Source organism: Pipistrellus kuhlii, unplaced genomic scaffold (assembly GCF_014108245.1).
Source record: "Pipistrellus kuhlii isolate mPipKuh1 unplaced genomic scaffold, mPipKuh1.p scaffold_m20_p_12, whole genome shotgun sequence".
NCBI classification, from domain to species: domain Eukaryota; kingdom Metazoa; phylum Chordata; class Mammalia; order Chiroptera; family Vespertilionidae; genus Pipistrellus; species Pipistrellus kuhlii.
In genome coordinates, this window is record NW_023425427.1 from 6,460,522 (window position 1) to 6,596,811 (window position 136,290).

The 136,290-nt window shown below is 38.9% G+C and overlaps 3 protein-coding genes across 5 annotated transcripts in view; 1 reads left to right on the plus strand and 2 right to left on the minus strand.

Annotated features, from left to right (window-relative positions):
* LOC118716165 (INTS3 and NABP interacting protein) overlaps window positions 1-1,884 on the plus strand; it is a 14,879-nt gene extending 12,995 nt beyond the window's left edge. For both annotated transcript variants that reach the window (XM_036432993.2, XM_036432995.2), the window contains one exon: window positions 1-1,884. This exon is cut by the window's left edge and continues 807 nt beyond it. The gene's annotated coding sequence lies outside the window, so the exon portion shown is untranslated.
* Window positions 1,885-12,388: 10,504 nt separating this feature from the next.
* On the minus strand, window positions 12,389-95,288 carry KIAA1958 (KIAA1958 ortholog). Of its 2 annotated transcripts, XM_045579901.1 has the most exons (5): window positions 95,048-95,288; window positions 67,967-69,161; window positions 41,250-41,333; window positions 23,404-23,576; window positions 12,389-13,467 (listed from the first exon to the last, which is right to left on the minus strand). In XM_045579901.1, the coding sequence occupies exons 2-5, from the start codon at window positions 69,135-69,137 to the stop codon at window positions 12,661-12,663; spliced, it is 2,235 nt and encodes a 744-aa protein (XP_045435857.1). In that variant the 5' UTR covers window positions 69,138-69,161; window positions 95,048-95,288; the 3' UTR covers window positions 12,389-12,660. The 2 variants fall into 2 exon arrangements, with proteins under 2 accessions (XP_045435857.1, XP_036288882.1); XM_036432989.2 differs by lacking the exon at window positions 41,250-41,333.
* A 6,394-nt stretch (window positions 95,289-101,682) lies between these two features.
* Window positions 101,683-132,618, minus strand: HSDL2 (hydroxysteroid dehydrogenase like 2). Its single transcript, XM_036433025.2, has 11 exons — window positions 132,470-132,618; window positions 125,239-125,402; window positions 123,116-123,214; window positions 122,111-122,225; window positions 119,447-119,550; window positions 118,319-118,417; window positions 113,429-113,623; window positions 111,294-111,365; window positions 109,525-109,671; window positions 106,980-107,108; window positions 101,683-102,314 (listed from the first exon to the last, which is right to left on the minus strand). The coding sequence occupies exons 1-11, from the start codon at window positions 132,484-132,486 to the stop codon at window positions 102,202-102,204; spliced, it is 1,254 nt and encodes a 417-aa protein (XP_036288918.1). The 5' UTR covers window positions 132,487-132,618; the 3' UTR covers window positions 101,683-102,201.
* Between the last annotated feature and the right edge of the window lie 3,672 nt (window positions 132,619-136,290).

The following is a 136,290-nucleotide window of genomic DNA, read 5'->3' on the forward strand; positions in this document are numbered from 1 at the left end:
TGTTATAATTAGAAGCGTGTGCCAGCTGGGCCTCTTTTTAATTCCTTCAAAGGGAATGGCGTTGGGTTTTCAATATGACACATCTTTAACGGAATCTGGAGTGCTTGTTTAAATATACATTCCCTACAGCCTTACTCTAGTCCTACAGAATCAGAAATCTCTTAATTCAAAATAAAGTCTGAAAACCATGGGCTGGAGAATTCAGTTTTCATGATATATGTTTATAAATTCATAGATTTGTAGGTCTCTGAAACTTAGAGATCATTTAGCTAAACTCTCCATTATTTTTTACTTCTAACAGGACTCAAATTATTTTATCCTATATCAGAGGTTCAGTATTTCATACACTGTTTATAACAGACCTCATCTTGGCCTTGAGTCCCCATCCTCTCTAGTAGTAGGATAAAATTTAAACTTAAATTTCCAGCCTGGGCCAATATTTAATCCAAGTTCATCTCCCTTTTCAAAAAGTTTCTTCTCATTCCCTAAACATTTGCACCAACCATATAGCCCCATCTTGCCCAAACTAATTAAAGCAGAAGTGGGCAGAAGGCTTGGCTGTGCTGTTTAGATGCTTTCTCTTGAAAATCTGAATTGGTTTTCTTCATTTGGGTGAGTTGGCAGCTGTCCCCATTGTAACGGTCACCATTGCGGCAAAGGTGCCCGTACATACGCCTGCTGCTGAGCTCCCTGGGGGCCTGGGCTCCTGATCTGTCTCAGGTCTCGCCAGCTTCCTTGAGGGGTCCTCACTTTTTTGAATGTGACTACGTATCTGTTCTTTGTAATACACAACCTATATCCATGTTTCTAAATCTATCTACTTGATACTAGGGAGATAGGAAATTTGGATTGTAGTTTTTATACCATCAAAGCCTCTACCTAATGTGTGACTTTTATAACTTAGGTTAAAGAGACCCTTTTTAGTGTCCTAGCCTTCTAAATAGATGTTGCTTAAATCATGCACTCCTGGCTAGTAAACACTTTCCCCCTGCTCCCTTAAATCATTTTCAAATTCAACTCAATTCCATATGTTTTGATTAATATCTAGTCTGTAAAACACTGTGCTTCGTGGTGGGGAGGAGTGGGTGATGAGTGATACCTGCTCTTAAAGACTTGACAGTGGCAGAGCCTACTCTGGTGCAGCAGTAATGCTAACGGAAGTCAGAATGCAGTGAGTGACAAGAGAGAGCATCCTGGAGCCTGCAGCATTCTAGATAGACCTAGAAGTACTGGCGTGATTTTACCTGGCAAGGCAAGGAAGAGCTGCTCCAGGTCAAGATTTCATAATCAGAGGAGCAGGAATGAAGGCACTTGCAAGGACTATAGAGGACGCGGGAAAGGGCAGCAGTGGACTTCGTCCGAAGCCCTGAGATGAAGTTTCATTATTGCTTCCCTTGGATTATGGGTGAATTTGCCTCACTTGCCTAATCACTCTTTTACATGTCACTTCTTCTGCAATATAGGAAGAGAACACACTTTGTCTACTTCATTAGAGTGACAGGATGTAGTAATAGGAGGTTTTGTTCCTTGAATCTTGTTGCTGTGTGTTTGTGTATGTGTCTTATGGTGTTGATTGTATGATCCATCAGTAGATAAGATCTCTGAAGGCAAGAGTTTTTGTTTCTCTCCCTCTTTGTTTACTACTGTATTGTGCTTAGAATGGCATTTGGCAGATAGTAGACTGTCAGTACCTACTTATTGAAGGGAGAAAGGAAGGACAGACTATATATGACCTCGGTGGTGATGTAAAGGGTATTGTGTATGGTTTTTTTTTTTACTGTGTGTCATGGTAATAACATTTTGAAAGCCACTGCTACATAATACAGATGATAGTGCTTTGTATGATTCTGGAATAAAAACTGAAATGACACAATTTCAAAGGCAGATATTTTTTTCCTGAACCATCTATAAGCTGTTTCATTAAGTTGTCTCAGTTCTTTGCTTCACTTTAGCAACAGAATCTCTCAGTCATCTACTCAGCATTCATTCTTCCTTTGCCCCCTCCCCAGTACAACCAACATGCTTCAGGGGAAGCTGACCGCCCAGCAACAGGAGTGGGCCTTACATGCTCCTGACCAGTCGGAATTCATTTCCTTTTGCCACAGCCGGTCAGCACATGGTATCTCACAGACATCAGGAGCTGGTTCAGCATTGCACGTGTTTCCCACATTCAACCCAAATGAGACTCCAGGAAAGGATTGTTGGATTTATGTAAAATGTTCTCACATTTCTGAGAACACTACCCAAAAGGTTTCTTTCTCTCTAGATCTGTAAAGGAAGTGCATGTGTATATTTATGCTGCTCCGCTTACCATGGGGTTACATGCCAATAAACCCATCGTAAGTTGAAAATTTTAAGTAGAAAATACATTTAATATAGCCAACCTACAAAATAGCATACCTTAGTCCAGCCTACCTTGAACATGCTGAGACCACAACGTTTAAAACACGCTGATAATACAGTGCACTGCCGAGTACTGTTCCTTTGCCCTCATGATCATGTGCCTGACTGGAACTGACTCCCTATGACCGTCATGCTGCAAGGAAGCCCAGGCTGAGCACGTGGAGAGGCCATACGGTGGAGCACTGAGGTGCCAGACATGTGAGTGAAGCCACTTTGGACCTTCTTAGCCCAGCCACCAGCTGAATGCAGCCAAGCGAGTGACCCCAATAGATGCCATCCGGAGCAGAATTGCCCAGCTGAGCAGAATTTCCACAGGATTGTAAGAAATAATAAATTGTTGCTGTTTTAAAGCTCTACATCTGGAGTAGTTCAAAATGCAGCAAAAAATAATGGGAACACTCTTAATCTCCGAACTCCCAAATGCATTGCCAACATGGCATCTCTACTTGGAGCGTCCAAAATCGGACTCTTGATCTCTCACCCTCGCAGCATTTCCCACCCAGTAAAAGGCTACTTGCACAGCTGTAAACACAGGAGTCATTCTAGTCACCTTTCTCACACTCCTCTTTCAGTCTATCAGCTCCATAATCCCATGAATTCTCACCAGTTCCTCTGCCATCATTTTGCTCCAAGCCACTATACTGCAGTAGCCATACTGGTCTTCCTTTTCCTCATTTGTCCCCTGCCCTTCAAAGTTGATAATATTCAATACAGCAGCCAGAGTGATACTTTAAGAATGTAAGACACATGGCCCTGGCTGCTGAGGCTCCGTTGGTTGAGCGTCATCCCATGCACAAAAGGTCACCAGTTTGATTCCTGGTCAGGGCCCATGCCTGGGTTGCTGGCTTGATCCCCAGTAAGGAGTGAGCAGGAGGCAGTTGATCAATGAATCTCTCTCATCAATGATGTTTCTACCTCCCTGAAATCAATAAAAAAAAAATATTTTTCTTTAAAAAAGGAATTGAACTGCGAACCCCTCACATGCTTCTCCAGTGCCATCTTTTGGAACTCTTCTTGAGGCCACAGCTGTTCCTACCATCAGGGAGATCGGAGCCTTGCAATGTTGTAGCAACTACAGTGAAGCTGGCAGTTATAGTTCTGTTAAGAAAACAGGAGTGGATGCCAGCCCCTCATTCTCATTATGGAGCTATTAATTCAAGTTCTCTTAGGAAAGCATCCAACAGTGAAAATACAGGCTCTGAGCAGCAACAAGCAGGAGCTCAGCCCTCCAACCAGGGACACACAGATTTTTAGGGAACTGAGTTCTCCCAGGTTAGCCACTTTGTGAGACAGATGCCAAGCTGCTCCCTTTGATCCGCTAGGCTCCTAAGGGAATGAGAGGGCCTGCAGGTGCCAGTGGTTGGCCTGTAGGCTCTTCAACATTGCTGACTTCTCAGGCTGCAGAATCCAAGAGGACTGGCTGCTCCTTTGAGAAGGAGTGCCCATGTACAGCATGCCAGAAGAGAACTAAAGAATGAGTAAGACTTACAAAAGGAAGGGGTCGTGGTGAGGAGCAGGTGGAAGGAAGAGGGCACCCCAAGCAGAGAGGGAAGGGGTGGTATAACAGTAGGCGCCAGCAATCCACACAGAGGGTTTGGAGCCGTTAAAGAGGAAATGATAGAATGAGGCTGTACTTAGTGAGATTTTCCTAGGAAGCAGTGGAGGATGGGCTGGTGGAGGCAAGGCGACCACTCAGGTTGCTGTGAAGTGATTGTAGGGCCAAATGATAGGGGCTGATCACGTTGGTGCAGTGAAAAGATTCAAGGATATTAAGGTAGAATTATCAGATAATGGAAGCTGATTGTGAAGGATGAAAGAGGAACAGGGAGAGCCAGGTGGGAGGTCCTAGAATAACTGTCAGGTTTCTGGCTTGAGCAACCAAGTGAATACAGGTGCCGTTTCCTTAGGAAGAAATAAGGGTGGGGACCTGGGGTTGAAGAGCCTTTCTCCACTGGGTTTGCACTGGAGACGTAAGCCCTGATGCTGTAAGGCCGCCATTGTCTGGAATAACTAACATCTCTCCCCTGCACCTAGAATGGTGGTGATAGTTCTGTCCTAAGAGGAATTGAGGAAAATAGGCACTTGAGTCATTTCCTGCGTTGTATGGTTCAGGTAAAGACCCCCAGTGGAGAAAGGTTAAATGTGGGTGTGCCTATGCTAAGGCCATGGGAGGGGGTGAAACTGCCTTGAGAAGACGAATACAATTGAAACTATAAATGAGAGAATCAATGGATGAGGAGCCCAAGAAAGAGAATCTAGAGATGCAATGGGAAAAGCAGGAGTCAGGGACACCTTACATTCTCATGGAAGTAAAAGAGATCATTTAAAAAAAAAAAAAAGAGAGAGAATGGGTAGCCCTAACTGGTTTGGCTCAGTGGATAGAGTGTTGGCCTGCGGACTCAAGGGTCCCAGATTTGATTCTGGTCAAGGGCATGTACCTTGGTTTTGGGCACTTCCCCAGTAGGGGGTGTGCAGGAGGCAGCTGATAAATGTTTCTAATTCTCTATCCCTCTTCCTTCCTCTCTGTAAAAAGTCAATAAAATATATAATAAAATAAAATAAAAAAGAGAATGGGTTAACGCCGTTTTCCCTGTGGTTATTGTGCCACTGGGGATGCTAGAGGTGATTATTGGAACAACTTTTTAGTTTTAATAGTTACATATTTATATCTATTTATTCAAGTAATACAGCATCTGTACAGGAATAGAAGCAACCACAGCCAAGAGTTATTTTTTGACAGTTACTATTTGTCAGCCATTGTTCTACATGCTTTATATGTATTGACATCTTACCCAATTCTCACACACAACCCTACAAGGTAGACACTGTTATCCTCCATTCAATGATGAAGAAATTGAGGTACAGAGATATCAAATAATTTGCCCAAGGTCATAGAACTAGTAAGAGGCAGAGCTGGAATTTGAACCCAAGTGGTTTGTTTCAAGGAATCCTGCTTTTTTTTAAGTATTTATTTTTTTGCTTTAACATAAATGTAAGTTTAAAAAAAGAATAAAGACTAGGAGAAGTAGACTCAGCTTTCACAAAAATTGTGGAGGAGGCATAAGGATGACTGACACTTGGGAAAGAATGCCCTGGCTGGGGAGTTCCATTGAGAATGAGAGCAGAGAAACATGACAGTGGGGTATCCATAGTCTACACATGCCTGAGAAGGTAGGGCAAAAAAGAACATCTGGATCATACCGTTCTCTGCCTAGGGGAAGGCTAAACTGTATTCTTTCAAATCTGGGCCACTATCATAGGGACAGACAACAAATACTGTACTAATTATTAACTAGCAAAATGTCTTTGTTCTTGTGGGGGTTAGAGTCTTTATTCATGTCCTCAAAGACTCACTGGGTTCTTTAAATTTGACCAAATGCTTCAACATTATTACCATCCTTAATTGTATTAGAAAAGTGCTAAATTACCCTCCATGATTGCATTTTGAACATTTCAACAGCTGAGCACACTGTAAATACTCCAGCAGGAATTTTTATTTCTCATCCTCATTTCTTTGGGATCCCATGAGAAATACAAGAATCTTGTTTATTGCTGAAATATATCTTGTTTAGTGTCTTTCATGCCCGTCCCTGGTGTGTTCCCAGCAAAACTAGTCATAAAAATGCTCCCAAGTAAAGAAAGAAAATAAAACAGGGAAACTGAAAGGAAGAGAAGGAAAAGGAAATGTCTTGGGAAAGATGGGTGTGCCTTCTGGGGCTCCAGGTCTTAATCTGGGAGAAGGCAATTAGAAAAAGATGGAATAGACTGAAACCACCCAAAAAGTACTGGTGATAAGAGACCCCCTCAAGCACTTGGAAATGATGGCTTGACACCTCAGTGAGTGTGGGCAGGCACCAGGCCATTGGTGCATCTACCTTCCAGCATCCCTGGCTGGTGATCGCCTGGAGGTCTTCTCCTCTCAAGGTTTCCGTAGCACTCAGTTTCTGTCCTCAAGGCCTACAAGACTGCGTGCTAGCCAGGCCCTCGGACTTCCTGGCTCAGAGCTCCAGTCTTACAGTACTTTGGGCTGTACTGGGTCACAGCTCAGCCTGTATGTCGTAAATCCACCATGAAGGTTTTCACAGGTCTACTTTCTGAATTAAAGGGAGAGAACAAAATGTGTTCCCATCTGATAGGTACAAAAGAAGTCATGTTAACGGTAATAATTCAAATTTCCCTAGTTCTTGCCATTACTGCTATAACCCAGCATTCTCACCTGAGAATCTGGGGCGGCGAGGGGGGAGGGGGAAAGAGATGTCTCAACTGTGTTCATCAGGGTCAATACTCTCATCTCACCTCAGGTCTTTCCTTTCAGCATGAAGATTCTGAGATCTATGAAACTGGTGAGGAGAGTTATGGAATCTTTACAATGGGAGCGTGTGTGTGTGTGTGTGTATTTAAACTCTGCCCCAGAAAATTTCAAACATATGCAAAAGAACAGAATAGTATAACAAACTCCCATGTGTCCATTGCATTGCTTTAACAGTTATCTACTCAATATCCATTTGTATGTACATCTACAGCTGTACTACTCTCTCCCTCTGGATTATTTTGAAGCAAATTCCTAAATGTTTTAAAATATATCTTAGAAAGACAACTCTTAAAAATCTAGTGCAAGAGTTTTTAAGTCTGGCTATATGTATATAAGATGTTTCATGCATATATGCATTTTCCTGAGAAATTGGTCCATAGCTTTCATCAATTTTTTAACTGGTTCGGGAGTCTAAAATTTCTAAAAATTACTGCTCTAACTAGAACAATGAGAATAGAGGAGTCAATTTGCCTGAAGGTCAGTAACTGTCAATAAAATTGTCACCACCATTCTCATTTGAAAGTATTTCTCAGAAATTTCTTAGGAATGGTTTTAGCTGTTGTAAATATAGAGCAGTAAACTACTACTTTAAAAGCTTTTAGGATTAATCTCTGCAAAAGTGGAAAAGAATAAATTAAAAGAGCAGGAAAACATGAATTAGTGTCATGTACCCAATAGTCCATATACTATCAGTAAGTGGACTGATTTCCAAATGGGCTCTCAGCTTGCCCAGTGACTACATCCAAGTCAGAAACCTGGATGGAGAGTCAGTCAGAACTATTTCACCCAGAGCATTAGCTCAGAAACATTGAGAATATGGGGCATGGCTGGTGTGGATCAGTGGGTGAGCCAAGAACCAAGATCCATGAACCAAGAGGTCAGTGGTTCGATTCCCCCATCAGGGCACATGCCAGAGTTGCAGGACCATTCCCAGCAGGGGCGTGCAGGAGGCAGACGATGTTGAAGCATCAGTGTTTCTATCTCCCTCCCTTCCTGTCTCTCTAAAAATCAATTTTAAAACATACTAAAAAAAAAAAAGGAATTACGGGTAAAGAACTGCTCAAGATGTCCTAACAGTTTCCAAATTACAAAGGAAAACACTACTTCCAGGAATGTGATACGAAAACAACAAACACTCAGAAACCATGCATACTGGCTGGTGAAGTTAAACTAAGTTATTTTAATAAAACAGACATAAAATATACATTAACATTTTTTTTATTTTAAAAAATCTGAGTTAAACAGCTGCAATATACATAACCAAACCAAACAATAACAACAACTTAAAAACCTCCAGAACCTTGCAAATTGTTAACAGACTCGACTAGACTACCAACTAGGAGCTGGATTAGAGGAACAAGAAAATCCCTTCCGACTCGGACACTGTGACAGGAAACAGACGCCACACGTGCTCGCCCGCTTGTGTGCTCCAGGGCCCCATGCATGTGTGTGCCGGTGCAGGCCTCACCGGGAAGAAAGAAAAAGCTGAAAATGGTTCAATAAAATCATTCAAGTAACTGACCATTTCCTGTATCGTTTAAAATGATGTTTCCAGTGTTAAGAAATTAGGAGTACCCTCTTCTATATTAAAAAACAAACCGAAACAAAACTCAAGCACACGCACCACAAAACATATCCAGAACAGTACAAACAGTCGGACAGTTTTGTGGCTCTCATTGGGAACATACAGCCACACAGAAAAATATTAAGTACAAGCCGTGTGTTTTTTATTTGAGGAGTTGAAATGAACAGACTTTAGTCAGTCGCAGCCAGGCAGGGGGAGACCCTGGGAAAGGCTGCCCTTGGACTCTGTCCATCGGGAGGAGTCTGCTGCACTGCTGCAGGACAAGCCCTGCCAAAGCAACTGGTTACTACCCTGTTTCCCCAAAAAGAAGACAGTGTATTATATTAATTTTTTCTCCCAAAGTTGTGCTAGGTCTTATTTTCGAGGGGATGTCTTATTTTCAGGGTAGCTAGAAACTGTTGAGCAACCCAGATTTCAATAAAAGCACAATGATGCATGCTGGGTTAAGCATAATAAACATGGTTTACTTTATTTAAGTAGTAGCATGTGGTCAGTGTTAGCCTAAACCGAAAAATAATCAACATCCTGTTGCCTGAAGATAGCAAAATAATTTTAGGAAGTTGTGAAACATGAAAATTCAAGAAAACTGTTATTCCTACAGAAAGCATTTCAGTCTAGTGAGAAGCACTCACTTAGAAGATTCACACCATGACCTTGAGGAATTAGGAATTTTGCTTTCTAGTTTTGCCCCTTCCTACTGATAGGGTTTTGCAGAATTGCAGGAGGGTGGCATTCGCTGTGGGGATGATCCATTCCAATGAGCCCACTTTCTTCTAAGATGGCTCCCAGTCATCTTGTCACTACAAGAGGCTCCAGCTTCCTCGAGGGGAAGATTCTCCAGATTCTCCCTAAGAACACGCTGAGAGAGTGGAGTGGTGCTTGATACTTTTATTAAGGCTGAATCAAAATCAAAATCAAGGTGACAGTATCCCACATTTCTTCAAACACCGTTTAACCAGTCAGGATGAGGAACACAGCCTACATATAATCCAAGCCAGGCAGGAAAATGCTACAAGACCAAGGAGACCCCTTCTTTCACAACTTTGGTTAACTTTGCAGACACACTAAACATGGAAAACCTGTCTTATAAAAAGCCCCTTAACATTTCTCCATTCTTAGTTTTGCTCATTATCTGAAGTATCAGGGTGTGGCTGTGTTGGAGGTAGAATTGATGGGCATAAATGCGACCAGATTACAAGGTTTGGTTGCTTCTTCAAGTTCAACAGTTTGAAGGAGAGAATCTCCAGAATGGAAGAAATAAGCGGTAAATACAGATCAGTTGAATAATAATAGTTATCACTATTATCAAAAGCTGTAACTGAATTACCTAATATTTATTGCATGCTTACTATGTGCCTAGGGCTGTGCTAAACGCTATTTCATTGACTTATACTCTTCAAGCTGACGCCCTATTATCTCTGGCAGAATAAACTTCCCAGGGGAGACACAATGGATTCTGGGACGAGGTGCTGAGGAAGCAGGGCTCATTTTGGAGCAGATGCAGAGGTGCGGAGGGCGAGAGCTCACCCAAGGGACTCTGTAGGTCTCTTGTCACACCCACAGCACCACCATCCCTGACATAGAGCCAGAGGTGAACTTGCAAATTCCTGATATTCATTCCCACTTTTGAGCAACAACAAACACACAAAAACAAATAAAGGCGGGAGGGGGGGAAGAGAAACACTCTTAACTTCCCCCACTTCCTTCTCTTGGGATTCCCCTTGTTCCTGGCTCAGGAGGAAAGCAGAAAATCATGGCATCCCCAGTGGGTATGGTGTAGAGAGGGCTGGAAAGAGAACCACCGTCTTAGAACTAGCCACCCTGCCCCCTTCAGGTCCCCTGAAGACAGGCGCAGTCTTATGCAGGTGGATAGGTGCTTTACCATTTTAGGTTTCCTAGCCGTTACCACATATAGATGTAAAGTGTGTTTGTGCATACAGTCACCTCTCCACGCCGTTACCAAGCAGACAAAGCACTCGGTACAACAGGTGGCACAGAACAGCACTTGATAAATGCGTTTTCTTTCTCACTCCTATTCCCCAGGGAGGCGCGTCATATCCCAAACGGCATCCAAGATGCTCAGGCAATTCTTTCATTCCATCGGCTATCACTGATGATTCCACCTCCTGATTTTTTTTTTTATAATCACACCCTTCAGAACTCTGGGGATTTACATGACACCAAATGGGTAATAAGCAACAAATCTGAGGCGGAGATGGCTATTCAGGTGATGAAAAGCCACGGTCAACAGAAAGATTTCAACCTCTGGATCAGTTATTGCTACTTCTGGGAACGTAAAACCTGAAAAGGTCCAGTGATTCTAATGGCAATTTCTTCTTGAATCTATTTAAAATACAAATGGAGATTTTACTTAATGAGGCTGCAGGCGCTGACCAATAATTCACATGGGTTCTATGTTAAAATGCAGAACTGACAAGAAAAAAAGAAAGGACCATCTACTTTCCACAAACAAAATATCCTTTGGGTGCTTAGCAAATGAAAGGAAACTGTACCTGATGCTTCGTGTCTCTTTTTAATCAAAACCCTAAGATCACTATAAGAAAACCATACTAGAACAGCTTGTACTACCGCGTCATAACACTGAGGTTTAAACGTTACCTGCTATTCAGATTCAGATGGAGACATACAAAAATGAAACTGTATTCAGGAAAGAGCAACGAGTTAACAACATTACAAATGTGCAGGAACTAAAGCTGGAACAACGTGAACCGTTAAGGCAGCATTGGTTGTCTTCTCTGGGAAAGGAAGCATTACCTATTTCAGAGACCAATGAATGGTTTTTAAAAACAATTAATTAAACTAATGTTTAAAAAAAAAAAAAGGAATAGGGCTGATTTTAGGACTCCTGCTATTCCAACTTACACTGGAATTTTAATTTTGAATTAGAAAGCATCCACAAGGAACACAATGGTACAAAGCTATAGCAGTCTTACCCTCAGATACAAAATAGAGATCCCAGGAAATTATTATTATTAATTAGCACTCTTGGGGCCTCCTTTTCTACTTCTCATTTGGAGTCATTATTAGAAAATTCTGCTGATGTTTCCATCACAAGGGGTCAGGTTGGATGTTACCCGAGTGAAATGGTTTTAAACCAAAAACCTATCATCGAGCTTGGATTTTTACAACGAGGTCCTGACTGCTGCTGGGTTTGCGTACCTGGTCGGCTGCCTATAGCACTATGTCCCCCACAGGGGTGCCAACCAAAAATGGTGGTTATCTGCTGTGGCTGAAAAAGTCATACTTTGACCAAAATATTTCAAAGCACTTTAATGAACACGTTTCCCAATTTGTCCCCTTTGCAACTACCCTGTTTTCCCGAAAATAAGACAGTGTCTTATATTAATTTTTTCTCCCAAAGTTGCACTCGGTCTTATTTTCAGGGGATGTCTTATCTTTCCGTGCGCTAGGTCTTATTTTCGGGGGATGTCTTATTTTCGGGGAAACACGGTAGTTTGGTTGGGTTTTCCAGGCTCAGCCTCAAAATTACCTTTAGTTCTTTTACAGATCCAGGGCTGTGCGCTGACAGAACAACGGTATGACACACAGAACAGATTAAAGGATTAAAAAAAACCAAAACTCTAAAAAAGATTCAAATGAAAAGAGCTTTCACGTGGTGCTGAGAAACAGGACATAGGCACTTCTGCTTCAGGTTTTCACATTTTGATCACAGATCGCTTTTCCAAGCCACTTCTTTTCCTGGCGATGCCCTCACGGTGCAGGCCGCCTAGTGTACTGGAAACTTTGCTCCCATAAGCAGCTTCTGGCACATTCATCTTTTCCCGGGAAACTGCCTTCCCCGAGTGTGTCTCCACCACCTTCCACCAAGCAAGGCTGCTTAATCTGCAGAACTCGGTTACCCATCAGCACCCTCTAAAGCGGAGTGTCAAGTGCAATTTTTCTTCTGGAAACGGTGAATGTCTGCCTCCCTCTTTCTGCTTCCTTTTGTGAGTGTAATTCAACCAAGTGTATATAGTCTTCAAAACATTCCAAAGCTACTAGGCTACTGGGATTTTTGAAAAAAAAAAAAAAAAATCACTAAAGTTTTCTTCTTGTTTTTTTTTATAAGAAAATCTGTGCTAAAAAGGCACTAGAAAAAATGAACTTCCTTGCTCCTGTGTATGTAGCAATTACACGTTGTGTTAGATTCCCATAACTTAACAAAGGTGACACACATTTGGATGAAACATCCTAAGCATTCAGAAGCATCTACTTTCCGTGAAAAAGTCCAAAGTCAAAGAAAACAGCAGGTCACACTGACAAGAGGCCAGTCTGGCCATGAGGTCACGGTCGCCCCCGGCCGCCTGCCTCAGGGCCGTGGCCCGGGCCCGGGGCCGGCTCACTGGCAGCAGCTGTGGGAGCCGAGCCGCCTGGAGACCTGAGTGAAGGAGACGAAGGTGAAGTTCTCGCAGTTTTCCAGCTTGACCTTCTTGGCTAAGTTGGGAACAATTCCCCGGAGGGACCGGAGCCCCATCCTCTGCTCCTCGTACCACACGCTGCCCACGTCCACGGCCTCCTTCCTGGCGGTAAGGTAGAAGGGGGACCTGGCCTCCATCTGGGTGGGCGGCCGGTGGATGAACATGTACTTGTAGAGCAGGCAGTACGGGCACTGCTTGTGCCCCCGGGAATGCTCGTGGTAGATCTTCCCGTGGCATATGCGCGTGGAGGCGCTCCGGCTCTCTCGCTTGACGCTGTCCGTCCGGGCAAAGTAGGGCTGGTTCTGCGCGTCTTTGAGCAGCTCGATGTCACCGTACATCAGGTCTGCGTGCTCCTGCAGGGTCCGCATGTTCAGGTATTGGCTGTTGTACTTGACCACGGTGGACAGGAGAGTGATGGGGCTGTCGTCCCCGAGGCACCCCGCCTGCCACATCTCCTCCTCGTCGGAGAGGGAGAAGTAGATGATGTTGCGAGAACGGGCGCCTGACATCCCTGCCTTACTCAGGACCCACAGCTTCTCCTTGAGTTTCTTGGTGGACGAACTGAAGGTGCTACTGGTGATGGAGAAGCCCACGCCTGCGTTCTTCAGGATGCGGTCCAGGCCCCGGCGGATGGCGTGGAGCGAGGTGGCCAGGAAGTCCGAGCCGTCGCTCTTCTTCACGGTGACATAAAAGTTCTCAAGCAGCTCATTCAACTTCGCTGCAGGGATCTCAAATAAGACAAACACGGAGGTTACACATTTGAAGACACCACATAGCCAGATCCCTCCTTCCTGCTCCCAATCCTCATGAGGGGCGGTAGTGTAGACAAGACCTCTAAAGCGTGGGTGCATGATATAGTGGAAAGAACAGTGGACTTCAAGCTCTAGGTTCCATACTTGGCTCCATTTTACCTCTTTAAACCTCAGTGTTCCAAGCTGTAAAATGGGACGTGATAATCAACACCTCCTCAAAGGATTACTACAATGCTTAAAGAAGTGGACTTGAAAGGGTTTATAAATAGTAATGAACATACACACACACACACACACACACACACACACACACACACACATGATATCATTACTATTGGCCTTTATAACTTTCACTATTCCTCTCTGGAAAGTCCTTTCTTCTCTTTTCTAGAAAATCCCTTTCTTCCCACCCCTTCAAAAATATTCAACCATTCAGGGTGGGTGGGTGGGAAGAGATCAACCAAAGAACTTGTATGCATACATGCATAACCCATGGACACAGACAATAGAGGGATGGCAGCCTGGGGTAGGGGCAGCCTACAAGGGGTCAATGGGAGAGAAAGAGGACATATGTAATACTTTAAAAAATAAAGATTAAAAAAACAAAACTCCACTAACTTCTTGTTAATAGATGCATTGGAGATTTAATAATTCATTTTTACAATCAAAGTAACATGTTAATATTGTTTTTTAAAAAATGCAACCATCCTCTCTAAAGAATTCCTGAACTAAACTTATTGAACTCTGAATCATTCCAACATTAATTTCCTTAATATCTGCACATAATATTTGGTACTGCTGGCCCCCAACAGAGTGCTGTAGGGAGAGACGACTGATATGACCAGTTGGCAGAGCAGGTTAATAATCTTTGAATTGTCACTTGAATTTATCAGGATAGGTTTGGAAGTGTCTCTGGATCAATGATGCATAGGTTTTAGATATCAATATTTGTTCCACAGATAAGAAAAATGTATTTGGTTTACATCTGATGACTTCAGGTGTTGGCAAGAGACCAACTCTCATTATCAACAGAAAAACAAACAAACAAAAAACAAAACCAAAAACCCAAAGGAAGGTTTCTGATTGGCCCATTCTTGATCCAATAATTGACCAAAAAATGGGCCACAGTACTAACATGATGGCTTCTGCAATAACCATGGGAATTATAGGAGAGAAATGGCTCCTAAATAAGAAGTTTGAGCAGAAAATCTTACTTATTACCCTAGTGCTTAAAAACAAAACAAATTCTGACAGCTTACTGTTGCCCTTACGATAAATTCCAAACTGTTTACCTTGTCTGCAAGTCTTCACAATCTGGCTCCACTCTGTGGTAGATTCTTTGTAAAAACAGCCACAACAATTCCTCCCCTCCCTATTCCTATACCCTTTGGCTACATGACTTTACTGTTCCTCCCATCAAGAGGTAGGATCTATTTTCCCACCCTCGGAACCTGGGCTGGCTGTGACTAATTCTGATCAATAACATATAACATATGACAATGTGTGAATTTTAAGCTGAGGCCTCAAGAGATTCTGCTTTTATCTGTTTTTGTCTTACAGTTTCTTAACAAGGTCTGCTTTCATTATCTTAGTACGATGTTGCCTTATGAGAAAGCCCTGTTAGACCACAAGAACATGTGAAGTAGAGACAAGCTGTCTGTCTTCTAATATCACATGACTGTATCCACATGTGTACCCCAACTGAACCCAGTAGAAGAACCACCCAGCACAACCTGTAGAAAGAATCATGAGCAAGTAAAATGGATGCGGTGTGATACCACTGAGTTGTGGGGTGGTCTGTTATGCAGCGATAGGTAGCTGGTACACACTGTATTTCTCTAGCCCCCTCATCTGTTCTCTTGGTGCTCTATTTCTAGCCTCCGCGAACTTTGTGTCATTGATAGAAACCACAACGCCCTTTCCTGCATCTATTTCTTTGCACGTGCTACCTCCTCTGCCTAGAATGTTTTTTTTTCTACTAACTTTCTCTATTTGGAAAAATTCCAATGCATCATTTCAGATCTAGCTCAAATTCTGCTGTCTAGATAAAGGCTTCTCCAGCTTCCCTAAGCAAAGTTACTCTCTCACCTGGGATACCATGGCAGTTAAATTTTATTACGGATCTCTCCACGTTGCACAGACTTTTATCTATTTATATGTCTTTGTTTCAAAATGGACTGAAAGTCCACTGCATCTGCCCTAACTGGTTTGGCTCAGTGGATAGTGTGTTGGCCTGTGAATTCAAGGGACCCAGGTTCAATTCCAGTCAAGGGCATGAACCTTGGTTGTGGGCATATACCCAGTAGGGAATGTGCAGAAGGCAGCTGATTAATGTTTCTCTCTCATTAATGTTTCTAATTCTCTATACCTCGCCCTTCCTCTCTGTAAAAATATCAATAAAATATATATATTTTAAAAGTCCACTGCATCTTATACATGACTGGGTCTTCATTACATACTGGAAGGCCTGAACCATATCATTGATGCCCAAGGTACTGATAAACATGGGTTAAATCAATGAATTAACCTTGGAGTCAGGAGAACCAAGGTGACTTACAATGCAGAACATTTTCCTGGCTAACACAGAATACCACAAGTTTCTTTCTTTTTTACAATTCTTTATTGATTACATGTGTGTCCTTATCTTCTACTTCTCCTCACTCATGCCCTCACCCCCCTAGTGTCTGTGTCCATTGCTTATGCTTATATGCATGCATACAATCCTTTGAATAACACGTTTCAAAGTAAAATCATAGCAAAATCAATTCTTGAAGAAATGTCAGATCACAAAATTTGTTATTTGCACACAAGAAACCATTCATTCTGGCCTGTGTTGGCTGCCTCCTTAGTTTTCTTGGACTGAGTTTTTTTGTTTGTTTGTTTTGTTTGTTTGTTTGTTTTTCCATTTTATAAAGAATTGTGACTTTTATTTTTTTATTTTTTGAATAAATTTTTATTGTTCATATTATTATAAATGTTCCTTACCCCCTCCCTCTATTGCTCTCCTCCACCAGGTTCCCATCCCACCCTCTGCCCTTTCCCCACCTCCCATTGTCCTCATCCATAGGTGCACAGTTTATGTTCAGTCTCTTCCCACATCCCCCTCTCCTCTTTTCCCCAAGAATCGTCAGTTCACTACCCTTACATACCTCTGATTCTATTATATTTACCAGTTAATATTGTTCATCAGATTTTTTTTAATTTCCTTGGTTTTTAGATTCACTTGTTGATAGTTACGTAGTTGTTCATAATTTTTATCTTTATTTACTTTCTCTTCTGAAAGAACCCCCTTCAGCAATTCATATAATTCTGGTTTGGTGGTAATGAACTCCTTTAGCTTTTTTTTATTAGTGAAGCTCTTTATCTGGCCTTCGATTCTGAGTGATAGCTTTGCTGGGTAGATTATCTTTGGCTGTAGGTTCTTACTATTCATCACCTTGAATATTTCTTGCCATTCCCGTCTGGCCTGCATGGTTTCTGTTGAGAAATCAGCTGACAATCGTATAGGTGCTCCTTTATAGGTAACTATCTGCTTTGCTCTTGTTGCTTTTAATATTCTCTCTTTGTCTTTTGCTCTTGGCATTTTAATGATGATTTATCTTGGTGTGGTCCTCTTTGGATTCCTTTTGTTTGGAGTTCTGTGCGCTTCCTGGACTTGTAAGTCTAATTCTTTGACCAGGTGGGGGAAGTTTTCTGTCACTATTTCTTTCAGTATGTTTTCGATATCTTGCTCTCTCTCATCTTCTGGGACCCCCATAATTCTGATGTTGGTTTGCTTACAGTTGTCCCAGAGGTTTCTTACATTATCTTCAATTTTCTAGATTCTCTTGTCTTCTTGCTTCTGCGGAGAAGTGTCTTCTGGCTCTTTATGTTCCAAATCTTTGACTTGATTCTTGTGATCTTCCATTCTGTTTTTAGGACTCTGCATAATATTTTTTATTTCAGACAATGTATTCTTTATTTCTTGTTGATCCCTTATCATTTCTCGTTGATTCCTTATTAATTCTAGTTGATCCCTTTTCATACCTTCATAGATCTTATCGACCTTTTCTAGGAAATTCTTGACAAACCTTATAAGCGTAGATTTGAACTCTATATCCAGTCATTTTTTGTCCTCCATTTCTTTCGTTTGTGATCTATTTCGTTGTTGCATTTTTGCAGCTTCCCTGCTGGGGTGGAGTTTCAGGGTGGAGCCAACAGCCTTGGCTTCCGTCAGCCCCGCCCTATGCGGCTCCTGAGTCTCAGGGTCCTTCAGTACTCGCTGCAAGCACCTCTGAGAGAAAGGTGCCCTCAATTTTCGCCTGCTACCCAACAGTCTAGGCTCTCCCACAATGCGCCCGGAACTGGGGTTCAGTTCAGTTGGAAGTGAGATTGGAGGTGGTGTTCAGAGCAGTCTGGAGCCCCAGTCTCCTTCCCACCAGGGCAATCCCGTGGCACAGCCAACTGTCCCTTCTCTGCGCGCAATGTGCGCGCCTCTAGGACCTCCTTTTGCTGCTCCCCCGGGGTTCTGCCTTACAGCCCAGCTCCCTATGGATGAGCCTGGGTCCCCGGGGTCTGGCCTAGAACTGGGGTTCAGAGCAGTCGGAACTGGGGCCCAGCACAGTCGGAGCTTTTATCTCCTTCCCGCTAGGGAACACCAGCCAGGCAATCAGCTGCCCCTTCTCTCCGGCTCCGTCCTCTCAGAGTGCACCATGTGTCTCCGTACCTCAGGCTTTTACAGCTCCTCCACTCTTCCTTCTGGTTTTCTCCTTGCTTCTCGTAGAATTTCCAGTCAGTCGACTTTCCTGTAGTTCTGGGTAATGTCCATTTTATATTTTAGTTGTATTTTATTGAAATTGTTGTGTGTGGCTGCGGTTAGGTGTTTACCTGTGCAGCCATCTTGGATTCTCCTTGGACTGAGTTTTGGTTGGGGATTATTCCACCAGATTACCAAGGTCTTCAATTTGTTATAAAGACATTGCAAAAAATTACTTCCCTTATTAGCCACTGTGAATAGATTTACCATCTCAAAATTCACCTTGGATTATAAATTTGGCTCCCTTGATGAAAAAATGAAAAACAAAAAGAGCTCAGTCCTGGGGCTGATGGTTTCAGATGGGGAAGAAAAAAAAACACCACAAAACCTGACATGTTAGGCAAATTCCAAAATCCTGCAACTACACAGCAAACCTTGAAACCTGACAGAGTTATAAGACAAGTAAAAAGTAAGAGTTAATTTTAGGAGAGTGCTTCAAACTTTCTTTTGTGATAATCTTGTCTAAAGGGGAAGAAGTGGAGAAATGCCTATGAACTACATCATTAATGGTAAACAAAATGACTTTGCTTTTGCAGTTACCAAATTTTACTTTGTTCAGAAAGGTAAGTACAGAGCGTCAGGTGCTCTATTTCCTGAGTGAGTTTATGGAATACAGAAATCAATGACATAGCAACCTTGAAGGAGATGGATCAGTAAGGATTGGGTCACACCTATATTTAAAAAATACTAAATTAAATACTCACAGTAGATCAAAGAATGATCACAGAATGAGAATGTATTGAATATATTCTATTTATATAGATGAGATGTTGAAATCTCATTAGATTCCTTGCTTTCTTTCTTTTTAAATATATTTTATTTATTTTTTACAGAGAGGAAGGAAGAGGGAGAGAGAGTCAGAAACATTGATGAGAAAGAAACATCGATCAGCTGCCTCCTGCACACCCCCACTGGGTACCGTATTTTTCGGACCATAAGACGCACTTTTTTCCCCCAGAAGTGGGGGGAAAAAGTCCCTGCGTCTTATGGTCCAAATATAGCCTACACATATACTTTTAAAAAAAAGTTTTTTTACTTGCCCGGCTCTGTGTGGTCTCTGTGTGCTTGCCTGGCTCTAAAATGGTTCTAAATGCTGCTGTTTACTTTACAGGGTTGATTACATGTGTTTATGACTGTGATGTTGGGTTTTAATGCACATAAAATATTTTAGGACACTATTTGTTTCAGAATCTTTTTTTCTTCATTTCCCTTCTCTAAAAACTGGTGCGTCTTATGGTTCAGTGCGTCTTATGGTCCAAAAAATACGGTACATGCCCTTAACTAGAATTGAACCTGGGACCCTTGAGTCTGCAGGCCAATGCTCTATCCACTGAGCCAAATCGGTTAGGGCTTGCTTTCTTTATTAAACAAACAAGTTTGAGACTCACCAGCTGCCAAACCATGATCAACAGGCGTTACCTACTTTGTCTGCTGCCAGTTACATCTATCTTTAAGACACATCTAGAATAAAAATATCTTGCATTGAGACCAAGAAAGTGAGATTAAAAAATATGGGCTAGGGATGCCTCAGTTCTTTCTTTTAACTAAATATTGGATAAATTCTCTAAGATATTGACCTCTTTCTTAAGCATTAATTATTAAAAATATTTCAGTGACCCATGTGAGTAGATTACAGAGGATTGAAATATATCATCTTCTTCACCCATATTCTTCCAGACAACACAGAGGGAATGAAGAAGCACTAGTACCTAGAGAAGTGGTGGCAGCTGCACTCTACTGAACGTTTTCATCACCTGGGATGTATATATTATCTAAGCCATGGAGGGTATGGAGAAATGAAACTCTTTTCATGGATTCCTGAATGGAAATAGAAAGTTACCCAGCAATAGACAACTGTCTTCATAATCACCTCACTGACCTCTGGTCTAGAAAAGTTAAGGTTAGTGAGGATGAAGAACCGGTAATAGGGATCTCTGAGAATTTAAAGGTGAAAGTTACATTTTATTTATTTATTTATTTATTTATTTAATTTTCATAATACATATGTGTGGTATGTGTTTTCAATCTTAAACATTTAGAAATGTAAAATTCAGTGGCATTAAGTACACTGACAATGTTGTATAACCATCACCACTATTCATTTCCAGACCATTTATTTATTACAATTAGACACTGTTACATTATCATTAAACAATAACCCCACTTCTCCTCCTCCTTCCAGCCCCTGGTAGTCTCCATTCTACTTTCTGTCTCTATGAACTTACCTATTCCAGGCGCCTTACATAAATGGAATCATACATATTTGTCCTTTTGTGTCTGACTTATTTCACTTAGCGTAACATTTTCAAGGTTCATCCACATTGTAGCATGTATTAGTACTCCACTTCTTTTTACTGCTAAATAAAATTCCATTGTACGGATATGCCACATTTTGTTTATTCATTCACCTGACTTTTGGGTTGTTTCTACATTTTGACTATTGTAAATAATGCTATAATGAATATTTGTGTACAATTTTTTGTATAATATATGTTTTTCATATTTTGGGTATTTGCCTGGGAGTGGAATTGCTGGATGACAGAGTAACTATATATTTAACTTTTGGGGAACTTTGAGACTGTTTCCAAAGAGGCTGCATTATTTTACATTCCAACCAGAAGCATAAGAAGATTCAGTTTCTCTACATCCTCATCAACACACGTTAGCATGTGTTGCGTCTTTTTAAAATTCATTCCTTCCTTTCTATTGGATGTGAAGTGGAATCTCATGTGCTCTGACTTGCATTTATTTCCTTGAGCTCTAATGAAGCTGAGCATCTTTTCACGTGCTTACACGTCGTTTGCTTATCTTCTTTACAATAACTGTTCAATGCCCTTGTCTGCTAATTCTAAAATCCATGTCTGTATTTTGGTTGTTTCAGGCAGGCGGATAAATCTGGCTCTTCAAATTGGCTAGAAGTGAAAGACTGAACTGATTTTTCTCCCGGGTATGGGTTACATGTTCCCACTTCTTCCTATGAGTGGTAATGTTTGATTGGATGCTAGAAATTGTTGAATTCTGGGTTTGCCATACGTGTCAATGGATGTTGGGACTTCTTTCTAGTATCCTCATGTCCTTGGCCTCCCCAAACCCTGATTTCTGTCTCCTCTCAACTCAACAAGATTTATTCCCAGGCTCTGCTTGGGTTTCCCTGCCTTTATTGCAGCTCAGAAACTGCCTCCAGGAAGAAAGCCTGAGACCTGGTAGCGCTCCTCTCATTTGTTACCTTTCTCTTAGGGATCAAGTCCTGTGCCACCTGTCATGTCTGAAAATGGCTGTTTCATGCACTGTGCCCAGTTTTTCTAATTGTCGCAGCAGGAAGATAAATCTAGATCTTTTCATTCCCTTCTGACTGCAAGTGGAAATTACCATTTGTTTTCAAATCTGCTCATTTTGATTAGTTTGTTATTGCTTGTACATTTCTATACAATATTTTCTATCCACAGTTGGAACCCACATATGCAGATTTCAACTCTGCAGGGGTCAGCACCCTAACCCCGATGTTGTTCAAAGGTCAACTGTTTTTGACCCTTGAGAATTACAGTAATTCTCTTCATTTCTGTAAACATTCATACATTCTTAGCCTACAGTCTATCACCTAAAATTCTGGAGGTCTAAATCTGCTGTTTGTTTTCCTTGAGTGGCTTGTGATTTTTTAAAAAAATGAGCACATATTTAGTTGGTTTTAATCTGCAAAAACAAACAAACCTGAGCATCTACTTTGAAGGAACATTTCCCTTCAAAGATGGTTTCCCCGTAACCCTGTGAGGAGCCAGGGCTGCTACTCACCTAGAACCTCTCAGCCCTTTTCAGGGTCCTCTCTTCAATGAAGGATTCTTCAGTTCACCTGCCTGTCTCTTCTCTTCCTTAATAATGTTGTCAACGTATGTGCTCAGGCAGAGCCCTGCCTTTCAGATGTGCTCACTGCTCACTGCTCCACCCTCAGCTGTCCCTTTTGTTGGCCGTGTGATGGGCCCTGTTTCTCTGCAGGTACAGCAGGAAGGGCCCCCCGCTGTGTCCAATGCACCAGGCTGTCATAAGCAGAAACCTGGATTTTCTATTCATCTCTTGTTGGTGCCCTACATCAGCGGTTGCTAACCTTTCAGACCTCAAGGACCAACATCACCCAAACTTGCCCTTCAATTATAACCTCTATTTGCAAGACCTTTAAGTCTACCCTTCTAGATTTAGCATTTCCCCCTGTTGGAAATCCCAGATTCCCAACTGCTTATTGGACATGTCCATCTGGACATCTGTCTGACGTACACTCAATAGATCCAAATAGAAATGCAACATCTTCGTCTTCTGTCTCTTCCTATCCAAGGATTTTTCCTTCCATTCACAAACTCCAAACATTTCAAGTTGGAAGAGATTTTCAGAACTCATTTTACCATTGGGGAAAAGAAAATAAGGGCCAAATATATGAACTATATTTTTGTTCACCACTTCCAATTAATTTCTCTACAGTAGCACTCTCATTATGTTCCTCCCCATTTAAAAACCTTCAATGGTTTCCCTTTTACCTAAACCTTGACACTTAAGACTCTTTGGGTGAGAGAATTCTCCCTATTACAATAGTCCCTTCCCCACGGCCCTTACAATAATCCTTCAAATAAAATCTCTCCTTTCCAACAGAAGCAAAACAGAACTTCAATGATTTCCCAATGGCCACAAGAGCGTAGCTAGAGTTATCAAAATCTGGCTTTATAGACCATTATTTCCATGTATGAAGCCTCTGGTACAGGCAAGTGAGTCTAATCCTCCAAATCTTACCCAGAAGACATCTGTTTTTATTCAATCCTATTGAAGTTCTACCTCTCCACCATTAATACAGCTCAACTACCAATGCTTTTACTAGTGTCATCATGTTGAAATGAATTTATCTAACTGATTTTTTTTTTTTGGGGGGGGGGAGGCATTTCTGATCTATACATTCATAGAACACTTATTAAATTCTGCTTTGTACTGCAGACATTTTTCATTCTATTTTATATTCTTTCAAAGTTTCTCCAGGCAGAAAGCAGCTGTTCTGTGTTTGCCACCATGCTCAGCACAGTGCCTGGCACGTGGAGGCTCAGGAAAGTTGGCCCAGAGAAGTAAACGTAAGCGTTCCTTACCTTGGTGATGTCCGTGTGGTCTTTGAGCCCATTGGTCATGCACCAGTAGCGCCACACATTCAGGGCATACCGAGTGGCTTTGGTAGTATTTGGGCTTACTGCACTGGTGCACAGATCATTCAAGTCATCATTAATATTAAATACAGGAAATTTGTTGAGCTTAGTAGAATAGGCTAGAAACAGAAAAAACAAAAGGTATTAAAATAATTTGCCACTCCCTTCTTTAGAAAATTATGTCTGGGATCATGCTAAATAACAGAAAACTCCTAAGAGATGACACTTTCAAAATCTGAAATGTCTATCAAGTACACGTTTATTAGGATAAATATAATAAAGAATAATATTTCTAGCATGAAATCAATGCAGCAACCTTGCATTTAATCCCGTCAATTTTGCCATATATACTAATTGATGCACTAATGAAGGCATTCCAATAAATTAAAAAAAAGGGGGGGAGTGGGGGATGAATGCAGAGAAACAAAGAATTCTCTATCTAAAATTTTCACTGGAAAAACAACAGCATTTCTATTAACAACAACAGCAAAAATAAGCCAACTTCCTCTCTCCTTACCCTCAGCATATGAAGAGCTGTTATTTCCCTGTGCTATCTAGTCTCAAATGTCTTATGTGCCATCCTGGGCAGCCTTGAATTAAATAGTGATAGCATATTTCTTTAATTCTTCTCACAAATTAATAAAAAGAGAGAGGTCTGAAACTTTACTCATCAGCTAGCTTAGAATCAGAATTCAAGGTCAAGGGAGTGAAATATTAGGGGAAGGTAGAGGGATACTCCAGAGAAGCTCACATTGTTTCAGAAAAAAGGAGCAGAAAAAGTTGCAATTGCCAAATTGCTTTAGATGAAAACTGGTTTTCTTCCATGTAACCACCTAAGTATTGGTTGCCAAAGAGACAAGTCCATAACCATTAGTGGGCCCTTCCTCATACTTGGTGATCTACTAAAACCAGGATTAAACTGTTCAATTTGTGATCTTTGGCTAAAAACAAACAGATAAGGTAGACCACCTCAAAGTAAAAACAATGCCAGCTAGTACTTCATGTCTAATGGTTCTGACTTTCTCTACAATGCTTATATATTCATACAAGGAACTAAAGGCTCAGAAATAGCAAAATGAAAAGTTAACTCAACTAGCAAGGTGACCTGCAAATTGCCTAACTTGCCTCAACTTTCACGCCTCCCACTGAGGAACTCCTGGCCACCAGCCTCTGCCGTCCCAGCATCTGCCTACGCCCAGGAACTCACACCACACCTTCCCCACATGGAGCCAGAGACCTCTCCCATGGTCTTTGTACCAATCAAAAGTGTCCTTTTTACATTTCCAATCCAAGCTCAATTCTACGTACTTCCTTATTCTCTCCTTCAGTATGTCTCACATTTGCTTTATTCCAGTGCTAGAAAAGCTATCTGTAGCAACTGAGTCATGGAGTTATATTTCTCTCGTCATCCACATAAACTGAGATAACGTGTATTTTCTGGGACTCACTTGATATTAATGAAAGGATTCTAGTATAAAATGTATTATTATAATATCTAGCACTAACTCATTATTTACTATATGCCAAGAGTTACGTCAATTATCTGTAAGCTTTAAGTAACCTATGTTACAAATAAGGAAACGAAACCTCATACACTTAATAGCTTCATACATCACTCATACAATATTTACTGATACTCCTGAGCTGTCCCAAGTCATGGGGTTAGTAAGTGAGAGTCAGGGTTTGGACCTGGGTCCCGCTGACTCTATGCTCTGGAATCAGAAACTCCAGGGATAAAGTTCTTAGTGAAGAATGCAATTTAAATATTAGCCATGTATAAAAAGTACCGTATTTTTCGGACCATAAGACGCTCCGGACCATAAGATGCACCAGTTTTTAGAGAAGGGAAATGAAGAAAAAAAGATTCTGAAACAAATAGTGTCCTAAAATATTTTATGTGCATTAAAACCCAACATCACAGTCATAAATACATGTAATCAACCCTGTAAAGTAAACAGCAGCATTTAGAACCATTTTAGAGCCGGGCAAGCACACAGAGACCACACAGAGCCGGGCAAGTAAAAAAACTTTTTTTTTAAAGTATATGTGTAGCTATATTTGGACCATAAGACGCAGGGACTTTTCCCCCCCACTTCTGGGGGAAAAAAGTGCGTCTTATGGTCCAAAAAATACGGTATATGCTGCCCTTCCCCCCAAAATTTACTCAGATTAACCTTCGGCAAGAAAAACAAAGTCTGATTTATTTGGACAAACACTATGTAGATTTAAAAAAAAAATTTTTTTTTAAATATATTTTATTGATTTTGTACAGAGAGGAAGGGAGAGAGATAGAGAGCTAGAAACATCGATGAGAGTCATCGATCAGCTGCCTCTTGCACACCCCCTACTGAGGATATGCCCGCAACCAAGGTACATGCCCTTTACCGGAATCGAACCCGGGGCCCTTCAGTCCCCAAGCCAATGCTCTATCCACTGAGCCAAACCGGTTTCAGCTATGTAGATTTTTTTAAATACAACAAACAATGGCGTTCTTTGCAACACAGCCCAGTCCCCATCACTTCATTACAGCATTAGTATAGAAGAGACACTGTGAGATAGGATAATAAGTTTAATTATTGTTACATGACAACGTAATCTTAAATAATTTCATTTTAATCACAGGACAGACTGTACACTGAAAATGGAAACCTCTGTTCCTATGAAGTTTTCCCAATTGGCCCAATAATATTCTGATTGGGAAAGGATCCAATTTAGCATTGTATATTGTGTTTAGTTACGTCCAGTTTCTCGGACTTTTATTGGTTTCCTCGCCTGCTTGTGCTCTGACACCTGATGTGATCTGCCTCTCACACACACAGATGTTCTTTTCCGCTCACATATGGCTCCCTGCTCTGGGCCATGCCCCAAACATGGACACCTTTCTCCACTCACAGTCTGAGTGGGAAGCCCTTGCTCATGGGAGCCTTGGTCACACTTGCCCATGTGTGGAAGCCCTCCTCGCTTCAGCAAGGCTCTGACTTTCCCCAGAGGGTTTCTCCCCAATTCTCCCACTGCTGTGTGGATGCCCTGCTCACCCGGCTCAGGCTGCCACCGCACATACCTGGCTACCTCTCTGTGGGATGCTTTTCTCTCCCAATTCTATCTGTTACCACTTGCCAGATTGCCCTCCCTCTGAAGTCCAGTTCTTGCTTCCTGCACCTGGTCAGCTTCCTCATGGCGCCTATGTCCTATGCAGATGCCTTCCCCACCCTTTTCAGGCTTCACACCTCGCTCTAGGCCATGACAGCTCCTTCAATGCACACAGACTCCAGGACAAATGTCTACTTAGCTCTCCTCGCTAAAAGCTTTGAAACTGAATAGTTCATGAAAATAAAAAAGGGGAGGAAGAAGTTGTCTGTATAATGCCACTAAGAAAACTTTCCCAAAAGCCTTAAAAATGTATATACAAGCCCAATAAATGAAGAGTTATACCATGTACCTGGGTGGGAAGGCTTAATATTATAAAGTGTTTACTCTTTTCAAGTAATCTTCTATGCAATGTAATTATAATGAAAATCCTCCTTTTTGTTGCTACTTGTTGATTCGAAAGTTTATCTAGAAGCCTACATGCACAAGAAAATGGAGGCAATTTTGAAAAGAATAACTGGGAAGCCGGGGAGAAATCGATGGGGGGGGGGGGGGGAAGGAGACACATGTAATACATTAAACAATAAAGAATTTAAATAAAAAAATCAATAAATGTTCGTTAAATGAGTAAAATAAAATAAAAATGCAAGTCTATTCTAAGGTAAAAAAAAAAAAAAAAAGGAGGCAAGAACATACAATGGAGTCAAGATAGTCTCTTCAACAAATGGTGCTGGGAAAATTGGTCAGATACATACAAAAAAAATGAAACTAGACCATTAACTTACACCATACACACACACACACACACACTCACACACACACATGCACACACACAAACTAAAAATGGATAAAGGATTTAAATGTAAGATGGGAAAACACAAAAATCTTGACTCCATAGGCAGCAAAATAGCAGACATATGTCATAGCAATATCTTTACAGATACAGCTCAGAGGGCTATGGATACTAAAAAGAAAATAAACAAATGGGACTACATCAAAATAAAAAACTTCTGCACAGCAGAAGAAAAGAAACCATCAACAAAACAACAAGCCCAATGCATGAGAGAACATATTTGCCAGTACTATCTCAGGTAAGGATTTAATCTCCAAAATTTACAGAGAACTCATACAACTTAACAAAAGGAAGATAAACAATCCAATAAAAAAAAAAAAATAGCCCCTTTCCAAAGAGGACATACCAAAGGCTAAGAGACAGTTGAAAACACGATCAAAGTCACTAATCAAAATGCAAATCAAAACAGCGAGGTACCATCTCACACCTGTCAGAATGGCTATCATCAGCAAACAAGTGCTGGAGAGGATGTGAAGGAAAAGGAACCCTCGTGCACTGCTGGTGGGAATGCAGATGGGTGCAGCCACTGTGGAGAACAGTATGGAGATTTCTCAAAAAGTTAAAAACGGAACTCCCATTCGATCTTGTAATCCCACTTCTGGGAATATATCCAAAGAAACCAGAAACTCCAATCAGAAAGGTCACACATGAACCCATATGTTCATAGCAGCACAATTTACCATAGCTAAGATTTGGAAACAATGTGCCTATCAGCAGATGAGTGGATTAAAAAACCATGGTACATCTACATGCTGCTATAAAAAATAAGGATTTTTTGCCATTTGCAACATCATGGAAGGACCTGGAGAACATTATGCTAAGCAAAATAAGCCAGCTGGAGAAAGGAAAATATCACATGATCTCACTCATATGTGGGATATAGTGAACAACATAAACAAATGAACAAAAATATATCCAGAGACTAAGAAACACTAATCAGACTGTCCAACCACAGAGAGAAGGTGGGGGTGGGTGGTGGGGGAGAAGTTAAGAGATCAACCAAAGGACTTGTATGCATGCATATTAGCATAACCAATGGACACGGACACTGGGGTGGTGGGGGAACTTGAACTAGTATAGAAAAAAACTTGGAAGGATACACATCACATTGGTTAGTATACCTCTGTGGTTCTTCTAAGTTTTACAATATGAATATATATATTACTTTTTGCAAGTTATAAACATCTCTAGGACTTTGGAAATATATACATAGGAAAAATAAAATGTTCTTTTTAATGAAATAAAATGTTCTTTTTAATAAAAGAGGAATTCCTCTCTTAGAAATTTATCCTAAAGGCATATTCAGAAATATGTATAAAAAGTATACTCCCTGGTGTTCTTTAGGCATATTTAATAAAAGTGAAAGCTGGAAGCAAACTCAATCCAGCAAAAGCATTCTAAAATAGATTTTGGTACTACTATGCAATGGAAAACTATGTAGCTATATAATAATCACGTTCTTTTATAGTGGTACAAAACAGTAACCATAGTATGACTACAATTTTAATTCTCACCTGAGGATATGTTTTTCATTGATTCTAGAGAGAGAGGGAGAGAGAAACATCGATGTGGGAGAAACATTGATCAGATGCCTCCTGTATGCACCCCAACCAGGGGTAGAACCCTCAACCTGGATATGTGCCCTGATAGTGAATAGAACCAGCAACCCTTTGGTAATCAATTGAGCCACACCAGCCAGGGCAACCATAATTTTTAAAAGTATAATTGACCAACATGAGTTTGAACTGGGTGAATCCACAAATAAATGGATTATTTTCAATAAATACATATAGTGTGGTAAATGCACTTTCTCTTCTTTATGATTTCCTAAGTGACAGTTTCTTTTCTGTAGCTTACTTACTTGTAAGAACACAATATATAATACATGTTACATACACAATATGTGTTAATCGACTGTTTTTTATTTTTTTAAATATATTTTATTGATTTTTTTACAGAGAGGAAGGAAGAGAGATAGAGAGCTAGAAACGTCGATGAGAGAGAAACATCGACCAGCTGCCTCTTGCACACCCCCTACCAGGGATATGCCCACAACCAACGTACATGCCCTTGACCGGAATCGAACCTGGGACCTTTCAGTTCGCAGACCTACGCTCTACCACTGAGCCAAACCGGCTTTGGCTTAATCGACTGTTTATGTTATCAGTTGATTAACAGGAGGGTAGTAGTGGTTAAATTTTGAGGAGAATCAAAAGCTATATTCAGATTTTCAACTGCATGGAGAGTCAGCACTTCTAACCCCTTGTTGTTCAAAGGTCAAGTGGCATTCATACTTTAAAAATTCTGAAATAAAACACCAGTGTTAAAAATTGTTATTTATGGGTAATAAGATTCCTGTGACTAATTTCCTATTTTATTATATTTATTAATATTTGCTGAATTATTCATAATATTTATTTATTGCCTTAACATTTTAAAAACATTATCAATTTTAATTAAAAATACTTTAAAAACCCACAATAGTTTGGTCTTAAAATACTTGCCACCAAATTCAATGGTATAACCAACATTTTCAGATTATATATTTTAACCAACATTAAGTATGCTCAACATATTAGCCATTTTAGTCACTTGAAATCTTAGAAAAGATTATTCTGAATAATTAAATTTAAAATAAATAAATAAAACTTCAAAATAGAAAACATTTCCTGACTTGTAGGTTAAATATTACTCAACTTGAATTCTAATATTCTTTTCCTACCAGGGAAATAAAATTTGTCACATTTTAAATATATTAATTGTTTCTTAAAGTACTAGGAAAACATAAAAAATTAAATTACAACTATAAATATTTTAATTCTTTTATTGTCTAAAGTTTTACATGTCTTTTTCCCCCAATTGACTCCCTTTCTCCTGGGCAAGCCCACTGCCCCAGTGTCTGTGTCCATTGGTTATGCTAATATGCATGCGTACAAGTCCTTTGGTTGCTCTCTAACTGTACCTCCCACCCCGCCATTTGTCTCTGGATCTATTCTTGTTCATCAAATTATGTTGATCATTACTGGTAATCCTACATGAGATCATGTGATATTTATCTTTCTCTGACTGGCTTACTTCACTTAGCATAATGTTTTCCATGTCCATCCATGCTGTTGCAAATGGGAAAAGTTCCTTCTTTTTTATAGCAGCATAGTATTCCATTGTGTAGATGTACGACAGTTTTTTAATCCACTCATCTGCTGATGGGCACTTAGGTTGTTCCCAAATCTTAGCTTGTAAATTGTGCTGCTATGAACATAGGGGTACATATATCCTTTCTTATTGGTGTTTCTGGTTTCTTGGGATATAGTCCTAGAAGTGGAATTACTGTGTCAAATGGAAGTTCCATTTTTAATTTTTGGAAGAAACTCTATACTGTCTTCCACAGTGGCTGCACCAGTCTGCATTCCCACCAGCAGTTCCTTTTTTTTGCACGAGGGTTCCTTTTCTTTCATATCCTCACTAACACTTGTCGTTTGTTGATTTGTTGATAGCCATTCTGACAGGTGTGAGATGGTATCTCATTGTTGTTTTGATTTGCATCTCTTGGATGATTAGTGACTTTGAGCATGTTTTCATGTCTCTCGGCCTTCTGTAAGTCCTCTTCCGAAAAGTGTCTATTTAGGTCCCTGGCTCATTTTTTGATTGGATTGTTTATCTTCCTTTTGTTAAATTGTAAATTTTGGAGATTAAACTATCTGAAATACCATTGGCAAATACGTTCTCCCATGCAGTGGGCTTTCTTGTTTTGTTGATGGTTTCTTTTGCTGTGCAGCAGCTTTTTATTTTGATGTGGCCCTATTTGTTTATTTTCTCCTTAGCTTCCATTGCCCTAGGAGCCGTGTTATTAAAGATATTGCTATGACATGTCTGCTATTTTGCTACCTATGAAGTCTTGTAGGATTTTTATGGTTTCCCGTCTTACATTTAAGTCCTTTAGCCACTTTGAGTTTGTTTTTGTGTATGGTGTAAGTTGGTGATATATAAAGTAATTTTAATGTCATTAAAAATACTATCATTCAAAAGAAGTTATTTCTATATGTAATATTCAGCTTTCTGAGTAAAGACTTTGGTGGATTATTCATATATATGAAAGAACTATATCTGCATTTCTGTGAGAACATCATATTTTCTGGCCTTTTAATATTCTTTTCTCAATTAAATAATTTTAGTGACATAATCAAGAAATCTGAAGTTAGCAGTTATAATTTTGAATAACCATTCCTATTCTGTTCAAAGAACATTGTCAAATGTGCTAATTGCAACCAACAGCATATACAGAATTCTATCTGACCAAAGATTTCCCCCAAAGATGAGGAAGTTGGAAGCTGACATCTACTTAGCTTGGTGTGTAACTTTGCATAGTTGGCTGACAAAGATCCACAGAAAGAGAGAGAGTTTGAGTAGAAAGAACCTTTTACTCCAAAACAGGATTCGGGGCCTGGGGTTCCGGGAAGCATATGGTTAATTCAGCTGCAGATGCCTTCCTGAAGTGTCTTCCCTCCCCATGGGTTGTTTCTAAGCACTCACATATGGAAATGCTTCTCCTTCCACAATTTCTTCCTCCTCAGGGGTTAAAAACACTTGACATGGAATGCTTGGCTTACAGTGCATTGACTATCTGAGGCTAATGCATAGTGACCAGTTTTTCATAATTTGGTTTAACTTGTTTTTAAATGGTTATAGCTACAAAAGTCAGCCAGCATCGCAAAAAAAAAAACCCACACAAAAAACCATTAAGTGAATAAAGACTAGTCATACCCAAATACAGACAAAATACTATGATTAAAAACATGCTCTCATTATAGAGACATTAGCTGATTTTATTGGATTGTTTTTATTTCCATAAGTTTAGGCTGTACCGACAAATACTGAAAACAATAGAATATTACACTATTACATTAGAGGCAAACATTATACACACAATGGAATAAGTTACTGGAACATAAAACTAGAATTTTACTTAGCACACAAGTACACAGACAAATATGAAGCAAAAACAGTGAGCCGATAAAGATGAAAACATCTTAATGTAAAAGATCTGTGACCAGCAAAATAAAAATGAAACCGAGAGTATACACTTATTAATAAAAAAGTTCTATCATATTACAAATGCCAACTGGCTGAATATTAACCAAGAGTATCACAGTCACACATTTTAACATATTAACAGAAGTTTCTGTCCATTTCAATTCACCTTTCTCCTCTTTCTTTTACAAATTATAACTGTAGCAGCTTAAGATGATAATTTTTAAATATTAGCGTGAATAGGCACATGTGTGCTTTTTTTCATGTAATATCCGTTAAAAGCCAAGTGGCCAGAAAATACATAAAAAATGATAATCTATCAAAATAGGGCGGAAAATAAATGCATCTTCTAAGAATAGATCTACTGGTTCATGAAAATTTCCAAGTATATTAATTGAGTGGCTGTATTTCTAAACAGATGCCTGGACTTAAATTATACTAAATTGATGTCTACTTTTATCCCAATTAACATCTAAGTGGTAGAGTAAAAGGAATCTTAAAATCATTCTTATTAATTTGTAAGAAAGATGGAAGACCTTATTTAAATTGCATACAGCATTCATTCTACTAAACCACCAAAGTTCTTCATTTCAACAGATGAGTCATATAGAGTGATTCTGTTGAATCCAAAATGCTTCCAGTCATTCTCTCACCAGGTTCCAGCCTACAGGGTTAGTTACATCTTCAGATTATAAATGGAAGAGGTACAAGCTATTGCTCACCATGGGGCCAATTTATGCCTAATGTTAGCAGTAAAAAAAAAAAAAAAAAAAAAAAAAAAAAAGTTTAATCATGTGGAAACATAGCCCCATAAATTAGAAACTTAATAAATATGTATGTATTATTTAATTTAAAATTTGTCCTTGGCATAAGGGCCTCAGAACAGACATACAAAATGTACAGAAAACCCAAAGGGGGTAAATACATCCAAGAGTAGGATTCGAATAAATGTGCCCACTGCTATCTATTGTTAATCGTCAGGATATATATATATCATGCCGTGATCTTTGGTATCCAAAATATACAAGGAAATTTAAAAGCAAAGGTCCTGCCTGAACATCCCCAAGGCAGAAACCCAGAACTTCTTGAGGGCCGAACTTCTTTAGAATATGCATGATTAGATTTCCTTTTATGCTTTTACTACCTCCCGTGGAGGGCAAATGTTGAAAGCATATTCTGGAGAAAAGGCTCACTATTGCAATCTACCTTTCTTTTCCTTTAAGCAAATAATTTGTTGTTAAATTCTCAGAATTTAAATCAGCCATTTCAGCAGCAAAGTTTTCAAGCACAGCACTGGCTGTCAACATGTGTCTGATCGTCATACAAAAAGCCTCTGCACAGTCCAGGGGATTACCCCTTTGGTAAAGGAATCTTAGAATGACAAGCCACTGAGCAGACAGAATGACACAATGCACTGACAGGAATGTTGGCAGTTTCCCTCCAATTTTAAGAGTATAAACATTTAAAAAAAAAAAAGTATAATGATATCTCCTTGACTTTTGATAAGCAGTATAGTATAAATAGACCATTTGAAATATTTTTCTTTTTACTGTCAGTTTGTAAGGAATCGCTGATACAAAATGGAACTATTAGGAACCAACCAACGACAAGTAGGCATGAATGTGAGGCAACAAATATGTCAAATAAGTCCATGCAAATGCTGAATATAATAGTTAATATTTGGGAACTCTAAGGTTTCCACGTTCACTTATAAATAAAATTGAAAAAACAAATATTCTCATTAAATGCAATTCAAACAATAAGCTATGACTCCAAACAAAAATAATGTACACACTTTAGTTATTACATTGTTCAACCAAAAAATCCAGATCAAGAGAAATTGTCATTCTAAAGGATTGTCAATAGAATATTGTCAACCTGCTGGATTTCTATATTGTCATTCTATTGGATTTCTCGGTAAGAGGCTCAAGTATCAGAAAGAAAAGGTTTACGTTGGGGTGGGGGAGTACTGAGAAAGTTCAGAATTCTTGCTTTCTTTTTGCAAACATTTCCCCTTTCAAAGAGTCGGGGAGACTGTGGAAGAAAAGCTGACCTGGAGTTACACATACAAAACATTTTGAAGTTGGCACCACTTGACAACTACAATATTTCCTTCTGTTAGAGGCTCCTAAGTGCTGGCTCAAAATATTAAACAGCTAAGTACGTACGTTCACAAGTCACACACACAATGTCGACTGGTACAGCCTGTTAGCACAGGTTTTCAGATTAACTACAATAAGTGATAGCAGCAATGGTTAACAATTCTACATAAACACCACAAACACACATGTGAAAGAGCACCCTACTACAACATGCAAAATCTCAACAAAGACGGCACTGAATATTACACAATGCATAGAAATTGTAACGGTTTTTGGCAAGATTTTTTTTGTAACAAATATTTTTATAAAACAAAAATTATTTTGTTATAAATGCTATTTAAAAAGTTGTAATATAATGGACTGTAGTTATAAAAGTTCAGTTTGATAAAGTTACTCTGAGTGGATTAATACTAAAATGACCTACCTGCTACTTCATCCAGTATAAATAATCATTATAAATTAATTCTAGTGGAAGTATACTAAGGTATTTGATTTATAAAATATAAGAAGTAACAGAAAGTAAACAAGCATAAAAATCACTTAAATACAGTATGCACAATTACTGTTCAGATTCTATATTGCTGATGCCTTCCTAATTCTACCAACCACAAATAAATAAATTATGCCAAACATTTTCAAAGCTCTTTGAAATGAATGTATAATGGTAAAAAAAAAAAAAATGCTTATTCCAGTGTAATACAAAGAACATTAGAAGTCTTGCAAAATTCAACACTGCATTCAAAAGACATAATTTCATTGTACTTTTTTTTTTAACATCCCAGAATTTCATGTTTTTTCTTCAACTATGATTTAGTGAATATAATTAGTAAAATAGAAATTTGTAAATGTTTAAATTTATTCTTGAATTTCCTTTTAGAAGAGTAAGCAGGTTAATATGAGAATTTACAAATACTTTGTATTTTCTTCACCTTCCTGCTGTGAAGTTTCTTTCACAGTTCCCATTTCCCCCGCTTCCTACCTCTAAATAAATTAACCTCAGAAACATTCTAATTATGCTGGTAGAAATTTGATCATTTTGATTGAAGATATGTCCCAAAATTTCAAGATGATTTTTAAAACTTTTCATAGACTAAAAATGGCTATAGAAGACTGCCTTCCAAATCAGTAATATTGATGCTATATAGTTGGATATTCAAATGAATACTAAGTTTTTCTAAAAAGTTACTTTTTAGTTCATAATCGTTATAGATTATAATCATTATAGAAGTCTTGTTACTAAAAATTATGTTTCCCCTCCATAAATGAAAGCTAATTATAAATGGGATAGGCTAAGAGATGTTCATTAAAATACAAAGGTAAGTGATTTCATTTAGAGATTATCTCATCAAATTTCAAAAATGGCTAAAATTAAGATATAATACTACACAATGAAAAGTGAAAATACACATTAAAAAAAAGATTGTTTGAAAACTGGCAGCTTGAAGGTACTTCTAATATAAATCTTTAGTTTTGAAAACAAGGATGTCCTTTCTTAACTTAGCGAAAATATAGGGCTGTTTTTCTTCCCTAAACTCTATTTATGAACTGGAAGTCAGGATGCCTGGGTTCCCTTGGGATCCAGTTGCGGCTCTGTTCCCAGCCAGGTGTGTGCACCTGGGCATTCTGCTAATGTCTCTAGGGCTGTTTCCTGCTTCTGCAAAAGAAGAGGACTGGATTAATTTAGATGTTTCTAATACTCTGGCCTAATTAATTTTCTGATCAACTTAGTACTCTAATCAATACTCTTGAGTGTAATTCAACTAGTCCTGGTTTACATAGGAGCTCAATTTAAATGTATTAAAGTGCAACCTTTTTAAAAATAATCAGGTCTTTTCCTTAGCTTTGGCAGACCCAATTGGTCAATTTATAGGTAGGACCATAAGAAATGTTTATTATCTTTCTTTCCTCTGTTTAGAAGAGTGAAATCTGAGTTGTTGGCAATTTATCAACATCTTCTCTTCTTCTGTTTTTCTATCGTTAGAAATACACCATCAGGATGACATAAGCAGTGTATTTCTTCATCCCAGGTTATATTCTATGGCAAGGATCTCTTAAAATCATCCGAAGGTTCTACATATTCTACAAGAGCTACATATTCGTATCATCTCAGTCAGATCCTAGTGGGGAGAAGCAATGTTTGAATAACATGAATTAAGAAAAAGCACACAACACAATTGAAGATGTCTTAATTGAAGATTGGAAGTGGTGTGTTTCTTAATAAGTAACGATCTGTATCACACCATGTAGTGAATGTGCACAGATGTATCTTGCATATTTAAAAATACATTAAAATAATTAAGAACTTGTTAATTCGCTACAGCCTTGACCAGTGTGGCTCAGTTGGTTGGAGCACCATCTTGGGCATCAAAAGGTCTTAAGTTTCATTTCTGGTTGGGGAACATACCCAGGCTGCAGGTTCAATCCTCTGTCGGGCATGTACAGAAGGCAACAGATCAGTGCTTCTTTCTGACATCCATGTTCCTTCCTTGCTGAGATTTATAATTAAAAAACAAACAAAAAATACTTGCTACCACCTATTGTTTTTAATAGCCCATCACTCACATGAATATAGAAAAATGAATTAGGCAGTTATGTCATCCAAACTGACAGGTGGGCATGGCATATTTGTTAGACTCATGTGAGAGGGACTGGAAAATTTCTTATATGATATTACACTGACCTTAAAATGTAAACGTCGCAAATTAAGTTTTAGTGTCTTTATATGAACCATTGGATCACCTGCAAAGCAGAGTGCTCTACTGTAGTGAATACCTGCTGGATAGCTGCACTTTTGCTAAAGCACATAAACTATTTTGGCTGAAATGTCACAGTATGGATATAATTTTTTTAAAGTAACAGTAACAATAAAAATGGCACCTGGCAGTGTTATGTCCTCAGTATTATTTATACAAAAGCATAAAATGTAGAGGTAGTTGCAGATAATTTTTCATAATTTAACTCAGATTATGATGTGAATCTGAGTCATATTCAGACCAGCCCTATAGCCAAGATACTACTTCGGCTCTATGTCTATTAAGCCGTTCTTCTGAAAACAGTCTTCTAAACCTGCCACAAAATTCCTATTTGGTTTCAGTTATCAAAGCAAACATAAATTTTAAAAAAAACCCTGACATTCTCCATTTAACTGTGTTCTCCTAAATGCAAACACAATAGGATTAAACAAGAGAGAGATTTTAATATTAATACCTCAATCAACACAAATAGAAAATCGAAATTTCCTAGTTCTGTTTTCTCAGTGGATCCTGACCACCCCTTCTTCTCGTGACAAACTTACTTTGCTGTCTAAAACAGATCAAGAATTTTAAAAAAATATGTCAATGCAAAAATAAGATGTGCAATCACATTTTAACTGTTCTTTACAGAAAACATTTCCTTAAATATGAGGAGCACCCTATGTAAAAAATATCCATATTTTAAAAGTTATTTTACAGTAGGCTGTCCTGTTGTGTTTATGGTCCAGTTATAGAATAACTGTTTTGAAAAGGGAACTGGGAGAAAGAGACCCGAGGTTCAAAACGAACGGAAGAGGAGGGACCAGAGGACAGAGCATGCCTCCTGGAAAGGTAACTCAGCACTCCTAGAGGCTGGAAAGACACTGTGTCCCCATGTCTGACTCAAGTCACTGGAAACGAAGAGTTGGAACTAAAAAAGGTAAACGGAAAAACTCTAGAGTCCGGTGACAGACAGTACCATTTCCTTAGCAATCATCTAACTGACTTGTCTTGATCGCAACATAAAATGAAGCCAACTCACCTACCTTTCAAAGCTGTTGCAAGGATTAAGATAATAAACATACAAATAAATATGCTTCAGTTGAAATGTCTGAGGAAATATTTACCAAAAATGTTAACAGTGATTACTTTTGGCTAGCAGACTATACAGATAGATATAAAATGCATATCTGTATTTCCTAATTTTCATAGAATGAGTAACTATTCCTTGTGTAATGGATGCACACAAGTCACTTAGCACTGTGCTGGCACACAGGATGGATTAAAATGGGTGCCTATCAGCATTATTAATACAAAAAAATAAAGCAAGGTATCATCTGCCCTTCTTGTTTCTGGATGCCTCTCTGTGGAGGAAAAGAAGTTGATGACAGACTTCCCGCTCCTGAGCCCATGGAGAGGTCACAGTTTGGAGGAATGGGTGGACCTTCATGTGCTTGTGACTTGGCGCTGGAAAGAGCTGTCTAACCATGGGAAGCTCAGCAAAGCAAATCAAAACGAGATCTGTCCTGGTCATACAATAAATTAATGCATGAAATACCACCTATCTTCCCAGCTAACTGAATTAGAAGGTTGCCTCAAAGAACAAATACTCCCTAATAGCATTCCCAGATCCAACAAAGCAATTAAGATTTGGATGTTTTGTTTTGTTTTAATGTTAGTAATTATATAGGATAGAAACCTAGTTCAACTTTACTGTTTAAATTGATTTTGTTTTTGAAGTACCTAATTATTTACCACAGGCTTCAAGACTTAAAAATAAAGATCTTGGAAAAACTACCACAAAGAACTGTTTAACCAAAATTGTTATTATTATAATTGCAGGACATTGCAGATAAATGCATTTGTATTTACTGTAGAAGAAATTTTGCACATTTTCAAGAATGCTTTGAATTCAGCTAAATCTGCTACCTAAAATGAGTGTGGATATTCCTTTGATCTCAGCTACAGAGTACAGTAATTCCCTACGGAAAAAATAGTGAAGTTTAATGCTTATAAATAAATAATTCAAGAGGGATTTGAGCTTTGAAGAGAATAAGGGTGTTTTTTTTGTTGTTGTAGTTATCTTAACTAGGGCTTCTAGATCTTTAGTAAGACTTTCCCACTCTCTACCTTCTCTTATGCTTGATATACAATATAATACTTGGGAACGTTGTCAAAGCTTCGGTCATTTTAAATTGAGTCTAAACCTGATCATCAAATTTCATTTACACTGATTTCCTAGGGAACAAAAGGATCCTATCCAGGCTTAAGCATAACAGTAAAAATGAGCCATGTAACAGTCTTTTTTGCTGCAATATTAGATTTTGCATATTATTTTAAAATTATATATGTTCCAAAATGAATGGCACCTTTATTCCCTCCTTCTATTCCCCTTGCTCCCCCAAAGGAAAAAAATGTTAGCTAAGCTTCTAAGTTTTCATACATTGCAAAAAAACGAGGCACAGAAACTAAAATTCTAATTAAGCAAAAAATAAAAAAGTATATAAATAATTTAATGTTGAGTTTATTATCAACACTTTCATATTCTGCATCTGACGGAATGCAATTTTGTGTAAAGTTAGTGTTATCTCCTCCTGATTAATAGAGAATATTGAAAAATAAAAAAATAAAGTCATTTATTAAGGAGACTAACAATGAGCGGTGGGGGTGGGGAAGCAGGAGTTGAGGACACAAGCATCTAGGATGACTCCGTTTACTTTTCGACAGTTTTTTGAAAAACGTTCATTCCTTCTCTACTTTGTGTTGCCTGAGAACCACTATGGTTTTGTAAAGTTCTGTTAACAGTAATTACATGTAATCACCCACAGGTACATTTGTTTTGAGCCTATAAATACTATGTTAGTCATACTAAACTATCTCCCTTGCTTACTTGTAAAAAGAAAAATATATTATGTATTTTTATAAAGTTAACACTGAGGGCAGAGGAAAGGGGAGGAGAAGCAGTGTACAGTCACAGTTTCTCTGGTCCCAGTCACCACACCGGGGTCTAGCTCAGGCCACCTGGTCAAGCAGTGTCTGAGGAGGAGTCGTAGGAGGCCGAGACGATGAAATTGCTGCTGCTGGAGTGCCCGGCCACGGACTGGGCGGCCTGCTGGCTCAGATTGTTACAGATCAGCACCAGCTGGTTGCTCTGGGCCTCGGACAGGGTGCTGCAGCTCTGATACACGCTGAAGTTGGTTTTCCTGCCGGGGATGTTGCCCTTCTCACACATGGTCTTCACCATCTTGGCCAGCTTGTTCTTGCCGAGGGCCTGGCAGTTGTACCAATGCAGAGCCGCCAAGTTCACGACCGGCTTGATGGACAGGTAGAAAGGGGCATCCTCGTAGCGCATGGCCGGGGGCCGCCGCTGGGCATACTCCTTGTAGTCCTGGACGGGGCACGTCTGGGGGGCGTGCTGGGTGGCATACACGCGGGAGTCCGTGCCCCCTCTCTTGGTCTTGGCATTCAGGTCACCGCCGGTGTCCTGACCCATCCACTCTAAGTATTCCAGCCCCGTTTCTGTGACCCGCAGCCGGATGTCACCCCACTTCAAGGTCGATCCATGGAAGCCTGTGCAATGCCCGAAAGCCTTGGTGTTGTTGAGCCAGACGAGGTTGAGCAGACCCTCGGGGTTATAGCGGCTCAGCAGCCCTCTTTTCCGCAGGATGAGCTCATCGGCGAAGGTGAGCTTCATGGACTTGTGTGGCTTATTTCCCTTTCCTTTGCAGCGGAGTTCGATCTGCTTCTGCTTCAGGGCCTCCTGGGAACGCTTGAATTCCTTGTCCCTGGTGATACTGTAGCCGTACCTGTGTTCTTTTAGGTACCGTTCAAGCCCACACTGGTAGTTGGCCAAGCTGTTGGGCTCATATTCGGACCCGTCCTTCTGCCTGGCATCTACAAAGAAAGAGGCAAGGTAGGCATCCAACTCCTTGCAAGGGATGACATAGATCTCTCTTGTCTCCGAAGGGTACTTGGAGATGAGGAACTCGCGGAAATTGCGGAGCGCGGTCTGCGTGCTCCGGATGGTTTTCTCATTCTGCTCTCTGCTGAGCTCAGCTGCTCTTTCATCCTGGTCTGCAACAAATTGGGGAGGGGAGGGATAGAGAGGGTGTTGATGAGTTCAGACAATGCACTTTCTACTCTGAAATAAAGTTTCCTTTTATAATGAAAAGGGAAAGAAGGAATCAATTTTACAGTGATGGCTGATAAATGTTATTTATATACCTGTGGCATTGTAATAGCCAATTGCTATATTTACAAATGATGTGCTAGACAAAGGTATGGTGGCCCTTTACCATCAAAATGAGCATCTTGTATCATTAGCACATAGCTGAGTGCATGAAGGTTTGTGGAAAGAGTGAGATCAGAGGCTGCCTTTGTTTTAGGAAAAAATGTGCGACATTTAGGAAAACTTGAATTTGTAAGGTTGCTCAGCGAAAGGAAGTCTTTGGAATAACCACATACAACAGTAAAAAGAAATTTTCTAACAAATAAAATTTTATTCGCAAAACACACTCCTTTTTGTGTTACTGTACACATTTATAAACGATCATGTTATTTTAAAATGACAATCCTAAGGTATAATTGCCCAAATCCTCATAACTTTATAAAATGAAATAAATTAAAATTCACTAAACTAGCAAATGAGACTTTTTATAGGCACATTTTTGAGATATTTCCAAAATTCAAACATGCACAGTATATTTTATGCTTCACTGGACTGAGCTTTCAGTTATGTTAATTCCATTTGAAATTGTTTCTATATCAACAGTGAAGATGTGTACAAAAACATGTCTCTTCCCATCAAAGAAATGGAAGCCACAGGTTACATGTAACCTTTAGCATGCTGGCTTCCTTTACTGTTTGCATGTAAAGCCAAAGGCGCCAGCACATCTGTTTGTTTTGGCTACTTGTTCAAATATCTATCACAGCAGTCTTCGAACTTCAAATAAAGACTTTCTAAGAAAGAAACATTCACAGACAACTTTGGGGAATAAAATATCCAGTTCCTCAACTTTCCCATGGAATCCTTTCTAAAACGTGTCTGTCTGAAATAAAGGCTGTTTGCATATGCTGCTATCTCAAATCTACCATGGCACCTACTCTGGGGTGTAAAAGACTTAGCGAGGCCAAACACGATTTATAAATTGGTGATTAAATTCGCAATGTTTCTTGTCCTCTGTCTTATCCGTATCCTAATACAGTCTAACCATACCACGAGAAGCAGGGTAATGGGGCCTAAACTGTGCTCTGAATTCAGAACTTTTCAAAGGGGCTATTTTTAGGCCAGTGAGGTTGAATCTTTTAATCACATGAAATACTGATCCTATTTGCGGTCAATCTCCATTTTATGTAACATTCAATATTTTCTACATACTTTTTACAAAAATACTTGAATTAAACCTAACAATGAAAACCTTAGGGTGTCCATTTAAGAATGAGTGAGTGGTATTCAGTTTTTCAAAGTTCTTTTCAAGGGTATTCGAGTAAAAGAATTTAAGTCTGTTGAACGTAAGCATCATTAGTTGGTATCCTCTAAGTAGAAAGGATGAGAGACCTTGGTTCTTTGAATGAGTGGTCACTTATTTCTTGCTGTACCATCCACAAGAACCTTAATATTTATTAAACCTAACTCTAGGCTTTTCAAAAGGAGAAGCCATCCATAAAATCTAGTATAGGTATGTCCCCATTTTTGAAAGTCTGCATGATGCCACTTCACTTTTGCAAAAGATCTACATTAGTAGCACCTGGTTTTTACTAAGAAAAAGAAATCTGAAGAGGATTTTCGCAAAATAGCATTCAGTGTTGGTTTTGCAATGAGCTGTTACAGAAGCTGCACAAACTCCAAACAGGTAAGAGTTGCCCCACCAAGCTCCTTCCCTGGGACCCAGACCCAGCATCTCAGCATCCAGCCCCACAGCACTGAACTGTGTCTGAGAGCATCGGCGCTGTGTATCTCCATTTATTCTGTGCATCCGTTAGCAAGGTGTGTCCTAAGGTATAAGAAAAGCCAAGAGAGCTTGTAGGGTTGAAATGATGAGCATGAAACAAGGCATAAATTAAGATCTTCAATCGTGGTCAACGAAATAAGGACATATAAGTCAATGGTAAGTGTTGATTCACTCTATGTGCCATTTTGGTTTAAGACAATCTTTATTGGAATGCTCTATGGGAGAAACATGCACGCTGAAATGGGTCTGCAAAAACCCATAGGTCTGTGACCTGAAGGGGGACTCCATAAGGAGCCCCAACACTAGCTCAGGAACTCAAGGTTTTTACAAACCAATTTCCTGTACTTAGTTACATAGTCTTCATGACCCATAATCCAATTATTACCTCCCTTATTAGGAGATGGGATGGGAAAACATAATTAGAGCGGTATCTTGTGTTCTCACTTAATTTGAGATTATGTTAGATTTTTTTTTTTAGAATTATGTTAGATTTAAATTCAGATCCATTTGCTTCTATTGCTATAGCACTCAACAAAAAATAAACTCAGCATCACACTCCTTTTATGACTTTATGAAATACATCTGAAGCAATAAAACACATATCTCGATATTTAACTTATTATTTCCATTTAAGAGTATTTTGTCCTCTCACTCGATGCAGAAAACAAATGATATTCAAGTTCTCCTTATAAATCACTGAATGATAACTCCATCAGCTCATTAAATAAAATATATTTTAACTCTGGAAAGTAAAAGAAAAGGTAAAAAGAAATCTGGTGAGATTTACATTTATGAAGCTGCAGCTGGAATGAATATTTCATCCACATATGTGGGTACCCATGTTGCCTCCTAGCATTTCAAGAAGACCTGTGGGGTGTAGTTCAAGGGTAAGTTCCTGATGGTTCTATAGATTCCATCATAACTAGACGAGAAGACTATTACACATAAAACTAATTTTAAAAAAGACCATACACAGCTGTATAGTTAGGAATAGAGTTTGTGGCTCTAGAATCTAGATCTTATGGGAATTCAGAAAGAAAAAAGAGAGAAGTCAAATAGAGCTTGAGCAATGTATTAAGTAATGAGTACCATTAGGTTAATAGAATAGGAAGGCAGAACATTCCAGGAAGAAACTGCATGAGCAGAGGGAAAGAGATGGGAAGGAATCTGGCTTCTGCTCATGAAGACTGTAAAACCCCCGATCCTGGTTTGGGGGTGGGAGAAGGGCTGGAGCGGGGAATAAAGCTAGATCAGTAAAGCAACCACTGAGAGTTGTATATTGTCATTATAAATATAACACCAAAGAGAGGAGACTGAATAATTTTAGTGCAAAGAACCTCTAAATGCCATGAAAAAGCTGATTTTTTTTTTGGGGGGGGGGTGTCAGTACCCCAATTCTCTACCTTAGACATTCTTTATTCCCCTTATTCTGTTATTTTCTTCCACAAATCTGCTTCCATCTGACATACCTGACATGTTTATTTGATAGCCTGCTTAGCATATTGTCTCCCGAGTGGGCTGTGAGCTCCGTAGGAGCCAGGACTAAATTGCTTTATTCCCAAAGTACGGAAAAACACTCGAGAATGTAGCATTCATTAAAAATGTGTCTACTGAATTAACACAAAAGCTGACAGGAAAGTTATTGGAATAACTCTGTGTGTATAATTACACAATTCACTTTAGGCCATTTAGAAAGGACTGCATTTAGAAAGGATTAAACAAAAACCAGTGGCATAAAATCAAACTTTGGGACTCACAAACATAATCTCAGTCACTTTGCTAAGGCTCTTCTGAGAGCTGCCTGTGGTCAGGGCAGGTGATGTGGACATCTATAATAACAGTACAGAATGACTTATGAGGCCACTGGAACCTTTTTGCTGGGTAATTCCCCAGGAAATAAAGACTTATCGGCATTTGCACAAACTGCTCCAAGACAATATCTTTATCTTACTCTTAAGATGAGGAAAAAAATAATCCTATCTAATAAAAGAGTAATATGCAAATTGACCATCACTCCAACACACAAGATGGCCGCCACAAGATGGCCAGCAGGGGAGGGCAGTTAGGGGTGACCAGGCCAGCAAAGGAAGGAAGTTGGGGGCAACCGGGCCTGTAGGGAAGGGCAGTTGGGGGGGACCTAGGCTTGCAGGGGAGAGCAGTAAGGGGCAAACAGGCTGGCAGGAAAGCAGTTAGGCATCAATCAGGCTGTCAGGGGAGTGGTTAGGGAGTGATCAGGCTGGCAAGCAGAAACAGTTAGGGGCAATCATGAAGGCAAGCAGATGAGCATTTGGGAGCCAGCAGTCCTAGATTGTGAGAGGGATGTCCCAGATTGGAGAGGGTGCAGGCTGGGCTTAGGGACACACATCCTCATGCACGAATTTCGTGCACCAGGCCTCTTGTACTTTAATAAAAGTCCATACTAGAATTAATATATCCATAAAATTAAGGGATAGCTCCCTACTCCCAATCCCGACCTCCACCTTAAAAAGAGATTATACTGTCTGGCTGATGTGGCTCAGTGGCTGAGCACTGACCCATGAACCAGGAGGTCAGGGCACATGCTGGGTAGTGGGCTCCACCCTCAGGAGGGGGCCTGCAGGAGGCCACTGATCAATGATTCTCTCTCATCATCATTGATGTGTCTCTCTACCCTTCTCCCTTCCTCTCTCTGAAATCAATAAAAATATTTTTTGAACTATTAAAAAAACAAATAAAAAGAGATTATACTGACATTATGGTGTCATCTATTGGATAATTATTTCTTCCATACATATATTCATTTGAAAGATGTTTTCTTATGACTCTTTCTAGGTTCAAAGAAAATAATCTTGGTATTTAAAAACACACACACACACACACACAACAATCCTGGTTGGTCATCTCAGGAGCTGTGTTAGAAGCTTCAATTTTATTCGTCTGGCTCTTCCGCCATGCTGCCAGCGTGAGTGGGACAGCCCATGCTAGCGTGAAGATGGCTCTTTTGTTTACTGCATCGGACTCGGCTCCCTGGTGGTCCTTGGGGATCACGAATTCGTCTGGTATCCCCAGCCAGGACCATGAGGGACCCCGGTCCAGAGAGCCTGACTGGCCGCGGTAGGTGTGTGTTTGTCTGTGTTTTTGTGTGAGCGCTCTGGAGGGACTGCCCCTCCATCGGGGCTCTCACCTGGGTGTTTGCCGGCTGCTGCGTCAGCCAAGGTTTGAGCCCGGATTCGAATCTGTAATAAATTCTAGCTGGCTTAATCAAAAAAAAAAAAAAAATTTTTTTTATTCGTCTGGGGTTACAAAAATTGTATTTGCCAACATTCTTATTTCATTTTTTAGAACAGCGATAGTTCCTAACCCCTACAATTTACTGAAAAAAATAATGAGCTAGATTTACTTTAAAAGAGAAAAACAACTTGATATATAAACCTTATAACTACCATAAAACACACTTAGAAATCAGTGTCTTCTTTCTCCTTTAAACACACACCTCCTTGCACATTTTTATATTTTCTCCTAAACTTTAAAACACAGGCTACTTTCTAGGATTGTTCACGTCGCTAATTGAAGCCAGACTTGCATGCTATTATAGCTATCTGGCCAGTAAATTATTTTTATGCTCGATTAATCTTTTCCAACAGTGGGCATAAAACACATTTCCTACATAAACATTCAGGAGCATGAAAATTCAGAACAATAGTACCAGTTAGTGCAGTATGATTCTTGATGGTGGTTTTCACTGAAGCAGAAATCACTTAAATAAACATTAGTCATCTGCTCATTTCTCCTCATTGTATGTTATGTGACTCTAAAGCATCTGGAAAAATTTCACCTTAACAGAAATTTAGCAATCAAATAGAGCACGAAAATTACTAGTATTATTAAACAAATAAAGTACAGGAAAACCACCACCACTGCCGCCTTTCTCCATCCTGGCTGGTGTGGCTCAGTTGGTTGGGTTTCATCGTAGGCACCAAAAGGTTTCTGTTTGATTCCCGGTCAGGGCACATGCCTGGGTTGTGGGTTCAATCCCTGTGTAGGGGACGTGCAAGAAGCAGCCAACTGATGTTTATTTTTAATAAATTAAAAATAAACTCTTCTCCTCCCATGCATATTCTCTGTTACCTCTATCTATGAGCTTAATCAGGCCAAGGAGCTGTGTTAGAAGGTGGAGTAAGACACTGCATGGGTACAGGAGGTTAGACAATGGACCTTGCAGATCCTCACAAGGAATTAATTTATGGCCTAGAGTAGGGGTGTCGAACTCAATCAGAGAAGGGGCCAAAATCTAAAATCCAGCCTAAATCGCGGGCCGAATGGTTTACTGAACAGTCATAAACTGTCATTGTGATGGAAACGCAGCGGAGTGCAGTGATGACAGCACGGTGCGGGCCACATTGCAAGGCCTGGCGGGACGGATTTGGCCCGCGGGCCTTGTGTTTGACACATGTGGCCTAGAGGGTGCAGGAATGAGTCTGCTTTTTTTAAATTTTATTTATTTATTTATTTTATTTCAGAGAGAAGAGTCTGCATTTGAAAAAACACACATAAATGATTTCAGCCTAGCAGATTTGGCTCAGTGGATAGAGTCGGCTTGAGGACCGAAGGGTCCCGCCTGGGTTTGATGCCGGTCAAGGGCACATACCTCTGTAAGAGGCTCCTCTCTGGTCTGGGCCCTGGTCTGAACTCGTGCAGGATGCAACTAATTAATGTATTTCTCTCACATCGATATTACTCTCTGTTTTTCCCTCTCTCTAAAAATCAATGGAAAAATAACCTCAGGTGAAGATTGAAAACAACTGATTTCAGAGAGGAGGAAGAAAGGGAGGGAGGGAGGGAGTATGGCATACAATAGGAAAGCAAATCACTTAGCTCAGCACTGGGCACATAAAGCATCTAGTTCAACTCTTTAGACATCTCACTGCTTAGAGATATGTCCTAGCTGTGCCGGTGTGGCTCAGTGGTTGAGCAACGGCCTATGAACCAGGAGGTCATGGTTCAATTTCCTAGTCAGGGAATACGCCTGGTTTGTGGGCTTGATCTCCAGTGTGGGGCATGCAGGAGGCAGCCGATCAATGATTCTCATCATTGATGTTTCTCTCTCTCTCTCTCTCTCCCCCTTCCTCTCTGAAATAAATTTAAATATATGTAAAGAAATGTATTTCAACTCAGGAAATCAAAGTTTTTCCACTTAGTTCAACTGAGTCCCTCCTCTATTGATGCTTCAATGTGTAGCAAATATATGCTACGTCTTTCAATCTATGAAAGTCACCAATGTTAGGCATATCCTGCCACAGACATATATAATCAGCTGACATAATCAATCTATATCTAAAACAACTGTCAGGAGACCTTCCATTCCACATGACCTAGAATCCTGGGATTGGACAATCTTATTGTGTCACTGTAAGAAGAGACATAATGTGACTATATGAATTCAGTACAGGACTGAGGGTAAAATCATGCAATTCCCTCCTCTAAGAACACTGTGTTTTTTAAATGAAGTAAAGGAGGGGTTCTCCTCAATTGCAACCTTCCCTCAAAAAAGAGCTGTACATCCCAGGAGGGACTTAATGAGCCTTGTGGTCCATTCTGCCAGCCAGGGACAGCGGTAGCCTAGCCATATTTGCTTAGAAAGAGAGAATTCAAACAGGCTTCACACATAAAGGAGATGCTTCATTCAGGGACAACAAAAAAGGCAAAAAAAGGAGGCCAGATGACAGGAGTGAATAAAAGCTAGATGAAGCTTCTCAAATCTCAAACTTAATTTCAAGTCACAGGAAAGAAATTAAGCATTCCAAAGGCAAAAGAATAGAACAAGAGAGTAAATATTGTACTCCATTAATCACAATAAGAAGCACTTTCATCTTGGCCAAAATATATTTTAAATCAACCTTAGAATGTGGCTGCATTTTCAGTCTTAGCGGCATGAAACCCACATGACTGTAATTAATGTAATAAATCATGCTGTGGAATTTCCTACACAATCTGACAGTACTCATTGACACACTGCTTATTTGAGACTGCAGAGAGGTTTCGCCCCCACTTTTTTATTATACAGCCAGAGTCACTGAATCAAGAGTACCTTCTAGGATGTCTGAAATATCTGCTGCTGATATAATACATATTAATAAAATAGGTAGTGGGCTGCTGCCATCAGAATTTGATATACAAAACATCACATCCAATTTTTAAAAAGAAACTTGTTTTTTAATTCTCACTTTTCTGCTTAGGGCAGTTGTTTAAGATACATGGATTCATTATAGATGTGACGTTTACATTTTCCAGTTTCAGTCATGAGGCCATAGCATTACACATGTGTCTCACTCTCCAAATTAATTCTATGATTCCATTGCTACATAGCACAGGATACTGTTAAACAGCATTTTTCACTGGCCTATATGTGCTCTTTCATTGTTTTCCAACATCTAGATCCTTTAAGCAAAATTTTATTGAATAGTACATCATTTTCACTGGCCTATATGTGCTCTTTCATTGTTTTCCAACATCTAGATCCTTTAACAAAATTTTATTGAATAGTACATCATTTTCAAAAGTAAAAACTAATTTTGCCAGGACTGGTTTGGCTCAATGGAAGAGCGTCGGCTTGGGGACTGAAGGGCCCCGGGTTCGATTCCGGTCAAGGGCATGTACCTTGGTTGTGGGCATATCCCCAGTAGGGGGTGTGCAAGAGGCAGCTGATCGATGACTCTCATTGATGTTTCTAACTCTCTGTCTCTCTCCCTTCCTCTCTGTACAAAAATCAATAAAATATATTAAAAAAAAAAAAAAAGTAAAAACTAATTTTAAAAAGTAAAAATTAGCCCTGTTCAGTTCAGGAATTCAACAATAACCACAATTCATCTCAGCGAGTTTACATATCTTTAACTATGCTTTGCATAAATATCTTGTAATTTAGGAATGTCTGAAGTTTTAATAAACAGATGGTTGAAGGGTCACAAGAGGAAAATATATATTTCCCCTGATAAATTATTTTATTCATGTTATCATAAAAATACATGTTTAATATAAAATTTTTCCCCATATAAAGGCATAAAGAAGAAAGCAAAACTGCCTAAAAATCCATCATCCATAGATAGCCATTGGCTACATTTTGCTGTATAGTTGATTTAAAATTTTATTTTAAAATATAACTCTTTAATCACCACTAAACTTGTGGTGATTAAAGAGTTATATTTTAACTATACACTTCAGTTTTGGGATTTTTTTTTTCTTCTCTTCAAATTTGCTCTGTCTTATGTCCAAGAGGAAAATTATTGGTAACACAGTAATGCCTGGCTAAGTTACTATTTCTGACATATTCCTTTTGATCATCTAAAATTATAGATTTTAAGACTTGAATAAGAACTTGGCATTGGATTTATTATCTATTGGCAACACAGAAGTTCCTTTCTTGGCTCCTAACAATTCCCTATGTCCACTCTTTCTCCCATTCAAACTGCAGCCTGAGTTTTCCCAAAGGAAGCAGAGGAAATTTTTCTTTCTACAAAATTTCCTATGTGCATAGTTGTTTCAACATTCAACAGAAATATATTCAGCACTGCCAACCTGGCAGACACTGTTTTAGGCACACCTGTATAAGTCTCCTCAACTGTTGAACACTTCTATTCTCTCCTTGGGGGGAACAATGAGACAGTAACAGTAGGTGGAGATTGGGACTAGAAAAGGAAGAATAAAAACTGTAAGTTTTGGCAATCAAGTTTCTGAAGAAATAAAGAAAACTGAGGGACGTTTAAGTGTGAGGTGGGAGGACGCTGAAACATGTCAGACAGCGTCACCTTGGCAAGTGAGCCAACTGGTTAAGGCATGAACTTGGACACCAAACTGCCGGGGTCAGAATCTCAGCTCTCCCACACTATCACTGTCTGATCTCCAGCAAGGTCAACCATTTGAGCGATAGTTCTGTACCTGTAAAATGGAGTTAATTATAGTCCCAACTGCATAGGGCTGTGGGAACTCGGTTCCATAAGTAATTAAGTGAAATAATAAGCACTCTGCAAATACTGACTATTTTACTGCTGTCTGGCATGAAGCAATCAAAGGGCGCTAGCAGCACAGGGTCCTGCCCGCTGAAGGGCAGTTTGGAAGTAAAATAGTCGTCAGCATTTGTTAGCAGTTCATCAGTGTGTCAGTCAGAATGGAGTATCTGAGAAGCACTTTTCACGAGTTTGCCAAAATCCTGCAGCTCCGGTGATAGAACAAACCCAAGCACAGTCCGTGAATTTAAGAGATGAAATGCTCTTACCACAACAGAAATAGCTATAACAAACTTTCGATAAGAAACCATTTCTTCCCTTAAATAGAATTCAATGTTCACAACTGCATATCTTAATTAGTGAGAATCAAAATGTGAAGGCACCTCTTACTGAAAGTGCATAATATAGTAAAACACACAAAGGAATTATTAATCAACTTGAAACAAAAGATGTATAGCACATAAAGCCAAGGAAAACAGATAACATAAAAATGGAAATGCACAAAATTCTAATAAATTACCTCCTCCTTTTCTGAGTTGGGCTATTAATATTCATTAAATTCCACCCGAGAAGAAGTTGCATAATGGCTTGAAGGATGTTAACTCAGTGGATAATAAACCATTTTTTTTTTAAAAAAAGTTCACACTAAAATAAAAATTAAATTATCTTCCTTATATAGATTAGCTTTGTATTTATAAGTACATGCAAAACAGGAAAATAAAGCTTTTTTCTCCACAATAAAATGGCTGCTTTCCATTATACAGAATAATAATTTAGCAGCAATAACTGTAACTGTATAAAGGTGCAGAAGAAACCAACACCAGGTTTCTGTCCTGTGTTCTTAAATGTGAACAAACAATCAGACTAGGCATCAAGAGAAGTGGCAACTTTAAAGAGAAGGATAAAGATGAAGGAACAGGAAAGCCGAGGAAAAGATAATTCAAGGACAAAAGATGCATGCTTTTTTAATTCTCAAAGAGTTGAGGGATTAATTAATACATATAATCCTTTCAAAGGAACAATAAAGGAAAACTTTTTAAAAAATCACATTATAGGCAAATTTTAGCAATTTAAAGATTCAAAGTTTTTAAAAAATACTTTTTTTTATTGCTTTTTAGAGAGAGAGGAAGGGAGAGGGAGAAAGAGAAACATCTATGTGAGAGCAGAACATTGATCGGTTGCCTCCTGCAGGCCCCCTACTTGGGATAAAGTTTCAAAGTTTTCTTTCCACATATCCATTCTTGGGAAATTATTTGATGGACTCCAAAAAATGAGGGGAAAAATAGAGGAATACATAAAATCTTGGGAACAGTGGATACGACCCAGAGGAAACCTCAGGGTGGGAGGGTCACCTCAGGCTTACATTAAATTAATAGTTCAAATTGAAGCAGGAAGACGTAAGACCCAAAATGGTAATTTGGGGAGGACCACTCTGCTATTCTGTCAAGAAATGCCACAAAAAAATTTTGGAAAACATATATAAAAATACTAAAATCAGAACAGTAGCATGCTTCATTGAGTATAAGGTGCACTTCACATTTTAAACATCTCTGAAATTTGCCTCAAAATCCTTGGTGATTATAGTTTAATTGGTCAACTGCTTTTTTTTCTTTGTGGAACATAAAATAATAGTACGTCTTACAATCAATGACATTGCAGATACAATGAAATATAGTAACAGTAATAATAATGCCGGGACACACTTATTGAGGACCCTGCGCCAGAAATTGCTCTAAAACCCTTTACATGGATTAAGTCATTTATCCCCAGAGGCTGTGAAATTCATCAGGATGGAAAGAAATTCCATCTTAGAACACTAAAAGCTATGAACAATATTTACACTGTCTAAATAATATAAATGATGTTTTCAGCTTTTAATGTTCAGAGTCAACCTAAGGATAAAATAAGAAAAGACAGTTATAGCCACAAAAGAGAATGAAAATATTGACGATCGTGTGAAGAGAAGATGGTAAGAAAAAGGGAGGGAAGAATAGAAGAAAGGATAAGAAACACTAATATCTTCACCCTGAGGTTGAGAAAGCATATTTATTTTTCTTATTTTCAAATTTTCTATTGGTTGCTTGTATATTGTAATAGCATAAAATCAAAAATTTTTTCAAAGAGTAATGAAAATGAATTAAATCATCATTTATAATAAGGACACTGTAGTTATTTTTTAAATTGATAAATCAAGAAAAAAACAAAGAAAAGAATTTGTTTTAATTCTTCCACAATTTGTTTAGAATTGTGGAATTGAATGGAAAGGCTCAAAAGAGATTTCCTCTGAAGAGTAGGATTATGAGATGATGAGACTGAGGTGAGACTATTATTGTTTAGCAATATCATTTTATTGATTGCCACATACATGTATTACCTTGATGAAAATAAAGAAAATGGAAAAAAAGGCAGTAAATATTATTGTTTTTGTCTAAAAAAAAAAGCTACCCTATAGTTGTAAGGCAGCACTGAAAAATCAGCTTGATGGTGTATAACTCAAATCAATTAACCAACTAAGGTACATAAATCAGGTTTGCGTGATTGTAAATCTGAACACTGTTCTCATCTAAAATAAAGCTTAAAATCATCTTGTGGCCATAGAAGCATTGTTTATCACTTTTGCCAGGTTATAAAAATACTTCTTCTGGGTCTCACACACTCTTGGGAACACATGCCATTAGTTACATAAATGAGATCTAGCCTGAAAGCGGTTACAGCAGATCACCTGTACTCTGCCCATCCCTGCTGAGACCCAAGATGGTTAGGCAGCTCAGTCTGTGGGAAGGGAAACAGCGATGTGGGACACAGAGGCTGAGACCAACCTATCTGCCCTGAGTCATACATTATTTCATCTTTTCAGACCACAGGAATGAAGACCAAGGCTAGAAAATAAAAGTCAATGCCTCTTCAATTCTGAATTGCTTTCTGACTTCCGAGCAGTCCCAGTCAAACCCAATTTCACTGAAGGAAAATTACATTCTGAGGTTTATAGCTATTTGTTAGTCTGCTGTATTTCGATACATTTTTCATATTTGGAAATCTCAATTGTATTTAGGTGAGTTTCTAAACGTGTATAAATGAGAGTTTTTACTTCGTTTGTGTAATGGAAAAATGCCTTTATTTTTAAGAAATAAACATTTAATTAGGAAGACTTCCTTGTGAAATATTAAAACAAGTGACACTAAGAATGTGCAAGCATTGGAGAAAAAGCTGATAAAACTGATAATTTCTCAGAAAAGTATGCAATTGTACAACAGAGAGCAATTAGCTTGATTTTCTATTTTGCCCTTTAGAAAACTAGCAAACATCTTATTTTTAATTCTTATATAGGTCACTAGTTGTTTGCAAAAACAAGCAATATTATAATTTAAATATAACGAGGCTCCTGTTATTTTTAGCTGAGTAAAAGTTGTTTCAAATAAATTATGATGTAGAATGGGCTGCCTGTAGCCTCTGCATATTTAATTTTCAGCTAAGAAAGACTTGCCTTTCATTTATCATACTGGCTTAATTATTCATTTAACCACTTTCAGTCATATATCATCCTTGAAACAGCCTTAATAAATGTATTATCTAAAGGCAATCAATTTAGTCTTACAAAGTCATTCACAGTTGAATAGCATCTTGGCACCAGTTTTGTGGGTTGTTTTTTTTTTAGTTTTTTTATGTTGTTGTTTTAATCAGGGATGTTTTGAAAGGGCAAGCATTAGGATGTCTCTCTCTCATTAGAGTAGGCAGTATGAAAACAAGAACAATGTTTTGCCCTTATGTTGCTTTACTCTGATAGCCAGCTTGAGCTTGGCAATTTCTAGTCTTCTAATCGGTGTTTGTTGAATGAAAGGGTGACTGATTGGTCATGACTGTTTCGTCCTACACACAGAGAAGGGTGACTTCACTGTAGATATCTGTGGCCTGAAGACCTTTCAGTGTTGCCTACAACAGCGATGTGCTTTTTGACAGAGAATACATGGTGGCAACAGAGATCCCATGAGGCCAAATACTCAAAGGTCATCCAGGTCTGTATTCTCTAACTCTGGAATCAACCTGTCTCCTCCCCTTCAATGCCTCTATTGTCACCTCATTTGAGCACTTACTGCCATCTCCCATTTGTTTATTTGTTTAATTTTTTGGTCATCCTCACCAGAGGATATTTTTCCAATGTCTTTTTGGTAGAGAAGGAAAGACAGAGAGAAATATCGATGTGAGAGAAACACATGGATTGGTTGCCTCCTGCATGAGCCCCAACCAAGGCCCAGGCTGGGGAGGAGCCTGCAACCAAGGTATGTGCCCTTAATCAGAATTGAACCTGGGAACCTTTTGGCCCACAGGCCAATGCTCTATCCATTGAGCCAAACTGGCAAGGGCATCTCCCATCTAGATTACAGTAATACCCTGTAAAATGGCTCTTGTATACCAGTCTCTACTTTCCCACTGCTCTCAGTGTGATCTTCTAAGATAACAAACTGTGTTCCTTGGCTCCCTCCCAGGGCATTTTGACATCACACATGCAGCCTTTCACAAATGGCTCCAGCCTGACTTTCCAGCCACTCTCCTGAATCCTTTGAAATCTACTCAAAGCCTCGATTCCCTAAGTAGTCTGCACTAGTTCATGCCTAATGTCTTTGTCCCATAAGACAGCTGCTCCTTACTATGTTTCACTGCATTTTATAGACTTTCTATACACTTGGAGTTGGGATTGTTGGTTTGCCTGCCTCCTTTACTCAACAATGCATTCCGGGAGCGGGAAATTTGACATTCATCTTGTATTTTCATTAGCCTTATCATATAGATGATCCTAAAAAATATTTGATAAGTTGAAGTGCAAGGCGATATGTCCAGATGCACAGTAGAAGAAGAGACCAAGACACATCTCTCACTATTCCTGGTACAATAAATCCTTTTAAAAAGTATTCTCAGGGAAAAAAGATGATCTTTTTAGGGTATACTCTAAAAAGTCTAGCAGGCTAAACTTTGGAAAAGTAATAGGCATGACCTGAAAATGCAAGGGGAAGGGGACACCATCCAAGTTTAAAGCTATTCCCACACCAAGACAAGCAGAGGTAGGGACCATGCTACTGAGCAGGGACGCCATCCCTCTCAGTTAAAAGTAGGAGACAAAGTCTCTTCTGACTGTGACTCCAAGTAAATCACCTAGTTATCCTATGCCTCATTTCCCATCAAGAAAACAAAAAAACAACTTTTCTTCATGGAATTCAGGTAATGTTGATCCTGGAAATAAAAGTGTTAGGTACATAATAGAGGACATTTTGTTACTGTGATTTTTATTTTATTTTATTTGTTCCAGCAGAAGAATTTAATAAAATCCTGCATGACAGCATCCCATTATAGTCATAGGAGGAAAGCTATAGCATTGAACTTTAGAAGAATAATTCTTAGATCTTTTGTCCATAAACAAGTATACTAGAAGACATATTAAAATTTTACTTTCTTACCAAAATATCCCTCTATATTCAATAACAACAATAACAATGTCAAAATACCCTCTTCATTCCACAATCAATTTTATTTATGATGCACAGTCAATATTTAAAGGTAATCACACTAATGAGCATGGACATGTTCTCAGAAACAAGATGGAATTACAACTGAAATGCAGAAAGCTTCCTCAATAATCAATGGAAAACTCGCAGGAGAGAACCCTAATACTCAAGGGTGGACCGCAAAGAGACTGGTAGGAGGGGCAGAGGCACGAAAGGGCTGGCTGGACACCCACAGACAGCAACTGAAGTCCAAGAGAGAGAGCTCAGCTGTGGGGAGAGGTGCCACTGAGAACTCTGAGATCTAATCTTGAAGCTGGGATAGCACCAAACATATGAAAAGGAATGGGATACTGTCTGCCAGGGAGTGGCAGCTGAAAGTTCAGGAAGGGCCACTGTACAAAAATTCCCTGTAGAGCCACCTTCCTTGTGCTCTGGCAGGAGGGTGAAGTGGACTGGGGCTGTGAGAGATCCCAGGACTGGGGACTTAGGGAATAGAGCTCAGAAGGCAGACACCCTGAGTTTCCTGGGATGAATCATACTTTTTCATATAGACAGCTGCCTTGACTGGGGGAAGACAGTTGACACACCGTACTGGAAAATACCTTGCCCTGAGGCCACTTAAAAGATTAAAAGTAACAATTAGCCTCCAGGCAGAAGCAACTGCCCCACCCTGATGGGGGGAAAAAACTCTCACCATACCTGAAGACTACTGCCTGGGGGCAATTCAAGTCAGAGTCTCTGAAGGATTTGAGTCTTTGCCTGATCCAATTAGTCAGAAACAGCCTTTAACAATGTCCTGCACTAGAGATTGTGAGGTACAGAGTATCTACCTAAAACATAGTCACAAACCCTAACAGACAACCAAAATGAGGAAACAAAGAAACAACCCCCAAATAAAAGTCGTAGTGAATTCTCCAGAAGAAGAGATAAATGAAGCAGAGATAAGAAATTTATGTGAAACACAGTTCAGAGTAATGATGTTAAAAATGTTCAACAGTATGAAAAAAGATATCCCATATATTAAGGAGGTAATATGCAAACTGACCATCGCATCCTCACAAGATGGCTGGCCTATGACCAGATTGGCAGGGGGGTTATTGGGTCGATGACCAAATGACTGAACAAGCAGGCTGTGTGGAACAACCAGGCTGGCGGCGGGATTAGTGAGGGCTGACCAAATGACTGAACAGCAGGCTGCATGGGGCAACCCAGCACCAGAGGGGGAGGAAGGGAGCATGATGGGTAACCAGGCCAGCAGTCATACATATCCCGAAGGTCCCGAATTGGAGAGGGTGCAGGCTGGGCTGAGGTTACCCCAACTCTGGGCAAGAATCTCATGCACCAAGCCTCTAGCAATTACTATAAAAAAGAACAGCCTGAGATAAAGAATGACATAATACAAAATAAAGAACACATTGGAAGGAATACATAGCAGATTAGGGAAAGCTGAGGATCAAATTGAATTAGAAGACAGAATTGAAAATATAAGTCAATCAGAGAACCAAAAAGAAAAAAACAATTAAAAAACAGGAAGACAGCTTAAGGGAGCTGTGGGGCAATGTGAAATGTAACATATTAGAATAGCAGGTGTGCCAGAAGAGGCAGAAAGGAACAGAGGAGGTGTTAGAAAAATTCCCTAGCCTGGTAAAGGAAAAAGTCACACAAGTTCAGGAGGCACAGAGAAATCGAAACAAGAAGAACCCAAACAGACTCAAGCCCAGACACATCATAATTAAAATGCCAAAAATTAAAGACAAAGAGAGAATCTTAAAGGCAGCAAGAGAAAAGAAAATGTTACCTACAAAGGAGTTCCCATAAAGGCTGACATCTGATTTCACATCAGAAACTCTATAGGCCAGAAGAGAATAGCATGAAGTACTCAAGATAATGAAAAGCAAGGATCGGAGACCAAGATTACTATATCCAGTAAGGCTATCATTCAAAATAGACAGTCAAATAAAGAGCTTCCCAGACAAAACAAAAGGCTAAAGGAGTTCATCACCACCAAGCCAGCATTATAAGAAATGCTAAAGGGATTGCTGTAAGGGATTGCTGAGAAGAAGAAACCGAGAGAGAAACTTAGCCATATAGAATTACAATTGCTATAAATAAGTATCTCTCAATAATAACCCTAAATGTAAATGGATAAAATAATCCAATCAAAAGGTGTAGGGTAGCTGAATAGATACAAAAACATGACCCAACTATATGCTGTCTACAAGAGACCTACCTCAAAACAAAAGACACACACAGGATGAAAGTGAAGGGGTGGAAAAATTTTTTCCAAGCAAATGGAAAAGAAAAGAAAAGCTGTAGTAGCAATACTCATATCTGACAAAATAGACTTTAAAAGCATCATGCTAAGTGAAATAAGCAAGTTGGAGAAAGATAAATATCATATGATCTGTCATTTGTGGAATATAATGAACATCATAAACTGATGAACAAAAATAAAGCCAGAGGGGAAAATATTCTAGATTATAATAGAAGTAATCCTGTTATTTTCAGATTTTTAATATTTCCTACAATTTCTGTGCTAATATACTATGTTAGTAGTTTTGGTAATATTTTATACTTAAAATTCTTTTATTCTTAAAATATTAATGTTCATTGCATGTAATATTATTATATGTAAGATCATTTTTCTTGAATAATTGGTGTCTATTGCATGTAACATTATCATATTTAAAATCATTTTTCTTGAGATAGTAATGTTTATTGCATGTAACATTATTATATTTAAAAGTTTTTCTTGAAATACTAAGGTTCATTGCATATAACATTATATTTAAAATCGTTTTTTAAAATAAAAATAAGCTGAAAAAAATAAGTGATCACATTTAAAATATACAGAAAAGCATACAGAATATTAAAGTATGAAAGCTTTTTAAAAATTTAATCCCATGTCAACCCTATAACATAGATATATTATTTTCTTCATTTTACTCGTGATAAAGCTAAGCTACAGAGAGGTTAAATAGCTTGCCAAAGTTACCCACAAAACGAGTAGCAGAGCTGGAATATGAACCCAGGCAATCTGTGTCTGGATTTCCATAATTAAGCCCTGTGCTTACATTGCCTCTTGTATAACACAAATTCATGTTCCTGTCATTCAGATTTAACACATTACTATTTTGTCATATTTCTTTTACATGTTTTTAAAAGAAAATGTTATCGCCCAGCCAGTACTGCTCAGTGGTTGAGCATTGACCTGTGAACTAAGAAGTCCCTGGTCTGATTCCTGGTTGCAGGCTCTATCCCCAGTAGGGGGCGTGCAGGAGGCGGCCAATCAATATCTCTCATCAATATTTCTCTCTCTCTACACCCTCTCCCTTCCTCTCTAAAATAAATAAATAAATAAATAAATAAATAAATAAATAAATAAAACATTTTAAAAAGAAAATGTTACAGATACAGTTCAAGTTTCCTGTGCACTCATTCTTATACCACCTCCTCCCAAGGGTAAGCACTATCACGTATCTGGAGAATTGCTTTACACGCTGTGTTTCATAATTAATTATGTGTTTTGTGTGTGTGTGTGCGTGTGTGTGTAACACACAGCAATATCTAATAATTTTTTTAAAAGATATGTTTTAAATATTATCCTGCAACTTTGTTTTCAAGATTTATATACATTAATAAATGCATATATTCCACTGAAAACGACATTACAATATCTACAGATAGAGATTTGAGAAGATATCACAAAGTTGCAAGATACACAATATTGCATTTTTCTTTTTGAGTACATCTCTTGAAATTGAATTCCCAGGTTGAATAATATGCACATCTTTAACTTTATTAGAAATTGTTAACTGCTCTCCAAAGTGATTGTTCCAATTCATATGCCCACCCGCATGTCCTTATTTTCCAATACTTTCAACACTTAGGATAGTTAAAATTAATAAGTTTTGCCTTTCTGTCGGTTCCTCACTGTTGTTTTAATTTGCATCCCCCCGATTACAATTGAGGTTGAGCCTTTCTCATATATTTATTAACTATATAGGTTTCATCTTATTAGAAATGCTTCTTTACACTGGGACCGGTTTGGCTCAGTGGATAGAGCGTTGGCCTGCGGACTGAAAGGTCCCGGGTTTGATTCCGGGCAAGGGCATGTACCTTGGTTGCGGGCACATCCCCAGTAGGGGGTGTGCAAGAGGCAACTGATCGATGATTCTCTCTCATCGATGTTTCTAACACTTTATCCCTCTCTCCTCTTCTCTGTGAAAAATCAATAAAATATATATTTTTTAAATGCTTCTTTATTTCCCTGCTGGATTATTTGACATTTTTCTTACTGATTTGTGGCAATTCTTTATATATTCTGTATTAGAATATTTTTGGTTATGAACTTGAAATAATCTCACAAACTTTTGCTTGTCTTTTAAGTTTGTTTATGATACCCGTTTCAGCTGGAATTTTTTAAGACTGTCAGCATTTTCAATTTTTTCTTTCATGGTTTGTGCTTTTTGTGTCATGTTTTAAAAAACTCATTCTGACACCAAAGCCATTTTGCAAGATTTCCATCACACGTTTTAAGTTTTATATATCCACATTTAGATCTTCTGATGGGATTTATTTCATGTCTGATGTGAGCTAAGGAACTAATTCGATTTTGTTCCACATGGGTGACCAACTGTCCAAAACTACTCATTGACTGGTCCATCCCTTTTCCTGATTTATGAAGACATCTCTTTCACACAAAGATCCCAGATAGGCATAGGCATGTTTCTGGGTTATCAGCCCGTTCTGTTCCTATTAGTCTAGCTTTGTCTCAGACCATTCCATTTAAATTACTACAGTTCTATAATAAGGTGTGTATAAGTTACATAGCTTATGTTATATAAGTTATAATGGGTTTTCATTTTTTGTAAAACTGCCTTTGTAAAAGCCTAAATACTTTGAAAATACATGACAATAGGGTAAATTCTTTTTATTTAATTTTTTAGTGAATTCTTTTTCAACAGAATGACTGCATTTAGCCACATATTCCCTTTCCACATCTCTCCCCCAGAGTAGAAAACAGGGTGAAAATTGCTCATTTTAAAGCTGTTTTCTGAGAACTGCATTGCAGGAAGGAAGGAAGGGAGTGCTCAGAGATCAGGGGTGGGAGATGACCATCCTAGATCCTTACATGCATCATGGCTACTGGCTTTCTACTATACCTGGTAAAACCTAACAGAACCCCACCACCACTCTGATTGAGGAGGAAGGGCTTTGCAATACTTAGGGGCTCAAGTAGGAGGGTCAATACTGGCAATCTTCAAGTCGAGAAACAATGGGGCCTTGTGATGCTCAGCAGAGGGGTGGAAGGAAGCCGGGAAAGGCTATGGAAAGGGGTGCTGACAGTATGGATCTGAAAAGGTTCACAGTGTTCAGCAACTTATTAGAGGTCTGTAACTTCATCCAGGTTTACACGTACTCTCTCTTCCATGGACCTGCAGTCCCATATCTTACCGGGGGAGAGGGCTGATTTCTTCACTGCCATTCAGGCGAGTGAGGAATGAAACAAGGTTATTGCTTTTAGCAGATGTGGCTAACATTAAGCAGTAAGACCCAGAAACTCCCAGGATCTGGCACATAATTTTCCCCTAAGATACATTCTCGTCATCAATTATTTATCAACACAATGGCCACATGTGTACTCCGTGGAAGACCCAGGGATTGAAGAGGAGAGTGCTGTGTAGTTCCATTAAGGCTTCCAGTTCCATTAAAGCCTCCTCGGTATTAACATAGACATGAATAACTTAGGTAAGCATCTAGTCCATTAACTTTCTCCTAGGAGGCCTAAAGAAATAAAGCTCACTCCCTTTCACCAGACTTTACCAAACTCCCCACATTTACCACCACTCCCGATGGCAAGGCAAGGAAATTATGCAAGGAGAAAATGAAATGGAAGGTGAAGAAAAAGAAAAGAAATGAAACATATGAGACAATATAAAATGTCAATGTCCGGATTCCTAATATCCTCCTGACTTGGGCTCCCTCCCGGTGATTTTGCTGTTGAATCCCTCTTAGCAATATAGTATCATTCCACAAGGGATGGAATTGAAAAAAATGGTAAAGAAATAAAATAGATCAGTTCAGGAAATAGTATCATGTGAATTGGCATGGAAAAAAAAGGTGTACCTACGGGAAAACTAATAATTCAAAACTGACTCTAAATAAATGTTCAAGATGGGATTTCTCCTATTTCCCATTATGCCCTTAAAGCCCTGCTCCAAAAGCAAAGGCTTAACAAGTACCTCCTTCCATTCTAGGTTCAGAGAATATGTTACAAGGAGCTGTCCTCTCAAAGGACAAATTTCAGTGGAAACTCCCACTGGGAAAAGAGGGATGGGTTTAATGTGAGAAGAAGCTCTGTCTACCATCCCATGGGTCGCCGTCACAATTTGTACAGCAAGATGGCACACGATAAGGGGCATCATGGAACCAGTGACTTTTTACCACGGGGATGTCATATGTTTTAGATGAAAATACAAACCTAGTGGCAAAAAGAAAATTATTTTCTTTTTCACGCAACACTTAGGAGAGGTTAATATCTTTTCTAGGTTTCCAGGTGGTATTCCTCCAGATTCTTTGTTTAAACCAATGGAAGTCCAGTCTAGCTGGCTTTCGGCAGAGAGGTAATTTAATGAAGGCCACACACACACAGCATTTCCTGGATCGCCACTAAGTCAGGCTTGGAGCTGTCTATAAACCATGCATGCCCTGACAGATGTGCCCTGGTGGAGACAACCCAGCTATCAACACTCCAGCGTGGGCCTCAAACAAGGGAACTGCTGCTGGAATGCTGCTCCCACTGCCTCTACAGACTGACTGGATTGGCCAGAACAGCCTCTTCCAGGTCCTTCTGCTTAGCCTGATGTGCCTAAGGTCACAGGACAGCCCTCACTGAAATATGAGCTTGGAAAGCAAGTTCCTGGCTCCTCCAAAGGGGAAGTACAGATGCACAAAGGTGGGAATTCTCAGACACAGGACAGGTTCGAATTTACGGGGCACCCAGATGAAATAACCATGTGCCCCAGAGTGTGGACCCTGCATTCCCTGGAGGGCTGCTTCTCAACTCATGATGTAATAGAGATTTAAATTTATGATAGACGTCTAGATTAAAAACCTCAAAAATTAACAGAATCTAAGCTGATGGGAGACAGCCAAGAATTCTTCTAATGATGTGCGTCTTCTTTACTCATTACAATTTGCTAATATTTGGGTTGAGCAGTATGATAGCACTGATGTGAAAAATGTTTATCCACAACCTGGTTAAAATATTGTAACTTTGTGAGGTTAGCTCTGAACAAAAGCAAGAATGATTTTCCAATAAGGGAAATGAATTTAAATGGCATCTGAGAAACTAAACAAAGTGGGACAATTTATCTTTGTTTCTGACTGACTCAAAATATTTATTTAAAAAATATTATTCAATGACACATGGCATTCCTACAGTGACTTTAATAAAGACTCAAGCCTATACAACATCCACTTTAAAAGCACCTGATTCTGCTCTCCAGAAAGATCCCTCTTGCTGTTTGCAGTAATGATTCAGGAAATCACTAATCTGCTTTCTGTCTCTATAGACTTACCTTTTCTGAACATTTCATTTAGATGGAATCATATAATATGTGGCTTTTTAAAGTCTGGCTTCTTTCACTCAATATAATGTTTTCAGGATTCCACCACATTGTAACATGTAGCCTTTGCTCCTTTATATTGCTAAACAGTAGTCCATGGCATAGATATATCTTTTTGTTTATCCATTCACCAGCTGACATATTTGGATTGTTTCCATTTTTTTACTATTATAAGCACGGCTGCTAAGAAAATAAACATTTTTGTGAAGACAGACACAAACACACACTCACACACACATACACACACACTAAAAATACCTGTTTCTGCTTTCAGCTAGTTCTTTTTGAACCTCTCCTCCTTGCTTAGTTCCACGTAATGCTTTATATATTAACCTTGTAAGGCCCATCTGTACATATTTTTAAAAAATATTTATTTATTTATTTCAGAGAGGAATAGAGAGGGAGAGATAGAAGCATCAATGATGAGAGTGAATCATTGATTGGATGCCTCCTGTACGCCCCCTACTGGAGATCGAGCCCACAACACAGGCATGTGTGCTTGACCAGAATCAAACCCAGAACCTTTCAGTCCATAGGCCAACACTCTATCCATTGAGCCAAACCAGCTAGGGCCATCTGTACATATTTATTCACACGTTTGGATGCGCTGGATTCTAATTTTTTTTTTTTTAAACACACTATATTTAGAATGAAGACTATTTATAAATAAATATACAAAAACAAATAAATAAAACATTTATAGTACAACTATTTACTATAAATATACAAAAACAAATAAGTAAAACTTTTATAGCACAAAGAATAATTTGGGCTTTGTGGAACAAGATAAATTTTAAGTTGACTTTCTACTTCTTTTCTAATAGAAAAATGCCAGATATTTATCTGTCCCATTGATGTTTCCAATCCAAACAGTGTTTCTCTAAAGCTAATAACATCTTAGCAATATAATATCCTTCCGCAGAACAATGGATCAAACTATCAGGATCATTCCTTAAAAATTCCCATCACGTTCTTCATACTGTTTTTTCTTGAAGGTTCAATTCCAAGCTAAACTAACCTTTCCTTTGAGAGTAAAGCCAAATCATAGTTTATGATTATATATGTTATGTGCTATCCTTGGCCCTGTTTGCCTTTTATAGCTCTCATAAGATTACATTTTCTTGGTTGTTGTTTTTTCCCCTCTCAATTTCATAGTTTTGGGATACTGATCCACTCTGTAAAATATAATTCTACTCTCCAATATAAATTGAGAACTCAGAAAATTCTATCAGGCTAAGCCTCCTATTTTACAAAAAGAAAAATAAAAAGAAAAGAAAAAAGGAAAAAGAAAAGGTGGTGGTGGTGAGAAACAAATAAATCAGACCCACAACTATTTAAGTGAAAAAATATTACTTATATGCTATATTTATTAAGAGTCAGATTTCCTAGTAGTAAGACTTTCTCAACCTAATAAAGATAACACTGTGTCTAATGATATGAGGATTAGCAAAAAACCATATTGTTAATAAATGGTTGAAGTAAAATAAACAAAAAGAAGGGAGGGACGAAGGAAGAGACAACTCATGAAATTGGAAGAAAATATTTACAAATCATCTATCTGATGAGGGACTTATAATCAGAATGTATAAGCAGCTCTTTCAACTCAACAATAAAAGGACAGTCTAGTTAGAAAATGGTTAAAGAATCTGAATATCTCAAAAGATATACAAATGGCCAATAACTACATGAAAAAAAGTTCAACAGCACTAGCCAGGAGGGCAGCACAAAGCAAAACCACAATGTGATACTACTTAAATAGAACAACTATATTTTTAACATAGAAAATAACCAGTATTGGGGAACATGTGGAGAAACAGGAACCTTTTAGACTGCTGGTGAGACGGTAAAATGGTGGAGTCGCTCTGGGAAACATTTTGGCAGCTCCTCAGAAACGCAGAGTTACCACATAACCCAGCAATTCCACTTCTAGGTAGTTGCCCAAGTGAGATGAAAATATATGTCCACACAAAATCTTGTACACAAATGTTATTAATAGCATTATCCACAATAGCCAAAAAATGGAAACAACCTAAATGCCCATCAACTAATAAAGTAAAGAAAACATGGTATCATCCACACAATGAAATACTATTTGGCAATAAAAAGAAAATAAATGCTGACATTCACTACAACATAGATTAATCTTTTTAAAAATTATGCTAAGTGCATATAAGCATAACCAATGGACACAGACACCAGGGGGGTCAGGGCATGAACAGAGAGGGGAGGGGGGCAATGGAGGGATAAGGATACATAGGTGATACCTTAATAAATAAAGAAGGGAAAAAATTATGCTAAGTGCAAGAAGGCCATCTCAAGAGATTACATAATGACTCCATTTATATGAAATGTGCAAAATAGGCAAATCCACAGAGACAGAAAAGTTAGTGGTTGACGGTAGCGTGGAGGAAGGAAACATTGTCTGCTAGTGGGTATGGGATTAGCTAGCGGTGATGGGTGCACGCGTCTGGAGTATACCAAAAACCACTGAATTGTATACATCAAAAGAGTGAATTTTATAGTATATAAACTATAGCTCAAGAAAGCTATTATTTTAAAATGAAGGAAAAATAAACAAAAGCATAATTTTGAATCAAGATACAAATATTTTCAATGGTATATTTTATTATACCATGACTGTGTTAAAAAAAAAAAATCATACATCAAAGGTTTCCTTTGGGAATCTTAAAGTTGACACTCACTCTGGGAAAAGCAACTTAATTCTAGGAAGTTTTAGGTTAAAGGCACAGGTACCTCAGGCTGCTAGGAAGCTTTTCACAAAGTACATGACTTTCTTGAGAGGGACTAAAATGAAACCAAAATGTGCCAGAAATTTCCGCTCCCTCTAGCCTTTGCATGTCTGTTCATCCTTCTCCATGTTTCTAACTCTGGTCCATTAGATTTGAAGCATGAACCTCACAGCATGATATCTAAACCCCCTTCATATAATAATAACCCAGATTAAGTAGGTACTGAATATTAAAATTACAAAAAGAGATGTTCGAATTACAGATAATTCTTTCCCTCTCCTCTCAATCCATTCCTGTTAGACACCAAGTATTACAGAAATGCAAGCTATCTGATTCTTTTAAATTTTGAGAGGAGAGGTCAAATACTTGAGAAATGCTTGTGTTTTTTTTGTTTTGTTTTGTGTTTTTTTTTAAACTTGTTTTAAACTGCCATATCAACTAAAATAAATAGAAATACACCAGTTGGTGCAGACAAATAAATAATAATGGTAAAGCATTAGGTCTATTGTCATTATATGCCTAACCCAAAATCATTTTGTCTTCAAACAGCAACCAAGTACTAATAGGACAGCATACATTTTGTTTTGTTTTTAATAACTACATAAAAATTCAACTTAAAATCAGATACAAACCTTAAATCTAGCCATGTGTTTTCAACAGCATAATCCTATGGCTGTCCTCTCAGTCCTGAGGTACATCAACTGGATGGATGGCCTTAATTCAGAATTTCCTTTATAGCATCACCTAGATATAACACATTTCACTACTTCTATCTTTCTGAGAATATTAAAGGCCCGAATTCTACCCAACGGAGCCTCTCTGGCTTGTGAAGTGCTGACGGCGCAGAATTCTCTGAGGTACGTGGACGAGGGACTCACGGTCACCTCACATGCCATACCTGGTATGCACTGTGCCATGGCCTCGGTGGTTATGGTTGGAGCGACTTGGGGCTGTTGCTGACTGGAGCTCACTTCCGGCTCTGTGTTAACTGAAGGAGAAAGGGCTACCTCGCAGGAGGAGGCCTGGCTGGGCAGGTGGGGCAGGAACTCTTCGGAAGCCACTTGCTCCTCCTGTCCAGGCAGCTGCAGGGCGGACAGAGGGATGCTGATCTGTTTGTGAGGATGGGATGTGCTCACAGGCGTCTGCATGGCCACGTGCTGGCTGGTGCCATGGGTACCAGAGGGTCCTCTGTTTGGTGAAGCCAGAGATGCCCTGGTGGTCTTCTGGACGATTGGCCTGGACATCACAGAGGGGGATGCGGACACACAATGTGTGTCTAGCTCTGTGCTGATGGCAGAGGATACGTGGGGGATTAGCTTAGCAGACCCTACGCAAGAGGGGCCGGCATGAGTCTGAGGCTTGGGTTTTGCCATCTGTGTCAACGATAGGGTTGGTCCATCGACTCCGCCAGTCAGCTCTGCATTGGCCACGATGTAATAATCTTCAGGAATCTCTTGTTTGATCTTCTTGATGATGACATCACTGCTGCACTCATCAACCATGTGAGCCTGGGAGCTTGAGTGGAGAGAAGATGGGAGTATGCCAGGCCTTTTTCGAGCAATGCTCTGAGGCCTTTGGGGTTGGGGTTCAAAGTCACTATCCTCATCGGTAACGGAAGACTCACACACCATGTCAAACAGGGTGTTTTCATCTTCGTATTCCTCGACAGCTTCATCCAGTTCAGAGGGCTCACTGCAATAAGAGAAGTCACAAGAGTCTCTGGTCCGATTACAGTCAAGCTTCGCTTTCACTGGTCTCCCAGGGTACCTTTCAACTGGGCTGGTTTGTGTCTCAGAGGGCACTCCAATTATACTGGGGCTATCCGAGTTAAAACTTCTGTTATCCTGGAAACAGACCCTCTCCTGGGAGCCAGCTCTGCAAGTCGCTGTCAGTGGCCAGTGATAAGCATGGCCAGCACTGCAGCCCCACATTGCTGTCAGGTTCCCATGAGAACCTTCCGAGAGCAAGTGCTTCAGGTTAGGAATGAGGCTGCAAATAGTCCCATGGCTGTGGGCCCAGCTGACCAATTTGGACAGATTCTCAGAAGAGGTATGAAGGCAATCCTCCATGTTACAGGATCAGCAGTGTCTTTCCTAAAGGGAAATAATCAAAACAAGAAGCCATTATTACCCAAGGTATTTCCATAGGCCAATTACTTCAATTTCCTTGAACTGTGGTCATCGTGTAGCATAAAAAAGAAATGTACTTCAGAACGGTGTCTAGTTAGCCCTGGCTGATGTGGCTCAGCTGGTTGGAGCATCGTCCTGTACACCAAAAGGTGTCGGGTCCAATTCCCAGTCAGGGCACATGCACAGGTTTCAGGTGGACAATTCTATAATTCATTATCCGTTCATTGTATTGTGTGCTCATCACCCAAAGTCAAGTGTCCTTCAGTTACCATTTATCTCCTCTTCCCCCCCTTTTCCTCCCCTCACCCCTTTTCCCTCTGGTAATCACCATACTATTTGTCTGCCTGTGAGTTGTTATTTTGCTTAGTCCCTTCACTTTTTCACACAGCCTTCCAACACCCTTCCCCTCTAACAGCTGTCAGTCTATATTCTCTGTATCTATGAGTCTGTTTCTATTTTGTTTGTTTAGCTTACTCTGTTCATTAGATTAGGTATATAAGTGAAATCACATGGTATTTGTCTCTCTCTGGTTTATTTCACTTAGAATAGTACTTTCCAGGTCCATCCATGCTGTCATAAAAGGCAAGATTTCCTTCTTTTTTACAGCCAAATAGTATTCTATTGTGTAAATGTACCACAGCTTTTTTATCCACTCATCTACTGATAGAAGAAAAGACCCAGATCCCTCCAAGGCCTGGAAAGCCCAATTCCAACTTTTCCCTTCTGTATCTAAACTAAAAGCTATTAATAAATATCACAGAGCAGCCTTTTTAGTTATATTCATATTTAGTTATTTTGTATTTTACTGCTAAAACTTCCTTTTTAATCAATATATTTGTCTTAAAGCAGAGCAGATGTGCTGCCTAATACTACAATTCATAATCCTTTCATTGAGTAAGTCTTTGAAGAAATGAGTGTGTGTGTCCACAAAAAGCACAAAAATATAAATAGAAGTCTTATTCCTAATAGCCCCAAACTGGAGCCAACCCAAAATCAGAAGAATGGATTAAGAATTTGCTGTATAGTCATACTATGGACAGCAATAAAAAAGAATATACTAATGATACATACAACGACAATGAATAAACTTCAGAAATATTATGCTCAGTGAAAGAAGCCAGGCACATCATAATATTTATTGTGCATTCCATGTATATGAATTTCAAGCCCAGGCAAAACAATCTATAGTGATACTAGTCAGAATAGTGGTTTTCCTTAGAGGATTAAGGAGCACAAGGGTGATGAAATTGATTTACATTTTAGTTGGTATTTATGTGGCATATACATATATAAGAATTTATCAATCTATATACTTGAAAGATTTGTGCATTTTAATTATATATAATTATATATTTAAATATATATATATTTAAATATATATATATAATTATATATATATAATTAAATTATATATTTTTTAAAAAAACACAACACACTCAAAGTCTAGAAACAGTACAGTGGAGTCTGGTTTCCAAATGTAGGTGGTCCAACCCCAGAAATCACTCATTTACCTCACTGTACAGCCTCAAGAATGTAAACCCAAGGGAGATGAACAGGAGCTTGAAATAACAATGTCTGGCTGAATCCACTGCCTGACATGTCAGTCTCATTTACTGGAGTATTTCGCTCCTTGGATGTCATGCAGTGCCATCATTTCTAACAGGTACTATCATTTTCTAAGTGTCATTAATCGATCCTCTCTGAGTATTCAGAAAGCCCAGCAGTTTCAACATCCTCTCTTTCTAGTCTTGGTTTTCCCAGAACAGGTGCTGTAATAATGGTTCATCTCATGTTGAAAGTGGACTTCAAATTAATCTGCCAAAATTTATTCACTAGGAGACAATTTGTAAATAGATCAATTCACTGATTATGCCAAGTTTATACTTTTTCATGTATTGAAGATTTCTATAAAATTTTAGTATTTGCTTCATAGCAGCATTTTAAGAACTATTTAATTTGTAAAAAGCAAAGATTTGTAGAATGGTTTAAATTTTCTTATGAATATATTCGTCATGAATATATTCAATAAATGTGAATATATTCTTTATGATGATTATATTCATGAATATATCCTCCTTATGAATATATTCATGAATATATTCTTCTCTGCCCTACAGGGAAAACATTTTAATGCAGTTTTAAATTAATGAATATCAATAAATTCATGAACATTTTCATAAGTTTATATTCATATTCATGAGCTATGTTCTTCACATTGGGTCATTTTTGAACCTGGTTTAAAATTTAATGAATATCAACATATTCATTAAGACTATATTCATATTTTCAACAGCAGATATTCATATTCATGCCCTGTACTATTGATCATATTTTGAGCTCAATTTACATGCAGGAAATTTTGAGCTTAATTTAAAATGTAATGAATATCAATAGATTCATTAAAAATATATTCATAAGAATACAATCATATTCATTGTGTATATTCAAGAATATATGCACAAGGTAACTAACCCATCCAATAATTTGAATCTTTGACAAAATGACCATTCCTTAAAATAGTGTTAATAAGAATATGTTTGTTTTTACAGGGGAATTGGCATACTTCCTTCTATGGGCTTTTATCTACAAGCACACATGAGCCCCAGGGGTTAGCCACGGAGATTCATTTGGGCATGCACCAGTGCTGTCCCAGTATTTCAGATCTCACAGGTTCTGTTAACAACTCTCTGTTGTTCTTATTTTACTCTTAACACAGATTTGGAACATATATAAAACTAACACGTCTAATTGCATGGGTCAACACATTTATTAAAACAGTTTTGAATGCTCATGACTAGTAAGCATCCTTCTTTTTAATGGCAATCTTTTGTTCCAGTTTAAGATTTTATGATTTTTTATAAGTATTTATTGCATTAAGGGTGTTTCCTTCTAACATTAAAATCCTATAGAATAAAAGGGTAATATGCAAATCAACCTAACAGCAGAATGACCGGTTTCTATGGAGCGCACTGACCACCAGGGGGTAGAAGCTCAATGCAAGAGCTGCCCCTGGTGGTCAGAGCACTCCCCTGGAGGAGTTATTCATATATGCATACAAGTTCTTTGGTTGATCACTTCTCACCCCCCACCTATGCTTCTATGTCTCTGGATCTATTTTGTTCATCAGTTTATTTTGTTCATTAGATTCCACATATGAGAGAGATCATGTGATACTTGTCTTTCTCTGACTTCGCTTAGCATAATACTTGGAGCCCTAGTTTTTTATGTTGCTTTCCTCATTCCAGAGCTGGGCTACCAAATGCTTTGGTAATCCTGCCACTGTTTTATACACACATCAGAACCTTCTATTAAAACAGACTAACCCTCAGGAGGCAAGCAGGGAAATGACCACTTGCATCCCTATTCCTTTGCATGTATTTCCCAGTGACAGATAGAATAGGAGGTTGGGCAATGGCCGTTAGGGACAGGGTCATATTACAAACAAAGTAATTTTCCTCTGGCTTAAGAACAACAACAAAAAGCCCCTTTGAGTGTATTTCTAAATGTTAAGTGAGAAAGAAAAGTATAGTTTTTAGTTTTTTTAAAAAGGGCTTTACAAAAAGAAAATCAATTTAAATGCACCTGCCTTTAATTGTGGTACCTTTGCAAATTTTGTGAAGACTGGAACATATAATCTATAAAATCTATAAACTATCATCTATAAACTATAAAATCTGTAAACTATAATCTTCTGTCTAAGCCCCATCCTGAGGATATCCAGAGACAGTAGCTAAAGCTACTCTGCCACTTCCAAGCCTCAAATCACACATACACCTCACCGCTAAAAAAATTCAAATCAGCCGGATAATGCTAGGTATTTTTAATCCAAGGAGGCTCCCCAAGGTATCTATTTAGGCCATCCGTCTCCTATAAGAGGAATTGAGGCTGTCCCACAAAATGTGGTCTGTTAGTAGCCCTGGCAAAGGCCAGGCATTGCTCTGCAGCCTTCAGGGCCCTTGGTCTCCAACTCCGCTCCACAGAGCAGACATGAATGAAGTTACAGTTTCAACACAACACTGAGTGTTAACCTTTGCACTTTCCATTTGTGCATATAAATGAAGTAAAAATCCATCTGATGCAGATTTTTTAGAATGAAAGAATATATTAAACTAGAGGCCCAGTGCATGAAATTCAGCATGGGGGGCACAGGGGGGATAGATGTGGTGTGGTGGTGGTCCCTCAGCCCAGCCTGCACCGTCTCCAAATCTGGGACATTCCTCTCACAATCCAGGACTGCTGACTCCCAACTGCTCACCTGCTTGCCTTCCTGATTGCTCCTAACTACTTCTGCCTGCCAGCCTGATCACTCCCTAACCACTCCCCTGCCAGCCTGATTGTCCCTAACTGCCCTCCCCTGCAGGTTTGGGTGCCCCCCAACTGCCCTTCCCTGAAGACCCAGTCACCCCCAACTTTCCTCCTCTGCCAGCCTGGTCACCTCTAACTGCCCTCTCCTGCAGGCTTGATCACCCCCAACTACCCTCCCTTGCAGGTCTGGTCCCTCCCAACTGCCCTCCCCTGCAGGCCATCTGTGGCAGCCATCTTGTATCTACATGGGGGCAACCATCTTGTGTGTTGGAGTGATGGTCAATTTGCATATTACTCTTTTATTAGATAGGCTAGAGGCCTAGTGCACAGGTGGGGGCCAGCTGGTTTGCCCTCAAGGGTGTACCGGATCAGGGTCAGGGTTGCCTTGGGGTGTGGGCAAGGGGGCCGGTGGTGGTTTGCAGGCTGGCTACATCCCTTAGCAACCCAAGAGGAGGCCCTGGTATCTGGGATTTATTTATCTTCTATAATTGAAACTTTGTAGCCTTGAGCAGAGGCCAGAGCTGCGAGGAGCTTGGCTTCCTCTACTGCCCAGAAAACCCAAGCCTCCTGCTCACTCTGTGGCCCGCAGCCATCTTGGTTAGGTGAACTTGCATATTTGTTCCTGATTGGCTGGTGGGCGTGGCTTGTGGTCATAGCAGGAGTGTGGTCAATTTGCATGTTTCTCTTTTATTAGTGTAGTTTTTTTAAAATATAATTTTTTATTGATTTTTTTTACACAGAGGAAGAGAGAGGGATAGAGAGTTAGAAACATCGATGAGAGAGAAACATCGTAACATCGAAACATCGAAAGATTATAACATCCCCAGTAAGGGGTGTGCACGAGGCAGACCCCTTACTGGGGATGTGCCTGCAATCAAGGTACATGCCCTTGACCGGAATCAAACCTGGGACCTTTCAGTCCGCAGGCCTACACTCTATCCGCTGAGCCAAACAGGTTCGGCAGTGTAGATTTTTATAAACTGTAAAGTGCTAATGTTATAAAAACATTATAACATCTCACCAAATCATCGGTAGAGAAAAACAATCTGAGTTATGAAAGTTTTTTAAAAAGCTTTTTCTTTCTCAGTATCAAGAATGTAACAAATAAGCACTCAATAGAAATCTTTGCAGAAAGTTTTTTCCCCAAATTAAAAAAAAACCCTCATTTCCTCATTAAACAAGTAATGCAAGCCAATTTTTTTTTATTTGGAAAATTACAGAAAAGCTATGTCACACTACATAACAGATATTCACTGTTAACATTTTGGTCTTTCCCTTCTGGTCTTTTATTTGTACTTGGAATCAGTTAGTTTCCTTTTTCTTTTGCTTTTTGTTTTGTAAATCCTCACTAGAGGGTATTTTTTCCATTGCACATGCCCTGACCTGCCCTGCACATGCCCTGACCAGGGCCAGGGATGAGCCTGCAACTCAGGTACTTGCCCTTGACTGGGAATTGAACCAAAGACCCTTCAGTACACAGGCTGACCCTCTAACCACTGGGCAACACCAGCCAAGGCCAGTTAGTTTCCTTTTAAACAAAGTTGTAATTAAAGTATTACTATTTACATCCTGTTATCTTGAACATTCCCCATGTTGTACAATTACTTGCTAGATGTTATTCCATCAGCTCTAAAAGAATAAGCTGAACATATAATATACATTGGAATTACTAACAGTTTCATAACAGTCTCTGAAATATTTAAAGATAAACATATGAAGAATTCCAGGCTTCTAAAAGCTAAACTTAATTTCTGGCAAACATACTGCTAATTATAACCAAAACCAAATATTATGGAGTCCTTTTTTTAGAATAAGCAATCTTACCACTCAGCATATATAATCACTGAAATACTTCCAGCATAATGGTATCTGTTCAGCTGCTGGCAACCATAAATGTCCCTGAAAACCAGAGAAATGTAAAACTTCTCTAATATGAATTGCAAAGTGAAATCTATATCTGAATAAATTGAAGTATAAAAACTGGCCATAAACACAATATTTACCCTGAGAAAAGTCATACTCATATACATTTTCCCTATGAGAAGTAGCATTATAAATCATCACAAAAATAAAACCAATCTATACTAAAAATATTTTAATCTACTTAATAGCCTGAGTTCATATAAACACACATCAAATTATTTTCAAATTCTATACAAAAATCACTGATGGGAAATTCTTAAATTTTCAAAAAAGATACTGGAGTACTCCTACAGAACCAGGAATTAAGGAAGTACTCAAAAGCAAACTGATGGAGTATGCCAAAGGAACCAAGGAGCCAACTCATAGAGCTCCCAATGGCCACGACTAGAACAATTTGAGCAGCAAAGTAAATAAAATAGTACTGGATTTTAAACCAAAGTATAAAATAAATATCCAGTCCAGCTGGTGTGGCTCCCTGGTTGAGGAGGAGGTCATGGTTGGATTCCTGGTCAGGGCACATACCCAGTGAGTAGGGCGTGCAGGAGGCAGCTGATCAATGATTCTCTCTCATAATTGATGTTTCTAGCTCTCCCTCTCCTGTCCTTTCTCTGAAATCAACAAAAAATATATTTAAAAAAAGAAACAAACATAATATCCATGAATCCATATTGATATAAATAAATGATTGACTAAATAAAAGTATAAATGTCCAACAGGGAGGTAGATACATAAACCTGAAGGTCAATCAGAGGAGAAGCTTTAGATAAAGAAGATATGGTAAATAACCAGAGATGTGGCAAATGCTGGAAAATGATTCTAATAAGATGCTATGACAGAGAATTATAGGGGAGACCTAATAAAGGGAGTCAGGGAAGGCCTTTCTGAAAAGGTGATTCTTAAGCTGAGTACTGAGAGATCCGAAGGAGCAAGTCATGTGAAGGAGTGGGTATGCTGGGGAAGAGAAGGGGATTGCGGGCAACGAGAACAGTAAGTGTAAAGAGGATGAAGTAGGAAAGTGTCTTAATGCCTCGACAATACCATTTATACAGAAGTTGAGATGAAAAGGTTGGTAGGTAAACATGTTAGTGCCTGAGTGAGATGATTGCAAACACCTCCCAGGCTTGCAGTAGCACTGATCTCAACCTGTTTAGCACCTCCCAGAGATATACCAAGGGGATTCCATTCTTTAAACTTTGTAGAACAACGCAGACATATATGGACTCCAAGACCCCTGACAGCCAATGATTAGGATGGCACTGGGAGAACTCATAGATGGGGACACATCAGAACAAAAAGCTTAAAAGGAGCTTTCCAACTTTTCCCACTCCCAAGGTTCCTAGGAACAGCCCACGAATCCCTTTGTCCTATTCCTTCTCTTCTGTGCTCACCCAGATTCAGTAAGTTGACGGACTATTTGTTTGTATTTTAGCTATGCAAGTGTAATAAGACTGCAAAACAGCAATAATAATAAAAGACACAATGTGGCTTCTCTCAGAAGAGGAGGTAAAAACCGTGGAATCCTAGGAGGACTCGGAAATTACATAAAAAAGAAATATGTAATAAATTCCCCTTCATATAATAGGTACTCGGCAAAATTACTTTTACATATGAATAATTGCAGCAATAAACACAAATAAAGCAGGAGTAATGGCATCATTAACAACAGCCAAATAATTCAGGCAATGAGCAGACCACTGATGGTGCCCAGAATAGGTCTACTTCAACATTACTGGGAACATACCATTATGAATAAATGAAAACCACAGGAAATGCTCATTTTCTCAAGATTTGTATGCTTATAAGGAGGTCAACTGCTGTGGATTCCAGGAGAGAATGTATTTCTAGCGTCTATGGTCCTGAGAGGATGGGCAATGAGTAACTTATTGAAACTGAGCAAAGGAGAAAAGGAATTGTGTCAAATGTCAATTCATAGCCAGCACAGCAAAATGTCCTCTAATTATTCAGTATATAGAACACCTACCCAAATGCCTTCTTTGATGAAACCAACTACTGACACACCAATTAAAGAGTCAACATGTACTGAGCCTTATATACAATGTGCTGTAATCCTCTGTGGAGAGGATTCTGGGGAAATAAAATGTAAAACACAAGCAAGTCCCTTTACATAAAAAGACTGAGGTCCAAAGATGGTAAATAAATCGGTTTAGAATACAAATGTGGATGTTATAAAAACAATTCTATACATGAAGTAATTAGGCTCTAAGGCCACCCAAAAAATCTCATTTAGCCTATTCTGCTAACCAGAAGTAAAGAATTAATACTACTACATGACACAGACAATAGAATTATTATTATTATTTCTATAAGAAAATTCAATCCTAATTGCCCAGATGCAAGCCCTGATTCCTTTCAAGGCATCAAAGCTCTACTCTGCAACAACCCTAAGGTGCCAGAGTAGCATCCAGGTCATTAAAGGCTTACTAATCCTTTTCTACTGTGACTATTTAAACTGAAAATAATTAAAATATAATCGCCTGGCCAGCGAGGCTTAGTGGTTGAGTGTTGACCTATGAACCAGATGGTTGAGGTGCAAATCTAGTCAGGGCACATGCCCGGGTTGTGGGCTCAATCCCCAATAGGGGGCGTGCAGGAGGCAGCCAATGAGTGATTCTCATCATTGATGTTTCTCTCTCTTTCTCCCTCTCCCTTTCTCTCTGAAATCAATACAAATATGTTAAATTGGAAAAATAAACTCTCTGCAGAGTTGCTGCTACCCAGTTCAGCTAACTGCCTTCCTGGTTTTGCTGTATATTCAGCTCTCAACTCAGCTCCAGTCTGTTCTCCATGAATGGTAGCTATTATTTATTAGAAGTGGTACATTCCTCATCCACACCAGCTCTGTCACCTGACCTCACCTCTAATTTGCAGATTCACTAACCCCATGTACTCACTAATTATGACATATCAGAGCATACTCTACAGCCAGCCGATGGCCCCACCCCTCTCCAGTTGGTTGGTAGCTGGGCCCTCCTATAGCTGATATATCGGTGCCTGGTCATATCAAGACCAGTTCCACACAAGTTTAGAAGTTATAGAACTACCTAAGCTAAAATGACACTGGAGTACATGCTCATACACACACCTTCCAGAAAGATTTGTACAAAGGTTTACTTTTGTTCACTTCTACTCATTTTCAGAAAAATATTTCACTACAAAATCCTAAACTATCTTCCCCAGGACTTTCAAAAAGCCTATACAACAAGGTGAAGAAATTCCAGGCCAGAGAGCAGATCTGAAAAATAGCCTAAATTTCATGTCATCCAGGGCAAAGCTTTTAAAACAGCACATCTACTGCTCCTTTAAAATCAACACATACAACTATGCAGGGATCTGAAAAGTCTCAGCATCCTGCCAGGCCCACTCTCCATCCTTAGCGTCTGATTCTCATGTTACTTCTCAAATTAGAAGTCATGAGGACAAAAAAAAAAATCAATTCCTAATGGGCAGCTGTGATGAAGGTGGCTACAATGCTAGGTGGCTGTGTTGTGGATAGAAAAGATATTATCCAATTGTTGTCACATAACCCTGCACCTTGCTAGTTCAGGCCACCCACACCTGTTAAGTTGGAGGTAGTCCCACCATCCACCTGACTCTACAAGCAATTTGTACCACATGGTTTCAAATTTCCATTCTACCTATTATGACCAAGAGGCAGATGCAGGATGTTAGGTCCCCACAACGAGAATAAGCTCCCGTGCTGGTGCCCGTGGCAGCTGTTCCACTCCAGGCGGAGCCAAGTTCTTCGGAATTAGTCTATGCACCTTGCCCAGCTATAGACTCACACGGTTGGGTAAGGGGGGGTATTTGTTCCTGCAATAACCAAGGATCAAGCCACATAAAAAGATCTGACAGGTGGAAATAATGAAACTGGCCCCAACCTGGCCAAGCAGTGTCAGGGTCAGTGTCCAAGATCAAAACCAGCAATGTGAATGATTGCACCAGTCAAGCCAATCATATTCATGGTGTGGAACCAGGAAGGAGGGAATCCTGGCTCTTTCAAAGGTACCAGGAGCTAAGATGGGTGTATGAAGAACATAGAGTAGATAGATATCAAATGTGATTCAAGTGAAAGGAAAGTAGACTTAGAGCTACTTTGAGGCAGTAGAGATACTAAAGAAACAGGATGAGGTTAAGACTTGGGTGGCTGTATTTGGGGAGCAAAATTAGGGATACAGCACAAAAAGAGAATGAGATAGCTTATCTGCAGCATGTAATACTAAAGACAACAAAGATTGCCTGTAGTTTCTTAGGGAAAAACTCTTTAAAAACCAAAATTCTATGCCTAGCAGTGATCATTTAAGTGTGCAGACAAAACAAAAAACCCAACTTCATTTAAGGGCATGTAAGGTAAAAGCATCAGGCATATGCTGTTGCTTTATCAAACATGATAAATAATGCACAACTAATGCAAAATATCAATTTCACTCTGTCTCCAGTTACTTGAGTCTATACCGCATGCATTATCTTATCTGCAAATGAAGGTAGTACTTTTACTCAAAGCCATTGCTAAAGACTGAATTAAATTTCCTTAGAAGTAATACACATGTAGTATGTTTATCTACCTCTGTCTTTTCTGTTTGTCATTGTATTTTAAAAATATAAAACCAATTTAATTTGCTGCTTCCTCTCTACTAGTCAATCTAATCAATCAAGCTGTGTAAAATGGCAAAAATTGTTTGCCCTTGCCATTTGCCCAAACACACAAAACTCAAGAACTCCTTGATCGTAAGATGATGTAGAACTGAGGGAACTGAATCACCTTTCTTCTATTATACTGGTCCACTTCCTGCAATATTGTACAATTAGGATCAAGAGACAAGATGACGTATTTATATCAGCACTTATTGAAATACTAATTAAATGCTTTAATAATCCAACAACTACGTGTACATAATCCAAGGGGATCATATTATTCCCATATAATTACTGTTTTATCAGAAACAAGTTAGTGCAAAAATGCCTTTGAACTCCAAAAGGTACATGAGCATTTCTGTTATTACTTGTAGCAAAAATATGCTGGAAATGCCTCAAAGAACAGAAGGATTTGGAATTTATTTTCATGATCACTAACTACACCTTACACAGTATTTACTCATTCAACAAATATCTCTGAGCAGTGACGGAAATGTTCAGAAGAGTCATAAGGATAATTCAAAATAAAAAAAATTGCTGCCCAGGCGACAGACAAGTGGCTCCACTGGTTGGAATGTCGTCCCATATACCAAAAATGTTGCAGGTTCAATTTCTGGTCAGGGCACATACCTAGGTTGGGGTTTGATGCCTGGTTAGGGTCCTTGGAGGAGGCAACTGATGGATATTTCTCTCTCTCATCGATGCTTCCTACCTTCTTCTCACCTTTCTTCTTCTCTCTAAACATACTCTCCGTGAAGATTAAAAAAGAATCCCTAAAAGCCTAAAAGTCACCAATATTTGTCTTTGGTAAGGTTTTTACTATCATGAAATTACATTTAAATACCAGAATGTGATGTCTTCGTGATATTCAATACTTGAAAACTAAATCAGGGTCAGTGTCCAAGATCAAAACCAGCAATGTGAATGATTGCACCAGTCAAGCCAATCATATTCATGAGTTCTGAACAGTTTGGGATGCTATGAGCACAAATTCAGACATCATAAAGAAACATCTAATTTGTGTTAAATCTCAAGTTAGTAAAGATAATAGCATAGATTAGTAAAAAGGCACATGTTTTATTGAGCCATCAACAGAGAAACCACAAACTAAAATCAGCAAAGAATGATATAGCTCCTGCTTTCTTTGGCTGTCCATATTTTATTCTAAGAGTCTTATGGTTTTAACTCTTCTAATTTGTTGTTGATGATCCATTTTGAATTAATTTTCCTGTATACAGTATGAGGCAAGAGTCCAGCTTCATTCCTTCGTGTACAGAAATATAATTATCCCATCTGTTGAAGAGACTATTCTTTTCTCATTGAATGAACTGAGCACCCTTGCCAAAAATCAATTAGCCATAGGTATATGGATATATTTCTGGACTATTGGTCTATATTTCTATCCTTATTACAATAGCACACTGTTCTGATTACCATAGCTTTGTAATAATTTCTGAAATCAGGAAGTGAGTTCTCCAACTTTGTTGTTTTTCAAAGTTGTTTTGGCTTCTTGGCACCTCCGTCAATTTCAAACGAATTTAAGGATTAGCTTCTTCATTTTTGTAAAAATTAGTCTGTTGGAATTTTGATAGGAATTATCTCTGGATGATATTGACATATTAATAAGTCTTCCTACCCATGAACCCAGGATATATTTATTTAGGTTGTCTTGAATTTATTTCCGCATCATTTTATAATTTTCAGTGTACCAGTCTTTTGCCTCCTTGGTTAAATTTACTGCTAGTTATTTTATTCTTTTAGATGCTATTGTAAATGCTTTTTCAATTTCATTTGCAAATTGATCATTGCTTGTGTGTAGAAATACAACTGACTTTTGTACCTTGCAAGTTTACTGAATTCGTTTATTAGCTCTAGTAACTTTCTTGTAGATTCCTTGGGATTTTCTACACATAGGAGCATGTTACTGAGAAAAGAGACAGTTACTTTTTCCTGTGAAGTCTAGTCGCCTTGGCCTCCTCAGACTCCCAGCCCCATCTTCTCACCTCAGGGAGCCTGGCAGCCTCCACCTGGGTTCCCCCTTACACTACAGCCTGGAAACCCTTTTCAGGTGGTAAACTGGGGCAATCATTGGGTTCATGTTACTCCTTTCTCACCTCTCGGAGATCACTGCACATTCACTGCCTCATATCCAATGTCTTAAAGATCACTGTTTAATATATTTTTGTCTTGTTTACTCCTTGTTTCAGGTGTTGTGATTGTTAGTTTTATTTGTCAACTTGACTGGGCCACTGGGGACCCAGACATTTCATCGACATTATTCTGGGAGAGTCTATGAGGGTGTTTCTGGTTAAGATTAATACTACCTAATCAGTAGTAGACTGAGCAGAGCAGACTGCACTCACTAATGGGGCTTCATCCAATCAATGGAAAACCTTAAGAGAACAAAAAGGCTCAGTAAGAAGGAACTCCTCCTGCCCACCTGCTGAACTGAGTCATCAGTCTTCCTGCCTTCGGACTCACACTAAAACATGGGCTCTGCTTGGGTCTTGAGGCTGTTGGCTTTGACTAGAATTCACACCAGTGGCTCTCCTGGCTCTCAGGCCTTCAGACTCTGGAGCTATATACACTGGCTCACCTAGGTCTCCAACTTATTGGCTGCAGAACTTGGGAGTTCTCAGCCTCCCTACTTGTGTGACCCGATTCCTTATAATAAATCTCTTTGTGTGTGTGTGTGTGTGTGTGTGTGTGTGTGTAGATGTAGATACACATACACATCCTTCCTATTAGTTCTGTTTCTCTAGAGAAACCCTAGTCCAGGTGGAATGATAAATCAGTTCTCAGTTACTCCATAGTTACCAGAAATATAAGTTTAATTTATTAAGACAATATTTTATTACAAGGCAAGTAATTACAATAGTCATGAATACTTCTTTTATTACTTTTCTACAAGAGTCATACTTTTATCACAGCTGTGAGGCGAGGCTCTTTGCACTCTGTGAACAGAATGTAGGATACAGAAGGGGAGGAAGCCTGTTGAAAAGAATGGAGGACACAGACTAGGAAATGGGACTCTGTATTTTACAAAAACATTTTCATACATTTGTCTCCCATCTCATATTCTGAACAACTTGTGAGGCTGAGCGGTTGGGTACTTTTTTTTTTTTTTTTAATATATTTTATTGATTTTGTAAAGAGAGGAAGGGAGAGAGATAGAGAGTTAGAAACATCGATGAGAGAGAGTCATCGATCAGCTGCCTCTTGCACACCCCCTACTGGGGATATGCCCGCAACCAAGGTACATGCCCTTGACTGGAATCGAACCCGGGTCCCTTCAGTCCCCAAGCCGACGCTCTATCCATTGAGCCAAACCAGTTTCGGCTGTTGGGTACTTTTCATTCCACTGTACAGATTTTGGAACTGGTTCAAAGAAATCAAGTGACTTACCCAAGGCAAGATAACAATAAAGGCAAGACTTGAACTCAAAACTTTTGACTCAAAATTATTTGCTCTGATATACAATTCTAAAGTCAGGAAGCACTTATTATGAAGACATGTGGCTGAAGTAAAAATACCTGAAATTCGGGATCAATCAGATCTGTATCAGAAATTCTTTCACTGACCTAGTCTTTGACCCACTGGGACCTAGGGATCAATTGATCCTTTCATGCTTTCACTATCCCAATGCCTTGTCTCCCTCCCTCCCTTCCTTCTTTCCTTCCTTCCTTCCTTCTCTCCCATTTTAATGTCAGGAAATAGTACATGAACAATTTTTATCTTCTGCCGTTGACATATTTTGTAATCTTCCCTAATCCTAACCTTGACCTTAGCAAATAACTACACTTTTGGCTGCTAGTATTTTTATTGTTTCTCTTTGCCCTTCTTTCTGTCCCATGGGTAACTGTGTGCCCCAGCAATACAGGACATTTGTGCACAAAGCAGCTTTATGTCCAGAGAAATGAAACATTCCTAAGGTTTTTCTTACCAAGTCCAGACACAGAGTGACACCCCCCCTCCCCACCCCCGCCCAGAATCTCATCTGCAGGCACATAGCTGGAGATGGTGGAGAGACAACCTTCAATAGAAAAAACTCAGCCCTGGAATTCAGGCTGCATTCTGAGGTTAAGAATAAACATTTAGAACATTTATGATCTGTAAAATGAATCTTCTAAAGACTGAGCCCACAATTTTTGGCAAATTAGGTGTGAGAGTAAAATACAAACAGCACCTGTTGAAAGCAGTATTTTTAGGAGCAGAAAGAGAATATAGGGGACCAGCTATAACTATAAGAATTTTGCAAAGGAAAGGCTAAAGGAATAGAGGCCAGGACAGGTTTAAGAATGCTGAGAAACTGAAAGGATGTATGGGAGACAAGATTAGTTCAATATCTGGGCATAATAGGTTCACACAACACAGAATTTTTGCTTTTGTTTTTAAAACAGGTATCTACTAAGAGCTTATTATATGCAGGGCACTGTGGGAAAGAGTTCATATCCACTGTCACATCTAATTTAGTGGATCTCCATAACACTGCTAGGAAGTAGGAATTATCCTCTAGGCCTTTCTATACATAATCAGTGACCACCTACTGACAGATCTGTCCATTACAAAAATAAAATACAGGCTTTTCCTTCCAGTCCCATCCTTCCTTTCTCCCTTGCCTTACCTATAACTGATCCTGTAAGACCTCCAACGTCAGGATTTCATGCAATCAAATGTCAGATTTCAGGAGCAAATTTTTTGTGCAAGGGGCCAAAACCAGTTTGGCAGAGTGGATAGAGCGTCAGCTTACGGGTTCGATTCCGGTCAGGGGCACGTACCTTGGTTGTGGGCACATCTCCAGTGGGGGATGTGCAGGAAGCGGCTGATCGATGTTTCTCTCTCATTGATGTTTCTGGCTCTCTCTCTCTCTCTCTCTCTCTCTCTTCCTTCCTCTCTGTAAAAAAATCACTAAAAATATATTTTTGAAAATTTTGTGCAAGGGACTGAACCTCCTATTTACCACCTCAGGTGGCTAGGAAGCTGCCCACACAGGTAATCAATTGCTTATGCTCGGAGCATCTAGAAGTGATCCTTACTCACAGCAACCAACTGCTGTTGACTGACTCCACAGTGTTTCATAACAATTCGCCCCCAGAGGAAATCTTAAAGCTATTCCAAATATTTTTTCATCACACCTGCTACTCCACATCCTTTCTTCCCATTCTTCTTAGATAACCCAATTCTAGCCTCAGGCCCTCCACTTTTAGCAGAAAGCCTTCATTCACCAAAACCATAGAAGGTACCAAACAAAATATTTCAGTTCCCCATCCCACCATTTTGAACTTTTATCTCATTCTCAGGAATGTTATTTTCCTCTATCCCATCACTATTTCTGCAAATGGTAATAACTGTAGGGCTTCCTTTATAACGCCTGTATCCCCTTTTCTACAGTGACTGGGACCTCCAAAACAATGGTGATAACAGACATCCTTAACCTGCAGGCCTTCAGTGTTTTCCTCATTTGACGTACTTTCCGTGTTCCCCGTAAAGAATGGGTCTGGCTTCTCACAATGCTTATTTTAAATGTCTCAGCGATGGAACATCCACAAGGGGTCAGTCCCAAGCTCATCCCAAATTCCTTCTCTGAGAAAAAGTTTATCCATACACTATACTAATATAGTGTATGGATAATATACATACACTATATTCTGCTAATATAAACAGAGAAAATCTTAGACATACCTACATTACTCTTTAAACCATATATTATCTTTCTACACATTTTAATCACAAGTCAGCTTTTGTTGAAATGCTTATTTTAGTGTCTTCTTTATCCACCTCATAATTTCCTTTCTATAATGACTATTGCTCATTTTGTAGAAGCACAATATAGGTGAAGGGCCTATGAAGGTGAAAGATTTTTAAACTGAACAATATGGTTTAATTCGTGGCCAGCAGGGCCAAATAATTTTATACAAATCTTACTAGAAAAAAAAAAAATTAGACAATCAGCTTTATGGTACAAACCAGCCAACAGAAAAATTATTTCAAAAACAATTCTCAATGTTTAATAATGTATGTTTTTATGACATGACTTTCAGCTGTTGTTTCACCTTCCAGCTAGACTGAATCGGATTTTAACCACCCTTATGGCATTGTACATATGCAGGGAGCAAATGCAATCCACTGGAGCGAAGCAATGTGTGTAAAAGGGTTCAATTAAATGATGAAATGTTTCTTGTAAATTAAAGTAGTATTAAATAATTATCTTCCATGCAAATTATCTTTCATGGGGTGTTCCAACAATGTGCTTCATCATATGTAGCTGCTTTAATACATGCTATTTGTAATGCTTGACATAATAAATTCTCTCTCTTCTAATTCCTGTAGAAATGAGAATGAAAATTTAAACTTTTTAATTTTTCCTTGCTAGACTGACTTTGTAAATGTACCAGTAATGAGACACTATGTCTTCATAACCTATAGTGCAGAGAAGGATTTAACCAAATGCACACTACTAATACAACCGTTTATATGAATTTCTGTTGGAAAATGCCATGTTATCCTCTGCTCATTAACAAAGTAAATTTCCCCTGGAGGTTCATAAGCTCACTCACCTATATCCTTACCTCAAACTCTTAAGGCTTCTGTCTTAGAAGAATATCACATGCTAAAATGTAAATACACAAAATAGAAATTGTTAGCACAATGCATTGGGGATCCACATATTTCCTAAAATGTATACAAAAGTGTATGTTGTCTGTGCAAATGTGCATTTTATGAGAATCCAAATTTTTTATCTGATTCTCTCTGGGGCCATAAATCCACCACACACAAAAAAAAAAAAAAAAAAAAAAAAAAAGATTAAGAATTACCGAATAGGGCAGAGGATGGGGTGGGAACCTGGTGGAGGGGGAAAAAATGAGGAACTTTTGTAATAATATGAACAATAAAGATTTATTTAAATAAATAAATAAATATTAAAAAAAAAAAGAATTACCGAATAAAGACAAAAGACACAGTATCTCAGTCATACTCTCATCTTATAGGTACAGGAAATTTGATTGATGTCCCAGTGCTACTACCGAACATTTCTCACACAGAACAAAAATCAAAAATTCCCACTAAAAGAAATCAAACTAGAACATTCCATCATAGTCATTTCTTAAAATCTAAGAGAAATCTGCACATCCTTCCTGAGCACTCCAGATTATGTGCATCTGCTGTATCAGCCTATCGTCCTGAAAAGAGTAACTGCCCAAGGTGTTCAGGGGGAATCGAGTCATGCTTCTCCTTGGACCGGAGCCTGGTGTATCAGCACAGAGCTGGGAAAAACAGGCTGAGTCGGTGTCACAATTTCATGTTTCATAAAGGTTTCTGTAAACATAGCTTCCCTCCCTTCCACCCTCAAATGCTCCTAAACATCCTTAGCTTAACTATTAACTAAATCAGAAATACTAAACTGCATTTTTTTAAAATGTTCTCAGAGGTCTTTCCAGTCACTTTACTCTAATGGACGAGGAAAAGTCCAAGGGAGCTTCAGGTTCAATTAAATACCACAACTGCTGTAACAGCCACACACCACTAAGCATGGAAGCGCCCGAGTCCTGGGAGGAACTTACTGCCAAAATTGCCACACTTCTAGCTAATAAGCACAATCCCCAGGTTCTATTGAGAATTAATGGGCCCACAGACACCCTAAGTTACAACCCACGATTCTGCAAGGAAGGCAGAAACTTTCCTACAAAGCTAGTGTGGCAGACATAGGGCTGACCATATCTTCAATTATCCAGCTACGTTTAAAACAAAAAAAGCAGCAGCTTGAGCAAATATAACTTAGGAAGATTTAGTACTGAAGAAAACAAAATTATCATTGCAAAAAGATTTCAGATTTCTCTCAATATAAAGTAACAGAATCTTATGCAATTCTCAAATAGTCACAAATAGAAAACACATCAGGACACACTATGCATATAAAATTATCCTTAACTAAAATAAATACAACAAAAAGGGATCTAATATTTTTTTCACAAAATGTCATAGGACTCTAAAATTTCATTTTTCCCATACTTCAATTTTTATCAAAAGCTTCCCCCCAAATTAAGTCACTTTCTAGAAAAAAAAATTTTTAAGTTAATTCTTAACTATATCCATTATTAGAGGCCCGGTGCATAAAATTCATCCACCGGGAGTGGGGGGGGGGGGGGGGGCCCCCTCAGGCCTGCCTGCATCCTCTCGCAATCCAGGACCTCTCAGGGGATGTCTGACTGCTGGTTTGGGATCGATCCCACTAAACTGGCAGTCGGACATCCCTCTTGCAATCTGGGACCCCTGGCTCCTAACTGCTTGCTTACCTGCCTTGTCTGCCTGATCACCCCTTACCCCTTCTGCCTCTGCAGCTTAGTCCAGAATGACGTCCAGAAGGCTGTTCGGCTGTCCAGTGTAATTATCATATTATGCATTTATTATTATAGATGTGAGTTCAGTGATCTTCAGCCTCTCTGAAGAGGGGATATTCAAATACTAGAATTTCGATGGTACACTCCAGAGGACCAGATTACATTCTCACTCATCACTCTCTAGAGATGATCCCCTTTCACCACCGTGTATCTGTTTAGAGTTCTTTACTGCCTTGACCTATATAATCAAAGAGGAAAGTTCCTGCATGCTCTAATAAACAGGCCATCCTTCCCAGAGTTGGCTGAATGCTTTTCACCACTCATCCCACCCCATGGTTCATCATATGACCCACCAACGCCATTCACCAAAGTCACGGTGCTTCTCCTATTGAAATAAAAATAAACAGCATTTTCTCCAAAATTAAAGATTTGATGCTATACAGGGTGTACAATATTCATGCTACAACAGCACATGATTTAGAGCAAGATGATTAGCTTCAAAATGTTCTTAATAAATCACTATATGTTACCTATCAAGTCAAAGTAGACAGACTTATACAGACTTTCAACAGTACATGTATTTGTTGAACTCAACTTTCTCTGGTATCTAGTGTTTAAATAACTTTCCCTTCTAGATAGTTAACCTTAACAGTAATTTCTCTTATGTCCCCACTCTGCCCACATGAACTCAGTTCATCTTCACAACCCTATGAAGTTTATACAGGAGACTGTGTCCAGGATGCACTACAGATACCAAAATCTGCAGATGCTCAAGTCCTTTTACTTTCTGTTCCCTCTGCCTCAAATACTCTTCATTCAGCTACTTACACATCCAGCACTTCCATGTATTTTAAGTCCTTTCCAAAAATTCATTTGCTTGGTAAGGCCTCGTGGCATATCTAAATTATCAAGCCTGCTTTTTCTTTTTTTTTAAATCTCAGCACTTATCCCTTTCATGTTATTTTATATATTTGTCTTGTTTAGTCTCCATCTTTTCTACTAAAATAAAAGTTCTCTGATGGTATATTTTTTTGTATATTGTTTTCCCAGCAACTAGAAAAGTATTTAATGCATAGCAAATGCCCAATAAATATTGGCTGGATGAGTAATCTCTATAATCATCTTAAATGGGTATATTGGTTATTGCCAATCTTTCACTATTCCACTTAATGCTCTAATGCAGGGTCAGCAAGCATTTTCTGGTAAGGGTCAGAGAGTAAAAACATCCTGCTTTGCAAGGTTTCTATAACAAACTCTGCCATTGTAGCTACAAAGAATGGCTGTACCCATGAACCAGGTCACCGTTTGATTCCTGGTCAGAGCACAAGCCAGGGTTGTGGAATCGATTTCCCCAGTGCCCGGGGGCATGCAGGAGGCAGCCAGTTGATGATTCTCTTATCATTGATGTTTCTATTTCTCTCTCCCTCTTTTTGAAATTAATAAAAACACATTTTTTTTAAAGGGTAAATAATAAAAAGCAATCCATTTAAGCAAAGAAAAGTAACAGAGATAACTTTGGATGTCTCTAGAATTCAAGGGGGAAAAAATTTTTTTAAGTACTTCAGCTAACAGAGTCATTGATGATTAATAAACAAGAAACATTTTCAGGTATCAAGTGAAAAGATATTTGCAATGGGTATTAATGAAATTCTGATTCACCCTGGTTGAAGGTTTGATCTCCGTTCAGGGTGAGTCAAAGAGGCAGCTGATCTATGTTTCTCTCATACTGATGTATGTCTGTCTGTCTGTCTGTCTCTGTCTCCTTCCTCCCTTCCTCCCTCTCTGCATCCCTCTTTCTCTAAAATCAATAAAGACATTTAAAAAAAAGAAATTCTGATTCTTTGCAAGTTTTTTTTTTTTTTTTAAACAAACAGATAATAATTACTAGCAACTGCACACATATTACTTCTTGCCCTGCATATGGAGTTACAGAGACCATAGATTTCAAGAGTAAACTGACAGGGAAAGCTACTCTCTAAGGAAAACCTGCTCCTTGGTGCTGAGACAAAGTTGACTGAACAGAAGGAAAAGTGCTGGAGTAAAATGTGTAATTTTATGGTAAGACTTTTAATGTGTTTAAAAGTTTAAGTGTTTGAATGTCTTCTTAAAGTTTTTTAAAGATACATTTCACACAAAGCTGCAGTTTATCTTTTGAGACATATATGATGTTTTTCTCTCTGTACAAAAGGACCAATACTGATGTCCTAAACACCATCCCTTCGCTTCCTATATTATTTTAATTGTGATAAAGTGTTCCTGAAATACATCTTTGTCACTAGAGCCACCGGTATTACCAATGTGAAAAAGGCAAAAAGCTTTCCAACTATTTAAAACTTTGCAAAACAAGCTTGAATACTGTTGCATAATTTGCCTTTCTCCAGTATTTTAAACTTTGTTGACACTGAATATAAGATAAAATTCAAAAATTTGCATTTTCAGTACTTTTGGATTCTTGACCTTTATTTGAATTTGAGACTAAGCTTACCAAACAACAGAATTTACACTGTAACTAGCCAACCACAATCCTCATTATGGAATCTATGCAATGCACTTGTTACCTAGGAAACAGACCAGCGCACAGGCAGAGGGCAATTTCAGGATAGCAAAAGAATTCTCCCATCATGCTAGTAAATAAAGTCCATAAATCAACTAATGTAAAGCAAAGTAAAAAAGTATATGTAACAGTTAAACCTGATGGAACTTTTTTAAAAGAAAAGGGAAAAAAAAAAGAAACCTATGGGGTTTCTTCTTACAACTATGTAGATCTCTTAAGCAAATTTTATGAACAGGTTTCTTTACAAACACAAACTGTCAGAAAATAAACTGTTCAAAATAAATGGCTTCTCTCCAATCTTCAGCTTCTCTATTTTTTACAGTATTTAAGAGCAAATGCTTCTTTAGAGCCAGCCTCATACATCTGGTAGCAGAATATTAATCCAAGAATAAATTCTCCATTTTCTACAAGCAGCAAGAGTTTGCACTATTCTCAAACAACGCAGGACCATAAAGGCTGGAATAAGGGGTCACTGTCCAAACCTCTCAGTCAGACCTGCTTCCCGACCAGGCTACAAAAAAACTGCATGAAAAATGACTTGAAAGTCATAAATCTATTTAAAAAAAATAAAATTGTTACTTTTTAGTTTTCCACTTGATTATTACTAATAATGCTAGTCATTTGAGGGTACCAGTTAACATAAAGTGGCCATTTTGAGTTTCTTTTAAAGGTCCTACATGAGAATTAACTAACAGGAAAAGGCTAGAGAAGTCTATGGATTTTTAAGCCTATCAAATTTAACTATGGGCAGCTTAGTTTTTTTGTTTGTGTGTGTGTGTGTGTGTGTGTGTGTGTGTGTGTGTTTTTAAAGCTGGTAAATGTCAGTTTTTACTCCTCAGCTACATTTAAAATTCAACTTTACACAAATTTAAAATTTCTTAAAGCAGCACTGATTTGTCACAATAACAAAAGGAGTAGGAAAAAAAGTCAACCATGAAAAATGAAAAATAATTTATGCCTTCCTAAACAACAACATACATACCAGAAGAAAATCAGTTGACAGCATATAACATTCTCTGGAATGAGTGATTACATCAAAATATTATTGTTAAATTACACATGAATAAAAACATTAACATCTACAAATCATAGTCTAAAAACAAAACAACAAAAAATAGCCAGCCACATAAAGATTCTGCTCTGCCGATCCCAGAAAACTATTGAGCACAACTACAACTTTGCCAAGCAATTCTCAACACAGGCCACACTCTCTTACTGTTTAGCTTACACAGTGACTCTTTGTTAAATCTTATTGCTAAGACTGACATGACAGCCTTGTAAATAAAGGTATAAACAAGCAATTCAATTTTGTTTATCCTTTTTAATACTTATAAGAGCTGATGAAAAGTATACATCTATGAGCTGAAAACTCTGGGGTGTTTTATTTTTTAATATGTATATTTTATTGATTTTTAAAATATATATTTTATTGATTTTTAAAATATATATTTTATTGATTTTTTTACAGAGAGGAAGAGAGAGGGATAGAGAGTTAGAAACATCGATGAGAGCGAAATATCGATCAGCTGCCTCTTGCACATCCCCTACTGAGGATATGCTGGCAACTAGTCATGCCCTTGACTGGAATTGAACCCAGGACCTTTCAGTCCGCAGGCTGACACTCTATCCATTGAGCCAAACTCGTTTCGGCTTTGTTGATTTTTTTTACAGAGAGGAAGGGAGAAGGATATAGAGTTAGAGACATCAATGAGAGAGGAAGATCAGCTACCTCCTGCATACCACACCCCCTACTGGGGATGTGCCTGCAACCAAGGTACATGCCCTTGACTGGAATAGAAACTGGGTCCCTTCAGTCTGAAGGCCAATGCTCTACCCACTGAGCCAAACCAATTAGGGCTCAGGGAGTGTTTTAGAACTCTATTCCACCATTCAGGACACACCTGAACAAATTTTAATACCTGTCCTCTTTGGGCCACCCTTAATGGAAAAGGAAGAAGGACCTTGCTCAAGGGCTTACCTTCAATTTTAACACTGAGTTCTGTGCCTTTGTGCAGACTTTAAATCCATTTTATCTAATCTCGACCGGAAGTTAGAGCAGGAACTAATAAAATTTGATCAACTCACTGGCATGATTATTGTTACATGTCGCCTCTTCTAGGTCTTAAGTGTACAAAAATATATACTCCAAGCATTTACAAAATTAGGCATGCAATGATATTCCATCTGTGAATGTAACTAGGGCAAGAATCTAGGGTAAATTTGTCTTCTAGAAAAAAGACAATATTTAGGTATACCTATCTGTCTCTTTTTTGTAATGACAAAAATCAGCTTGCCTAATTAAATCTGCATTAAAGTGTATATTGTTTTCTGATGAATTTCTACATCTTGATGAAAATTTTAATATTTTTTCCACCATGATTTTCCTTCAAGTCTAGATAATGCTTTTTAAAAAAATTATTACAGTGACTCTTTTTAAGAAAGCCTCCATTTTCTACATAAAGTTGAACATATAACTGTCTGAGCGCCCTCAAACAGTTTTTATAATATGCTTGCTAAGTGTAAGATTCAAGATTGTCAGTACGGATTCTCACACAATAGGCAAAATAAGTAAAAGTCTCCAGAACTGAACAGCAGATTGCAGTTAATACAAAGCTATCACCTGCATTAAAAATCTGAATCTGTAAAAATTAATTTTCTGGGTCCTTACTCAACATGATTTATTATTTGAGTATTCGAATACACAGCAACTTGTTTATAAGACACATAGCCAGAAAAAAAATAATACAAATCAGAAATATCACAGTAACTGTCAAAACACCGCATCCACTAACTCCAGGCAGGCAAAGGTAGGTGTACAGTTGTGAACACAGGAAGCACAGTTACTAAAGCCATTGTAATCATCATAAACTGCGTGTATTCTTCCATACCAACAACTGTAAACCTACTTTTGCCCGCCCTTGTATATTACGGATGGGTTACAGTCAAGGAATACACACGGGGGAGGAGGAAGATCTCAGTGGTAACATTCACGTTATCCCCAAAAAGATCTCCTGTCTCCAATGAGAAAAATAAGAAATAAAGGTTTTAGCGTGGATGGAAAGACTGATATTTACTGCACTCTAATTTAACCTCCACCAGGGAAGCTGTCCCTACCTGGCTTGCTTGTTAACTGTTAATTTAATAGGTCAGAGATACTGTCTTGCTAATCCCAAGGAGTCTAGGAAACAACTAAACTTTACCCCCAAACTTTAACATATACATATATTAAGAAAAAGTAAAAATCACAGTCATGTTCATCTCTTATTTATTGCACTTAAGTATCTATGAAAGAGAGAGAGATAGAGAGATAGAGAGAGAGAGAGAGAGAGAGAGAGAGAGAGAGAGAGAGAGAGAGAGAGAGAGAACCGCAGCCCTTCTTGCACTGGGGTTTGTTTTGGCGAGCCCAGCCTCCCTCCATCCAGGGAGATACATTTCTGGATGTGTTTGATAACAAACACCAATCACTGCGCGCAGCCTCAGACGGGGGAAGGCTCTCCTCCGTTAGAAACAATAAATAAGGGCGCAGGCGGCGCGCGTTCCTCCACACCCGCCGGAACGCTCCTCGGCGCGCCTCCCGGGAGGCACCCAAGTCGGGCAAAGCCCGGAACCCCCTCTCCGCTGTGTCCACAACCCCCTCCAGACTGGGAAACTACGAGGGCAGATCTCATCTTCCCTTCCCGCCCTCCTCCCCCGCACAGACCCCACACCGGGGGAGGCGAGGAGACCCCGCCGCGCGCCCGCCGCCGCCGCCGCCGCCACGGGAGAAGCCGGGCGGCGGGCCGGTGCCCGGGAGGCGGACCGAGCGGCCCCGGCCGCCAGGGTCTCCGCCCCTCACGCCCCCCGGCCCGTCGCGGGCGGCGACGTCCAGCCGCGCGGCTCCCGGCCCGGACTCTCGACCTCTCCCCCCGCCCCCCCGCCCCCAGAGGAGACAAAAGGAGGGTTCAGCCGGGTCACCGCGCGGCCGCCGGGGGTGGAGGCGGAGGAGACCCCGGGCGGCCGCCCCCCACACAAAGGGCCACCGGCCCGGGCCGCCGCGTCGGCGCGCTCGTCCCCGCCCACGCGCGGCGCTCACCCACCTGCAGGTGTCTGTGCGTCTGTCCATAGGAACGCGGGCGGCGGGAGGCCTGCGGGGACCGGGCTGCCCGGGCGGGACGGGACGGAGGTGCGGGAGGGAGGCAGAGCGGCCGGAGGGCCGGGGAGCGCGGGCAAGTGGCGCGGGGTAGGCGCCGGGCGGGCGGCGGGCGGGCGCGGGGCGGGGTGCGGGGGCGCCAGCCTGGCTCCGCCGACCAGCGCGCGCCGCTCCGTGCGCCCCGGGCTCCGCGCGCCGGGCTCGGAGCGCGGCGGGGGGCGGGGCGCGGGCGGGGCGGGGCCGGCGCGCGGGGCGGGGGCTCGGACCCCGGGCTCCAGCCGGCACCGGAAGCGCGCCGTGGTCCGCGAGACCCACAGGAAGTGAGTAACGACACCTCCTACGACGCGCGCCGAGCTCGCAGCTCTCGCTGCCCCAGGGGTTGTGGCCCGACCCTCCCACTCCACACGCGCCCACGGTCTCGGGCTCCGCACCCCGACTGGTGTGCAGCCCACAATTCCTGGTTTGTTCTGAGGTGGGCGGCACGCCCCCCTCTGGCTTCACGCACGGGACCGCGGTCCCCCCTGCCTCTCCTTACAACTCCACCTAAACGCTAGGAGCAGACCTCATTACAGGACCATACTCCGTGTGTGGCAGGTGTGTGGCACCTGTCTTAATGCACGAAGTAGTAATCTTTACACCCAGACGTGTGTAAGAACACCTCTGACCAACAGACGTACAACCCACAGTCACCTGTGCTCCGTGGGATTCCTAATGGAGCGGCAATCCACGCATCCTTCTCATGGAAGGAGTGGGGCCGCTTAAAAACACCTAAAACGCACTAAGACCGGGCTACAATAGCACCCGGATAGCGCTCCGCTCATGCTAACGTGTTACCAGGCACCCTCCACCCTTAGTTTACCCAGCACTTTCAGAGCATTTACTGCATGCTCAGGGTTTACATTAAGTGCTTCGCGAATATTAATTTAATCCTAAAAACTATGAAGTAGATGTTAGCATTGCCATATTATATAAGCGGGGCACATAGAAATAAAGAAATCTGCCAAAGATCACATGGTAGTGTTGTATCGTAAATCAGCGAGCTAGATATCAGACGCCTTAATGAGCCAATTCGTTAGGAGTCATCTTTATTACCCGCGGGTTCAGAGCAGAATCTCTCTGTCAAATTCTGAACAAAGGAAGGAGTATTCCCTTTTTTATATCCTTCTAGGTCTTTGTGTAAGTTATTTTTGCAGACAGCTTGTAATGAGTATATATCATATCTAACACCTGTCATATCTATACAGACAACTTGAAACCTTGAGTACATATCATATCTATACAAACACCTGTAACCTTGGATACATAATGAACAAACACTTGGCATAAGAATATGGGAATTATCAGTATTAGCATATCAGCCTTTTTAGATGGCTAGCTTGCAGGGTCAGACAGTTAAGTTTATATTTTCTATTATTCAAGCTAAAAACCAAAAGTTATTTTTACAGAATAAGAGACCATCTAAAAATAACCGAATAACCGAGTTGACTTATGGAACAAAAGACTAGCAAGAAATAGCAGAGAACTTCAAAATAGCAGTTTCAAACAGTTTTCCCAAAGGAAGGATCATTGCTATGCTTCAGTGGAGGAACCAAGATTCATACCAGACAGTCTGACTGCAGAGTACAAGTTCTTAACTCCCTGTCTACTTACAGCATTGAGCATCTAAAAAATAATAATAATGTTAACATTTAGAGTCTATCTGATTAGCCATAGGTGGGGCTCACATCTTGGCCTCATCCCAACTATATAAAGAACTGAGGCAGAGAAAGAGACTACTCGAACAATGAGGAAGAATTCTTAACACCTGATTCTATCAGCATTTCTCCTGGTCTAGGCTGATTAAAAAAAAAAAAAAAGTATGCAAACATTTTTGACAAAAAAACAATGTCTGTTTGAAAAACACACCAGTTAAATTACTATTGTACATATTTCAAATATGTAATCCTGTGGAGAAATTAGAGCCAAAAGAATTTAAAGCAGGAACTTGAAGAGACATTTACACACCCATGCTCACTGCAGCATTATTCTCAATAGCCAAGAAGTGGAAGCAGCACAAATGTCCATGGATGGATGGATAAACAAAATGTGGTATGTACATACAATAGAAAATGATTCAGCCTTAAGAAAAGAAATGAAGTCATCTGCTAAAATATAAATGAATCTTAAAGCTTTTCCACTAAGATCATGATCAAAGATGTACCCTCTCATTACTCCTTTTCAATATCATACCGGAAGCCCTAGCCAATGCAATAACACAAGAAAAGGGAATAAAAGTTATAAACATTGGGAAGGAAAAAATAAAACTGTGTTCATAGATGACATAATTGTCTCTGTAGAAAATCTGAAACAATTGACAAAAAGGAAGAAAGGAAGGAAGGAAGGAAGGAAGGAAGGAAGGAAGGAAGGAAGGAAGGAAGGAAGGAACCCTCCTGGAACTAAATAAGTGATTATAGCAAAGTGGCAGAATATAAGGTTAATATACAAAAGTCAATCACTTTCCTATATACCAGCAACGAACAAGTGAAATTTGAAATTTAGGACACATTACCGTTTACATTATCAGCCAAAAAATGAAATATTATACAAAATATGTGCATGTTCTATACAAAAGAAATGTTCAAATGAAAGATCAAAGAACAACTTAATAAAGAGATATTTCATGTTAATGGATATGAAGACTCAATATTGTCAAGACATCTATTTGTCCCAAACTGTTACACATTTAGTACAATGACAATAAAAATCTAAGCAAAATATTTTGTGCGGATCAACAAAATGATTCTAAAGTTTATATGAAGAGGCAAAAGACCAAAAATAGCTAACTCAATATTGAAGGAAAAAACAAAGTTGGAGGACTGACATTGCCTGACTTCAAGACTTACTATAGCCGAAACTGGTTTGGCTCAGTGGTAGAGCGTCGGTCTGCGGACTGAAAGGTCCCGGGTTCGATTCCAGTCAAGGGCATGTACCTTGGTTGCGGGCACATCCCGGGTAGGGGGTGTGCAAGAGGCAACTGGTCATGTTTCTCTCTCATCGATGTTTCTAGCTCTCTCTCTCCCTCCCTTCCTCTCTGTAAAAAAATCAATAAAAAAAAAAAAAAAATATATATATATATATATATAAAGACTTACTATAAAGCTATACTGACCAATTAATGTGATATTGGTGAAAGAATAAACAATTGATCAATGAGACAGAAGAGACAGCCCAGAAATAGACTGATAGTCAACTCATCTTTGAAAAAGGAACAAAGATATAGTCTTTTCAACAAATGATACTGAAAAACTAGGTAACTACATTAAAAAAAAAAAAAGAATCTAAGCAAAGACTTTACTCCTTTTATAAGAATTAATTTACTCAAAATGGGTCATAGACCTAAATGTAAAATGAAAAATTATAAAACGCCTACAAAATAAGATAAGATAGAAACAAGATGACCTTGGGTATGGCAATGACTTTTTAGATACAAAACAAGACATGATACATGAAAGAAATGATTGATAAGCTGAACATAATTACAGTGAAAAATTGCTCTGCAACAGACAATGTCAAAAGAAAGAAAACAAGTCGTGGACCAGGAGAAAAATATTTGCAAAAAATATATATGTCTATCTGACAAAAGACTTGCTTTACAAAATATACAAATAATTCTTAAAACACAGCAAAATCAACCTGATTTTTTAAAATGGGCCAAATACCTGAACAGATACCTCACCAAAGAATATAGAAAGGCAAGTAATCGTATGAAAAGATGATCGACATCTTATGTCATTAGGAAATTACATATTAAAATGAGATACCACTACATACCTGTTAAGGTTGCCAAAGTCCACAACACTGACAATGTCAAATGCCAACAAGGATGTGGACTAACGGGAACACTCATTCATTGGTGGTGGGAATGCAAAATGGTACATCCACTTTGGAAGACAGTTTGGCAATTTCTTACAAAACTGAACATGCTATTACTATACAGTGTATAGATTTTCCTTCACACAATTTGCCACATTAGAAACTCAAAGTCCTTTTTCTTTGTGTTACTTCTCTAAATATTTATTTTTTTAAATGTACTTTGTTAAGATGATATATAAGCTCAAGTTCTAATCATCCCTTTGACTCATGTCTGGATGCACGTGTGTGTGTGTGTGTATGTAATTCACATGTTAATAAATTATATTTTTCTTTTGTTTATCTTTTGTTAGTCTAAAAACTTAAATAGGTAAAGGGGAAAAACTTTTTTACCCTTTAAGGAGATTACATGGTATTATATAAGAGGGTTTGTTGAAATATAAGATTACTAGCAACAAACTATCTTAAATAATATCTAAATAATAATAAAGAATGGTATGGAGGGAAATCATGATTTTAATATCATTCTTTATTGTTATATATTTAAAAATATTTTTATTGATTTTAGAGAGGAAGAGGGAAAGAAATATTAAATGTGAGAAAGAAACGTTGATCAGCTGCCTCCTATACACCCCCTACTAGGGATGGGCCCCACAGAAATTGAACCAATAACCTTTTGGTTCATGGGATGATGCTCAACCAACTAAGCCACACCAGCCAGCAATCCCTCCATACCACTGTTTCAGAAACTGCTCAATTAGCTATTGGACAACACACAAAATAGCCATTCAAAGCTTCTGGAAGGATCTACAACTTCAACATAGTTAATGGACAGATCCAAATAAGGGGAATACATATGATCTCATTAAATCAGTCGAGGGATGTGGCAAGAGGGAAGGCTTCAGGAATGTAGGGGTCACTACCTTAACTTCTGATAGAATAGCGCAGATTGATTAGTTCTTCCTAAAAATGAGCACAAAGGGGCTACAGATGACCCTCATTCAATTCCCTCAATGACTAAGGTGAAAACTAGGGTCCTGTGGAAAGATTTTTTCCCCCCAAGTTCATGTGTTTCAGCGACCAGAACCCAGACATCTTACCTCACAATATTTAACTTTTATAAAAGAATATTTTCTAATTTTTATTTCCCAAAGCTTTGAGACCATTTGGAGAATGCAGAGAAAGGGGAGAAGTCTTTAGAAAACATCAATAGAAAAGGAGCCAGTTGGCAACATCACATGACCAGGATCCTCATGTGGCTAGAAATGACTGGGAGATGTCAATGGTGTTGTAAGGCTACTACTCAAAGTCAATTCATCTGGGCTTCATGGAGGGGGAGGGGAGCCTTCAAGTTCTATTCAAGGCCAATGCACTGGGAAGTTTTTGTTGGATAGGGCTTGTTAATTTTGGCCTTGGGCCAGTTCTTCCCATTTCTGATCCTGTTTCCTCATTTATAAAATATATTTTATTGATTTTTTACAGAGAGGAAGAGAGAGGGACAGAGTCAGAAACATCGATGAGAGAGAATCATCCATCAGCTGCCTCTTGCAAACCCCCTACTGGGGATGTGCCTGCAACCAAGGTACATGCCCTTGACCAGAATAGAACCTGGGACCTTTCAGTCCGCAGGCCGATGCTCTATCCATTGAGCCAAACCGGTTTTGGCTGTTTCCTCACTTATAAAATACACATTAAATCCCTTACCATTATGATTCTATATAAAACGTCAGAATTAGTTAAGTTGCTTAATAGCACAATGATATTAGAGAGCTGAATGAGAAAGTAAAAGTATTACACTCAGCAAGTATTTTTTTACTGATTAAAATGAAAGTAAGGGCTTTTTTAAAGTTTAGCTTTAAAAAAAAAAAAAAAAAAAAGAAGACGACGATGACAAACCAACCGTTGTATTAGTTTCCTAGGGCTGCCAGGATAAAATACCACAGTCTGGGTGGCTAATCCAACAAAAATTTCTTACATTTCTGGAGAAGTCTAAGATTAAGGTGTGAGTAGATTTGGTTTTTCTTTTCTTTTTCTTTTTCTTTTTTTTTAATATATTTTTATTGATTTTTACACAGAGAGGAATTGAGAGGGATAGAGAGCTAGAAACGTCGATGAGAGAGAAACATGGACCAGCTGCCTCTTGCACCCCCAATGGGGATATGCCCGCAACCAAGGTACGTGCCCCCGACCGGAATCGAACTCGGGACCTTTCAATCCCCAGGCCGACGCTCTATCCACTGAGCCAAACCGGTCTCGGCAAGATTTGGTTTTTCTGAGGCCTCTCTCCTTGACTTGCAGATAACCACCTTGTCACCATGTTCTCACGTGGTCTTTCCTCTCTGTGCGCATCCCTGGTCTCTCTTTTGTGCCCAAATTTCCCCTCTTATAATGACATCAGTCAGATTGGTTTAGGACCCACCCTAAAAGCCTAATTTCTATTTAATCACCTTTTAAAGGTGTTATCTCAAAAAAGTCATATGCTGAGATACTAGAAATTAGTTCTTCAACATAGAAATTTGGGGGGCAGACATTTAAGACTACAACACCAATCTATTCTAATGTTCTCATTTCAAAACATTGTTAACAAGTGCATACTGCTGGGGAGAAATTATTTTATTTTAGCTCACTTTTACATAATTTAAAATAGAATATATATTAGTTGAATTACATTAATAATACTTTCCTCTAGATGACTTATACCTGGAAAGTTAGGTAACAAAATGAAAAACTCCGTTTTTGTTTCATTAGTCTTCAAAATAATATTTATTAAGTAGTTTATTATGTGATTCATGTGAAAATGTATTATAGACTATCTTCCTTAAAGTAAGCATATAAAAATCTAAAATATCATTAAGATTTTCATTGGTATACAACCCCCAATTAAAAAATTTAGAACTGACTGACCATATTTTCCATGGGAAAAAGCTTTGGAAAGAGCGAATGTTACTTTACAACTTGACCTTGATTGGTTGCTCATAGTATTTTTCCTAGAAGAAGATGGTAAATGGTTTATAGTTCTGAGGGCAAAACTTAGAAAATATAAAAAAAGAATGTCTTAGAATTTACTTAATGAAGCTTATGTTTTTGCTAACTATTTTAATTAAAATTTCAAGTCTTATAGATACAGAAATTAATATTTCTTCCAGGACACACATACCTTATAATACAATAGGGAAGAAAACAAACATTAGATTTTAACTATTGAGCCCATTTACTTTTCTGAGCTTAGACATCGACATGTTTTTTTCTCCTTCACAGCTTGGCTTGCATCTGAGTCATTAGCTTCTCCAATTTGATTGCTAGTGCCATATTTCCTTTAATCTTCAATTTTCCTGACATGAAGGCCATTGTTGGTTTCAGTTTTCCTAAAACAAGAAATTGAGAGAGGGGAAAGCACCCATTAGTATCCTTAGGAAATACTGCTTCAAGAACATGCATTATGAAAAGAATATTCTAGAGTTCTGTAAGTCTGTGAAACAGAAATTTCTATTACAGCATTTTTAAAATCAGTATCCATGGAATCCCAATCCATAGAGTTAGATGTTAACAATATCTTATAATATGAGATAATGAAAGACAATAATCAGTAAAAGATTATAGCAAAAAGCTGAAGATACAACATTTATAAACCTGTACAGTACTCTCAAGGATACATGGCTCGCAAATGACTTGAGGCCAACAAATATTATCTATTTTATGTTCCAATCTATTATTTTGGAACATTTAAAAAAATCTAAATGCATATAATATTCTTAAGAAATAATAATTAAAAGTACAGGAATGGCCATAAGTGTACGTTAGCATGATTTTAACTATAGAAATGCCAGGATATAAAGTGCAAGCTTTAAAACATAATTATAGCCAATAACAACATATAATAAATCGAAGCTCACCAAGGGAGGAAACTTTGTTTTTATTTGCGACGCTCATTGCAGTGCTAGTATAGAGTCTGACAGAAAAATTCATAAGGAAACTGAGGCTGAGAGAGGATTTGGACTTTCTGCACGGCACACTGCTTATATGTGATGATACTGCAATTCACGTTCTTATGTGACTTATTCTCATTTAGTTTCTGGGCTATATTATGCCAATTTATATATAGGTCATATCTCTAGATGGCACAATATGTATCTGGTGCCTAGGTCAACTTTCACTGGGCCATGTACAGGCTACTTGTAGAAAAAATGTGTGGGTCAATATATTATATACATATTGAGTTATTAGATACCTTTAAATTATTCTACAATATATAGGAGTTGTAGCAAAGCATTTATAGATTGATTATGGATAGAAAGGATCAAGTCTATTCTTTCATTTTTAATAAATAAACTGAACTGTGCACTAGTCCAAGGAAATGTGGTGCTAAAATACCTACATTCACAAATAATAGATTAAGGGATAATTTTTAATACACATGGAAGATACTGAAAGATCTTTATTCTTTGAAGGAACAGAACAACTCCTCCAAGAATTTACAAACACTAATATTCAGATATGCTTCAGCCACAAAACTGACTCCCTGCTCTTGTCATTCTACAGTGAAAGCCACCAGTCCACAAGCCTACCAGTCTACTCATGCACACAGAGGTTCCAATCAGCTCTACAGAGCTTTGCCCATAAAGATGAATGGACATCAAAAGGAGACAAAAAAACCCCACAAAAAACCCTAAAACAAAAAATAAATAACAGCAATTTGGAGGAAACAGAGAATGTAGCACAGAAGAAAACTGAAACAAAATAAATGAATAACAAACAAGTTATAAAATTCTATAATTCATGTCCTCATTGATAAGAGAAGATATAACACCAGTGCAGCAAGAACAGGATGCTGGAAGAGAAAGGGGGAAGAGGAAAGCATAGGAAAAAGGGAGAAGAAAAGGACAGGATGAAAAGGGGTGGGGAGGGAGAGGAAGGAGAGGAACACGGAGAAGCTAAAGAAAAAGAGGAATGGAATTGGATTGAGTGAAGAGGAAGAAGGAAACAACCCATTGATGTGTTTCTCTCCTATGTATGTTTCTCCCAGTCTTTCCCTCTTTCTTTTACACTCCTAAAAACCAGTGGAAGAATATCCTCGGGTGAAGATTAGCAAAACAAAAGAGAAGAATAAGGTGAGCCAATCTCTTACAAATAAGGTGATTAAATCAGAGAGCTAATGTTTTCTCCAAAATGTGTGAACTGAGAAAGCCAAGAGAACTATCTAAGAAATAACGTAAGATACATTCCCAAGAGGCCCATCAATTACCCAGGAAAATGAAGGAAAAAAGACTACACCACCTTATATAATTGTGACATTTCAGTACACTACAGAGAAAGATCATTTTGATTCTGAAGCTTTCAGAAAGAGAGTAGAAATAAAAGATTAAGAAGAAGAATAGTATCAACCCAGAAATCTCTACCCAGCCAAATAATGAATTGGTACAAGTAGTTTTAGACACTTACTAAAATTACTCTTTTGTATCCTTTCTCATGAAGCTATTGGAGAATCTGTGCCACCAAAATGAGGATGCAAACCAAGAGAGAAGGCATGGGATACAGAAATAGAAGATTTAATGCTATTAAATGTATTTGAACATGGGAAAATCAAAAGAGAGAGTTAAAGAAATTTCTAGGATCACAGCTGTGTAGCAGGCTATTATAATGAGTTATCTGTTCAGAATTTAACAAGAAGACAAAGGGTTCCAGGAAAAAAAGCAGACTGACAGGTAATTTGACACATTTGGCAGAGTAGAAATTTTATCAAGAGGTTGTGAGAAAAGTATAGGAGAATTTTGCTTAGTTTCTTTCTTTCTTTTTAAAAAAAAATACATTTTATTGATTTTTTACAGAGAGGAGGAGAGAGGGATAGAGAGCTAGAAACATCAATGAGAGAGAAACATCGACCAGCTGCCTCCTGCACATCCCCTACCGGGGATATGACCGCAACCAATGTACATGCCCTTGACCAGAATCGAACCTGGGACCTTTAAGTCCGCAGACCGATGCTCTACCACTGAGCCAAACCGGTTTCAGCTGCTTAGTTTCTTTATCAGTATTTTAATGGGGGGAAAATAGGGCAATTATTTTTGTCCAGGAAAAATAAAAGTTCTTTCTTATGGGGAAACATAATAATAATATACTATTTGACTCAGCAGCAAACTATGCCAGAATCATCATTACTTAAACATAGAGTATTAATTTAAGCAAAAATTATAAAATAATTAAATTGGGAGGATAAGAGGGAGGTAAAGCAGAATCAAGGTGCTATAAAAGAATTTCAATCTTACCTATCAGTCTTTAGATTAGTAAATCTAAAGAAAATAGTATAAATATTATAAATATAACATTGAGAAATATGAAAACATTGAAGAATGTAGTTACATATAGAAAGGAATATCAAAAAGACCTGAAGATAAATTACCTCTAGGGAGTAGAATGGGAAAAGGCCAAACTCACTTTTAAAATTGAGGTGATATTTGCATGACATATGAGGCTTGCCTGTGCCTCAGGCCATCCCTGGGCAGCTGGGGGACTGAGAGGACTGAGGGACTCTGGAAGCAGGCGTGTAGAGTGGCCTGACCTGCCTGGGGTGGACCCGGCCATGTACCTGCCACCCCGGCGGGGCTGAGGGGACTGGGCATCACCATCTTGTGGTTGTGGGCGCTGCCATCTTTGAGGGCGTGATGGTCAATTGGCATATTCCCTCTTTATTAGATAGGATATCTTAGTCCAACTAGTAGAAAGGACACCTAGGAGTCCTTTTGAACTATCTCTCTGTCCCCAACATCATCTTTTTATCAGTCACACAAAAAAGGAAATTCTGACATCTCCCCATTTGCTGCTTCAAGTAGAAGGGGCAGTAAAAGTAACAGTAATTATTTCCCAAGATGTGCTCTTTTTTGTTTTTAAATTACAGTTGACTTTCAATATTATTTTATATTAGTTTCAGATATACAGCATAGTAGTTAGATAGTTATATAATTTATTAGAGGCCTCGTGCACGAATTCAAGCACCAGGGAGGTCCCTCGGCCTGGCCTGTGTGGTTGGGCTGAAACCAGCTCTCCAACATCCCCTTAGGGATCCCGGATTGTGAGAGGGCGTAAACCAGGCTGAGGGACCCCACTGGTGCACAATTGGGGCTGGGGAGGAACACGGACCCCAGCAGTAAGCTAACATACCAGTTGGAGCATCTGCCCCTTGTTGGTCAATGCATGTCATAGCAACTGGTCAAACAGTCAACTGTCTGCCCCCTGGTGGTCAGTGCACATTATAGCGAGTGGTTGAGCGGCCTTAACATATCATTAGCATGTTATGCTTTGATTGGTTGAAACGCCTACCAGTTGACCAGACACTTAGCCTATTAGGCTTTTATTATATAGAATGAAGTGGTCCCCTCAATAAGTCTAGTACCCACCTGGAACCAGTTATTACAATATTATCTTTCCTATGCTGTGTTTTATACCCCCATGACTATTTTGTAACTATGCAATTTATATTTTTTAATCCTCCCACCTTTTTCACCCACCCCAGTCTGGCAAACATCAGTTTTTTTCTCTGTATCTATGATTCGGTTTCTATTGTTTGTTCATTTATTTTGTTTTTTAGATCCCACATATAAATGAAATAATAAAATATTTGTCTTTCTCTGACTTATTTCACTTAGCATAATACTCTAGTTCCATCCATATTGTTGCAAATGTTAAAATTTCATTCCTTCTGGCCAAGTAGTATTCCATCATATATATGTAACATATCTTCTTTATCTACTTGTGATGGACACTCAGGTTGCTTTCATATCTTGATCATTGTAAATAATGCCGCAATGAACATAGGGGTACATATATCTTTTCGACTGTGTGTTTTGGATTTCTTCTGATAAATATTCAGAAATAAAATTGCTAAGTAATAGGTAGTTCTATTTTTAATTTTTTTAGGAACCTCTGTACTGTTTTCCATAGTGGCTGCACCAATCTGCAATCCCACTAACAATGTACTTGTTGTTTGTTGATTTATTGATAAATTTATTGATAAATTGAGGAAATAAAAAACTCACCTGAAAACATTTTTACAAAATCATCAGTAGACATATTCATCACCACATCTGCCTGATCAGATGGCTCTCCATATCCGGCATTCCCACCCTTGTTTTTAAGATCAAGAAACCATGTTCCACCATCTTCACCTACATCGAAGGTAAAAACATAGAAATAAATGCCAAAGAAGGCCTGTTTTTCTTCAACATAATAACCATTACAATTACAATAATCTTATATACTGCTGTTTCCCAGGCTAAAATCCTAAGGACTCTATCATTTTCAGCAAATATTTATTAAATATTTATTTTGTACCTGGCACTAGGCGAGGCTTTGAAGACTCTGCATAAGCTAGTTCTTACAAAAGAGGAATTGGATGGTGATGTGGAGCCAGGAAATCCCAACTGACACTGAGATTTTAAAGTTAAGTAAGAATTAGCTAGATAATAAACTGAAGAAATAAATAAATAAATAATAAATAAATAAATAAATAAAATAGTAAGATCAGTAGATAGAGAGTGGATATTGGCATTGGGAATGGTGAGTTGCTTTGGACATTTTCAAACTGAGGCATCTTTGTGCTAGCCAAGTGAATACGTCAAATGAAGTCTTACTAAATTGGAAATATAGATATATAAGTAATCTGTTCATATGGTCATTGAAGTCTTGTGAGTGGTTGGAGTTTCCTAGTGAAAATCTGTGGAGTGCTAAGACAGTGATCTGAAGAACATCCTTAAAGGACAAAGGAGAAGCATCTGACACAATATACTGGGAGGGCATGATTACAGATAGAGAAGGAAAGCTCTTGTCAAAGAAGCCAAGAAAAGGGAGGATTTCCAGAAGGAAACCGTGGTCAATACCATCAAATATTCCAGAGCTGTGACAAGGTAAGAATGACAAATGCCCACTGGTGACACGAAGCCACCAAGGACCTTGGTGAAAACAAGTTCAGAGAATGAAGAAAAATGATACCACTGCAGAGTGAATCGCAGATAAAAATAAGTTTTACTTATTGGGTTTGTTTAAAATGATAGAACAGACTGAGAATGTTAAAGTACATTTGGGAAGGAGGCTGCAGGATGAACAGGTGGAAGAGAGGGCACAATTAATAGCACAAACTCCCTGAGGAAGCCAGAGAAAACAGAATCTAGGTCTTTGCTACTCAAAGCGGGATTCATGGACTGAATACTGTCATCACCTATCAGAAATACAGAATTCAGATCCTACCTCAGACCTGCTTACTGAATCAAATTCTGCATTTTAGCCTGAAACCAGGTAATTAGCATGAATTTTAAAGCTTGAGATGCACTGATCTGGAGTTCAGCTCTATTCTTTTGGGAGGAGAAGAGAGGATGATGCCTCTCTTTGGTTAATTTAATATTAAATGAAAGGAAGCTGAAGCAATTTATCTGTAGGCTTATATTATCTCTGTAAAAGAAGAGATGGGATTATCCACTGAAACCAGCAGAGAAGTGGTGAAGGAGAGATGGAAAATTTGAGGAACACTGAGGTTTAAAAGTCACTGTGGAAAATGAGGTAGTAAGCTATCACAGAAACACAGAATTCTGAGGTGCTGCTTAGACCCCAGTAATGGAGGGTGATGATGAATTTCTACTGGTACAGATCCTCTGGGTGGTGTGATTCAATGATTCTCTTTCATCGTTGATGTTTTTTCTTTCTCTCTCTCTCACTCTCCCTTCCTTTCTGAAATCAATAGAAATATATTTCAAAAAACAAAAACAAAGAAAAGCAAGTAAAAACAGGAAGGTACAGATAAATTAAGGTAAAATCAGAGGAGAAAAAAAAATAAAAGATCTGATAATGTCTAAGCTTCCATACAGAAGGAATGAAATAGCTATTCTTAAAACTTTCATTAACATATTAGTACTATATTGAGAAGAAAAATATTGAGAGGTTTTAAAAAGCTGACTACTTTCAGGCCGTAGCCCGACGCTCTATCCACCGAGCCAAACCGGTTTCAGCTAAAGCTGACTACTTTCAGACTGACTTGAATCATCTTAAAAATAAAAATGGCAAGTGCCCACGGTAGATGATAAATTACTATATTATATCACCTGTCTTGATCCACATGCCCTTCTAAGTAGGATTCCTCTCAATTATTTAACAGTGAAAGTATTTGTAACAAAATTTTATTTTTACATATGTTCCTATACACTGATATTAACTTAAAAAATACATATCAGTAGCTATTGGTTATTCTGAAATGGCTACATTCTAGGGTAAGGGTCCTCTATACTAGGGGTGTCGAACTCAATCAGAGAAGGGGCCAAAATCTAAAATCCAGCCTAAATCGCGGGCCGAATGGTTTACTGAACAGTCATAAACTGTCATTGTGATGGAAATGCAGCAGAGTGCAGTGATGATAGCGCGGTGTGGGCCACATTGCAAGGCCTGGAGGGATGGATTTGGCCCGCGGGCCTTGTGTTTGACACATGTGCTCTATACCGTCAACTACATAGGTGATTCCTGGAGGCTGATTTCTGTCCAAGGGAAATAGCCTTTTTTGTTTCCTGAAACACTCAGATAACCAGCTGTAATCCTTACCTGAGAGTTCAAACTGATAAACTGCCTGAGTGGCTTTAACAAGGTCTTCATTGAGAGAGGCCTTAACAATTTTGAATGTTTCTTTCACAGCTCCAGAAGGTGGTTTTGATGGTGGCTGCTGCTCTTCTTTCAACTGTGTACCAGCACCTACAAAATATTGTTGATGAAAATGGCTTTAAAGGCTAGGCAATATAAGGCCACACACAAAATTAACAGAATACACTTGCTACCAATTATACCTGTTTGGCCAAAGTGACCTTAAATATATTCAGTGGCATCTGAAAGCATAAATCAAACTAATGAAATAACAGCCAAGCACATCAATTTTTACTCTCCAAGTAAAAGGCTGATTCTCATGTTAGATTTAATAAAAGCAAAGCACTACTGAAGTATACAGTGCTTAAAATAAATGGACCTAAACAAACTATTGGAATTTTAGGGGGTATTAATTAATCACTCCTGTATTATCCGCTCTGAATTCTAAAACCAAATAAAAAAAGAATGCACCAGAGTCAGAAAGATGGCGATATCAGCTGTGTACTGAGTGGAGCTGAATTGGAGATCATAGTCAGTAGAGTCAGTAGACTACAACTCTGTAAGCTTTAATGGGAAGATACATTTAGAGTTATCTCAATTACTTAAAAAAACAAAAACAAAAACATACAGCTAGCAGCCCCAACATAACTTCTCCTAACTTAACACTAAATAAATATAAAAATGTACAAGCTAGGCTTCAGCAGCTCAATGGTTGAGCATCAACCTATAAACCAGGAGGTCACAGGATTCCCGGTCAGGGCATATGCCCAGGTGTTGCAGACTCCATCCCGGATTGTGCAAAAGGCAGTCGATTAATCATTCTCTATCATCACTGCTGTTTCTATCTCTCCCTCTCCCTTCCTCTCTGAAATAATATATATATATAATTTTTTTAAATGTACACACAAAAAAAGAAGACGACGACGACGACAAATACTAAACATCCTAGACTGACACACCATTTACTGTCAGGATCTAGGAAAAAAGGTCAATAATTCTAAGGTAAATGAAGCCAGCCTCAGAAACACAGGACTGCATGTGCTTCACACCTCATAAAAGATCTCAATAGAAGAACAGCTCTGCTTACCTGAACAAAGAAGAAAGGTTCTCACATCTTTAAACCACTGGATCAGACTCTGATCTTAGACTAAAATCTATCCATCTGTTTTAGAATACTGATTTCAAGAAATCCTCACATTTCTTCTTCTTTTTAAAATAAGGATCTTTTTTATTTTTTAAAATTTACTTATTGAGTTTGAGAGGGAAAGAAAGAGTGAGAGAGAAACATATATTGGTTGCCTCCCACACATGCCCCAACTGGGAATGGAACCTGAAACCTGGAGATGTGCCCTGACCAGGAATCAAACACACCACCTTTTGGTGTATGAGACTACGCTCCAACCAACTGAGCCACACCGGCCAGGGTGCCCCATATTTCAATCCAATTTCAAAGCTCCCAAATACCAGAGAAGCAGACAGAAGACGAGGTCCTAAAGGTGGTTCATCCTGGGAAGAACACACCACCCAAACACGACTGATAAAGATGGGGAAGGGAAGAATCTTGGCATCTCAGCATGCTGAAGAGAGTAGTTTTTAAGCAGAGGAGGTAACAGAAGGTCCCATGTCAGCCCTGCACATAGCACTAGCAGAAGACAGAAATGTCCAATTCTCTATTTTGGAAAAAACATATAAGTATCTTTATTTTCCTACATAAAATATGACCTATATCTTACCATGTGATTCCATTTTCTTGGTAATTGTATCCGGGTATTCATCTAAGAAGAAATCTGGTAACAAAGGATGGCCTGAAAAAATGACCCCAAAATAATCAGGTTACTGTAAGAACTTCAATATATTAAGATTTTAACACCTTTTTAATAAACATTAAATCTGTTTTTATTTAAATGGTACAATGCAAAGACCCCCATGAGAATGTTAAACTACCTGACCATTAAGCTAAAATACTTTCCCCTAACCCAATTATCCTCCTTTCCTATGGCAAATTTCATCTCTAAGATCTAACTGAAGAGTCACATATTAAGCCCTTAACTGATCTCTCAGGAGCCTTTCCCCCTTCTCATCTATCCATGAAACCTTTCTGCCTACATCCCTCCAAGGTGCTTAGGAATCATTTCTTTCACTGGCCCCTAAAAGAAGGGAGTCCCTCATTAAAAAAGGACTTGTGCCCATCTTTGTCTCTGTGTGTCTGCTCCTCCCTCTCAGATTAAAAACAAAACAAAACTGGATGGCAGAAATGCATTAGGTTTGTTTTATCCTAACAGTTACCACAGTACCTAATCATATTAGTTCTCAACACTCTCAAATCTAAAATAGGGTTTTTAATTTAAATCAAATTTAAAAATTTGTGCATAAAGACACTATATCTTTAACACCGGAAGTGATAATTACACTATACCAGGCCCCAGAGACCTGGATCTGACAAAGGCTTAATAATCTCTTTGGACCTGTTTTTCTACTGTAAATATTAACTACTGAATACAGTGATTACACCATATGTCAGGCACTGTGCCAAGAACATTATATATATTATTGCATTTTGTTCTTACCAAAACCCAGTGTGGGAGGTATCATTATAGTATTTTACCAGTAAGAAAAGTGAAGCTAAAGTGCAGCTGAACTGGGATCTGAACCTGAGTTGTCTTTTCCCAAACTCCATGTTCTTTCTCACTAAACAATACTGCTTCCTTCATAGGATTACCATGAGACTAGCTAGACAATGTATATAAAAGTGCTTTGTAAAATTGTGAAGAGCTATTTAATTCGATTCAGTTCAAACTGAAGAAACAGGGATGAATCAAATATAAACATTCAACCTAATGAATAATACTTAAAAAATACTTTAGCACAAATAAGCTAAATATAACATACACTGAGTGGCCAGATTATTATGATCTCTGGATGCATAATAATCTGGCCAGTGTCTATCCTATATAAAAGGCTAATATGCAAATTATCCCCTCAACCAGGAGTTCAACCAGCAGGCAGGCTGGCCAACTGCCCACGTCCCATCCACCCCACCACCACCAGGCTGGCCGGACACCACCCATGCACGAATTCATGCACCAAACCTCTAATATATATATATATATATATATATATATATATATATATATATATATATATATATATAGTGTGTGTGTGTGTGTGTGTGTGTTTACACACACACACACACACACACACACACACACACACACTGAGTGGCCAATTATGCGTTCAGAGATCATAATAATCTGGCTACTAAGTGTATATTAAATATGTCCTATTTAATATATGTTATATTTTATACATAAAGTAAAATGCATTATCATTATGATCATCATCTGCAATTTCAGAGAGGGAGAATGATTTGTGAACAAGGGGAGTGCTGAGAACTTTTCACATCACACCCCTGTACATGGGACTGACTCTGCTCACTCACCTTCACCATTCACCATTAAGCTACTCTAAGAGATTTCACCTCAGAGATAAACTTTTAGAAAAAGCCCATAATCTTAAAAAGTTTTTGTGAAAAAAACCACTACTATATCTTCTGTTATCGTATCCTTGAATAAAATCTTTACTCTGTGATTTTAAGTCCAACTTTAAAGCTAATTTTCATATTTGGTTTCAAGATTTGGAAATGGTTAATAGTTAATGTGACCTTCTGCATCTGTATATTCCTTAACTCACTTCTATTTTTCATTTCCTCTTTAAGATGTATTGGCATGAGATTTTCCCTTTATTGGGAAGACACCTTTTAAAAGAGCATATTAATTTTATAATCACAAAACCACACACACAAAAGAGATGTGTATTCCTTGCAGAAAATGTGAGAAAATGCATCACTGTGTTTAACAACAAGCATTACCTGGTTTAATTGCATAGACATCAAAATCTTTTATTCCTTCTTCTTTTAAGATATTTTCATCAATAATAAAGTTACCAGTAAAACTTTTAGGCTTTTTTAAAATAGAATATGCAGCATCTGCAATGATGTCGACTTTTCTACACTGGCTTTCAATACCGGATCCTCCCAGCATATCCATGGCAGCCGTGTGTATGGCTGAAGAGAAAACATAAGCATCCAGAACTCCAAATCAAACATTAGGACTATGAAAGCAACAGCAACACAGTTCATTTCTCAGGTGATGAAAATAAAGTCCAGAGAGTTTAAAGCATTTGCTAAATGTTTTATTGGCATTAACTGGATAGAAAACATATATTAATATTCCTTGCTCTACACAACACTGCCTTATACACTGAGTGGGCAGATTATTATGATCTCTGAACGCATAATAATCTGGCTACTCAGTGTATATCCTATATAATAAAAGGCTAATATGCAAATTGTCCCTTCGACCAGCAGGCAGGCAGGCCAACCGCCCATATCCCCTGCCCCTGACCAGGCTGGGCAGACCCGACCCATGGATGAATTCCTGTACCAGGCTTCTAATATATATATATATATTAGATCATAATAATCTGGCCACTCAGTGTATAGAACTTCTTCATGAGACTCACAGCAAAATTCAATTAGACTTTTCTGATTCAGAATACTTAAGAATTTGCATACCATTCTTAAGAGTTAAGAAGCCAGTAAGGTATAATAGCAAGAGCACTGAGCTGTAAGGTGAGATTTTTATACCAACTATGCTATTTTAGGCAAGCCACTACCACCTTTGGGCCTCAGTTTGTTGTTTCTAAATATGAGCTCCTCTCTTAAGTCTATTGTCTCTCTTTTCTCTCTACTAGAATGTGGAGACCTTGTTTTTATTCTTCATCACTGTATGCCCGATGCCCCAAACAATGACAAGCACACCATAAGCACTTACTACCGTGTTTCCCCCAAAATAAGACTTACTTACAGGTTTCCTTCTGAGTGAAATATAAGGCATCCCCCCAAAAATAAGGCCTCCCCTAGGCTAAACATGAGAGATTTGGTCCACCGATTCTGAAAGAAATGGAGTCACAAGAAATTCACCAGGAAATTCAGGAATTGGATTGTTATAATGATGTTCCAGAAGATGATGACATGATTGTCATTGAATAAATGAGTAAATTCTTGATACTGTAGGATTCAGTTTGTCTGGTTTGTGTTGACAACTACCGTACTACCGTACCATATACAGGTAATAAATTTCCTTTATTTTCATTTAACAATAAATGTGTACTGAATTCTTCTTCATGGAAAAATAAGACATTCCCTGAAAATAAGACCTAGCGCATCTTTGGGAGCAAAAATTAATATAAGACACTGTCTTATTTTTGGGGAAACAGGGTAAGTACAAGTTAACAATAAGATCCATCACATAACATTCAGTGATGATTTTTGGAAAGGAAAATAAGCAATATTTGTAATGAAAGCTGATAAACCTTGGATCACAATATTCCTAAAGGTGTCCCTACAATTTGAATCTAATTAAAGGAATAACGGGGAAAGCTTTGGATTGATTCTTCTGGTTACAGCTTGCTCAAAACAGACAGTAACAAGAGTCTTAAAATCAATGGAAGATTTCCTTTCACATAAATGTATGCAGTACATATCAGGTTTAAAACATCAGCATTGCCTTTGAGTCTCCTTCTCTGGGAAGAGTTTATCTCACCTCTCTAACACCTGCCGGCCCCTACCAAGCACACACACACAAATTCTTCGGTGTGTTCAATGAACCAAAGATATGACTTACAAAGCGTATCACTAAGGAAAAAACCCCTCCCAATTAAACTGTGGTATATCATCAATTGGAAGAGCATTCTAATATCAAAGATGTAAAATTGTAAAAGCCTGGGCATCTCAGTATCAATGAAATATGGTAAACACTGCCATGAGAACAAGTTGGAAAGTAGGTCCTTTGAAATAAACACTAGTTTTTGTTTCTAGCACCAGAGAAGCCAGTTGCCACCTTGTCACATTGGCCTCCCTGGTGAGCTGAGCTCCCATGTCCATTTGCAATGCGGTCCAGGTGATAGAGGACTGAAGCTGTTGTGATACTTTTATCTTCCTCTCTGTGGTCAACACCAAGACCAGTAGCTGCATTTCCAGATTCCTCACCCCAACCCACATGAAGTCTATCTCAAGTGGACTTTCTTCTATCACCGTTGTTCTGACCAGTCAAGAGGTAAGAAGCAGTAGACATTGTGAATAGTAGCCCTCGTACCTCTTCTCCTCCCGCCCTTCATTTCAGCAGAAACTATGAAGTGGATTTTATAAAAAGAAAAAAATTATATTTTTAAAGGTGATCTTTCTGGGGGCTTGAGAGCCACATGTTGTGAAACTAATAGAGGCCTGCTCGCTGATCTCCTCTAAATGTGTTGAATTTGGTGTGGTCAAAGATCTAGACCCAGAAGGGCTCATGTAGCTGTGTAGAGAAGGCACACCAAGCCAGAGAGGACAAACAGCGAGTGGACCAGGACACTGCTTTGATTATTGATAATAAATGTTACACTATATCCATTCCATTAAGTGCAGTAAATCTCCTTTTCCTTACAGGGCAATAATGTCGGGAGATTATTCAGCTTTTGCAGACATAGAAAGAGAGCCACTTTATATAGACTAGGATTAGGAATCATATATTTTTTTAATCCTCACCCAAGGTTATTTTTCCCAGTAATTTTTAGAGAGTGTGGAAGGGAGACGAAGAGACAGAGAGAAACACTGATGTGAGAGAGAGGCATTGATTTTGAAGGTAAGGACTGCATCACATTCACCTTAATACCTCCTAATACCGTGTACAGAGAAGACACTTAATAAATTATATGACACTTAATAAATAGTACAGAGCAGTGTGCCTGGAATATAAAAATGTTCAGAAGATTAATGATAGAAAGTTACATACCAGGAGTACAAAAAGGGAAAATATTATGTTGGGACTTTTGTTATCTTGGAGACCTTCCTTTCTAACAAACTGCCTGAATCTCATTATCTTTTAACTTTAGTAACAGCAATGCTTAATGTGGGGGGAGGAGATTGGGAAGAAAAGGAAGTAGAAAAGAGTCACAGTAAAATGTAAATTTTAAAGTCTTTGACTGTGATCCACAATAAGTAACACTTTTTACTGACATGATGACTAAGAATATATAATACATACACATACACACTCACTAATATATTTTATTCATTTATATAGGAAACAAAAGTTTATGAAATAATACTGATCCTTACTATGTGCAGTACTACCTAATATTTTCTATTTTATTCCATTAGAAATAAAACAAAACAACAAAAAATTCTGGCTGCTGCTTACTAAATCAATTTCACAATCCACTAAGTTGATTTTATGCCTCACTAGATAGATTTCATGACTCACCAACGAGTCTTGACATGTAGTTTGAAAAATGTTGTAGAAGCACTTTTTTCACACTCACCTTTTACCCCATTGCAAAGAATATTACTTTCCAGAAAATTTTAAAAGAACTGTGTCTGACACAGAAACGTGAGAGATACAAAGAAACAATAAAACATGATTCTGATCCCACAATGGGCTAGTAAGTAAAGGAATCTTGGTCAAATTACAGAAGAAAGCAATTTTTACGTTGATGCTTTGAGTCCTTAGAATAAAGAAGGCGACTAGAGAGCTGGCTGCGAAAACTATTTTCCTAAGTTATTATACATCAGCAACATGTCCGTGTTCCATAAATTCTTACCCATAGCACCTTGTTTCCTCAGCTTCAACACTGTGGACCATTAGACCTCTCCCAACTGGTTGGAGCTGAGAAAATCCCTTCACCCACTGCACAGCAGATGGGAAGCAAAGATGAAAAGAAATCCTTCATCTGTTCCTAAACTAGAATTCTGGGTATATTTCACACTGCCACTTGTGGCAGTTCAGTTCAAGAGCACCTGTAAGGCTACAGTACTTCATAAAAACACTAAATTAAATGTGCTTTTAACAGTCAATTTCTACTGACCTAGGCATCTACTAGGTGAAAAGGCCAAAAAAGTATCCCAGTACCCTACCGTGGTCACCCCATGATAACTGTCCAATAGGTATTTGTGGAGTGATGGAAATAAATAAAACAATGCCGTACATAAATTCTAACGTTGCATACAAAATCCAAACATATGTAGGTTCTTGTCACCTCAAGGGGGTCTAGGCACTCTGTGAGCTCAGGATTCATGTGAAAGTAACAGATAAGTCAGCTTTTTATAGTGGAAAAAGACAAAGGTAGTAAGAATATAAGAAACAGAAGAAATATTTGTTGGGTTGTATGAGTATAAAACAACAGCATGAGAATCTGCAGAATTTAGTAAGGTATCAAACATGAGGAGGGAAAAAAGGTTAGGGAAGCACAGCTGGCTTCCTGTTGGCTTTAAATGAAACTCTTCAAATGTTCCGTGTTCAGTGTTTCCAGGATAGCCATCTGCTTAAGAGTCAGTCATACAGTCCAAGTGAAAGTTGGAAAACGTCTTATATGTACAATAAAGAGTTTAACTTGTTTCCCAACAGACAGACTGAGGTTACCTTTGACAGTCTACTCATTCCTACCCCACCCTGCTCACCCAAGATTTATCTTGAACAATAAATGAGTCCTAACCAGGTAACTCAGTTGGTTAAAGCATTGTCCCAATATACCAAAGTTATAGGTTCAATCCCCAGTCAGGGCACAGACAAGAAGCAACTAATGAATGCATAAATAAGTGGAGTAACAAATCAATGATTCTTTTGCTCTCTCCCCCCCTTCTTCTCTTTCTCTAAAGTCAATCAACAATTTTTTTAAAAGAACAATAAATGAGAATTAAAAAATATTTTTTAGTACATACCTGTTTTAGGCCATAATGCATTGACTGCAATTTCACCTTTAAATTCTTCTGCCATTCCAAGCACACACATAGACATACCATACTTAGCAATGGTATAAGCTGAAAGGAAACACAAGAAATAATAATTAAGAAATAAATTAATTTCTTTCTATTACTATTTTTTCCTGATACATTTTTTAGAATTCTTTAATAATATAATAAATACAAAACATGGTTTTTAAAACACACTCTTTAAAAAAAGTTTTTATGGAGGTATCTGAACAGGGAAGAGCTTCTTTATGTATTTCCATCCTAATATTTTATTTAAAGAAAAGACACAATAATAAACTTTAATTTCCCTTACTGTTATTGGAATGACACTACTGTTTCTTAATCTGTTTTTTTTTTTCTTTGTAAAGAATGAAAGTGATCATTTAAAGGAAAACTACTGCTAGTAAAATAATAAGAACTAAAGGCTACAAACTTATTATCCTTGTCAATGAAAATAGAACTTCTTTTAGTTTGCTTTGTGAAATAAGGACTAAGTCTCTGATACAACTATTTTAAAGGAGGTACTTACACATAAATCTTGTTATTTATTTAGTTTGCTGTGGAAGGTAAAGTATTTCATAGGTAGTTTTTAACCAACTTTACTGAAGAACTAGAGGCCTGATGCACGAAATTTGTGAAAGGGGCTTGGCCCCCGCCTGCTGCAGCGGCTGCCTCTGCCACAGCCCCTGCCTCAATGGCTTTGTCCAGAAGGTCATCTGGAAGGACGTCTGGTCTAATTAGCATATTATGCTTTTGTTATAGATAAGTTACATTCAATAAAACACACTCATTGGGACTTGAGGGAGCTTTCTGGGATGATGGAAATGCATATCTTGATTTAGATATTAGCTTTACAGGTGGATATATTTGTCAAAACTCATCAAACTGAACCATTAAGATCTGTGCATTTTAATGAATATATATTATACTTAAATTCTATAATTACAGACAAAAGTTTAAGAATCTACTTTCTAAAATGCTACTGATTCTGCATAGAAAATGTAATGCTGAATGTATATGTAAATTGTGATTACATAATAGATGCATTGATTTAATGCAAAACAAATAAACAAACCATCCCCTCATCCTACCACCTACCACAGTGCTGTTTGAACCACAGTGGATTTAGGTTCAGTGGTGGGCTGAGATTGAGAATATGAGCAATTTTACTCTTTTTCAAATGAGGAATACATGCTTTAGACCTAAAAGTGAAAGAAAACACAAGTCAAATGAATAGTTTTCTAACAATTAACCCACTTTTTTATTTATTTTCTATTGATTTTTACAAAGAGGAAGAGAGAGAGATAGAGAGCCAGAAATGTAGATGAGAAACATCAACCAGCCGCCTCCTGCACATCCCCCACCAGGGATGTGCCCACAGCCAACGTACATGCCCTTGACCAGAATCGAACCCGGGACCTTTCAGTCCGCAGACCGATGCTCTACCACTGAGCCAAACCGGTTTCGGCAATTATCCACTTTTAAAAGTTTTATTTTAATCTACTTCTACAGAGAAACTGAATTTGTTCAGTAATCCATAGAGTACTTTTTAATATACATATATAATTTATTTTTTACAGAAAGGAAGAGAGAGGGAAAGAACTAGAAACATCGATGAGAGAGAAACATCAATCAGCTGCCTCCTGCACACCTCCTACTGGGGATGTGCCCGCAAGCAAGGTACATGCCCTTGACCAGAATCGAACCTGGGACCCTTCAGTCTGCAGGCTGATGCTCTATCCACTGAGCCAAACTGGTTAGGGCTATAGAGTACTTTTGTTGTATATTTTTACTCTTCTAGAATGAACATGGGAAAAACAACTAATTTTTCAACCTTGAAACTTTGCTTAATGGCCTGTCAAAATGATAATACTTGGTGATGATAATAAAAATCCTTGGGCACATTAGCCTTAAATCCAACTGTGGTTATCCTTAACTACATCCTTCAAAATTCTCCCTCCCCAACACACACTTCTCCCTCCCCAACACACATACACACACACACACACACACACACACACACACACACACACACACTTTTCAGTAACAGTTAATGTAATTGTCAGCCAGCACAACTTGTACTGTGCAAAGAACATAGGTATTCCAGTCAGACACACCTTGGTTCAAATCCTCCTTCTGCCCCTTCCTTGTGTGATCCTGGGGAAAATATATAGCATTCTACTTCTCAGTGTTCTCATTGGTAAATGTTGGTAATCCCTGCTACCATCTAGGGTTGACCAAGGGATTAAAATGAGATGATATATATGAGATATTTAAAACAGTACATATGCTAAACCCATGAAATAAACTGCTGCTATCATTACTATTATATAGGTTGACTTATTTCATCTTTAGTAGATGTGATATTCCTACTATGCTGAAATTGTAATTTAATAACATAACTCCCAATACATTTCCAAAGTTAATTTGCACCAGTATGCAATGCAATATGCCTTTGGGAGCAATATTAAGTTTTTGGTTTTTTTTAAATAGTACTGTTTACAAAGGTAGGCAATTTATTTTACAGGAGACTCAAGCACAATATTTAAATTTTTTTCATCATTAAGCTATACCATGTTAAATATTGTAGCTTAATAATTTTATAGCTTTTATTTCACATTCAATAACTTCTAGAACTTTGAACTTGTCCACTCTTCTTTCAAGTCAGTTTTCATAATACAATACTAGAGGACAAAAATTCATGCAAGGAGCTCAGCCCTTGCAGCCCTTGCTTCGTCGGGAAGGTTGTTTGGCTGTCTAGTCTAATTAGCATATTATGCTTTTATTATTATAGATTCTTGGAACCATCAGCAATGTCTTTTCAAGTTTATAAACCAATTACAATCAATATCACTAAAGAATTTATATATATATTATTCCTTCCCAAAGGTGCTTCACTTTTATGGGGGTGAGGTGGGGAGGGGCAACCAATATTATAGCTGATAATGATTAAAACAGTGAACTGCACCTTAAAACATCAATATGAAACAAACTAAATCTAATCCAGGTATAAGACCATATTTCGCATTCAAAGGAATATAGGTTAGGCCATCATTTTCATTTTTAGAAAATGATCTCAGAATAGATAAGGGTCCAAATTGTTCTTGCCAAATGGGTTTCCAAAGACATAATTTCACAAGGAATGAACAATGAGAAGCATGCATTTGTGTTTACATAAATCATAATGTCACCTAAAAAAGCCAAGCCTTTGACCCATTCTTTGTTTGGGAACTGAACTGAGAATTCTCTCTTATGTGGCAAAGAGAGTCAATTTTCTCAACAATACACTGGGCACACAATCTTGCCATACAGTAGATGATCATGTTTGTATTCAACGTGGGTAAAGCACTGATCTATCTGTTTCAAATCATGGAGGTGTATTTAGTACTTAGACTTCATAACATAGTCCATTTTTTACTTTTCAGCAAGGCACTTTTTGTATCTTTGTATTTAGTGAGCAATACAATGAACAAACTTAATTTATGCACATCTGTGGAACATTTCTACAGTAGAGTAAGTTTTTAAAAAATATATTTTTATTGCTTTTAGAGAGAAAGAGAGAGGGAGAGAGAAATAGAAACATCAATGATGAGAGAGAATCATCAATTGGCTGCCTCCTGCATCCCCACACTAGGGATCAAGCCCATAACCCGGGAATGTGCCCTGACTAGAATTGAACCCAGCACCCTTCACTCCACAGGCTGACGCTCTATCCACTGAGCCAAATCGGCTAGGGGTCTCCCCAACAATTCTTTAACTTACGTAAGGTAGGTGCCTCTGGTGTTGACACTCATCATCAAATCCACCCTCTTCGTAGGTGTTTCCAATGTGTTGGTCAAGCTAATAGCACTGGCATTATTCACCAAGACATCAATTCCTATTTTCAAATAATGAACTTCCTATTAATGTAACTTAAACTTAATAAAAAAAATAAATAAAAACATTTACTCTGTGTAGTTGAACCTAAGTTGGTTCACAAATACTTCTTCTAGATAAATTAACTAATCAATACACCAATATAAAACTAAGTAGCTATGTCAAAATATCCAAATAATTTTCACTAGCACAATGGAGACAGACCATCACCAGAGATCCACATAAAACTACAAGGAGGCTTAGTCCTTGGTGGTTTGTATGATAGCTTCCATTTGTATCTGTTCTCTTATGTCCTGGTGATCCCTCCTTGTCTCCAGGAATTTAAGATTAACTTCTTTAAAATTTTCCCTCTTCTCTAGCATCTTTCCAAAGGCTGTCCTCTTTCCAAGCATACAGATCTCCCTTCCTTTTAAGGCTCTTTATGGTCTTGGGGACTGGGACCAGAGTTTCAATTCCAGGCAAATCATCAAAGATCAAGTGTGCTTTGGTAACTCATTTCTAAAATAAAGTGAATCTAGAATAATGATTATTGCTGTACCTTATATCCAGTCTTCCATCCCTAGCCACTGCATATGTAATATATGGCTATAGTAATTGAAGAGAGGCAAGAAAGTGGAATGGGATCTAAGGAACTACTTTTGGTTAGATGTATGTTATTGTCAAGATCCTATCCTTATACTGGATGGTAAATGTGTTATAGTATTCAAAATAATTCTTGCCAAATAAAAATCAACAACAACCCTCATTAGTTTTTAAGCTAATTGTTCTATTGATATATGAACAATACTCATTTTTGGTTATACTCCAAAGACTCAAAATTTTTTAATTAAAGTTATAGTTACACCTATATTTTATCAAAATTCAGTAATTATTTCAGAATTACGGCACTACCTCCAAATTTCTCAACTGCTTTCTCCACTGCATTACTGATTTGCTGTTCATCTCTCACATCAACAATACATGGCAAGGCCTTTCCTCCAGCGGCTTCAACTATGAAGAATAAAGAAACAAAAAGAGCATTATAAAGCATGTAAATATTAAACCTTTCATTCTGATATGAGTCAAAAGAAATAAGAACCCCATCTTCAGAAAATCAATATAAATAACTATGTCTTATAACCACTATAAAAGGAAAGATTGTCTAGCCCATATCCAGCCTCAAACTAGATAGACTAGTTCCATTAAAAAACAAAGAAGAATTTTAGAATTCTATTAAAAAGCCAAAAAAGGAAGGTAATCTTAAAAAACTATTATGAGCCCTGGCCAGTTTGGCTCAATGGTTGATCATCATCAGCCTTAGGACTAAATGGTTGTGGGCTCAATTCCTAATGAAGGGCACCACGGGCATGTACCTCAGCTGTGTGTTTGATCCCATCTCTGGTAGGGGCTCACGCAGGAGGCAACCAGTCGATGTGTCTCTCACAATGTTTCTCTTTCTCTCCCTCCCTTTCACTCTCTCTCTAGGGATCAATGGAGAAAATATCCTTGAGTGAAGATTTTAAAAAACAAAACAAAACACCATTATGATAATTTTCAAAACATATAAAGAACAGTACAATAAACTACCATGAATCTATCACCTATCTTTTTATATATAAAAGCCTAAGTGACCATTCAACCATCCAACCAGTAGCTATGACATGCACTGACCACCAAGGGGCAGACCCTCAATGCAGGAACTGCTGAGCTGCGGGAACTTGGCAGCTGTGGTTCTCAGGTGATACACCTGGAACCAGAGAGGAGGGAGCCCCATTCCAGAGTGCGTCACCCAAACACTGTCCTCTCGCAATCCGGGACCCTTTGGGGATGCCAGAGAGCCAGTTTCAGCCTGATCCCCACAGGCCAGGCAGAGGGACCCCACCGGTGCATGAACCCTTGCATTGGGCCTCTAGTCTTCAATGATTGTTAATATTTAGCCAGTACAATTTATCTACATCCAACCTCATTTTGTTTTTTGCTGGTGTATTTTTTTTTTTTTTCTCCTCACTCGAAGATATTTTTCCATTGATTTTTAGGGAGGGTGGGAGAGAGAGGGAAAGACATAGAGAAACATCTATGTGAGAGAAACACATCAATTGATTGCCTTCTGCACGTGCCCTGACGAGGGCCTAGGCTGGGGAGGAGCCTGCAACTGAGGTATGTGCCCTTGACCTTGATTGAAACCGGGATCTTTCAGGTCCATTGGCCAACACTTTATGCACTGAGCCAAACTAGCTAGGGCTGCTGGTATATTTTAAAACAAATCCCAGCTATCACTTCATTCATCAGTATTTGATACGTATTCTCTTAACATAACCACAGTGCTATTAAAATAACTAACAAAACCAACAACCTCAGGTGAAGTTGGATTTTTAAGCTCTCCCTCCTGGCACTGTGCCTGGCACAATGCCTTGAATATAAGCACTTAGTAATTATTTGTGGCCTGAAAGTGTTAAAATAATGACCTGAAAATGGTGCAGAAAATAAATAACATGGAAAGCTTTTTCAAAGTGTTCACTTCATCCACCTCTCAAATTCTCTGTTTCCACTCTCCCATTCTCCACTCAGATCCAAGAACAACTGCCCTCATGAGACACAATTTTTAAAATATATATATATTTTATTGATTTTTTACAGAGAGGAAGAGAGAGGGATAGAGAGTTAGAAACATTGATGAGAGAAAATCACCGATCAGCTGCCTCCTGCACACCCCCTAATGGGGATGTGCCTGCAACCAGGGTACATGCCCTTGACCGGAATCGAACCCGGGACCCCTCAGTCCGCAGGCCGACGCCCTATCCACTGAGCCAAACCAGTTTCGGCGAGTTACAATTTTTAATGGGAGTCTTTCATATCACTCCAAGTGTTAGAGGAGAAAAAACAGATCCCAATCACTGCTCTAAAGTGACAAAATACTTTTAAGCAGATAAACTTATTTTTAGGGTAGCTTTCAAAGAGCTATAATTAAACACTCCAGTAAATTATCTATATATTGCAACCATGATGAGAATATGAAATGGCATTGTCACACTCACTTTCTTCAGCAGCAGTATAGATTGTGCCTGGGAGTTTGGGGTGTGCTTGAGTGGTCTTCGCAGCAATGACAATATTTGCTCCATCCTTTGCTGCTTTCAATGCAATAGCTTTGCCAATACCACGGCTTGCTCCTGTGATAAAAACTGTACATCCTGCCAATTTCCTACAACAGAACAAATGTGACTTTATTAGAAACCTCAATGCTGTATTTACGTACCAGTATGAAGAACGTATGTATATCTATATCTATCTATCTAATTATCTATCTATCTATCTATGTACTTGTAATGTTTTCTCCTCTGTGAAACTTTCTTTAAACCCTCCTCCCTCCCCATATGATTAGCTAATAACTCTACTGTACTCGCATTGCACAACAATTTTTAAATTATTTATTACAACTTCAGTTGGCCAATCTTGCAGTGCTTTGGCAAACAAACTCTGCTCAAATGAAAAATAAGTCTTAAAGAGAAACAAGGAGTTAATAAACCACATAAATATTTATTTTTCTCCCACAAAGAAGTGTTAACAAAGCTTAGAAATGAGTGGTGGGGTTATGAATAAATTTTATTATACTCTTTATATTCTTTGGGATTTTTCATATTGTCTACATACCACTTAAAAGAAATGACCTAAAAGCAAATAATTGTTCAATGGGTGACCAACTTTGTTCATACTAGCCAGAATGGGAACACTGTAAATGTCCATCAACAAATGAATGGATAAATAAAATATGGTATATCCATACAGTAGAATATATTCAGCAATAGAAATGAATGATGTACTGATACAAGCTGCAACATGAAAGAACCTTGAAAATATTATGCTAACTGAAAAAAAAAAGCCAGTTATGAAGAACCATGTGTTGGGTGATTCCATTTATATGACACTAAAGGCCCAGTGAACAAAATTGTGCATTCAGGGGGCAAAGGGGCAGCCTCAGCCTGCCTTGTGCCCTCTTGCAGTCCAGGAGCCCTTGGGCGATGACTGACTGATGGCTTAAGCCTGCTCCCTCACTCATCCTTAGTGCTGCCACAGAGGCGGGAAAGGCTCCCACCACCACCAACGCTGCACTTGCTAGCTATGAGCCTAGCTGGCGGCTTCTTATTGAGTGGTGCTCCCCCTGTGGGAGCACACTGACCACCAGGAGGAAGCTCCTGCATTGGGCATCTTCCCCCTGGTGGTCAGTGCGTCTTATAGCAACTGGTCATTCTACCATTTGGTAGATTTGCATATTAGCCTTTTATTATATAGAATATCCAGAATTGACAAATCTACAGAGAAACAAAAATTACTGGTTGCCTAGACCTGGGGGTGGGAAAGTTGGAGATTGATAGCTGAGAGGAGTGGGTTTTCTTTTAGGGGTGATAAAAATATTTTAAAATTGATTATGGTGATGGCTACACAACTTGGTGAATATACTAAAAGTCAACAAATTGTATATTTTTAGAAATATATTTTCATTGATTTCAGAGAGAAAGAAGAGGAGAGAAACAGCAATGATAAGAGAGAATCATTGATTAGCTGCCTCCTGCATGCCCCACACTGGGGATGAAGCCAGCAACCCTGGCATGTGCCCTGACCAGGAATCAAATCATGTCCTCCTGGTTCATGAGTCAATGGTCAACCACTGAGTCACGCTGGCTGGCTGAATTGTATTCTTTAAGTGAGTGAATTGTGTGGTATGTGAATTACATCTCAATAAAGCTGTTAAACATACAAACTTAGAAAACTGGCAAAGAGCTCAAGTACTGATCAAAAGACTCTCTAATCCAAATGTACTGAGGAAAGTTATCTGAGCCTATTCACTTTTTATATTCATCTTCCTTAATTTTAAACATTGTACTTACTCAGCTGTTAGGTGAGAAAAAAATATCAAAAATAAAGTCAGATGACAGGGAAGGAAACCCACTTTCTTGTTTACTTAAAAATAAAGGATTTTTAAGAAAAATTAAGAGAGGACAGCAAAAGTGACAACAATGACAAAGAGAAGAGGGACAGTAACCAGAGACAGGAGCAATATATAAGCAGGCATGTTAACAAAAGAACATAAGACTCTTGCCAAGATCTGGAGGAGTGATCAGTGATATTGTGAGAAGGGTTTAACCAAGAAGGGGAGTGGAGCAGTGAGGAAGAAACAGAGAGGTGGCAACTATTTTCAGTGAAGTATATAAACATACAAAAAAGCATATAAACCAAAGTATACAGTTTAAAGAACAAAATAAAATGAATACCAAGAAGCAAAAACAGAACATTACTAATACCCCAGAAACTGCCTGTCTATTCTTAACTCTATACTCCTCCTTCCTCCCCCACCTATTAAAATAGTAACAACTATTTTATTTTTTACATTTTAAAAGAACAGTTGACATACAATATTATATTAGTTTCAGGTGTACAATGTAATGATTTGACATATAGCTTACTAGAGGCCCAGTACATGAAAATTCATGCACTGGAGGGGAGGGTAACTCAGCCCGGCCTGCCCCCTCTCACAGTCTGGGAGACTTCGGGGGTAGAAGGTGACTCAGCAATCAAGGGAAGGCAACGCCCGCATCACACCTCTGCTGCTGCCACTGCCAGCAGCGCAAGCCTCAGCCAGCCCTGGTTACTTGGGACTTGAGTGGCCCTGTGCAACTGGGCAGCTAATATCCGAGGCTTGCCTGTACCTCGAGCCAGCCCTGGGCAGCTGAGGGGGTGAGGGGACTGGAGGCAGGCACGCGGAGCAGTTGGACCTTCCTGGGGGCAGGCCCAGCTGTGCTGTGTGCCTGCTGCCCCGGCAGGGCAGAGCGGACTGGGTGCCACCATCTTGTGGCTGGAGGCACTGCCATCTTTGAGGGCGTGACAGTCAATTAGCATATTCCCTCCTTATTGGCTCTGGGCACCACCATCTTTGTGAGGGCGTGACAGTGATTAGTATATTCCCTCTTTATTATATAGGATGACCATGGTAAGTCTGGTAACTATCTGTTATCATATAAAGTAATGATATTGACTACATCCCCTATGCTGTACATTATATCCCTATAATTTACTTACAAGTTTGTACTTCTTAATCCCCTTCATCTTCTTGCCCATTCCCCTATATTCCTCCTTTATGGAAACCTCAGTTTGTTCTATATATCTATAAGTCTGTTTCTTTTTTGTTGTGTTTGTTTCTTGGATTCCACATATAAATTAAAGCAGGCATTATTTTTCTTTCTCTGGGTTACTGCACTTAGCACACTTAGCATAATACTCCTTTGGCCCAGCCATGCTATCACAAATATTAAGATTTCATTATTTTTAAAAATACATTTTTTATTGATTTTTTTTTACAGAGAGGAAGGGAGAGGGATAGCAAGTTAGGAACACTGATGAAAGAGAAACATCAATCAGCTGCCTCTGCACACCTCCTACTGGGGATGTGGCCGCAACCAAGTATATGCCCTTGAATCTGAGACCTTTCAGTCTGCAGGCCAACGCTCTATCCACTAAGCCAAGCCGGTTAGGGCAAGATTTCATTATTTTTGTGGCTGAATAATATTCCATTGTATATTTTCTTCATTTATCTTTTGATGGACACCTAGGGTGTTTCCATATCTTACCTATTATAAAAAATGCTGCAATATACACAGGGGTGCATATATTTTTTAAATTAGTGTTTTTATTTTCTTTGAATATATACCAAGAAGTGGTATTGCTGGATCCTATGGTTATTCTATTTTCAATTTTTTGAGGAACCTTCATACTGTTTTTCATAGAGAATGCACCAACTTACAACCCCACCAACAGTGCACAAGGGTTCTTTTTTCTCTACATGTTTGCCAATACTTATTATATGTTGCTTTTTGGATAATAGCCACTCTGACAGGTGTGAGGTGATATTTCATTACGGTTTTGATTTGCATTTCCATTTGCATGTCTTCCTTGAAGAAATATTTATTCAGTTGCTCTGCTCATTTTTTAATTGACTTTTTGTTGTGTTTTTTTTTTTTTTTTATGTTTGTTGAGTTGTATGAGTTCTTTATATATTTTGGATATTAACCCCTTATCAAGTATATCATTTGCAAATATCTTCTCCCAGTTGGTAGGATACCTTTTTAGGTGTTTTTTTTTGTTGTTGTTGTTCGTTTCAAAGCAAAAATAAACAAATGGGACATCAAATTTAAAAGATTTTGCACACAAAGTAACAACTACTTTAAATATTACTCATACCCATGAGGCAGGTGTGGCTCAGTGGTTGAGCATCGACCTATGAACCAGGAGGTCACTGTTTGATTCCCAGTCAGGGCACATGCCTGGGTTATGGGCTCAATCTCTCGGTCTCTCTTTCTCTCTTACTCCGCCTTCTCCCTCCCTTCCACTCTTGCTCTAAAGATCAATGGGGAAAATATCCTTGGGTGGGGATTAAAAATATAAAAATACAAATCTTGATTTAAGATGGCCTTATAGATTTGCACAAAAACATAAACACCTTTTAAAAGACTAATAACTATGACACAATAAAAACACATTCTATATAATAAATTACATAATCAAAGTCAAGATAAAGTTTAAAAACTGAGAAAAATATTTGTGATACATAACAGAACAATTTTTTTTTTTAATAGAGCTCTCGGAGATCAATCAAAAACTTTATTGTGTAAGCCAGACAAAAAAAAAAGATACAAAATGGCTTTAAACCAGAATTTCTCAATTTCTGTACTATTTTGAACTAGATAATTCTTTGTTATAGGGGGCTACCTTGCCCATTATAGGGTATTTACCAGCTTCCAGGATCCAACTATTAGATACCTCTTAATTGTGGCAGTAAAAAATGTTCCTAGCCCTGGCCGGTGTGGCTCAGTTGGTTGGGTATTGTTCCTTGCACCTGGAGGTAACTGGTTTGGTTCCTGATCAGGGTACATGCCCAGGTTGTGGGCTCAATCCCGGGGGAGGGCGGGAGGGAGGGGGAGGCAGCCAATCAATATTTCTTTCTCTCCCTTATTCTCTCTCTAAAACAAACAAACAAACAAACAAATAAATAAATAAATGTTCCCAGATATTTTCAAACATCCTATGGGGTCAAAAGTGCTCTTTTGAGGACCACTGCTTTAAACATATCAAAGACCCTCATCCTCACTCATGATTCAAATTTTTACTATAATGAGGTTCCATTTTTCCTCTAGATTTTTATGATTAAAACAAACATTTTTATTATCAAGCTGTTTGCCAATGTGTTGGATTAGGAAATCTCATTCATCCTTTTGGGCGTGCAACCTTTGTACAGGGCTGTTAGTACTAGTTACCAAAATTTAAAGTGCATATATTTTTTGATCTAGCAACCTCACTTCCAGGAACTTCTCATGTGGATCTACTCAAATATGTGCAAAGAGATGAATATGTGGATAATCATTGTAGCAAAGATGGTGTAACAAAAAACTAGAAATGATCCGATAATATCCAATGATGGATCTGATTAAATCAATTATGATATATCAATAGAATTGAGCCCAGGTTGTGGGCTCAGTCCCCAATGGGGAGCATGCAGGAGGCAACCAATTGATGATTCCCTCTCATGATTGATATTTCTATCTCTCTTTCCTCCATTCCTCTCTCTAAAATCAATAAAAATATACTAAAAAAAAAAAATTATATGTATTGAAAATGTGTGTCCTAAGAAGAGAGTTTGCTACCATTAAAAGTGGCATATGCAATGCAATCTACAGAGGATGTATTATAGAACAGTACACTTGAAACTTACAATCTTATTAGCCAATGTCAATCCAATAAATTTAATAATTTTTAAAAATGTGGTGTGTGTGTGTGTGTGTGTGTGTGTGTGTTTAGGGTGATATACAAAATTCTATCCTACCCTATATAATAAAAGGGTAATATGCAAATCGACAGAACAGTGGAACGACCATTCACTATGACATGCCCTGACCACCAGGGTGTAGATGTTCAAAGCAGGAGCTGCCCAGCCAGAAGCTGGGCTGATGGCTGGTGAGCACAATGGTGGTGGTGAGAGCTTCTCCCACCTCCACAGCATCACTAAGGATGTCCAACTGCCAGCTCAGGCAGACATCCCCCGAGGGTTGTCTGACAGGGAAAGGGTGCAGGCCAGACTGAGAGACCACCCCCTCCAGTGTGCAAATGCTGTGCCCCAGGCCTCTAGTAGATTTATAAATGCTCAGAATATTTTTGGAAAAATACCAGAGAGTAACAGAATTGTTAGTTAGGGATGACAAAAACTCACTTTTGAGCTGTTTAAATCTTTTGGCCATGTGTTTGCATGTTTCAAGCAAATTACATAATGCCCATGCTACTTAGCTCAATACACCCATACTTTATAGAAACAAAGCAGAAAGATGGGTTGCCAGGAGCTGGGGAAGGAGCGAAGTTGTTTAAACAGATATTGAGTTTTCTAAGTTGAAAAAGTTCCAAAGATTGGTTGCACAACCGTGTGAATATACTTTTTGTATATGATGTTATTAATCCTCACCAGAGATATTTTTCCATTGATTTTTAGAGAGTGGAAGGGAGTAGAGACAGAGAGAAAGCAACAGATGGATTGCCTCTTCTAGGAGTCCCTACAAGGCCAGGGGTTCCAACTTGCAACCCAACTACAAGCTCTTAACTGAAATAGAAAATGGGATACTTGAGTCCACGGTGGGACGATCAATCCACTGAGCCAAACCGGCTAGGGCTGAATATACTTACTACTGAACTATACACTTAAGAATGGTTAAGATGGCAAACTTTATTGTGTATTTTACCACAATTAAAAATATTTCAAAGCGAAAACAATCCCGTCAAAAATATCTAAAGGTTAGTTTTATTAGTTACTAACTTGAAAGTCACTTTTTAAATACTCCATTATTTTATTTTTCCAGAATTGAGCATTCTGCCCCAGAGAACAAGGCACTGGGTGCACGAGTGTTCAGTGACCTTTCACCTAGAACTTCCCTGCCTTCAGCTATTGCTCACGCCAAGACCGGGCCGGCCTACGGGCGGCGGGGTAACCCCCTCAGGACCCTTTCCCTGCGGAAGAAGTGTATACATGGCTGTCACCCCGAGATTACAACTTTGGGTTACTTTTCATGAGTTATCACAATTCTAGGAGCACTGCGTCCAGCGCGATCCAGCATTCCGGAGCGCGACGGGCAGCTTCACACACCCTCCCACCGCCGCCGCCGGCCGCCGCGGGCCATCCACTCAGGCGCACTCCGCGCGGCCCGGCCTTTCCCCGCGGCTCCCCGATCCCCTTACCCGGTATTGGGTAACATGACTTTCGCAGTTCGGAATCGGGGCGACAGCTACGGCAGCGACAGCGAGTGTACAGTGACAGGCTGTCCTTTCCTCCGCACTTAGTCCCGCCCCAGGCCCCGCCCGAGACCCCGCCCCGAGGTCTGCGAGGACAGGGGGCCGGAAGCCGGACGTTGCGGAGTGCGCTTGCGCACGCAGTGGGCCCGCCCCCGGCGCTCGGCGCTAGTTCCTACTTCCCCTTACCGGGCGGTGGAAACCGGCTCTCTGCGCAGGCGCTGTAGGAGAGACAGCTCTGCCCCGCCCCCTCGCGGGAATCTACAGTGACAATCGGTCTCCAGCCCGCGTGTAGATCACTGGGCGCGTCACCTGCTGCGTGCGCCTTTTCACGGCCCATTGAGGATTCCAGGTCATAGGCTGCGTTCCTTTGTCAGCGGGGTCTCCGTTTGAGTGGTGTTTAAGGACCTTGACTCTGCCCTGGGAAGGCTTTGACTTATCTCCAGCCACGCGCAAACCTGGGCATCTGTCCCTCTGCACGCCCTCCCTCGGAGGCTGCCTTCAGGAGCGATTTTCCTCGCAGATACTTTAGTTCCGAAGCCCAGGGTCGCATTTCGATTCCCACGGAATCTGGACTAAAGCCTGTCTGACCTCGCGGGGCTGTGGATGGCACTGGTGAGGGGCAGCTTCTGGATCAGAGCTCTTTGCAATAGTCACACCGAAGATTTCGGTTAACTCTGATTTTTTTACTCTTAGCCGATAGCTCAGCGAGGCAATCTCCAAACTTAGTGACGAAATAAGGTTCATTCCGTGATCCAATATTGCTTTTGGATATGGCCCAGCTACCCTAATAAACTAAACACTGGCATATGTTTAGGTAGACATGAAGAAATTGCTTTGTATTGAGAAGTGGTAGAACAGGATGATGAAGTTCTTTCTGGGACTAGAGAAACCAGCTTGGAGACTCCCTAAAGAGCTCTATTTACTCATGAATGTCACTTGCCAGTCCCCTATAGACATTTGAATTTAGGATCTGTGATATAGTGTTTAGATACTCAGGAGGGATTTTATTATTCAGCTGATATTAGCTTAGCTCCTGCTATTTGTTGGTGTTCACTGGAGCTACAGGCAGGGCCAAAAAGACAAAGGTATCTGTCTATGCGGGAGGACTGAGGAGTAGTCTAAAGCAGTGTTTTTCAACCTTTTTTGGGCAAAGGCACACTTGTTTCATGAAAAAAATCACGAGGCACACCACCATTAGAAAATGTTAAAAAATTTAACTCTGTGCCTATATTGACTATATATAAAGTAATTCTCTTGAATAGGAATCAAATAAACACAAAGTATTTTATAATTACTTTATTATGAAATATTAAGTAAACAAAATAGTGAAAAATTATAAAATTCTTGTCTTGTCTGCACCTACGGCACACCAGGCAACATCTCGCGGCACACTACAGCGGTTGAAAAACGCTGGTCTAAAGTGTACTTTAGACTATCCTATATCCTATATAGTAAAAGCCTACTATGCAAATTGACCAGAACAGTGGAACAACTGGTGAATGACTGGTCACTATATCATGCACTGACCACCAGGGGGCAGATGCTCAATGCAGGAGCTGCCCCCAGCCCACAGGCCCCAAGCCAGCCAAGGTGGGTGTGAGTGGGCTCCCCCCCAATCATTCCATCGATTGCCCCACAGAGGGAGGCGATTAGCGATGAAAGTGAGTGCCAGTGAGGGGTGCAGGGGGGAGCTAGCGCATCACACCCATCATCCACAAGTCTCCCCCATAGATCAGCCCTGATCACCTGCTAGGCCTAGGGACCCTTCTTGTGCACGAATTTCATGCACCGGGCCTGAAGTTGTAAATATGAAGTGTTTTAGAAAGATTATTCATAGGGGCTGTTATTAAAAAACAAAAAACAAAAACTATACTCAAGAAAGTGAAAGGCAACTATAGAATGGAGAAAATATTTTGAAATCAAATATCTGATAAAGTCTAGTATCCAGAATATATAAAGAATTCTTAACTCAGCAACAAAAAGATGAACCCAATTGAAAAATGAACAAAGGATCTGAGCAGACTTTTCTCTCTTTAAAAAAAATATATTTTATTGATTTTTCACAGAGAAGAAGAGAGAGGGATAGAGAGTTAGAAACATCGATGAGAGAGAATCATCGATCAGCCGCCTTTTGCACACCCCCTACTGGAGATGTGCCCACAACCAAGGTACATGCCCTTGATCAGAATTGAACCCGGGACCTTTCAGTCCGCAGGCCGACGCTCTATCCACTGAGCCAAACCGGTCCCAGCCAGACTTTTCTCCAAAGAAGTCGTACCAATGGCCAGCAAGTACATTAAAAGATGCTCAACATCATTAATTATTAGGGAAATTCAAATCAAATCTAAAATGAGATTTCACTAAAAAAAAAAAAAAAAAAGGAAATAAGTGTTCAGGATGTAGAGAAATTGGAACCGTCTTATATGGCTGATGGAGATGTAAAATGGCACAGTACTTTGGAAAACAACTTTGCAATTCCTCAAAAGTTAAACATTTGTTACCAGCTACTGGATATTCACATGCAATTACATTTTTAAATGCACACACGAGAAATGAAAACATTCAGAAAAACCACCAGATGGCACTGTTAAATATTTAAAATAAAATACCACAAAATGCTAATCTATTAACAAAATTGTGATAAATTATACCCTGACTCGGAGTAAGGCAAAAATAGCATGAAGTTGTCTGTAGGACTCCCATAAAGGGGAAGTTAAAAGAGGTATACATTTAAAATTCCTTAAAACTGCGTCATTAAAATAGTACATATTACTCTAATTCATTTTTATATTATTTAAATTATCGTAAAATAGTCAAGCTTACCTTCACTTTATGACTTCTAAAGTCTATTAAGTTTAATTCTCCAATATTAAAAAGTAATTCTCAGATACACAGGAAATTGAAAATGCCAACTTAAATTGAAATATCAAAAGGTAAAACATTGAGAACTTTAATATTAAATTATCGAAAAAGGATTCTTATACATGTAGAAGAAAAACTCTTTTAACCCTGGCCCCTTGTATAAAAGTATACTTTTTAAGTGTATAATGAAGTAACATCACATTTGTTGACCATAACCCACATAAGGAAATAAATTTTTATCCAGACCCAAAGTCCAGTTTTTGATTCTATTTTAATCTATTATATCTTATCCTGTTCTTTTAAAATTGATCATAACCTAGTAAATTATTTTGATGACTCATTAATGGATCATAACCTACCCTTTGGAAAGTATTGCTTTAGCCCAGCTGGCTTGGCTCAGTAGTTGAGCATCCACCTATGAACCAGGAGGGGTGTGCAGGAGGCAGCCAATCAATGATTCTCATCATTGATGTTTCTCTCCTTTCTGAAATCAATAATATTATATTTCAAACAAACAAACATTGCTTTAGTGTGTTGTAATTTTTGAACTTGCCTTTTAAGATATCCTAGTCCTCTCCAGTCAAATATAAAATCACTAATGGTCAGAGGCCAGTAGGAAATGATTAAGAAAATTCCACCAGGAAATTCTAAGGAAATGGTTAGTGAAGAGTGATATGTGCACAAAGCTCCTGCATTGAGTGTCTTCCCCCTGGTGGTCAGTGCACATCATAGCAACTAGTCGTTCTTGTTCATCAGTGCTTCAGAAAAGGTAACCATAACTACCGCTCCGGATAACATATTAATTAGTCTAGGTCAGTGGATCTCAAACTTCAGTGTGTACCAGAATCACCTGAAGAGCTTTTAAAAAAAATGGATTAATGGGCCCAAACTCTGGAATTTCTGAT

What these genes read in the sequence shown, in the direction of transcription:
- KIAA1958 (XM_045579901.1), bottom strand. Translation starts at nt 69,137, where the DNA reads ATGGAGGATTGCCTTCATACCTCTTCTGAGAATCTGTCCAAATTGGTC. An exon ending in CATGGCACAGTGCATACCAG is followed by an intron (nt 41,334 to 67,966) that starts GTATGGCATGTG and finishes AATTTGTTGCAG; the next exon opens with ACCAGGATGAAAGAGCAGCT. An exon ending in ACCACACGGACATCACCAAG is followed by an intron (nt 13,468 to 23,403) that starts GTAAGGAACGCT and finishes GTCTTATTTGAG; the next exon opens with ATCCCTGCAGCGAAGTTGAA.
- HSDL2 (XM_036433025.2), bottom strand. An exon ending in GTGGTTCAAACAGCACTGTG is followed by an intron (nt 118,418 to 119,446) that starts GTAGGTGGTAGG and finishes GTTTCCTTTCAG; the next exon opens with CTTATACCATTGCTAAGTAT. An exon ending in TGCATTATGGCCTAAAACAG is followed by an intron (nt 113,624 to 118,318) that starts GTATGTACTAAA and finishes TTTTCTCTTCAG; the next exon opens with CCATACACACGGCTGCCATG.